General features: G+C 43.1%; 6 protein-coding genes and 3 pseudogenes across 22 annotated transcripts; 4 read left to right on the forward strand and 5 right to left on the reverse strand.

The window, feature by feature from the left end:
• Positions 1–3,222: 3,222 nt before the first annotated feature.
• Positions 3,223–4,241, forward strand: LOC135275413 (calponin-2-like; annotated as a pseudogene).
• CLEC4A (C-type lectin domain family 4 member A) lies at positions 3,632–31,989 on the reverse strand. 13 transcript variants are annotated; one of them, XM_064377466.1, is made up of 8 exons: positions 31,411–31,986; positions 29,714–29,830; positions 26,374–26,472; positions 21,604–21,755; positions 20,125–20,240; positions 18,549–18,662; positions 5,689–5,850; positions 3,632–4,601 (listed from the first exon to the last, which is right to left on the reverse strand). In XM_064377466.1, the coding sequence occupies exons 1-8, from the start codon at positions 31,484–31,486 to the stop codon at positions 4,295–4,297; spliced, it is 1,143 nt and encodes a 380-aa protein (XP_064233536.1). In that variant the 5' UTR covers positions 31,487–31,986; the 3' UTR covers positions 3,632–4,294. The 13 variants fall into 13 exon arrangements, with proteins under 13 accessions (XP_064233536.1, XP_064233537.1, XP_021522319.2 ...); XM_064377467.1 differs by lacking the exon at positions 29,714–29,830 and having other exon boundaries at positions 31,411–31,989; XM_021666644.2 differs by lacking the exon at positions 31,411–31,986 and having other exon boundaries at positions 29,714–31,398.
• A 14,212-nt stretch (positions 31,990–46,201) lies between these two features.
• On the forward strand, positions 46,202–47,080 carry LOC105734047 (chromatin target of PRMT1 protein-like; annotated as a pseudogene).
• An 869-nt stretch (positions 47,081–47,949) lies between these two features.
• On the reverse strand, positions 47,950–66,855 carry NECAP1 (NECAP endocytosis associated 1). 2 transcript variants are annotated; one of them, XM_021666640.2, is made up of 8 exons: positions 66,746–66,849; positions 59,887–59,987; positions 59,627–59,731; positions 58,733–58,814; positions 57,805–57,913; positions 57,534–57,717; positions 55,239–55,341; positions 47,950–48,099 (listed from the first exon to the last, which is right to left on the reverse strand). In XM_021666640.2, exons 1-8 carry the CDS (start codon positions 66,838–66,840, stop codon positions 48,093–48,095), a joined length of 786 nt encoding a protein of 261 aa, XP_021522315.1. In that variant the 5' UTR covers positions 66,841–66,849; the 3' UTR covers positions 47,950–48,092. The 2 variants fall into 2 exon arrangements, with proteins under 2 accessions (XP_021522315.1, XP_012332170.1); XM_012476747.2 differs by lacking the exon at positions 47,950–48,099 and adding an exon at positions 53,199–54,923 and having other exon boundaries at positions 66,746–66,855.
• Positions 66,856–87,228: 20,373 nt separating this feature from the next.
• LOC105734060 (rho-related GTP-binding protein RhoF-like) lies at positions 87,229–87,810 on the reverse strand. The gene has a single exon (XM_064376744.1). It carries the CDS (start codon positions 87,808–87,810, stop codon positions 87,229–87,231), a length of 582 nt encoding a protein of 193 aa, XP_064232814.1.
• Positions 87,811–88,674: 864 nt separating this feature from the next.
• C3AR1 (complement C3a receptor 1) lies at positions 88,675–96,040 on the forward strand. Of its 2 annotated transcripts, XM_064376745.1 has the most exons (3): positions 88,675–88,844; positions 89,474–89,591; positions 94,166–96,040. In XM_064376745.1, the coding sequence occupies exon 3, from the start codon at positions 94,176–94,178 to the stop codon at positions 95,628–95,630; it is 1,455 nt and encodes a 484-aa protein (XP_064232815.1). In that variant the 5' UTR covers positions 88,675–88,844; positions 89,474–89,591; positions 94,166–94,175; the 3' UTR covers positions 95,631–96,040. The 2 variants fall into 2 exon arrangements, with proteins under 2 accessions (XP_064232815.1, XP_012332184.2); XM_012476761.3 differs by lacking the exon at positions 89,474–89,591.
• Positions 96,041–99,704: 3,664 nt separating this feature from the next.
• FOXJ2 (forkhead box J2) lies at positions 99,705–122,096 on the reverse strand. Of its 3 annotated transcripts, none has more exons than XM_021666642.2 (11): positions 120,987–122,096; positions 114,429–114,775; positions 111,790–111,864; positions 110,466–110,534; positions 110,144–110,284; positions 109,363–109,561; positions 106,605–107,009; positions 106,099–106,200; positions 105,038–105,247; positions 103,987–104,085; positions 99,705–102,462 (listed from the first exon to the last, which is right to left on the reverse strand). In XM_021666642.2, exons 2-11 carry the CDS (start codon positions 114,759–114,761, stop codon positions 102,374–102,376), a joined length of 1,722 nt encoding a protein of 573 aa, XP_021522317.1. In that variant the 5' UTR covers positions 114,762–114,775; positions 120,987–122,096; the 3' UTR covers positions 99,705–102,373. The 3 variants fall into 3 exon arrangements, with proteins under 3 accessions (XP_021522317.1, XP_021522318.1, XP_021522316.1); XM_021666643.2 differs by lacking the exon at positions 120,987–122,096 and adding an exon at positions 120,647–120,959 and having other exon boundaries at positions 100,898–102,462; XM_021666641.2 differs by lacking the exon at positions 120,987–122,096 and having other exon boundaries at positions 100,898–102,462; positions 114,429–115,459.
• A 14,387-nt stretch (positions 122,097–136,483) lies between these two features.
• On the forward strand, positions 136,484–137,120 carry LOC105734053 (peptidyl-prolyl cis-trans isomerase FKBP1A-like). Its single transcript, XM_064376746.1, has one exon. The coding sequence runs from the start codon at positions 136,560–136,562 to the stop codon at positions 136,797–136,799; it is 240 nt and encodes a 79-aa protein (XP_064232816.1). The 5' UTR covers positions 136,484–136,559; the 3' UTR covers positions 136,800–137,120.
• A 1,753-nt stretch (positions 137,121–138,873) lies between these two features.
• LOC105734055 (myosin regulatory light polypeptide 9-like) lies at positions 138,874–139,391 on the reverse strand (annotated as a pseudogene).
• Positions 139,392–143,106: the final 3,715 nt, after the last annotated feature.

Consider the following 143,106-nt stretch of genomic DNA (forward strand, 5'->3'; position numbering starts at 1 on the left):
CCGTTTCTTTGGGGTTTTCCAGCAAGTCACATGGGCTGAAACAGGATGTCCACACATAAAAACGCATCTGAAATTCTTATAGCTACACTCAGGAGTCAGGAGTTTTTTCTTAGAAAAAGAGCCGAGGCCAGGCATGGTGGCTCACGCCTGTAATCCCAGGACTTTGGGAGGCTGATGCAGGTGGATCACGAGGTTAGGAGATGGAGAACATCTGGCTAACACAGTGAAACCCATCTCTAAAGTACAAAAAATCAGCCTGGCTTCATGGCATGTGCCTGTAGTCCCAGCTACTCAGAAGGCTGAGGCAGAAGAATCGCTTGAACCTGGGAGGCAGAGGTTGCAGCAAGCCGAAATCACACCACTGCACTCCAGCCTGTGTGACGGAGTGAGACTATGTCTCACAAAAAAAGAAAGTCAGAGCCTTCTGTCTAGGGGGTTGTAGGGAGAGGCATAGTTACTAGGATAAGCCCAGATTGTCAGTTTCCACCCACCTCCCTGTCTGTTGCCTTAGTGACTACAAATAGCACATTCCAATCCTTAGAAGACCTTCCAGAGTCTGGCATTATGGAGATTGACTGGGCAAAGGCTGGACTACAAACAGCTCACTATTTGTTACTGTTGCCTGAGTTACTACAAGCCATTGTGCCTTCTTCTAACCTCCAAATCTGTGTCCCACCGTGTGAACCAAAAAACACATTTGATTCAGTTCCATGGTGCCACAAAAAAAAAAAATCCCATTTCCTTCCTATGGCTGGTCCTATAAGTTTTGACAAAAAACATGAGACACAGGACAGAATACCCCAGTGGCTCCAAGCTTCAAGGTTCCAGACACATTTACAACTGAGTCAAGGAATGAAAAAACTTAGCATACGAAACTATACAAAATATTTACAAAAAATGTGCTACAAAGCAGAAATATGGAAAACTCACCATATGATCTAACACTAAAGCCTGTAAATGAAAAGAGCAAGAAGGCTGTGCCTCACTGTGAGTTGACATCTTGTGAGGACAGGCTAAAGACCCACACATTCCAGGAAAGCCTTCAGCCCTGAGTCAGGGTAGAAATAATACATAGCAGGCAAGCGTGTGACAAACTGACAGGTTCTTTCGGTTTGCTGTACAGACAAAACCAGTTCACTGAAACCATGGTATTGCAGGAAAGAGTTTAATTAACATGAGGCCAGGCATGTTTGAGATGGAGTTATTACTCAAATCAGTCTCCCAGAAGAATTAGACGTCAGAATTTTTCAAGGATCATTTGGTGGATGGGAGGCTAGGGAATGGGTACTGCTGATTGGTTGGGTATGCTCTCATAGCGATGTGAGGTAAAGTCCTCATGGGCTGAGTCTGCCTCGGGGTTGTGGGGGAGCCACAGGACCTGTTGAGTCATCAATCACAAGTCCAGGTGGGGTCAGCCTGAAAAACATCTCAAAAAAACAGTCTTAGGTTCTACGGTAGCGATGTTATCTACAGAGGTAACTGCAGTTGTTACAAATCTTGTGACTTCCAAAATAATGATTGGTTATTTTTTATGCCTGTATTTTAGCAGAATTTAGGTTCCTCTCATAATCCTAGCTTTGTGGCCTTTCATTAGCGTTAAGATGGTGGTTTAGTTCAGGGAAGAGCTATCATCGTCCTTGCTATAAGGTTAAACTATAAACTCAATTTCTTCCAAAGTTAGCTGGGCCTACACCCAGGAGTGACCAAGGACAGCTTGGAGGTTAGAAGCAAGTTGGAGTCAACTATGTCAGATTTCTCTTACTGTCATAATTTTGCAAAGGAAGTTTCAAGGGCATGGCCAGAATGGAAATTCCACTGCGCACCCAACAGGAGATGATATCCCTGCATCTAAGGTCAGGCTTCATGTATAATGGCCACCGTCTTATTCCTAGTAGCTGCAAGAAGGTTACCTCAGCTGAGGCTCTTGCTACCCATTGACAAAAACTTCAGTCCAAAACTCTGGGGTTGACAGAGCTCAGTTGGCCTCCAGTCTTGTGCCCCCAACTTGGAACAAGATTCTGTCCTCCTTAGTTAGATCTTGGAAGCTAGGATCATAAATGGAGGATTTTCAAGGAAACTTTTGTTCCACATGAATTGCCAAATTTTCAATCTCTGCTTCTGAAACTTTTTAGATAAAGACATACATTCATCCCACATTTCTTGACAACATGATTCATGAACCCACTTGCCATAAGAAATAAATCAGACCCTCTGGTGGGGGCCACAAACATTAAATGAGCTGAGCAGAACTTAGTTTTATGAAAGTTGTCAGTATCAACATGAAGTCACTTAAGTCAAACTTTAACAAAATAGAGCCAGGAGGCCTTGGAAAAGGGCCTCTCATGCACTGATGACTATGATAAGAATTGTTGCAATAGCTGTCTAAAAACCACAAAAATTCCAGACAAGATATTTCTGTGAAGACATCCCCCAGCAACAGCCAGTGTTCCAATGAATAACTGCCAACTCCTGCTATGAGCTTCAAAAACCAAGAAGTTTGTTTCAAAACAACTTATGCAATCTTCCCCCTTTAGCCTTTATAAGCTTACCTTTCCTCCAACCTTTTCAGATGTGCCTATGGCTCACCACCACATGCATACCCTGGATTGCAAGCCCTTGCTATTGTTGAAAAATCTGTTTTGGAGAGTCTCTCTCTGTCACTCATTTAGGTTGACAGTTCTAATCATCAAACTGAGCAATATTTTCAAGTTATTACATCTTCAAGCAGAAAGATTCACTTACTCGATTTGAAGTAATTATTGCCACAAAAAAGACAATAGCTGCATTGTTGGAATTTGGCTTTTGAAGTGTGTGTGTGGGGGGTGTGTGTGGGGGGTGTGTGTGTGTGTGTGTGTGTTAATTTCTCTCAGGAAATACACTGTTAAGTACTTCCTTATCTGGTCAGTGTTGCTCTTTCCTTTGAAACTAATTGTTTAAAAATAAATAAAAGCTATTTTAATTTCCTTACAAAATGTTTACTATTAGTTAACAATAAAAAGTTGTCACTTTATAAAATAAAATTGACATTTAAAAAATTGTCAGTTCTAATACTGTAAAAGTCTCTAGCCATTTTCAAAAAGACTGGTCTATTCAAAATATCTTTCAAAGTCCTGAATCTTTGAAAACTGTTCTGCAAGATTTGTGGAAAGCAAGGCTAGATTTTTCTTTCTAAATGGCCAGGTTTGCTGTTCACTATATTGTATAAAAGGACTTTTAAAATAGTTTAAATTTCAAAGTATATAATTAAAAATCAAAAATGGGCCCGGCCCATCCGGCCCCGGCCCGCCATCGCGCCCACCAGCCATGAGCTCCACGCAGTTCAACGATGGCTCCTCCTACGGGCTGTCGGCCGAGGTCAAGAACCGGCTCCTGTCCAAGTATGACCCTGAGAAGGAGGCAGAGCTCCGAAGCTGGATCGAGGGACTCACCTGTCTCTCCGTTGGCCCCGACTTCCAGAAGGGCCTGAAGGACGGAATTATCTTATGCACACTGATGGACAAGCTACAGCCAGGCTCCGTCCCCAAGATGAACCGCTCCATGAAGAACTGGCACCAGCTAGAAAACCTTTCCAACTTCATCGAGGCCATGGTCAGCTACGGCGTGAACCCCGTGGACGTGTTCGAGGCCAACGGCCTGTTTGAGAGCGGGAACACGACGCAGGTGCAGGTGTCTCTTCTCGCCCTGGCAGGGAAGGCCGAGACTAAGGGGCTGCAGGGCGGGGTGGACATCGGCCTCAAGTACCCGGAGAAGCAGGAGCGGAACTTCAACGACGCCACCATGAGGGCCGGCCAGTGCGTCATCGGGCTGCAGATGGGCACCAACCAATGCGCCAGTCAGTCGGGCATGACCGCGTACGGCATGAGGAGGCATCTCTACCACCCCAAGAACCACATCCTGCCCCCCATGGACCACTCGACCATCAGCCTCCAGATGGCACCACCAAGTGTGCCAGCCAGGTGGGCATGACAGCTCCCGGGACGCGGCGGCACGTCTGACACCAAACTGGGAACCGACAAGTGTGATAACTCCTCCATGTCCCTGCAGATGGGCTACACGCAGGGCACCAACCAGAGCAGCCAGGTCTTCGGCCTGGGCCAGCAGATATACGACCCCAAGTACTGCCCGCAAGGCACAGTGGCCGACGGGGCTCCCTCCGATGCTGGCGACTGCCCAGGCCCAGGGGAGGTCCCTGAATATCCTCCTTACTACCAGGAGGAGGCAGGCTACTGAGGCTCCCAGCGCGCTCTCTCCCCACTCCGTCTCCCCGTCTGGGTTTCTGGGTTTTTCTGTGTTTTCATCTTTTTTTATTAACCTGTTCAGTGCTGCCAATCAGCCGAGGGTCTGAGTGGTTCCTGGGATCAGGCAGCAGGGCTTTTTCCCCCTTGCCTTGGTCCTTCGCAGGACTGAGCCACCGGGCTGTCACGGGGAAGGGGACAAGGCCGTATCCTAATACCTGTGGGGTCAGGGTCCCTGCTGGCACGTCCAGGCTGTGGGCCGAGCTGTGCTGGGGAGAAGAGGCCTGGACTTGGAGGAAACGGGTCTCTGAAGATTTCCGGTTGCCTTGTCTCTTCTCACTTTTGCACCCGATCAGTTTGTGGTTTCTGTACCCGCAAAAGTTTCAGGAAGTGGTAACAAAAGAAAAATACTTTTTTTCCCCCTCGAGGACTGGGGCCAGGACAGTGGAGAGGGTGCTGGGCAATGAGTCCCCTGGAAAGGGGGCCTGGCCACGATGCTAAATGTCTCAGGCTCCCAAGTGGCTGGATTTCCCTAGGACCCTCAGACCTGCCCCCAGGCCTGGTGTGGAAAGTGAGGCCTGTACAATGAAGTGGAATTCTGAGTTGTTGGGGCTAAGCCTGACCCCGTCTCCATGCTACCTCGCCCTCCTCGTAGCCTCAGTGGTTTTTTTTTTTTAGTTGTTGCTGTTGAACAGGCTGGAGTGCCGTGGGGCAATCTTCGCTCACAGCACCTCCACCTCCTGAGCTCAAGGGATTCCCCTGCCTCAACCTCCCAAGTGCTGGGACTGCAGGTGCTCCACCATGCTGGCTCTTTAGTAGAGACAAGGTTTCACCATGGTGGCCTAGGCTGGTCTGGAACTCCTGGCCTCAGGTGATCTGCCTGACTTGGCCTCCCCAAGTGCTAGGATTACAGGCATGAGCCACTGTGCCTGGCCCCTCAGTAGGTTTTCAGGAGCCCCAGCCCTCCTCCTCCCCTTCTGGGCCTGACCAGCTATACTGCTCCATCTCCTCGGGCAACACATCCCGCCAAGTACTGCACAGGGACCCTCACCTAGGGGCCCTGCTGCATGAGATAATGTGAAACCCAGCTGTGGACCAAACTCAATAAAACCTCTGTTTGTAAGAAGAAAAAAAAAAATCAATAAAGGTTTTTATAAGAACAGAAAATCTACTGTACATGTATTTTTAAAAAGTCTATATCTTCTCACCTATTTTATTCTAATTTAATGGGTTACCATTTTAAAGGATTTCTATTTTGATCATTATATTGAGCTCCTAACTTCATTCTTATTTAATGTTAAGTAATCCAAAATAACACATTATTACCAAATAAACCAACATTTCCCAAACAGGTGTTATTGGCCATACTGGGGTTCAGAGAACATGATCCCAGTGGCTAACATTTTGGTGGGCTGAGTGCTTTAAACTAAAGGAAAGCCAAGGCCTCACTGACCTTCGGCTCTCCTGTCTCTCACTCCTCTTTCTTCCCTGAAGTGCAGGAAAGGGCTTTCTCTGAAGTCCCCTTACCTTTCTAAAAATAGATTTTCCAAAAGCAAGCTCAGTTGTCATGAGTCCACTGAACAGGAATCTCAACAGCCAGGGAAGGTTAGCTGTGCTGTAAGAGAAGAGATTGGAGGCAACTGAAGGACACCACATACCACATCCAGACAGACTTTGTCGCCAGCTGTCATCCATTCTTCTAAGGGGCTGCTCCAAGACAACTTTTATTAGCTGAGAGACTTTATCTGCATAACAAGGCAATCTTTATTCACTCATACACTGTTTTCTTCTCATCTTCCCACTACCCTCCAGAAGCCCCAGACCCCTATTTGTTTCTGTAGCTTGGGATGTTACAGAAGTTGCAATCATCTGATGCTTTTTTGAGTCTCACGTTTTGTGGGACTCCCTTGTATATGCACATAATTAAAATGGTTTTTCTCCTGTTAATTTGTCTACTATTAATTTATCTCACAGACTTGATGATCAAATCTTCAGAGGCTGAAGAGAGTTTCCCCTCCTGTACAATTTTGGAAAGCCAGCCAGGAGGCCAAATCACTCTGTTCACTCCAGAGGCTATGACTGAGAAACTACGGGACCTAACAAAGCCAGCAAAAGGTAAGATTTCTTACCATGTCAGTCTCCTGGAATTCTGCTTGTAGTGGTCAAACTGTCTCTGTTTGCAGATGACATGATCCTGTATCTAGAAAACCCCATTGTCTCAGCCCAAAAGCTTCTTAAGCCAATAAGCAACCTCAGCACAGTCTCAGGATACAAAATCAATGTGATAAAATCACAAGTGTTTCTATTAACCAACAACAGACAAGCAGAGCACCACATCATTAATAAACTCCCACTCAAAATTGCTACAATGAGAATAAAATACCTAGGAATATAGCTAACAAGGGAAGCAAAGGATCTCTTCAAGGAGACCCTCTGCTCAAGGAAGCTACTGCTATAAACCACTGCTCAGGGAAATCAGAGAGGATACAAACAAATGGAAAAATATTCCATGCTCATGGATAGGAAGAATCAATACTGTGAAAATGGCACACTGCCCAAAGTAGTTTATAGATTCAACGCTATTCTTATTAAACTATCATTGACATTCCTCATAGAATTAGAAAAAAACTATTTTAAAATTCATATGGAACCAAAAAAGAGCCCATATAGCCAAGACAATCCTAAGCAAAAAGAATGAAGCTGGAGGCATCACACTACCTAACTTCAAACTATACTACAAGGCTATAATAACCAAAATGGCATGCTACTGGTACAAAAACAGACGTATAGACCAATGGAACAGAATAAAGATCTCAGAAATAAGACTGCACATCTACAAACATCTGATCTTTGACAAACCTGACAGAAACAAGCAATGGGGAAAGGATTTTCTATTTAATAAATGGTACTGGGAAAATTGGTTAGCCATATGCAGAAAATTGAAACTAGACCCCTTCTTTACATCTTATACAAAAATTAACCCAAGATGGATTAAAGACTTAAATGTAAAACTCAAAACTATAAAAACCCTAGAAGAAAATCTAAGCAATACCATTCAGGACATAAGCATGAGCAAAGATTTTTATGACAAAAATATCAAAAGTAATTGCAACAAAAGCAAAAATTGACAAGTGGAATGTAATTAAACTAAAGAGCTTCTGCACAGCAAAAGAACCTATCATCAGAGTGAACAATCTACAGAATCGGAGAAAATGTTTGCAATCTATCCATCTGACAAAGGCCTAATATCCAGACTCTACAAGAAAATTAAACAAATTTAAAAAAAAAATTAAAAAGTGGGCAAAGAGCATGGACAAACACTTCTCAAAAGAAGACATTTGTGTGGCCAACAAACATATAAAAAAACTCAATATCACTGATCATTAGAGAAATGCAAATCAAAACCACAACGAGATACCATTTCACACCAGTCAGAATGGTGATCATTAAAATGTCAAGAAACCACACATGCCGGCAAGGCTGCAGAGAGATAGGAATGCTTTTACATTGTTGGTGGAAATGTAAATTAGTTCAATCATTGTGGAAGACAGTGTGGTGATTCCTCATCGACCTAGAAATAGAAATACCATTTGACCCAGGAAAATACCATTACTAAGTATATATCCAAGGAATATAAATCATTCTATTACAAAGATACATGCATGTGAATGTTTATTGCAGCACTATTCACAATAGCAAAGACGTAGAATCAACCAAAATGCTCATCAATGATAGACTGGATAAAGAAAATGTGGTACATATATATGACGGAATTTTATGCAGCCATAAAAAAGAATGATATCATGTCCTTTACAGGGACATGGATGGAGCTGGAAACCATTATCCTCAGCAAACTAACACAGGAACAGAAAACCAAACACTGCATGTTCTTACTTATGAGTGGAAGCTAAATAATGAGAACATATGTACACAGGGAGGGGAACATCACACAGTGGTGCCTGTTGGTGGGGTTGGGAGAGGGAGAGCATCAGGATAAACAGTTAATGCATGCTTGGCTTAATACCTAAGTAACGGGTTGATAGATGCAGCAAATCACCTCGGCACACGTTTTACCTGCGTAACAAAACTGCACATCCTCCACATGTATCTCAGAACTTAAAATAAAATAAAATTACATTTTTTAAAAAATGAGATTCTGTCATTTTCAACAACATGAATGGAACTAGAGGTCATTATGTTAACTAAAATAAGCCAGGTGCAGAAAGACAAGCTTTACATGTTCTCACTAATTTGTGGCTGCTCAAAATTAAAACAATTGAATTCATGAAGATAGAGGGTAGAAGGGTGGTTATTATAGGCTGGTTGGGATAGTTTGAGGGAAGATGGGAAAGAATTAGGGATGGTTAATGGGTGTATAAAAAATAGAATGAATAAGACTCAGTATTTGCTAGCACAGCAGGGTGACTATAGCCAAAAATCATTTAATTTTTTTTTTTTGAGACAGAGTTTCACTTTTGTTACCCAGGTTGGACTGCAATGGCGCGACCTCAGCTCACTGCAACCTCTGTCTCCCAGTTTCAAGCAATTCTCCTGCCTCAGCCTCCTGAGTAGCTAGGATTACAGGAACCCACCAACATGCCTGGCTAATTTTTGTATTTTTTTAGTAGAGACAGGCTTTCACCATGTTGGCCAGCCTGGTCTCGAACTCCTGACCTTAGGTGATCCACCCACATTGGCCTAATTGTACATTTTAAAATAACTAAAAAAGTATAACTGGATTATTGGTAACACAACAGATAAATACTTGAGGTGATAGATACCCCATTTATATCAATGTGATTATTACACATTGCATGCCTATACCAAAATATCCAATGTAAGCCACAATACATACACCTATGTACCCACAAAAATCAAAAATATGAAAAAGAGTAGATATCATAAAGCAGAGAGTAGAATAGTAGGCACCAGAGATTGGAGAGGGGAGAAGAAGGGACAGAAGGGACGAGGTTGGTAAATAAGAATAGTTACAACTAGATAGGAGAAATAATTTCTGCTGCTCTATTTCACAGTAACCTGATGATGGTTAACAGAAAGGTATTATATATTTTAAAATAACTAAATGAGAGGTTTAAAATGTTTTCACCACAAAAATGACAAATGCATGAGGTGATGGGTTTGCTAAATATCCTGATTTGATCATTATACCACATATATATGCATCAAAACATCAAATTTTACCCCATTAACATGTACAATTGCAACTAAATAAATAAATGTTTTTTAAAAGTGAAGAGTTTTTTTTGCCAGGTGTGGTGGCAGGTGCCTGTAATCCCAGCTGCTCTGGAAGCTGAGGCATGAGAATTGCTGGAACCCGGTAGGCGGAGGTTGCAGTGAATGGAGATTGTGCCACTGCACTCCAGCCTGGATGACAGAGCAAGACTCTGTCTCAAAGAAAAATCAAAAATAAAAGTGAAACGTTTCTCAGAAAAACAAAAATTGAAAGAAGTTGTTGCCAGTACACCTCCCTCGCAAGATATTTAATAGAAGTTCTTCAGAAACGAGGAAAATTATATAGGTTACTTACTCAGATTTACACAAGTTTACAAAGAGAAGGAGGGAAAGAAAGAAGTTAAAATAAAATCTTTTACTTTTGATTTTTAATTGACCTGACAGATAACAGTTGGTTCAAAATAACAGTAGCAACAATGTATTTGGTGATTATTGCATATGGAAAAATGAAATTATATGATGGCGATCATAGAATTGTAAGTGATGGAGGGAGGAATTGAGGATACTGTTATGAGTTATGTACACCACCTGTGAAGCAGTATAATGTTATTTTTAAGTGGACATGGATTAGCTATAAATATATATATCAAACTCAAAGACAAACACTAAAAAGTTTTTTAAAGTATAATTTGTATGCTAAGAGTGGAGATAAAATTGAATAAAATAAAATGTTCAGGTAAAACTGGAGAATGTAGAAAAGAGTGGAGGCCAAGGAGAAGAAACAGCAATAGCAATGAGTAGAAAACAGTAACAAATACAGTAGATATTAACCCAACAGTATCCATAATCACTTTCAATGTAAATAGTCTAAATATGCTGATCAAGTTACAAAGATTGTTAGAGTGGATTTAAAAAGAAAGACCCAACTATGTGTTTTTATAAGAAACCTACATAAAATATAAAGGCAGAGATAGATTAAAAGTAAAAGGATGGGTGGGGCACAGTGGCTCAAGCCTGTAATCCCAGCACTTTGGGAGGCCGAAGTGGGTGGATCATGAGGTCTGGAGTTCAAGACCAGCCTGGCCAACATGGTGAAACCCCATCTTTACTAAAAATACAAAAATTAGCTGGGCATGGTGGTACGTACCTGTAGTCCCAACTACTCAGGAGGAGGTGGAGGTTGCAGTGAGCCTAGATCGGGCCACTGTACTCCAGCCTGAGCGACAGAGCAAGACTCCATCTAAAAAATAAAGAAGAAGAATGAATAAAGGTAGATCATGTGTATTAGTCTGTTTCTGTTGCTATTTTAAAAATAATACCTGAGACAGGGTAGTTTATAAACAACAGAAATGTATTTCTCATAGTATGAGAGTCTGGGAAGTGCAAGATTAAGGTACAGACAGGTTCAGTGTCATATAAGGGTATGTGCCTTATGGCTGCCTTCTCACATGCTGGAAGGGCAAAAAGAAACAAGTGCTACAAATGCTGAGTCCTCACATGGCAGAAGGTTCTAAAGGGAAAAAAGAGACCTAGTTAGCTCCTTCCGGGTTTGTTCCTCTTTCTCAACAATACTGTGGCTACTCACGGTCTTTTGTGGTTCCATATAAAATTCAGGATTTTTTTGGTCGGGCGCCATGGCTCACGCCCGTAATCCCAATACTTTGGGAAGCCAAGGCGGGCAGATAATGAGGTCAGGAGTTCAAAACCAGCCTGGCCAATATGGTGAAACCCTGTCTCTACTAAAAATACAAAAATTAGCCGGGCATGGTGCCGAGTGCCTGTAGTCCCAGCTACTCAGGAGGCTGAGGCAGAAGAATCACTTGAACCTGGGAAGCGGAGGTTGCAGTGAGCCAAGATCATGCCACTGCACTCCAGCCCGGGTGACAGAGCGAAACTCCGTCTCAAAAATAAATAAATAAATAAAATTTGGGATTTTTTCTATTTTTGGGAAAATATTCAAATTTTAATAGAGGTTGCACTGAATCTGTAGATCATTTTGAGTAGCATGGACATTTTATTGTTTCAACAAATTTAATTGTGTATGTTTAAGATATACAACATGATATTATAAAATCTATATAGGTCGGGCAAAGTGACTCACGCCTGTAATCCCAGCACTTTGGGAAGCCAAGGTGGGTATATCATGTGAGACTGGGAGTTTGAGACCAGCCTGACCAACATGGAGAAACCCCATCTCTACTAAAAACACAAAATCAGCCAGGCATGGTGGCCTATGCCTGTAAGCCCAGCTACTCAGGAGGCTGAAGCAGAAGAATCACTTGAACCCAGGAGGCAGAAGTTGTGGTGAGTGGAGACAGGGCCACTGCACTCCAACCTGGACAAGAACAAAACTCTGTCTAAAAAAAAAAATATATATATATATATATACACACACATATAGTAAAATGGTTACTATAGTGGACCAAATTAACATATCCATCATCACATTAGTTACCCATCCCCTCTGCCTCTTGGCAAGAGCAGCTATAATTTACTCATTTAGCAAAAGTATTGAATATAATACACTATTATTAGCTATAGTCCTCATGTTGTACATCTTTCAACTTGTCCATCCTACAGATTACTACTTTGTACCCTTTAACCTACATCTCCACATCCCTTCCAACTCTGTTAACCGCTGTTTTATTATATCTGTCTATATATATATTTGATCCTTTTTTTAGATTCCACATATAAGTGAGATCATGCAATATTTGTCTTTCTATGTCTGGCTTATTTCACTTAGCATATCCTCCAGGTCCATCCATGTTACAACAAATGACAGAATCCCTCTTTTTTTAAGGCTGAAAATATTCCATTGTGTGTTTGCGTGCGTGTGTGTGTGTGTTTCTGAATCTTTCATCCTTTGTTAGACACCTAGGTTGTTTCCATATCTTGGTTATTGTGAATAATGCTGTAATGAATGTGAGAGTTCAGATGTCTTTACCAGGTGGTGATTCATTTCTGTTGGGTATATATCCTGAAGAGGAATTGCTGAGTCATATTTCTAACTTCTTTGGGAGTCTCCATACTGTTATCTGTAATGGATGCATCAATCTGCGTTCCCACCAACAGTGTACAAGGGTTCATTTTTCTCCACACTCTTACCGATACTTGTTATCTCTTGTATTTCTGATAATAGCTATCCTAACAGGTGTGAGGTGGCATCTCACAGGGATTTTGATTTGGATTTCCCTGATGATTTGTGATGTCGAGCCCCTTTTCATGTACCTGCTTACCCTTTCATATCCTCTTTAAAGAAATCCTGATATTCAAGTCCTTTGACTATTTTTAAATCTGGTTGCTGTGTATATGTTTTCTCACTATTGAGTTGTATGGGTTTTATACAAATCTTGGATATTAACCCCTTAGCTCATTTATTATTTCCAAATATTTTTCCCAATCTGTTGGTTATCTTTTCATTGTGTCAATTAATGTCTTTGCTACACAAAAGCTTTTTAGTATGATGTAGTTCTATCTCTGTATTTTTGCTTTTCTAGCCTGGCCTTTTGTTGTGATATCTAAGAAACCACTGTTAAAGTCAACATCAAGCAGCTTCTCCTGCTTGTTTTCTTTTAGGAGTTTTATAGTTTCGGTTTACATTTAAGTCTTCCATCTTTTTTTTAGCATAATATGGTTTATTCATTGACTTCCTGACATATCTTTGTAATACTTTTACCTACATTTTTAGCTATGTATTTTCTGATGGCTTCTTTATACGTCAGTATGACATTTTAAAGTACTTTCTTTTTTATATCATTTTAACTTTTATTTCAGATTCAGAGGGTACATGTACAGGTTTGTTACATTGGTCTATTGCTTGATGCTGAGGTTTGGGGTATGAAGCTCCCAGGTAGTGAGCACAGTTCCCCATAGGGAGCATTTCGACCCTTTCTCCCCTTTGTCCTCCCCTTCCTAGTAGTCCCCGGTGTTTATTGTTGCCTTCTTTATGTCCATGTGTACCCAATGTTTATCTCTTTCTTATATATAAGAACCTGAGGTATTTGGCTTTCTGCTTCTGAATTGATCACTAGGATAACGGCCTCCAGCTGCATCTATGTTGCTGCAAAGGCCATGATTCCATTCTCTTTCTTATTGTAATTTTTTTTTCTGTTTTCAACTTTTATTTTAGGTTCCAAAGTACATGTGCAGGTTTGTTACATGAGTGAATATTGTGTGTTGCTGAGGTTTTTGATGTATGAATGATCTCGTTACCCTACTAGTGAGTATAGTACCCAATAGGTATTTTTTCAATCCTGCTGCCCTCCCAATCTCCCCGCTCTAGTAGTCCCCAGTGTCTCTTGTTCTCATCTTTGTATCAGTGTGTACTCAGTGTTTCACTCCCACTTTTAAGTAAAAACCTGCAGAATTTAGAGTTTTGTTCGTGTGTTAATTCATTTAGGATAATGACCTCCAGCTGCATTGTTGTTGATGAAAAGGATGTGATTTCATGGTCTATATGTACCACATTTTTTAAAATTCAGTCCATGGTTGATGGGCATCTAGGTTGATTCCATGTCTATGCTATTGTGAATAGTGCTGCAATGAACATATGAGTGCATATGACTTTACGATAGAACGATTTATTTTCTCTTGGGTATATACCCAGTAATAGGCTTACTGAGTTGAATAGTAGTTTTAAGTTCTTTGAGAAATCTCCAAACTGCTTTCCACAGAGACTGAACTAATTTACATTTTCACCAGTAGAATGTGTCCTTTTCTCCACAGCCTCATCAGCATCGGTTATTTTTTGTCTTTTTAGTAATAGCCATTCTGATTGGTGTGAGATGACATCTCACTGTGGTTTTGATTTGTAATTTCTCTAATGATTAGTGATGATGTGCATTTTTTTCATACATTTGTTGGCCACACGCATGTCTTCTTTTGAGAAGTGTCTGTTCATGTTTTTTGCCCATTTTAATAGGATTAGTTTTATGCTTGCTGAAATTGTTTAAGTTCCTTATAGATTATGCATATTAGACCTTTGTCAGATGTATGGTTGGCAAATGTTTTCTCCCATTCTGTAGGTTGTCTGCTTCGTCTGTTCTTTGGTGTTAGTTACTTAAGAGTTACTGTGTTTCTTTGGCAGTGTCATGTTTTCTTGCTTTTTTTGTGTTTCTTGTGTCCCTACTTTGATGTCTGCATGTCTGGTGAATCATTCAGCACCTCTGAACGTTACAGAGTGGCTTTAATAGGAAAGGCTTTCACCTGCAGATGGGTCTTAGTGTACCCATTGGGACAGGTGTGGTGGCTCTACTTCCTAATAGATGCAGTGGTATATATGCAGTGATGGCTATGCATGCCTCAACCAAAATACCAATTCCCCAAGAGGCAATATATTGTTTCAGTACTGGCCCAGGGGCCATGACTGCTCTGGGCGACCAAGGCACTAATTCCCTAGGAAGCAGAGTGCCACTTCAGAGTAGACTCAGGAGCATGATTCCTCTGGGCAGCTAAGACAATGCCACTCTGCCACAGGGTAGTCCCACAGCAGCCCAGCTCAGGGATGGTATTCCACCAAACTGGAGTGTTTCAGTGGCAACAAAGTCTCAGAGATAGAAGTGTGCCATAGCTTCTCACATATAGAGCAGGACAGACTCCAGCAGTGGTTCCAGGTCCAAGATGCTGCAGTACAGTAGCCCCATCAGCCATGATGAATAGGGCACAGTGTCAACTCCTCTGGGAGGAGCATAGTCACATGGACCCCAAGAAGCTCCCTGGGGTAGGCTTTTCACCTATGACAAGTGCAGGAGTTTTCAGTGGTGAGAACTATAGGTGTCCAATGTGGTGACAGAGGCTGCAGAGGGCTTACTTAGCTTTTGTCTGCAGTGAGAAGTCTTTCCTGGTTCTGACTTGATTCCAGCTGGGGGAGGGGTGGCAGAGGCAAGATGTTTCCTTCCATTCTCTATAAGGCCATTCTGGGTTTCTGTGCTCTACAGAGTTTCTGCTTCTCCTTTGTTGTACTCTTGTGCCCTCCTTTAGTTATCCTCGTCAAGATGTAATTTTTCAGTCATACTTTTGGCTGGTCCTTGTGTGCGGATGAGCACTAAAGGCTTCTAGTGTAAATTAGCTTGCTAATATTACTCCAGTATGAACATTTTAACATTAATCCTTTCACTACATAAACACGGGACATCTTTTCATTGCTTTGTGTCTTAAATTCCCTTCATCAATGTTTTATAATTTTCAGCATACTGATTTTTTACTTCTTTGGTTACATTTTGTTTATTCTTTTTGAAAGTTTTGGAAATTTTTTAAATAATTAATAATTATTTGAAATAATTATTTAATAAAGTTTTTTTTGTTTTTTTTTTTGAGATGAAGTCTCACGCTGTCGTCCAGGCTGGAGTGCAATGGCGCGATCTCGGCTCACCGCAACCTCCACCTCCCAGGTTCACGCAATTCTTCTGTCTCAGCCTCCTGAGTAGCTGGGATTACAGGTGCACACCATCACACACAGCTAATTTTTTGTATTTTTAGTAGAGACAGGGTTTCACCATGTTGGCCAGGCTGGTCTCAAACTCCTGACCTCATGACCCACTTGCCTCAGCCCCCAAAGTGCTGGGATTACAGGCGTGAGTCACTGTGCCTGGCTAAACTCATTTCCTAATAATTAAAATGGTTAATTATTTTAACTATTTTCATTTTTATGGCTGTGTAGTATCCCATGGTGTATATGTACCACATTTTTTAAAATTCAGTCCACGGTTGATGGGCATCTAGGTTGATTCCATGTCTATGCTATTGTGAATAGTGCTGCAATAAACATACGAGTGTATGTGACTTTATGATTTTAAGTGATTATTTAGTAATAATTTTAAAATAAACTCCCAGGTATATGGCCCACTAATATTTGACAAGGGTGCCAAGAATGAATACAAAATAAAAAAGGGCAGTTTCCTCAATTAATAGTGTTAGAAAAACTGGATATCCACATGCAAAAGAATGAAACTGAAAGCTTATCTTACACCACTCATGAAAATTAAAATGTATTAAAGACTTAAATGTAAGGCCTAAAACCATAAAAGTCATAGAAAGAAAAATAGGAAAAAAGCCACTTGATATCTGCCTGGGCAATGATTTTTTTAATAGCTGTAAGAAGAAAAGCTGCTGTGAACATGGCACTGAGAGTGGCATGGAGTTTGCAGGCAGAGGTCTGCAGCCTGCATGCACCCTCGGTGCCTGCTGCACCCTGCCTGCAGAGGCTCTGGTGGCTGAGGGAGGGTGCCTTCCAAACACGTTCTGCTTTCAGTGCATAAATTCACAGAGAAATATGAATGCAATAATAACAGAAAATGGTATTGGAACAGTGGGAATCAGCAATTTTGCACAGGAATCTTTGGGAGCTGTTGTTTACTGCAGTCAGCCTGAAGTTGGGACAAAATTGAACAAACAAGATGAGTTTGGTGCTTTGGAAAGTATGAAAGCTACTAATGAACTCTTTACTCCTTAATCAAGAAAAGTAACAAATTAAAGAATCCCTTGAAGAAAATCCAGAGTTGTCAACAAATCTTGTTATGAAGATGATTGGCTGATCTTGTAACACTCAGTAACCCTTCAGAACTAGATGAACTACAGTTCATACCTGTAATCCCAGCACTTTGGGAGGCCAAGTGTTATAAAGATGATTGGCTGATCATGGGACAGAAACCCTTCAGAACTAGATGAAGTACAGCTCATGCCTGTAATCCCAGAACTTTAAAAGGCCAAGGCTGGCACATTACCTGAGGGCAGGAATTCGAGACCAGCCTGGCCAACATGGTGAAACCCCATCTCTATTAAAATATAAAAATTAGCCAGGCATGGTGGCACATGCCTGTAATCCCAGCTACTTGGGAGTCTGAGGCAGGAGAATCTCTTGAACCCGGGAGGCGGAGGTTGCAGTGAGCCGAGATCATGCTGCTGCACTCCAGCTGGGGCAACAGAGTAAGAGTCCATCTCAAAAAAACAAAAAAATACTTCTAATTATTGCAGATAAAATATGCTTCTTTTTCACAATACCCTATGATTTTTAGACTAGGCTCTAGTATTCAGAATTCATGAAATTAACTATGGTAAAACCTAGTTATTAATGTTATGTAATTCAAGGCTAATATTGTTGTCTTAAGCCTTATGTAATATTGTCACTTGCTTACATCTATATCTGGATTTGGTTCAAAATACTTAATCATCTTTCATTGGAAGTAATTGGGAGTGGAGAGCTTTTGTTGATGGATGTACAGTGCCAGATGAAGAACAACACCATCTTAATTTTGCAAGCTAGTACATTTGCTGGTGCTAGTTTTATACAGTGAAACAACAGCTTTGCAGCAAAATAAGAAGGAAAATATTCAACTTCATTTAAAAAAAAAGAAAACCGGAAACAAAAGCAGAAATAGACAAATGGGATTGCATCAAAATAAAAAGCTTCTGCACAGCAGTGGAAACAATCAATAAATGAAAGAGCAGCCTACAGAATGGGAGAAAATATTTGCAAACTATATATCTGACAAGGGGTTAATATCCAAAACATGTAAGATGGGGTGTCCAGTCTTTTGACTTCTCTAAACCACACTGGAAGAAGAATTGTCTTCAGCTACACATAAAGTACACTGACATGAACAACAGCTAATGAGCTAAAAAATCTCATAATGTTTTAAGAAAGTGGTGTGGGTTTACCAACTTGATTATGATAATCATTTCAGAACATATGTAAACCTAAAATATATACAATTTTATTTGTCAATTATACATCAACATAGCAGGGATGAAGAGAAAACCAGATAGGAGAAACCACATCATATAATTTTATTGGTAAATAATTCTTTAGCAACCAGACAAAAATTGAGAGAGACTCATGTTCTCTCCAAGTGTGCACAATAGGAGTCTCCAGTACAGTCTCTGGCACATGAAAAAATGCTCAAGAAATGCTCATTTTCTGAAAAAGTGAATCAATCAATGTACAGACCAATTCTCTGGTAAGTAGAACAGTTGACAGCCCACCTACATTCTATGGACCTCCCTTACACATAAATAAGAAGAGCTTATTATCTATCCCTATAATGACAGATGCCAATCCAACCACCTGTTCATGGAGAATGTTCAGTTCATAAATGGATCTTCATCATCTCACAAACTGACCTTTGAAGATCATCACAAGAAACGTCATTCCAGCCCCAGCTTCCGTGATAATAACGAAAATTTAGCATAACGCAGCGCTCATTCATATCACTGGGCTCATCTTGATGCCAGAATCTGAAAAGGACAAAAAGGATAAGGACATTTCTTCCAACAGAGCTTTGAAAAGGGTTAAAGACAGGGGTGAGGAGCTAGGGATGAACTTCATGGCGCTTAGGGTCAGATATGCCCAAATCCACCTTTCAGCCACTCATCATCCAGTTTCTCCTCTATCTGCATTTCTGGCATTTTCCCTGAAAACTGCCTACATCTCTCAATGTTCTCTATCTTACTGCTTTGAATATCCTCACAGCAGATTTTCTAGAGATTCTCTTCTATTTGTCCATCCTTATGTCCTTTTTCTATGGGTCTGTCAACCTATAGGGTGTTCTCATATGATGAAAAGATTTCACCCTGATCCCACTTGTCAATACAGTTTTTTCATTTTCCTTTTTTTTTTTGAGACAGAGTTTCGCTCTTGTTATCCAGGCTGGAGTGCAATGACGCAATCTCGGCTCACCGCAACCTCCGCCTCCTGGGTTTAGGCAATTCTCCTGCCTCAGCCTCCCGAGTAGCTGGGATTACAGGCACGAGCCACCATGCCCAGCTAATTTTTTGAATTTTTAGTAGAGACGGGGTTTCACCATGTTGACCAGCCTCGGCCTCCCAAAGTGCTGGGATTACAGGAGTGAGCCATCGCGCCCGGCCCCTTTTTCCTTTTTTTAATGCACTGTTTTTAAAGTCTCTCTAGACTAGAACTAGTAAAATCTTTTGGATCTTCTACTTATCCCTGTTACTGGATAAGTAATTTAATTTCCCTGATTCTCAATTTTTCTATCTAAAAACTGGAAACTAGAGTAATATCACTATATATTTCACACAGTGGATTTGGGATCAAAGGTGGTAATCCAGTAAAGTACTTGAGTTTTTAAAGAATTACATAAATATGAGATATAAGAGTATCATAATTTAGCATTTTTGCTTCATAAGAAATATGAAATATTTAACTTGATTGGGTGTGGTGGCACACACTTGTGATCCCAGCAACTGAAAAGGCTTAGGTGGGAGCATCACTTGAGCCCGGGAGTTCAAGGCTGCAGTGAGTTATGATTGCACCACTGCCCTCAGCCTGGATGACAGAGTAAGACTCTGTCCCAAAAAAAAAAAAAGAAAAGAAAAAGAAAAGAAATATTAAATCTTAATAATTGTTTATGGTCTTAATCAATATGGATTTTCACTATGTAGAGACAGGTATAAATATACTTGTTGGTTACAAACACAGTAAGATCCCCCTTGATTTGAGAACTATTTTTGACACCACTGGGTGACCCAAGATCAATTTCCTCATATCTACAGTGGGAAAAATATGTGCCTCATAGGGTTCTTGTACAAATTAAATGACATAATGAAATTATTTAACCTAGTGCCCAAGAGCTAAAAGAAGAGTGAGCTGTTCTAATTTTATAGCTGATAGCTAGAATACCCTAAGCTCTCTGCATGATCCAGGACAAAAGATTCTTTTATCTCATTCTATACTCACGTGGAACTTTCGTTGTATGGTGTCTGATCAACCCATTGCCAACGTCGCTGACCTTCTGGATCTGAGAGTCCCACAAAATAAGCATATTTTTTTTCCAGATTCTGGAAGATGAACTTCTGAGGGGTGGGGAAAAAATGAGTCACAGCCTTTAGAGTACTCAGCTTGAACTGAATTCTTAATACCTTAGGCCGGGCACAGTGGTTCACACCTGTAATCCCAGCACTTTGGGAGGCCGAGGCGAGCGGATCATGAGGTCAAGAGATCAAGACCATCCTGGCCAACGTGGTGAAATCCCCGTCTCTACTAAAAATACAAAAATTAGCTGGGCGTGCTGGCACGCCTGTAGTCCCAGCTACTCAGGAGGCTGAGGCAGGAGAATTGCTTGAACCTAGGGGACGGAGGTTGCAGTAACCAGATATCACACCACTGCACTCCAGCCTGGCACCTGGCGACAGAAAAAGACTGTCTCAAAAAAAAAAAAAAAAAAAAAAAAAAAAAAAAACTACCTTAGAGAAATGAGAAGAAAAGGAGAGGATCAAGCAACAGCCACATGGGAGCTCTACATAGGAATTCAGGTCTCTGGCTGAGCAGGGCAGAATCAAAGACATCACTTGTGAGCATGATGTTCAGTACATATGGAAGCAATGTCTTTTTTTTTTTTTTTTTTTGAGACAGAAGTCTCACACTCTCGCCCAAGCTGGAGTACAGTGGCATGATCTCGGCTCACCTCACCTGTGCCTCCCAGGCTCAAGCAATTCTCATGCCTCAGCCTCCCCAGGAGCTAGGACTACAGGTGTGTGCCACAATGCCTGGTTAATTTTTGTAGTTTTAGTAGAGCAGGGTTTCACCATGTTGGCCAAGCCGGTCTTGAACTCCCAGCCTCAAGTGATCTGCCAGCCTCGGCCTCCCAAAGTGCTGGGATTACAGGCATGAGCCATCATGCCCAACCAGTATGGAAGCAATTTCTATGATCAAAATGAATTCTCATCTCAGGTTTACTTCCCCTCTTTTCTTCACTAAGAGATTATATTATTCAAATTATACATGAGAAAATTTGGGCAGATTCAGTCATTTTCCTTTCATAACTTCAGAGATTCTTTAATTTCATTCCTGAATATTGTGATTCATTATTTAACTTTATTTTCTCTATTCAATTTAATACTTCTTCTCTGCTAAGTTGTTAATCATGTATAAAACATTCACATGTTGAAATAACAAATTGATATTTCAGACTGAAATATTTTCATCCTTCCATTCAACCCTCATATATCTTTAATGCCACAATTTCTTTTGGGGAGGTTAGTTTTACTGAAGCAGGAGGAAGGTATGGAATATAAAGGTGTAGGAGCCCTTTTTATTTTATTGAAAGCCTTCTGCCACAGCACAAATATCCCAAAATAACAAAAACCTCCTTCCTAGCCAAGAGAGATATACAAAGATCAGGCAGGGCTCACAGCCCCATTATCTATTAGAAAGTACCTGCTCTTCCTGAGTGTTTATCACCAGCAGGTGAGCCTCCATTCTAGCGCAGTTCTTCTCACTCTCTTGCCAAGATGCTGATTCAGTAGAAATAAAGTAGCAGTTGGAACTAAACGACTTCCAGTTCTTTGGGCAACAGTTCCAGGCTGTCTCTGTATTGGGAAGAGGGACACATACTCTTCCCTAAAGTGCAATATAAATAATGCTTTTTAAATTGTGTGGATTATTAAAATTAAGAGCCAAGGGAGACCACAAAGAAGCTGGAACTCCCATCTCCACTCCGATGTAACCAAGAGCTCCTGCCCCTCAGGTGTCAAGGAAGCCAAGTCTACCTCAATCAGGCAGTAATGAAGAGGCAGGGCCGCTTTTCTCCTGCTGACGTGGTATCTGAAAAGGCCAGCTATTAATAAAACATGTTTAAATAAGATCCAGACTCTGAGAATATAATGCAAAAATGCCCAGCGTTCAATAGAAAATAACTCATTATACTAAGAACCAGTGAGTTTTCTAATTTAATGAAAAATAATGATCAAGACAACAAAAATGTTAGAATTATCTGACAAAGATTTTAAAGCAGCCATTGATAAAAATGCTTCAACAAGGAGATACAAACAGGCTTGAAACAAATGAAAAACTAGAAAGCTTCAGCAAAGAAATAAAAGATATAAAGAAAAACCAAATGGGAATTTTATAATTGAAAAATATGATAATCAAAATAAAAAGCTCAGTGGATGGACTAAATAGCAGAATGAAGGAGACAGAGAGATTAGTGAATTGTAAGACAGAACAACAGAAACTATCAACTGAACAACAGAAACAAACTAAACAGAAAAGGCCGGGCGCTGTGGCTCACGCCTGTAATCCCAGGACTCTGGGAGGCTGAGGTGGGCAGATCACCTGAGATCAGGAGGTAGAGACCAACCTGGCCAACATGGTCAAACATCATCTCTACTAAAAATATAAAAATTAGGCCGGGCGCGGTGGCTCACGCCTGTAATCCCAGCACTTTGGGAGGCCAAGGCGGGTGGATCACAAGGTCAAGAGATCGAGACCATCCTGGTCAACATGGTGAAATCCCATCTCTACTAAAAATACAAAAAATTAGCTGAGCACGGTGGCACGTGCCTGTAATCCCAGCTACTCAGAAAGCTGAGGCAGGAGAATCACTTGAACCTGGGAGGCAGAGGTTGCAGTGAGCCAAGATGCCACCACTGCACGCCAGCCTGGGTGACTGAGCAAGACTCTGTCTGGAAAAAAAAAAAACAAACACACACACAAAACTACACAGAAAGAAAAATAAACAGACCCTTGTAAAGTGACCTCAAATGTGTATATGCCAAACAAAGCTGCAAAATTTATGAAGCAAAACTGATACAACTGAAAGGAGGAATTGACAAATATACAATTTTAGGTGGATACATCAACACATCCCTCTTAAAAATTGACAGAATTACACAGAAAATCAGCAAGAACACAGAAGAACTTAAAAGTATCATCAACTACCAGGATCTAATCCACATTTATAGAACATTCCACCCAACAACCAAATACCCATTCTTTGCCAGTGCCCCTGGAGCATATGCTAAAACAAACCACCATATCCTGGGACATTAAATAACCTCAACAAATTTTAAATTGCTGAAGTCATATCATCTTCTCCAACGACAGTGAAAACAAACCAGAAATTAATAAAAGAAAGAACACAGGAAAATCTCCATACACTTGAAACTAAACAACACACTTCTAAATAATCCATCAGTCAAAGGAGACGTCTAAGCGGAAATTTTTAAAAATCCATTGAACTGGATGAAAATGACAATACAAATTATCAAAATTCATAGAACACTGTTCTTCAATCAAAGGAATTAGGGTTCCTCAAAGAAATATCTGATTTTAGGATAGGGACATGAAATGTACAATGTGAGTCTCAGGCATTTTGCAGTCCCAGAAAGTGAGGAAGTGCTAACTCAAAACAAAAGAAAAAACACACTGTGGTGATATGTTAAAGGGTCACAGGAGTCAGATGAAAGAGTTTCCAATGTCCAAAGCTGGAACCACAAAATAAAGTAGGATTGGATTGTAATCCAAAATTTAAAATAAATATCCATGAGTTGGACATACGGTGGGGAACAACACACAATGGGGCCTGGGGTGGAGGGAGCAGGCATAGGGAGAGAGGGCATTAGGAATAATAGATAATGGATGCTGGGCTTAATACCAGGGTGATGGGTTGATCTGTGCAGCAACCACCATGGCACACATTTACCCATGAAACAAACCTGCACGTCCTGCACATGTACCCCAGAACTTTAAATAAAAGTTGAAGAAAAATATATATATATCCATGAGTACATGCAGATATATATAAATGATTGGATAAATAAATAAATGGAATAAAAGAGATAAATATCACTTGGACAAAATTTCAAATAAATTATATAGATACTTGTGATGGTTAATTTTATGTGTCAACTTATCTGGCACACAGTGCCCAGATACTTGGTCAAACATTCTGGATATTTCTGTGAGAATGTTTTTGGATGATATTTACATTTAAATTGCTGGACTCTGAGTAAAGCAGATTGCCCTCAATAATGTAAGTAGACTTCATTTAATCACTTGAAGAACTGAATGGAACAAAAAAAAGACCTCTGGGCAAAAAGAAATTCCGTGGACTGCCTTTGGACTTCATCTGCAGCATTGGCTCTTCAAAGTTCTGCAGCAGATGGTCTTTGGACTCAAACTGCAACTCTTACTCCTGAGTCCCCAGCCTGCTGACCATGACTGATACCATACTCCACCCTCATGAATGGAGAGCATAACTCCCCAATCCTTAATTGTGGGCTATACCTTCCAAAGAGTGTAGTATGGAAAGCAGGGCGTGGGGAGAGGGAAAGAGTAATTTTACAGTGGAGAAACTTGATAAACACTACCTTAGTCAAGTGATCAAGATCAACATCGATAGTCAATAATCATTTTTTTTTTTTGAGACGGAGTCTTGCTCTTGTTGCTCAGGCTGGAGTGCAATGGCGCACTCTCAGCCCACTGTAATCTCTGCCTCTTGAGTTCAAGCGAGTCTCCTGACTCAGCCTCTTGAATGGCTGGGATTACAGGCACCCACCACCACACCCAGCTAATTTTTTGTGTGTTAGTAGAGATGGGGTTTCACAATGTTGGCCAAGCTGGTCTTGAACTCCTGACCTCGGGTGATCCACCCTCCTCAGCCTCCCAAAGTGCTGGGATTACAGGTGTGAGCCACCGCACCTGGCCTAGAATCATTTTGATAATACATACCCTTGATATGATGTAATGAAAATAGCATTTTACATCTGCAACCTTCCTCCCAAAAACCAATAATCCCAGTCTAATTATTAGAAAAACATCAGACAAATTCTAATGGATGGACATTCTATAATATTCCTGACCAATACTGCTCAAAACTGTGAAGGTCATCAAATACTAGGAAAATCTGAGAAACTACCATAGTGAAGAGGAGCCTAAAGAGACATGAGAACTCAATGGAATGTGTTGTTCTGGATGGGGATTCTATTACAGAAAAGAATCATTAGGTGAACACTAAGGAAATCTGAAAATTGTGAATTTTAATTAATAATATACCAATATTGATTAATTAGTTGTAACAAATATATTATATTCATGTAAGATGTTAATAATGGGGACAGCATGTGTGCAGAGCAGGGGTAAAATGAGACCTCTTTGTATTATATGCTCAATTTTTCTGTAAATATAAAACTGTTCTTAAAAATAATCTATTGGCCAGGCACAGTAGCTCACTACAATAATCCCAGCACTGGGAGGCTGAGGTGAGAGGAATGCTTAAAGCCAGGAGTTCAAGACCAGCCTGGGCAACATGGCAAGACCCTCACTCTACAAAAATTCAAAAAGAAAAAAAAAATAGCCAAGTGTGGTGGTGCACACCTTTGATCCCAGCTACTGGGAGGCTGAGGTGGAGGATTACTTGGAGCCCAGGTGATCAAGGCTATTATGAGCTGTAGTCACACCACTGTATTCCAGCCTGGGCAACAGAGTGAGACCTCATCTCAAAAACAATAATAATAATATATTAATTTAAAAAATTTAAGTAATTCACATCCATAATAAAACCATCATCACATTTTCATCAAATGGTTTTAACTGATATATGAGAAAAAGATAAAATGTATATAGAAAATTCAGAAAGAAGCAAAGGCTGAAGAAGTCTAAAAGCGATATAACCTTTTTCACGATTAAGCTTCTATTTTTTTTTCCATAGACAAATTAGATATATGAGTATATATACAAATTTTAGGACCAGGCACAGTGGCGCACGGCTGTAATCCCAGCACTTCAGGAGGCTGAGACAGGCAGATCGCTTGAGCTTAGGAGTTCAAAACTAGGTTGGGCAACATGGCGAAACCCCTTCTCTACAAAAAATACAAAAATTAGCTGAGTGTAGTGGCATGTGCTTGTAGTCTCAGCTACTCAGGAGGCTGAAGTGGGAGGATCGCTTAAGCCCAGGAGGTCGAGGCTGCAGTGAGCCAGCCATGTTCGCACCACTGCACTCTAACCTGAGCAACAAAGTGAGACCCTGTCTCAAAAACACAGTAACAAAATAATTTTATGTCCTATATATTTGTATATTTGTAGCTTGAATTATTGTGAGACTCAATTTCTCAGTATGATCTACCTTGGAATCTTTATTGGAAATATTGATTTGGGATCCTTATATAGTATAGTCAGCAACTGAATTCTAGGCACATTAATTTTTACCTTCCGTGGTCATATTTTTTTTCACACACTCCAATGTTGTATGAACCACGTCCTTTGTAGTCTTCTTTTCAAGAAGCTGAGAATATTTTTGAAAGAAAACTGGAAAAGAGAATAAACCATTTTTTTTCCTGGTAGCATTATCACTTTGCTCCTTATCGTTACTTTCTTGCATTCTTTATTGAAACGAAACCTACAAATGCCCTATTACTTGAGTAGAGGGAAAAGATTTCCCATTTTGAAAGTATAGATATTTCTAGGAATAGCTAAAAGATCAGTAGTTGGAAGAGGACACAACAGTTCCATCATAATGGATCCAAAGAGATTCCACATTCTCCTTCAACACTTAATATAAGATGTATACAAAGGCTAACTCTTTGGAGGTAGGGGGATGGATGGCAATAAACACTTGTATTGAAGGATGTGCACACCCTGGGACTTTGGAGCAGAGGGGAGAGGGGCAAACTAATTCTGAGGAGTTCTGGGTTACCTTAGAGAATGGAGAATTTACAAGAGGACATTATTTTCTTCCTCGTCTTTCCATTACTCTCTCCATCCCAACTGGCTCATACTCCTCAGCACACCAACGCTCTCTTGTTTCTCTCAATTTAAAACGAACCCACCTCTCCCTCTAGAAACTGAACTTCTTCTCTTTCCTCCCTACCTTTCATTTGTTCCTTGACCAATCATATTCTGGGTTTTACTTCCACTGTTTCACTAAAACCATCCCTGAAATGGATATTCAGTAATATCCTAGGGTTATGTAGTTATCTTCCTGTTTGACTTCCTTAAATGCTTAACCCCAGTTGCCTCCCCGCTTAGCTCTTGGGACGCTGCTGTTTGCTGTTTTTGTCTTACCTTTCTTGCTGCTGCCTCTTACACTCTTTTATAAGCTCCTTTTCCTCCATCCACCTCCTTTAAAATGTAACATTTCCCAGACTTCCATCCTTATCCCTCTTTCTCATACTAAGCTCTATCCCTGAGTGATATCATATATTCCCATGGCATCACCTGCTACCTCTATGTGAAGGACTTCCAAAGCTCAGCCCTCTCTCCCTAAATCCAGACGAACGAGTCTCCCAGTGGACATGCCCATCTGAGGTTCTCACAGTCATATAAAACTCAACATGCCCAAAACTTAAATCACCATCTTCCAAACCCAAACCTGCTACTGATTATATCAATTCCCTGCTTAAAATTCTTCAATTTTCTCCATGACTGTGACATGGCAAAAATGGCCACAACTTTCAACATTCCCTGTATCCACACTGCTTTACAATGTGATTTTGCAGCTTCTTCAATCAAGAAATGACGTCTATTTCTCCACCACCTGGATCTGGGCTGCCTGTAAGGCTTCTTTTGGCCAATGGAATGTGCAGGAGCAACTCTGCGCTAGTTCCGAGGTGAGACTTCAAAAGGCTTTGCTTACTTTTGCTCTCAGTCTTAAAAGCCTGCCACTTGCCATGTGAACAAACCCAGGCTAGCCTGATGAATGATAAGAGAAATGTGGCCAAATCTCTCCTGCCATTCCAGCCAACATCCTCTTCCTCAGAAGCTAAGTTGCCTGTGACCAGTACCTGACCACATATACGTGAGTGAATTCAGCCAGGACTGGGGGAATCTCCCCACTGACACCAGACTAAATTGCTAAGCCACAGATTTACGAGCTAAATAAATAGTTGCTATTTTAATCTACTAAGTTTCAGATCGGCTTATTAGCCAGCAAAAGATAATTGATAAAATAACCTTTAGGAGGGAAAATAATCTCAAACTCTTTATCATGATATACAGGACTCTTCATGAGCTGAGTCCTGTTTATTTCTGTCGCCTACAACTTCATTTCTTAGTTCCTAACACCGTATGTTCCAACATACTTACGTTTCAGTCCAGTCATGCATCTGTATGTTTCCCCAAATTCCATGCTCTCTCATATCTCTAGGTCACTCTTGGTACGCACAGCTCTAGATGTCACCTCCTCCAGGAAGCCTACCTTAGCCTATTGCACTTATACTTCTTAGCTGTACAACACTTACCATACAATGTTATAACCACTGGTTCATTTGACCATTCTCTAAATTTCTTGAGACAAGGGACTGTGGCTTTCTTGACTCTCTATCTGGCACAGTGCCTGACATCCAGTAGACAGACAATGAAATGACCAAAGGAATGAATAGAGAATCTACCGACATGTATACTGGTTTTAATGCCTTTTAAAAATTCGGGGGCCAGGCGTGGTGGCTCACGCCTGTAATCCCAGCATTTTGGGAGGCCGAGGCGGGTGGATCACGAGGACAAGAGATCGAGACCATCCTGGTCAACATGGTGAAACCCCGTCTCTACTAAAAATACAAAAAATAAGCTGGGCATGGTGGTGCGTGCCTGTAATCCCAGCTACTCAGGAGGCTGAGGCAGGAGAATTGCCTGAACCCAGGAGGCGGAGGTTGCGGTGAGCCGAGATCGTGCCATTGCACTCCAGCCTGGGTAACAAGAGCAAAACTCCGTCTCAAAAAAAAAAAAAAATTCGGGGCCAGGCGTGGTGGCTCACACCTTGAATCCCAGCACTTTAGGAGGCTGAGGCAGGCAGATTGCTTGAACCTAGGAGTTCAGGACAAGCCCGGGAAACATGAGAAAATCCTGTCTCTACTAAAAATACAAAAAAAATTAGCTGGGCATGATGATGAACACCTGTAATCCCAGCTACTTGGGAGGCTGGGGTGGGAGAATCACTTGAACCCGGGAGGTGGAGATTTCAGTGAGTCAAGATTGCACCACTGCGCTCCAGCCTGGCTGACAGAGCAGGAGGAGAAAACATTGAACAAATGCTGAAAGCCAAAGATATGCAGCAATCCACCAATTTGCTAAATTGGCTTTTAGATCCCACACAGTATTGAGCAGAACAGAAATAATTAGAGTAAAAGTCAGTGGAGAACTCTTCCTGAAATATTTCTTCCCATCTCCTTCTTGTCTACCTGCTGATCCCAAAACATAAGCGTGCATTCAAATAAGAGTGGCCTGATAAATGCTACCAAGGAGATACAGATTTGTCCTCACTTACATAGTGTCTAGTATGGAGATGATGCCACATAGATTTCACTCTACAACACAAATACATACACCCACATTTATGCTTCAGTTTCTCTAATGATGATGGATTCCATTATTTTTACAGGACAGTAACTAAATCTAGAGCAAAATTCACAATGGACTTCCATGAATTATGTCTCCCCAGAGAAAATTTCATTTCAGATTTCTGAATAAACTCATTTTTAAATGTCAACTTTTAAAGGATACCCTCTCTTCATGTATAACAGATATTGCTTATCGGTTCAGTTGGCATACTTACTGACAAAAGCAATAAAGAATGAGATTGCCATTAGCAGTAAAAGCATCAGCAGTGAGGCACAGAGCAGCTTGGGAAACCCAGTATTACTTTTGTGAGGGGCAGTCCTTGCCTTGGAAGCTGAAGAAGAAGCCAAATTAGTTTTATCAGTAATAAATTCTGTCCTCACTTCCTCTTCTTCCTCCTCCTCTTTCTCTCCCTTCTCTTGGATGACACACAAGTTACTAATGGTATGACATGTGAAATCATATGAGGATAGGAATAGAAAGGATATAATCATATTCATTGTAGAAACTTTAGAAAATACATAAAAGTACAAATTCCTACAATTGAGGATAACTGTTACACCATATAAGTTATAATATATCATATTTTGGTATATTTCTAGTAATTTTTTGAGTGTATATATACGTATATGGAAATTTCCCCACATCACTGACATACCATAAATACTGATTTCTGACCTAGTATTTTCCTTTACTCTGTATCATGAACATTTTTCATATCATTATATTTTCTTCTTTAACACTCCTTATTATGGTTGCATAGTATTTCATCAGATATTTAAATAATAGATTGTTTCCAACTTTCAATAATGCTATAGCAAATCTTTATAATCATCCTTCATCACATCTTTAGAATAAGGTTAGTCTTTTTAGTTATCATCTCATAGTTAGGTATCACTTTCTTAAAGTTATGATATTTTGTCAAATGTAGGGGTGAAAAACCTCAGTATTATACAATATGATTATATTTTTAGTAAAATATATATGCACATTATATGTATTTGTATGTGGAAGGATATTCACTAAAATGCAAATTATGGTTTTCTCTAGATGATAAGAGTAATTATAATTCAAATATCTGTGTACCACTAGTTAATTTTTTCATAATGAACATTAATACTTATATAATAAAGAAATTATATAGAGTTTTTAAGGGGGGAAAAAATTCCCAAAGTGCTCTCCACACCTTCACAGAGGTATTTTAGAAAGCACAAATATAGTCCTGACCTTTTCCCCCATAGTTTCTTACTCTGTATACTTTCTTTTCTCTCTTTTGCTCTATACTTGAGATATTACACATGACACCCAAATTACCTTGCATCTACTCCCAAATGTAACAGAGTCTGTCTCAGAGATGCAACATGCAATAGATTTTCTGATTTCAGAAAAAGTTTCCTGGAGATTTAAGAGACTTGCTTTGTGTAGACTTTCTAGTCTTTCATTTGCAATGGCCTTTTGTTTCATTTCCATCCAATACTAACAAGTACACCCTCACCACTGTCCACCCAAACTCTTTCCCTCTAACTGATCAAAAAACAAATCTCACCAATTCATCAGGGTTGATGGTTTCGGAAGCTGTACTCAATCTCTTAACCCCAACCCCACTCAGCCTCAGAAAACACATGTGCATCAGAGTACTCCTTAGCTCAGAACTGGAGTTGATTTTTCTCACCTCTGTTTCTTATGGTAAGCAGAGTGGAAGCTAAAAAGAGTGGCACAAAAATCTTTTCTTCCCCACAATACAAATGTACACCCTATAATGTGTATCTGTAGGCTACTTGATCTTCTGGGACTCTTGTGTTTCACAGACATAATCAGAGAACCAGTAACTGACAACACCTATGCCTTATTCATAAACCCTCTCCTCATCCTTCATCTCATCATTCACTCTGACCCCCAGAAAATGATCTTTACCTGCAGAAGAGTTGAGGCCTGAGGACTTGGATTCATTGTTGAACCTCACTTCAGCATAAGTGATTTCCGAAGTCATATTGGGAAAAGGCCTTCTGCTTTCTTCAGAAAATGTATTTCAAATCTTTCTTAAAACATCTTATAAATGAGAACCAAACGTGGTAGTAAATTATCTACTTCTTTTTATTCAACCAGATGAGACCAGAGGCACCAGATAGGCACATATCCTCGAGAGGGCTCTCACGAGAACTAAAAATCACAATAAAAACTGAAAACCTCCGTCCACAGACAGCCTTTCCTCAGGACCAGTATAGTGAGAATCACAGCCTCTAAACAACTGCAGGCAAATGTAATTAAAGGGGGAACCCAAACGGTCGCGGAAAGAAATAGGAAGGAAAAAAAAAAGAGGAACCAAGCAATTAGAGAAGTCTTTCCTGAGAACCGTGTTCCTCACTGGTGAAAAATACAATTTGTGCGTTTCCACATACAAATGCAACTACTTTTGACGAAAAAACCTGAACAAAGACTTGTTTATGTTGCATTCATCTCATCGTTTTTGGCTGATCGGGCAGCTTTTCCTTGCAGTTGTTTAAAGGCTGTGATTCTCACTATACCGGTCCTGAGGAAAGGCTCTCTGTGGACGGAGGTTTTCAGTTTTTACTGTGCTTTTTAGTTCTCATGAGAGCCCTCTCGAGGATATGTGCCTATCTGGTGCCTCTGCTCTCACCTAGTTGAATAAAAGGAAGTAGATAACTTACTACCATGTTTGGTACCACATTCTAAGAGTATCATTGACACAAAACTCACAAGTCAACTTCCCCACCTTGAAGAGTCAGTTTCCTCTAGCATGGTGGGGAAGGCAAAGTTTAAACCCCATGCCTTCTGAAGCTACTCCTCCATACTCTCTGTGTTTCCTTATTGGTAACTAACTCTATCAAGGGTCTGCATTCATCTTGCTAGAACCTCCAGAACTCCAGAAAGCAGCTCCCTTTATTGGATGTTGGAAGAGACAGAAGGCCAGCCTTTATTCCCTGCTTCCCTAACCTTTTAACCCCCACACCACCTCCAATATATATGACTATTTTTCAACAGTTAGGATAAGTAACTAGAATTACATTATAGAAGGGGATAAACTTAAACAAAGTACTACATATGACTTTTTCCAAAGGCCTAGAGGAAAACACTCCAAATATTAAATCCTTCACGTGGAATCTCTCCATAGATATGCTCTCTGCTCACACCTGGATTCTCTGCCCTCAACTCTCCGCAAATGATCCTCCTTTTAATCTCTCCCAGCTAATTCCTTCTCCTGCATAACACATGAAACACCACAGGTTTCATTCTAATTTTCTCCCTTTTCACATTCCTAACTCCTTTCTGTGACAGTAAGAAACCTGCTTTCATTGCCTTTCACTTATTCCTTGTTAGATCAATCTCCTGGATGCTGTCAGTCTCCACCTGCTAACATGCCCCTCTCTTCCTAGTTGAGCTCTGAATCCCCATTCCAAGCCGCCATTCCCTGAGCTGATGCCCCACCTCCTCACTCTGAGGGTGCTGGCAAAGGGCTAGCCCGCTCCCCACCCCCATGAACATCCCCCCACAAGCATCCTTCTCAACCTGCCAAGGTTCTGACTCCCGGTGCTAGGCCACTCCTCTGCAGGAAAGCCCTCCTCACTCACTCCGCTTACACTCTGATTCCTGCTGCTGGTCCCCTAGTCACCACTTAGACCCCCTTAGGCTCTAACACTCCACACAAGGTCAGCCCCATGCGTGGAAGCCCCCCTCACCCTGGAGGGGTCTGACTTCCTCATTGGGCTATGCTACCACACGGACCACCTCCTTATCCTGCCAAGTTTCTGAAACCCACACCAAGTCTACCCTCTGCATAGATGCTTTCTTCATCCTGCTGAAGCTCTGACACTCCATGAAGGTCCTCCATCCCTCAGCAATAATTCCCATCTCACCCTACTTAGGATGTGAGTTCCCTCACTGGGCTACCCCACCACATTGACACCCTCCTTATCATGCTTGGTCTCTGAAACCCACCCCAGGTCTACCCTCTGCAAGGATGCACTCTCTCTTCATCCTGCTTAAGTGCTGAGTCCCAACCCCCACTGGGCCAACACTAAGTATGAGCGTCCTCCTCACCCCTCCCACATGCTGATGTCCATACCAGCCTCCCCCTAGAGTACTCTGCTCATCCATTTGCGACTCTGACTCCCTACAGAAAGTCGCCTCATGCATGGATGCCCTCCTCACCCTGCTTGTGCTCCAACTCACTGCACCTGACTATCGCACCACATAGATGCCGTCATTACCTCTCAGGCTCTGACATCTCATATCAGGCTTCCCCTACTGTAGATACCCTCCTCAATCTTCTCATCCTCTGATACCCTGCACCCGGCCATTGCCAGGAGTGGACATCTGCTTGTCCTGCACAGGCTCTGGTTCTCCATGCCAGAACACTTTCCCACCTCCGCAGGGATCTTCTTCTCACTCTGCTTGGGCTCCGGCACCACCATCAAGCCAACAGCCTGCATAGTCACCCTTCTCACCCTGCTAAAGCTCTCACCCTGTGCCAGACCACTGCTGTTCTCCCAGCCACCCCACCACAGATACCTACCTTGTTCTGCCTAAACTGCTACTGCTTTATTTAGAATCAAATTATTTAGTAAGAAAAGGGAAAGGGGAATCACAAAGCATAAGGGAAGGATGAGGGAATTTTAAGTTCTCCACAATTAATTATTGGACCTAACTAGCACTGGCACACAGGTATACATGCACACATAGTCCCTGAAATGATGATCATTGATTCTCAGAGGCTTTATAATCTAAGCTCATAATTAGAAAGCAAAACATATTCCTAAAATTATAGCTCTCTCCCCGGAATAAGTCACATTATAACTGGATTACACTGGATCACCAACAGCCCCAAAATCCAAGTGGCTTACAACAACAAACAGGCATTTCTCACTCACATTACACACGGACTTAGGGTCAGCTTGGAGTTGACTGCAACTCTGCTTGGCTCCTCTCCAAGTGTTTTCTCATTCTTGGAGCTGATATTACAGAATAGCTCCTCGTAAGCTGAACCATGTAGTAGCATCCTTTATTCAGATAACGTGTACATTGTATTCACTGTGATTCTGTTGGCCAGTGCAAGTTACCTGGACAAACCTGTAAGCGAGACAGGGAAATATACTTTGTCTACAGAAAGACTTGTCAAGGGTATCAAAGTTTAATTCTTTCACAAAGGAGAACATAAACACTTGGAAACAATAATAGAATCTACCCCCTTATCCCTTTAAATTATTTATCCAAGAGATCTCTTGGGCAGTGATCTCCAAAATGGGGCATGAGTACCTTAAGCAGTATAAAAGAAGATCTGCTAAGGCACAGAGATAAAACAGTAAAACATCTGTTTATATGTATTTAAAATTTCAAGGAAGATAAGCTTTACCATTATTGATTGCATGCTGTAATCCCAGCAATTTGGGAGGCCAAGGTGAGTGGATCACCTGAGGTCAGGAGTTCAAAACCAGCCTGGCCAACATGATGAAACCCTGTCTCTACTAAAAATAGAAAAATTAGCTAGGTGTGGTATAATCCCAGCTACCTGGGAGACTGAGGGAGGAAAATCTCTTGACCCTGGGAGACAGAGGTTGCAGTGAGCCAAGATCATGCCACTACACTCCAGCCTGGGCAACAGAGCGAGACTCCACACCCACCCCCCCAAAAAAGAAAAAAAAAGGCCAAGCAACCCCAAGGGAAAGAATTTAAGAACTGTAGAGTAGAATAGTTGCTTCTTATGGCACTGGATAATCCAAAGGAAGATAATAACAAAATCAAAGGATCCTAAAATTTTTTTTTTTTTGAGACGGAGTTTTGCTCTTATTACCCAGGCTGGAGTGTAATGGCGCAATCTTGGCTCACCGCAACCTCCGCCTCCTGGGTTCAAGCAATTCTCCTGCCTCAGCCTCCCGAGCAGCTGGGAATACAGGCTGTGCCACCATGCCCAGCAAATTTTTGTATTTTTAGTAGAGACGGGGTTTCACCATGTTGACCAGGATGATCTCGATCACTTGACCTCATGATCCACCCACCTCAGCCTCCCAAAGTGCTGGGATTACAGGCATGAGCCACCGCGTTCGGCCTCTAAATTCTTAACCCAAGGTAAAAACTGAAAACTAGAATTTCTATAACTATATTAAAAAGAATTCTTTATTGCTCGTAGCTACAGGCTGAAAAGGCCAAAAACCAAAGTTTTAGTTGGAATCTACAGTTAAAAATTGCAAATTCAGTTGAATTCAAGCTTTGCTATGTCTCTTAAGTGAAAACTAGAGGCTTGATTGTGATAAAACGTGATCTCAAGAACTGATAAAGAAATATATGGAGAATACCCATGTATTTCCCAAAGCATCACAAACACTCCAAGTCCGCGAAGTTTCCTATCCCCACAAAAGCAGCAGATATAATGAGAGCCTGAAGTCAGCCTCCAGTTATTTCCCAAATTGCTGTTGTCCAGAATCCCCACTGTCTCCCTGACCTGTGAAATAAGGTCCATTGGGATAAAAAGCCAAATTGAAGCTCCTGAACTTCCCCTTCCTAGCAAAATAAAATCAAAAGCAGTAAAGCATCTATAATGAAATCACAAAAATTAGTACCACTAGTAAAGGATTCAAAACTGAAGCATAAGCACTTCCTATTATAGTCTTGATTTAATTCACTCATCTTGCCAATACAGATGGGTCATAAAGAATGGGACTAGATGGTCACAAATTTAATCAGAGGGTGACTCCAATTTTAGCTGCTTTCCAAACTGACTTGCTCTTGTCAATACAGTACTTGGCCCTTAATATACACCTATTAATGGCCAGGTATGGTGGCCATTGCTCCTTGAGGACTTAAAAAAGGCAAATGCAAAACCACTCCAAAGAAATACTTCCACAACCCAGGTTAAAAAGATTGCCCATGAGGAAAACACACACTAAAGACAAACTCACAACTTAAACTTAAACACATGACAACACATGAGAAAAAAAGATAGTAAATAAATATATAAAAAGAGGGGCCAGGCACGGTGGCTCATGCCTATAATCCCAGCACTTTGGGAGGCTGAGGCAGGTGGATCACGAGGTCAAGAGATCGAGACCATCCTGGTCAACATGGTGAAACCCTGTCTCTACTGAAAAAAAAATACAAAAAATTAGCTGGGCATGGTGGCAAATGCCTGTAATCCCAGCTACTCAGGAGGCTGAGGCAGGAGAATTGCCTGAACCCAGGAGGCGGAGGTTGCGGTGAGCCAAGATCACGCCATTGCACTCCAGCCTGGGTAACAAGATCGAAACTCCGTCTCAAAAAAAAAAAAAAAAAAAAAAAAAAAAAATATATATATATATATATATATATATAAAGAGTGCAATCTCACTGTAGTAAGAAAAATGCATATGTTTTCACCCAATATATTAACTAAATATAAAAATATTTTCAAATAATATGTTGACAAAGTAAATAGAGAAGCAAACAGTCTCAGGATTTATATCAAGTATATATGTTAGGCAGAAGATAATATAGGCAAATTTATCAAAATTTTAAATGTTGGGAGAGGGAGGAAGGGAGACAAGGGTTGAAAAACTATTGGATACTATGCTCAATACCTGAGTGATGGGATCAGTCATATCCCAAACTTCAGCACCACACAACATACCCACATAACTAATCTGCACATTTACCCCCTGGGTCTAAAAAAAAAGTTGAAATTATTTTCTTTTATTTTAATTAATCATATTTCACCCACAAGTCCATTTCTGGGGAATCTATCCTTTAAATTTTTCATGTAAGTATATATTATATGTAAAAGATGTTCAGTATAAAATTTAGTGTGAAAATGTGGGAAATGTTACTATCAATGGGACAGAGGCTAAATACGTTATAGTACATCCATACATTAGAGAGCCTGAATAGTTCTAAGCACAAAATAAACATAAGTAAAGACAAATGCATGGGCAAAGAAAGAACTTCAAAACATTATTAATTTTTAAAATAATAATAGAAATAATTTACATGTAATTTTTATTTTATTAAAGGATCTTTGCATAGGCAGATAAATGCATAAAGAGAATGCTTTAAAAGATGTCTAGAAGGCCGGCGCAGTGGCTCACCCCTGTAATCCCAGCACTTTGGGAGGCCAAGGCAGGTGGATCACCTGAGGTCAGGAGTTCGAGACCAGCCCGGCCAACATGGTGAAACCCTGTCTCCACTAAAAATACAAAAATTAGCCGGGCATGGTGGCATGTACCTGTAGTCCCAGCTACTCGGGAGGCTGAGGCAGGAGAATTGCTTGAACCTGGGAGACAGAGGTTGCAGTGAGCCAAGATTGTGCCACTGCACTCCAGCTTGGGCAACAGAGCCAGACTCCATCTCAAAAAAAAAAAGATGTCTAGAAAAATGCATACAAAATCATTGACAATAGTTGACTTTGCAGAAGGGACTGAGGAGGAAAAGGGCAAGCAAGGGGGACACTCACACTGTTCTATATACTTTATCATGTGTCAAACATTGAATTCAAAGTCAGGGGATGGGGGAAGAAAGGGACATGATTCCTACTTTAAAAATACATAAATTTCAATACAGTGGGAGATGCATAAGACCCAGTTATACAATTGTCCAGCGGTAGCACACAGGAGAAAGAAGAGATAGTTTCTGCTTGAGTTTATGAGAAAAGGTTCTATAGTAGATGCATAGGAACTTAGAACAAAAGTATTTGAGGCAGAAAGACCAGAGCGCACAATGGCACTGTAGTATGAAATAGTGCAGCATACAATTTAGATCAGTCTTGCTGGAATATTAATATGAATATGGAGGTTTCCTTTTCATAAAATGAAGGTGCAGAGGTAGCTACAATCAATCCATTAACTATTATCTTTGACACTAGCATAGTGTCACTTTAGGTACAAATTAGTAAAGTCGTTTAACCTCTCTATGCTTGTTTTCTCATCTGTGAAATATGGATAACCACACTACCCATCCCAGAGGGTAAGAACTAAGAACTCTCAGAAGTGAAGGGGGAGGGGAAGCAAAAAAGACCTCTCAGAAGTAAGAATCCCGGGGGGTTGTGTGAATTGAATGAGACAATCCTTATAAAGCACTTAGCTCGTTCCTAGCAAATGATCAGTGCTCAGAAAATATAGGATAAGAAGGCAGCTGGTTTGGGTTTCTGGGAAAAGGCACATAGTATAAAAGCTATAAAAGGGGTTGAGCAGGATTACAAAGAGAGAATAAGGAGTTAAACCCTTACTATAGAATCAGTCTGAAACATGTCTCAGAAACATGTCTCCCTACCGTTCCTTACTCCCCATTTCTCCTCTATCAGATGACTCTTCTTACTTCCTGCCCCAATCTTGGGCATCTGCCTCACTTCTAAGACAATAAAAAAAGAACTGTCATTTTGCTTTTACACCACCGCATTACACACCTGGACAGCCAGAATTGGAAGCAGTATTAGTACCAGCAGCAAATATTTAAACGGAGCTGACCATATTCCAGACCCTGTTCTAGGCACTTTAATTACTTTATATATTGATTTTTCAGTGACCGTGTCTCATTGTCACCCAGGCTGGAGTGCAGTGGCACCATCGTAGTTCACTGTAACCTCAAAATCCTGGGCTCAAGCGATCCTCTCACCGTTAGGCTCCTGAAGCGCTGGGATTACAGGAGTGAGCCACCATGCCCAGCTAAGCAATTTAATTTTTAAATTTATTTTACGATCACAATATTCCATAGGTACTATTCTCATTTTGTATATGAGGAAACTGAAGCAAACAAAGTTTAATTAATTGTTCTGTTCCATGGTCAAAAAGCCAGTAAGTGACAGAGACAAATTTTGTATCAAGGTAGTCTGTCTTCTCCCAAATCCATGCTCCTGACCACTACTCCTTACTGCCCATTCATCCTCTATGATGGGTGGAGATGGGAGGAGGGGGGTGTCATTAAAATTAAGTATATTCCCCATTCAAATATTTACTGAAGTATTAAAGTATGAAGAAGGGATCATTCAGTACTTCATTTTCTGCCTGCCCAAAACAGCTATTTTTCTACATTCTCAACAAACGTTAGATCAGTTACAGGCTTAGACTCCATAGATTAAATGACCCAGCCAGTCTTCATCTCTTTCTTTTTAAATGCTTCCCCTGTTCTCCTCCCATCTTAGATTGTTGAAAAAATAATAAAAAATAAAAAACAAATGCTTCCCCTGCCACCAGGAGTCTGAGAAAATGCCTACAACTGTTTCAGTTGCCAGGAGGAGCATGCCCTCCAGCGGTCCCAAGCCAATATGCAGCCAGATGCAGCACCCACACAAAGTGCTTCAATGACATTTTTTCCCAATAATAGGTACGTTGGCAGAATACACATAATAGAAACAAAGAAAATGTTGAAAAACCAAAGAATCCATAGTGGGTCTTAAGGCATTATTTTAATTGAGGGGATGATGTTATCCTTTGATGGGGCAGAACATGAAGTTACAATGGGCAATCATTTTACTACTGGCTCAGATGCAGGCAATTTAAGTATATCAGTGCTTTTTTGAAAACATACCAGCCTGTATCGTATGTCTTTGAAAAGAAAACTAAATACAGCAGGCATGGTGGCTCAAGCCTGTAATCCCAGCACTTTGGGAGGCTGAGGTGGGTGGATCATGAGGTCAGGAGTTTGAGACCAGCCTGGCCAATAATGGTGAAACCTCGTCTCTACTAAAAATACACAAATTAGCCAGGTGTGGTGGCATGCACCTGTACTCCCAGCTACTCGGGAGGCTGAGGCAGAAGAATTACTTGAACTAGAGACGAAGTTTGCAGTGAGCTGAGATTGGACCACTGCACTCCAGTTTGGGTGACAGAGCAAGATTCCTAGCAAAATTTTGAAATAAATGTCAAACAATAAAAATGCTGTTAAAACATCACAAGCCTATACAAACCCAGGCTAAGGACCCACAAGTAAATAAAATTCTCCCTCTTTCCTTCCTTTGAATATGTGATTGATGGAGAACTCCTGAACGAGTCCTATAGTCACGTATATATTTTCTTCATGTACAATTGAGAGGCAATAAAAGAAACGGTTTTTGAAAAGGCTATAAAAAAACCAAAACATGGGCAAAGTGCAATGCAAGCTTAGACACTTGTAATTAAAATGAGACAGTAAGCTACCAAATGTATCATCAACTCTACTACATGGTATCTAGTGTTCCTTCCCCAGGCCAGAAAGTCTACGTGCCAAAGTATAATCTGTCTTCATTACTACTTACTTGGCTCTCTCATACTTACTGGCTCTGAAAAATGAGGTTTTTCTCCACTCAAAACCATACAATTACACAGAAATTAACCTGCTCCTGAGTGACTTTTGGGTAAACAATAAAATTAAGGTGGAAATCAAGAAATTCTTTGAAACTAATGAGAACAAATACACAATATACCAGAATCTCTGGGACACAGCTAAAGCAGTGGTTAACAGGGAAATTTATATTGCTAAATGCCCACATCAAAAAGTTAGAAATATCTCAAATTAACAACCTAACGCCACGCCTAGAGGAGCTAAAGACAAAAGAGCAAACCAACCCCAAAGCCAGCAGAAAGCAAGAAATAACCAAAACCAGAGCTGAACTGAAGAAACTGAGAAACAAAACCCGTATAAAAGATCGAGAAATCCCAGACTTTGTTTTTTAAAAGAACAAATAAGATTGATAGACCACTAGCTAGATGAATAAAGGAGGGAAAAAAACCCAGAAGATCCATATAAATACAATCAGAATGACAAAAGGGGCATAACCATTGGCCCCACAGAAATGCCAAAAACCCTCAGAGACTATTATGAACACCTCTATGCACACAAACTAGAAAACCTACAGGAAATGGATAAATTTTTGGAAACATGCAACCTCCCAAGATTGACCCAGGAAGAAATTGAATCTCTGAAGACACCAATAACAAGTTCTGAAACTGAATCAGTAATAAAAAGCCTACCAACCAGAAAAGGCTGAGGACCAGATGGATTCACAGCCAAATTCTACCAGATGTATAAAAAAGAAGTTCCTGCTGAACTATTCCTACTGTTCCAAAAAGTCTAGGAGGAAGGACCCACCACTAACTCATTCTATGAAGCCAGTATCATCCTGATTCCAAAACCTGGCAGAGACAGAAAAAAAAAAAAAAAAAAAAAAGGAGGCTGGGGGAAGCCAGGTCAATATCCTTGATGAACATAGATGCAGAAATCCTCAATAAAATACAAGCAAACCAAATCCAGTAGCACAACAAAAAAGTTATCCACCATTATCAAGTAGGTTTTATCTCTGAGATGCAAGGTTGCTCAACATACACCAATCCATAAATGTGATTCACCACATAGAGAGAACTAAAAACAAAAGCCACATGATCATCTAAATAGATGCAAAAAAAGGCTCTCGATAAAATTCAACATCCCTTCATGTTAAAAACCCTCAACACACTAGGCATTGAAGGAATATACCACAAGATAGTAAGAGCCATCTATGACAGACCCGCAGCCAACATCATACTGAATGGGCAAAAGCTGCAAGCATTCTCCTTAAGAACTGGAACAAGACATGGATGCCTACTCTCACCATTCCTATTCAACATAGTACTGGAAGTCCTAAGCAGGACCATCAGGCAAGAAAAAGAAATAAAAGTTATCCAAATAGTAAAAGAGGAAATCAAATCATCTGTTTCTTTATCTAGAAAACCCCATAGTCTGCCCAAAAGCTCCTAGATCTGATAAGCAACTTCAGTAAAGTTTCGGGATAGAAAGTCAATGTACAATAATCCAACATCCATCCAAGCTGAGAGTCAAATCAAGAACATAATTCCAGTCACAATAGCCACAAAAATAAAATAAAATAAAATAAAATACCTAAGAATACAGCTAACCAGGGAGGTGAAAGATCTCTACAACAAGAATTACAAAACACTGCTCAAAGAAATCAGAGATGACACAAACAAATGGAAAAAATATTCCATGCTCATGGATAGAAATAATCAATATTGTTAAAATGGCCATATTGCCCCAAGCAATTTACAGATTTGATGCTATTCCTATCAAACTACCAATGACATTCTTCACAGAATTTTTAAAAAACCATTCTAAAATTCATATAGAACCAAAAAAGAGCTCAAATAGCCAAGACAATCCTAAGCAAAAAGAACAAAGCTGGAAGCATCCTGTTATCTGACTTCAAACTATACTACAGGGCTACAATAAACAAAACAGAATGGTACTGGCACAAAAACAGACATATAGACCAATGGAACAGAATAGAGAGTCCAGAAATAAAGCTGCACACCTCCAACCATCTTATCTCTGACAATGTTGACAAGAACAAGCAATGGAGAAAGGACTCCCTATTCAATAAATGGTGCTAGAATAACTGGCTAGCCATATGGAGAAGATTGAAACTGGACTCCTTCCTTATACCGCATACAAAAATCAACTCAAGATGTATTAAAGACTTAAATGTAAAACATAAAACTATAAAAACCCTGAAAGATAACCTAGGAAATATCATTCTGGACATAGGAATGGGCAAAGATTTCATAAATAATATGCCAAAACTGCAACAAAAACAAAAATTGACAAATGAAACCTGATTAAACTAAAGAGCTTCTGCACAGCAAAATAAACTATTCACAGAGCAACCAACCAACAGAATGGGAGAATATATTTGTAAACTATGCATTTGACAAAGGTCTAATATCCAGGCTGTATAAGAACTTAAGCAAATTAACAAGCAAAAAACAAACAACCCCATTAAAAAGTGGGCAACCCCATTAAAAAGACACTTTTCAAAGAAGACATGTGGCCAAAAAGCATATAAAAAATTGCTTAACATGACTAATCATTAGAGAAACACAAATCAATTGGACTGATACAACTTGAAAAAAAAAAGAGAGAGAGAAACACAAATCAAAACCACAGTAAGATACCATCTCACAGCAGTCAGAATGGTTATTATGAAAAAGTCAAAATGACAGCTGTTGTTGAAGCTGCAGAAAAAAGGGAACACTTACACACTGCTGGTGGAAACATAAATTAGTTCGGCCATTGTAGAAAGTAGTATGGTGATTTCTCAAAGAACTTAGAACTACCATTCAACCCAGCAATCCCATTATTGGATATATACCCAAAGGAATATAAACCATTCTATCATAAAGACACATGCATGCCATGTACATATGTTCACTGAAGCACTATTCACAGTAGAAAAGTCATGGAATCAACCTAAATGCCCATCAATGGTAGACTAGATAAAGAAAATGTGGTGTATATATACACTATGGAATACTATACAGCCATAAAAAAGAACACGTCCTTGGCAGCAACAAAGATAGAGCTGCAGGAATAGAAAACCAAATACCACATGTTCTCACTTATGAATGAGATCTAAACCTTGAGTACATATGGACACAAAGAAGGGACCAACAGATACTGGGTCCCTGAGCAGGGAGGGTGGAGGAGGGAGAGGATTGAAAAACTACCCATCAAGTACTATGCTTATTACCTAAGTGACAAAATAATCTGTGCATCCAACCCCCATGACAAGCAATTTACCTATATAATAAACCTGCATATGTACCTCTGAACCTAAAATAGAATTATTTTAAAAAAGAAAGAAAAGGTTGGCCAGGCACAGTGGCTCATGCCTGTAATCCCAGCACTTTGGGAGGCCGAGGGAGGCGGGTCATGAGGTCAGGAGATTGAGACCATCCTGACTAACATGGTGAAACCCCATCTCTTCTAAACATACAAAAAATTAGCTGGGCCTGGTGGCACATGCCTGTAGTCCCAGCTACTCAGGAGGCTGAGACAGGAGAATCACATGAACCCAGGAGACGGAGGTTGCAGTGAGCCAAGATTGCACCACTGCACTCCATCCTGGGCAACAGGGAGAGACTCTATCTCAAAAAAAAAAAAAAAAAAAAAAAAAAAGGGTGCAGGGTGTAAGGCTTGTCCTTGGGTTGTTGCCGCGTTTAAAATGAAGAAACTGAGGCCAGCAGGAAAATAATCCAATGTAAGGGAATTTATTCAGGCTCCCAGGTGAGGTTCTGCGGTCCGGACAGGAGGGGCCGGAGAAGTCGCACGGACGCCTCTCAGGCACGGGGTTTTATAGGGAGTGGAGGTGTCCGATTGGCTGTGCCCAAGGTGAGTGGGACAAAATGGAGGGGAGTGGGACCCGGATGAAACAAAATGGAGGGGAGTGGGACCCGGATGGAAGGGAGTGGGACCCGGATGGAAGGGAGTGGGGCCCAGATAGGACAAAATAGTATCAGGTAGGTCCTGATGGGGCTTTTTTCCCGGGCTCCCGGGGGGAAGGAGGCGTGTCTGAGCTCCCGGCAAGGGAGGGGGGCGTTTCCGAGCTCCCGGCAAGGGAAGGGGGCGTGTCCGAACTCCCCGCGAGGGAGGGGGACGTTTCCGAGCTCCTGGCAAGGGAAGGGGGTGTGTCCGAACTCCCCGCGAGGGAGGGGGTGTGTCCGAGCCCTCGGCGAGGCAACCGGCCTTACACAGGGAAACACCAAAAATATGGTAGAGAAGGCAGGGATGGTTTGATTGTTTCTTGAAGAAAATCAATTGGCCTGTATTAGGATTCATGGAGAAGCCATAGGCTTTGATATGCACAGCAACACCCAATTGGCTTGATTTATAATTATGACCAGAGAAAGAGAAACCAATTTATTTGCAAGGCATAAAGTACCAGAGGAAAAATGGGGAAAATGCATTGGAGTGACAAAAGGAAAATGTAATTGAATTTAATCTGAGGTGACTTACAATTCAATGTAAGACCAAGCATTTGTCACAACTGGTGTATCTCATCTAGAAAACATTTAAGGTAATGGACTGGCCTTACTAAACTATACTGACCTAAAAAAAAAAAAAAAAAAAGAAATGAGATTTTCTGCAACTATGACAAAGCATATAAGGAATATTTAAGTCCTGTAACTAGGAGCAGCCCAAATGAAAATGAGTAAAAGACAGAAAACACTCAACTCACTGACTTCTAGAGGCTCCTCACCGAAATCACTGTTAATTCCACAGGTATTTAATGAGCATCTGCTCTCTAGAAAGGTGTATGGGCAGTACTGCGAGTACATAAAAATGAAGACATGGTGTTTCTATTCAAAGAGCTTAAAACAAGTGAGGAAAAGAATTTCAACAGCAACACTCCCCACCCGTTTGCCCCCCAGATAAACAGATCACCTTTCAGACTGGAAGGATAGGTACACATTTCATGAAGTAGTATTTGGGCTAGCATTACACAACGGGAAGGACCTCAACAGGCAGGTATAAAAGGGAAGGTATTCTAGGCAGAGGGAATTTTAATTTAGCAAGCATTCTATAGTTGTGGCATATGAAAAATGACTACTGGTGCTTAAGTTCATTAAAGCATACTGTTAGTCAATGGGAAAACTGAGTTGAAGATGAAATGATATTTTGGACTTTATTCTATAAGCAAAAGAAGGATCAATAGGGCGACCATTTTGTTTTGGCCACAGACGGAGCTGGCGGCCGCTGCAGACGAAAATCAGGAAAGGGCAGGCCAGGTGAGCAGACGGATTTGCCGACTAGACAGCCAACCAGCAACAGCAAACTAAGTTCGCATCCTACCACTTGCGCATCTAACAAACCACCCATCCAGCTACCCCGAGCCCCTCCACCGTCCGTTCAGGTTCGGCTGGTCCCCGGCCGCCTGCCGGAGCCGTGGTGGCAGCCCCAGGAGGAGCTCCTCCGATTCTCGGGATTTGAAGATGGCTGCACAGTCAGCGCCGAAAGTTGTGCTAAAAAGCACCACCAAGATGTCTCTAAATGAGCGCTTTACTAATATGCTGAAGAACAAACAGCCGACGCCAGTGAGTATTCGGGCTTTGATGCAGCAACAGCAGCAGCTAGCCAGTGCCAGAAACGGAAGACCGGCCCGGCAGACGGAGAACGGACCCTCTGTCCGGGCAGTGCCAGAAACGGAAGACCGGCCCGGCAGACGGAGAACGGACCCTCTGTCCGGGCAGTGCCAGAAACGGAAGACCGGCCCAGCAGACGGAGAACAGACCTTCTGTCCAGGCAGCATCAAAACTTAAGCAGAAGAGCTTAAAGCAGCGCCTGGGTAAGAGTAACATCCAGGCACGGTTAGGCCGACCCATAGGGGCCCTGGCTAGGGGAGCAGTCGGAGGACGAGGCCTACCCATAACCCAGAGAGGCTTCCCCAGAGGAGGACTACGTGGGGGACGAGCCCCCAGAACCCTGCTTAGGGGTGGGATGTCGCTCCGAGGTCAAAACCTGCTCCGAGGTAGACGAGCCGTAGCTCCCCGAATGGGCTTAAGAAGAGGTGGTGTTCGAGGTCCTTCCTAGAGGTCCTGGGAGAGGGGGCCTAGGGCGTGGAGCTATGGGTCGTGGCGGAATCAGTGGTAGAGGTCGGGGTATGATAGGTCGGGGAAGAAGGGGCTTTGGAGGCTGAGGCCAAGGCCGTGGACGCGGGAGAGGTGCCCTTGCTCGCTCTGTATTGACCAAGGAGCAGCTGGACAACCAACTGGATGCATACATGTCAAAAACAAAAGGACACCTGGATGCTGAGTTGGATGCCTACATGGCGCAAACAGATCCCAAAACCAATGATTGAAGCCTGCTCACCCTCCCGTGAGAGACTCTTGTTAGTCGACACGTCTGTAAATAACCTTGAGATAACAGATGAGAAGAAATCTCATTGATGCTGGATGGACCTGTCACAACAGGCTATGGACTTACGTGCCACCAGCTTGTGCATTTAGTGTGTTCCTTTTACTTTTTGATACTGTATTGTATGAAGCCCTTTTGTCCTTTGATTTGGTTTTTTGTTTTTGTTGTTTTTTTTCGGGGGTGCGGTATTTTCCCCTCCTTTACCCAGACTTCTCTTTGAACACAAATGCATTAGCCTTGTGGCTACAACACCCTCTTCCTACCTCTGCCTTCCCTCACTTGTCAAATGCTCTGACATGCTGACATTTCTTTTGTTGATCTCTGTTGTCCCCACAGAAAGGTCCCAGAAAAAAAAAACAGTGTTCCTCCCTGATGCTTAGATTTCTGAGGTAGGGTTCTGTTACATCCTCTTCGATAGCCTCTTTAAAATGTTAAGAAAGTCTGGAGCTCAAAAATGCATTCTTCCACATTGATAATTTAGTAAATTGAGAACACTGACATCACTACAGGGCAGCATAAGAGGTTGCTTACATGTGGTAGCAGCTCTGATTTGATCAAAGTTGCTACCATGTACATTGACACCACATATAACCAGCGTGCTGGGTTGAATCCTACTAGATTTCTACCCTTCTATGAGATTTACACACTTTCTCTTGGCTTTGTATCATGTCCAGAAGGGTACTATAGGGTCGGTTTATACCTACAATCTAGAGGAAGAAGCCATTTGATTTGGCAGGTGTGTCAGAATGGAGAATGATGGCGGATGAAGTGCTGGAAGAGGTCAGAAAATATCCATGCTAAAATGTAATTATCCTCATGTTTATCCCAAACCAATCTCGGACTTTTCCACTCATTAGCTTTATTTCACCCTTATTTCCCTTGAAAGTTTAAGTTCAAACAATTGTCAACTGTTCCAGTTTCAGTGAAATCTTGTATTTCTGGTTCATTATAACAAATTATTTGCTAAAAAAAAAAAAAAAAAAAGAAGGATTAATAAAGGCAATTAATAGGAGAGTAAAAAAAAAAACATGAGCAGAGCTTTGTTTCACAAAGATTATTCTGGGGGCAACATGTAAGCTGAATCAGAACTAAAAAAGCCATTGGCAAGCAGACTGCCTAGGAGGTTATCAGAATGGAGGAAGTGAGGAGTAATACAGGCTCACATTATAACAAGACCAGTAGTATCAAGTATAATTAAGGGGAGGTGAGCAAGAAAAGTGACAGTCCACATTTTTTTCCCCAACAAAAACCTAAGTTCTAAGATATACCTCTACCAATAGCAGTGCCTCGGAATCTCAGTAATGATAAGAAAGGACACAGTTCAGAAGTTACCTAAGCCCTACTATAAGAAGGCAAAAGCAGGAGGTAATCAGAATCTCTAAAGAAAGCGTTATGTGTTACTTTTTACATATACATATATATTTTTTTCCAGCTTTATTGAGGCATGATTGACAAATAAAAATTGTATACATTTAGAATATACAATGTAATATTTTAATATATGTATACATTGTGAAATGATTACCACAATTAGGCTAATAAATGTATCCATCACCTCACATAGTAACTTGTGTGGTGAGAACACTTGAGATCTACTCTTAGCAAATTTCAGGCATGTATTATTATTAACTACAGTTACCATGCTATACATTAGGTCTCAGTGCTTATTCATCTTACAGCTGAAGGTTTGTACCCTTTGACCACTATCTCCCTTCTTCCCCCACCTCCTGGTCCTGGGTAACCATGATTCTACTCTGTTTCTATGCATTTGACTTTTTTAGATTCCACTTGTGAGATCATGCATTATTTATCTATGTCTGGCTTATTTCATTTAGTGTCTTCTGCAAACAAAGACAATTTTATTTCTTCCTTTCTGATATGAATGCCTCTTATTTCTTTTTCTTGCCTAATTGTTCTGGCTAAGTCTTCCAGTACTATGTTGAAAAGAAGTAGTGAGTGGGCATCCTTCTCTTCTTCCTAAATTAGAGGAAAATCTTTCAGTTTTTCACCATGGAAGATAATGTTAGTTCTAGGCTTGTGATATATGGCCTTTACTGTGTTGAACTAAGTTCTTTCTATATCTAACTTTAGTGTATTTATCATAAAAGAATATTGAGTTTAGTTAAATGTTTTTTCTGCATATATTGAGATGAGATGGCTTTTGTCCTTCATTCTGTTAAGGCAGTTTATCATATTTATTGATTTGTGTATGTTGAACCATCCTTGCATCCAAGGGATAAGTCCCACTTGAACATGGTGTATACTCTTTTAATGGGCTGTCAAATTCAGTTGGCTCGCATCTTCTTGAGGATTTTGCATCTTTGTTTACAATCAGGGATAGCTGGATGTAATTTTCTTTTCTTGTAGTGTCCTTACCTGGTTTTGGTATCAGGGTAATGCTGATCCTGTAAAATGAGTTTGAAATTATTCCCTCCTCTTCAATTTTTTGGAAGAGTTTGAGAAAGATTGATATCGGTTATTTTATTTATGTAGAAGAAAAGGCATATAAATTGCATTTATTTCTGCTCTGGTCTTTGTTATTTCTTTCTACTAACTTTGGGTTTTTGCTAGTTCCTGCAGGTGTAACATTAGGTTGTTTCTTTAAGATGTTTCTTTTTTCTTAATGTAGGTATTTAGCACTATAAATGTCCCTTTAGAACTCCTTTTGCTGCATCCGATAAATTTTGATATGCTGTGTTTCCACTTTGTCTCAATCTTTTTTGATTCGTTGACCCATCAGTTGTTCAGGAAACTTTCTAATTTCCACATATTTGTGAATGTTCTGGTTTTCATCCTGTTATTGATTACTAATTCCATACTATTACAGTCAAAAGATACTCAGCATGATTTCAATCTTAAATTTGGCAAGACTTGTTTTGTGACCAAACACATTTATACTGGAGAACATTCGATATGCACTTGAGAAGCATGTGTATCCTGCTGCTGTTCAATAAATGTTATGTATATGTATGTCTCTTAGGCTTATTTTGTCTAAAGTGCAGTTCAAGTTCAATGTTTCCTCTTTGATTCTCTCTGACCTATCCATTGTTGAAAGTGGGGTATTCTATTGCTGTGTATTTCTCACTTCAAGTCTGTTAAGAGGGCTGTTCTGCCATTCTTTCGTTCCTTTACTTTCTTAATAAACTTGCTTTCACTTTTTAAAAAAATCCGTTATTTGCTTTATATATTTTGATGCATATATAATTGTTATACCATCTTGATGCATTTACCTCTTTGGGCCAGGCACAATGGCTCACGCTTGTAACCCCAGCACTTTGGGAGGCCAAGATGGGTGGATCACTTGAGGTCAGGAGTTCAAGCCCAGCCTGGCCAACATGGCAAAACCCCATCTCTACTAAAAGTACAGAAATTACCCAGGTGTGATGGCATGTGCCTGTAGTCCCAGCTTCAGGAGGCTGAAAGCAGGAGAATCACTTGAACCCAGGAGGCAGAGGTTGCAGTGAGCTAAAGTTGTACCACTGCACTCCAGCCTGGGCGACAGAGGGAGACTCCGTCTCAAAAAAAAAAAGAATTTACCTCTTTGACATTTATGTAACGATCTTGTGTCTTGCTCTTGTTACAGCTTTTCACTTAAAGTCTATTTTGTCTGAAATACATATAGTATTCCCCCTTTATCCTCAAGGAATACATTCCAAGATTCCCCATGGATGCCTGAAAACCCAGATGGTGCTGAAACCAATATACATTATGTATTTTCCTATATATACACACCTATGATAAAGTTCAATTTATAAATTAGGTGCAGGAAGAGATTAACAATAACTAATAATAAAATAAAATAATTATAACAATATGCCAGAGTCACTACTCTTGTGCTCTGGGGCTACTAAGTAAATAAAATAAGGGTTACTTGAACTTGCACAAGCTTTGCAATACCACAACAATCTGAGAGGACTGCTAAGTGACAAATAGGTAGGTAATGTATACAGCATAGACACACTGGACAAAGGGATGATTCACATCCAGGACAGGGCAGAGTGGGATGGTGTGAGACTTCACCACACCACTCAGAACGGTGTGCCACTTTTAAACTTACGAATAATTTTCAAAGCGTGGCTGACTGCAGGTAACTGAAAGCTACCCCTGCTCTCTTTTGGCTTCCATTTGCATGAAATATCTTTCTCCATGTCTCACTTTCAGTCTGTATGTGTCCTTAAAGGTGAAGTGAGGCTTCTGTAGGCAGAATACAGTTGAGTCTTGTTTTTTTGATCCACTTAGCCACTCTGTGATTTGATTGGAGAATGTAATCCATTTTGTATTCAAAATAATCATTAAAGGTAAAGGCTTACTACTGCCATTTTTAAAATTGTTTTCTGATTGTTTTGTGGCCCTTTGTTCCTTTCTTCCTCTCTTGCTCTCTTCGTTATTTGATTTTCTGTAGTCCTTTGATTATTTTCTTTATCTTTTGTGTACCTACTATAGGTTTTCGTTTTGTGGTTACCGTGAGGTTTATATAATACTTTTTAACAGTCTATTTTAAGCTGATCACTTAAATCACATACAAAAACTCTAACTTTCCCTCCCATATATATATATATATATTTTTTTTTTTTTTTTTCTTATATTAGAGACAGGGTCTCATTATGTCTGCCAAGTTGGTCTTGAATCTCTGGTCTCAAACAATCCTCCCACCTCAGCCTCCTAAAGTGCTAGGATTACAGGAGTGAGCCACCACATTTTGTTTTTGATATCACTTTTCATCTTTTTATACTCTATATCCATTAACAAATTATTGTAGCTATGGTTTTATAAGTTTTTTTTTTTTTTTTTTTGAGATGGAGCCTCACTGTCACCCAGGCTGGAGTGCAGTGGTGCAATGTCAGCTCACTACAACCGCTGCCTCCCAGGTTCAAATGATTCTCCTGCCTCAGCCTCCCAAGTTATCTAGGATTACAGGCACCCGCCACCATGCCCAGCTAATTTTTGTATCTGTAGTAGACAGGGTTTCACCATATTGGCCAGGCTGGTCTTGAACTCCTGACCTCCAGTGATCCACCCACCTCAGCCTCCCAAAGTACTGGGATTATAAAGTATGAGCCACTGTGCCCAGCCTTGATTCCTATTTTTTGTTTCGTTTTTCATTTTTTAGAGAGTTTTACTTTATCACCCAGGCTAGAGTGCAGTGGTACAATCACAGCTCACTGCAGCCTCGTCCTTCCAGGCTCGTGATCCTCCCACTTCAACCTCCCAAGTAGCTAGGACTACAGACACATGCTGCCATGCCCAGCTAATTTTTAAATTTTTTGTAAAGATGAGATCTCACTGTTGCCTAGGCTGGTCTTGAACTGGCTTCAATTAATCTTCCTGCTTTAGCTTCTCAAAGTGCTAGAATTACAGGAGCAAACCACCACATCTACTTAATTTATCTCCTGTGACAATCACTGAACAAGAGCTCTCAAGATCTTTTCTGGTTTCCAAAGTCTGTGACTCTGACTTCAGTTCTTTCTCTTATCCCTTTCATTTCTGCTGATTAGTTAAGATATGAGGTAGCCTAGATCATGAAGACAATTTATAGCGAATTAAATTAACTGTACCAGCAAATAATGAATATTAATTGCTTACACAAAGTACTCTGTTATTTTATAACCACACACAGAAATCTTGTCTCTACTTCTTAAAAGCTTTTTTTTTTTTTTTTTGAGACGGAGTCTCACTCTTGCCCAGGCTGGAGTGCAGTGGCTCCATCTTGGCTCACTGCAACCTCTGCCTCCCGGATTCAAGCAATTCTCCTGCTTCAGCCTCCCAAGTAGCTGGGATTACAGGTGCCCACCACCACACCAGGCTAATTTTTGTATTTTTAGTAGAGATGAAGTTTCATCATGTTGGCCAGGCTGGTCTCAAACTCCTGACCTCAGGTAACCTGCCCGCCTCGGCCTCCCAAAGTGCTGGGATTACAGGTGTGAGCCACCGCGCCCAGGCAACCTTTATTTCTTAATAAAAAGTGATATAAATATATTTTATTACCTACTAGTCCATTTATATTTGGTCAATTAAATGTAAAAGGTAATCAAATAAGCAAATTAAAAGATAAAAGAGGCACCACCTTTTTCATATTTTTAATTACCATTATTGCACCAATACAACATATGCTTTATATACATATATCTTAAACATTTTCCATTTTTCAGGAATTCAAATACATAATATATTATCATCTTGAGAATACAAAGAACACAACATGGAGGAAGATTGAGAAAATAGGTTCCCAGTATTTAGTCACTAGTGATTCAACAGACTTTCCTTTTAGTGTTTTCTATTGGAATTTTAATATGTCCTGCCATGGCTCTGCAAGAATAGAGCTGCCTAGAAAAGGAGGCAATGAAAAGAAAATGGACCCAAAGTCAGAAAAAGTTAAGAAGGAAATCCAGGAAAGTAATATATTTTGAAACATAAGGACTCCCTTCTGCCAGAGTGTACATATCCAGATAGGTACAAAAGGAAAGCAATTATATCTTCCCATTTCATCCTCAAAATTGCTCATTTAGAAACAAAATAGAAAGTACCCATTCATCTAAGAAGCAGAACTTTTTTCACAGCATTGTAAAAGGAATGGCAGGGCAGAGGGAAAGGAAAGTGATGGGAGAACAATTTGCTTTTAAGATACCCTGGGTGACAGGTATCAAAGCCTTGGACAAAACCTGTCACAGTAAAGCTGTGACTCTCCGACTTCCTTCACAAATGACAATATACATAATAGCAGCTTTTTATTAAAGAACTACATGAATTGAAAAGAAATGTTTATGAAAAGGGGCCAGATACCCAGGCAGCGAGGCAATGTGGGTACTAAACAAGAGTTAAGTGCTTTCAACCTCTCTGCTCTACAGATCAGGTTAAAAACTCTACACCCTTTAACTTTAGGTCAAATAACAGGGCAAACACAAATTAATGTCATGCTTCAAATGCAGCAACTAGATGAAGCTGCAAGAAATTAAACACTCCTATAGAATATCTCTTGGAAAGCACAGCCTCTTGAACCTCCTTCATCACAGAGACACCTACTGGTCAAATATGTTGCACAATTCAAATTCAACAAACAGAAAAGAATAGTGGAGGTGCCACCAACACAACCCTCTTATCATAGAAAGAGACATATAAACACACAAGAGGGTGATGGAGCTGCACCCAGCACTGGTTGTTCACTGAGTACAATAAGCCTGAAGGAGGCTACACAGCAGAGACCCAGGAAATAGGTCTTTCTCCATATCTACCCCTATCAAAATTCTGAATTTGTAAACACTGAGGTCGGCCTGTCTATTTTTAGTCCTGGGTTAGTGGAGAAGGAAGTTGCAAGGTTTTTGACTCCCCTGAAATTGCTAAATAGGGCTTCACAAAGAGGCACACAAGGGTCATGAGATGATTTTGAAATAAGTTAGAGAATTTAAAAGATGAGACAAATTTTACAGATGTTAGAGGTCACTCCCCCCTCAAACAGACACTGGTCTTTTGAGCCCTGCATAGTCAGCCAAAACTATGATAAGATCCACTGGTCCCCTACGTTGGTACTAAGCAGGAGATACCAGATACTCTCTTGGCTGTACAAGTAACAATATAGGGGAGTGGCATAAGCCAGCTTGAATGTAATGTTGAAGCTATGAAAAAGATTGTCCAATCATTTTGGTTCTGGGGAGGAAATGGGTTCCTAACTTCCCTCACAGATTGGTGCCCTCAAGGTCATTTTTATTCCTCAGGTCTGTCCTTAATGTCCTGCCAATGCCATTCAGAACTGGACCCAGTTGGATGGCTGTGGTGCCTGGTTTGGAACAGAGCTGCAAGACAGGAGAATAGAGAAAGCCAAAGACATAATATTAGGATAACAACTCCATTCTTTACTTAATAGTTTCTAAGAAACCACAGCCTAGAATTTCCAAAACCATACTTCATGGCAATTCTACTTACCAAGGCCTGAAATATCTCACTCAAACCTCATCCTACAGAACTACTGTATTTCCTTCGCTAGAACTCCTGCGAAAGACTCTAAGTGACCTGCAAATTCATTACTTTTCTAGATCAAAGATTTCAATTGACTGTACGTATCTTCTATACCCTGACTGAGAGTATGCTAGTTTCACTATGCCCATTACCTGGATGCAGTGCTGAAGTCTCCCCACAAGTCGTTGCTTGCAGAAACAGGAGTTGGTGCTGGCGTCGTGACCGGAGCAGGAGAATCCAAATCTAAAAGGATATCTAAACACAAGGTAAGAAAAGAAAAAAGAAAAACATAATCAAAATCTTGGAGATAAGAATTTATGTTCACACAAAAAAAAGTCTGTACACAAATGCCACAGCAGCTTTATTCATAATGGTCAAAAACTGTAAACAACGTAAATGCCATTCCATGGGCAATAGTTAGACACACTGGTATATCCATATCATGGAGTACTACTCAGCAATAAAAAGGAACATACTATTGACATACACAACTTGAATGAATCTCAAGGGAATTATGCTGGGTGGAACAAGCCTATCCCAAAGGTTACATGCTCTATGATTCCTTTTATAGAATATTCCTGAAAGTGACAAAATTATAAAGATGGAGAACAGACTGGTGATTGCCAAGGGTTGGGAACGGGGGAAGAAAGGATGAGAGGGAGATGTGTGTGGTTATATAAGGTTGACACAGGGGATCTTTGTAGTGATTAAAGTGATTAAACTGTTCTACAGCCTGAAATGATGGTGGATCCATGAACCCATACATGACAAAACTGCATAGAACTGGCCAGATACAGTGGCTCACACCTGTAATCCCAGCATTTTGGGGGGCCAAGGCAGGAGGATCACTGTAGCCCAGAAGTTCGAGGCCAGCCTGGGTAACATAGTGAGACTCTGTTGCTACAAAAAAATGTAAAAATTAGCTGGGTGTGGCAGTGTGTACCTGTAGTCCCAGATGTTTGGGAGGCTGAGGCAGGAGGATTTTTTGAGCCCAGGAGTTTGAGGCTGCAGAGAGCTATGATTGCACTACTGTACTCTAGCCTGGGCAATAGAGCAAGACTTTGATGCGAAAAATAAAAAACAAACAAAAAAACCTGCAGAGAATATACACATGCACATAAATATGCACAGATGAGAACATGTAAAATGGTGTAAGCTGAATAAGATGAGAAAGTAGTGTCAGTGTTAATTTTTCATTTGTGATACTTGACAATAGTTTTATAAAATATTACCAATTGAGAGAAACTGGGAAAAGAACAAACAGGATCTCTTCATATTATTTATTATACTGCATGTTAATCTACAATTATCTTAAAATAAAAATTTAATTAAAAAAAAAAAATCTTAGATACTATCCCCAGTGTCTCCTGGCAACACTTACTGAAAGAAACAAGCTGTGACATTTTCACCTCAAAAATCCCAGAAAGAGAAAGCTTACCCTTAGTAATCAATTCAACAAATTGTCTGCATTGTCCATCCAACACATTAAGTTAAAATTCACAGATTCTAAGATACAGTTCCTTAATCTTAGAAAAATTCTTTTCTCAGTTCCAATGCTCTCATTTTTCAAATGAGAAGCTATAACCATACTTATTCTTTCTCCCACCAGAAAGAATGAAAGTGTATGCACAAAACTAGCTATCTTCTCCTTTTCTCCCAAATGCTCTTGTGAAGAAATGGGAAGGTTTAAGAAATAACATTTACTAAATGGCTACTACATTCCAAGTGCTATGCTAGGTGCTATCAAATAATTTAACCCTCACTATCTTAAGATGGTATTCTTTATTTTATTTATTTATTTTTTAATGAGATAGGGTCTCCCTCTGTCACCCAGGCTGGAGTACAGTGGCACAAACATGGTTCACTGCAGCCTCAACCTCCCAGGCTCAAGCCATCCTCCCACCTCAGCCTCCCAAACAGCTGGGACTACAGGCGTGCACCACCATGTCCAACTAATTTTTGTATTTTTTTGTAGAGACGGGGTTTCGTCACATTGCCCAGGCTGATCTCAAACTCCTAAGCTCAAGCAATCCACCCACCTCGGTCTCCCAAAGCACTGAGATTACAGGGGTGAGCCAAGGTGATTTCACATCTCCAGTTTGTAGATAAGGAAATTGAGACTCAAAAAACTTAAGTGGTGTTTACCAAGTAGCAGAGCCATGACTAAAATCTTGGTCCATCTGACTTAAAAGCCTATAAGCATCTAACCAAGAAAAAAATGAAGGAAATAGTCTTTTTATAAGCATATATTTTCTGCCAAAGAACCTATGAGACACTATGACTCTTAGTTCCAGAAAAGCTTTGATTCCTTGGTAGAAGCTGCCAGAATCACCTTGTCAGTACCATGAGCTATTTCGTAGCAAAAATACCAAATCTCCTTGACAAACAGGTGTTTCCCAATTAAAACGTAAGATTGGATTTCTTAAAATCAGAAGTACTAGATTTACCTGCATCACTGCCTCCATGGTTAGATTTTGGAATGGGTGGTGGGGTGACATGATTGCTGATGGCAACTGAGGAGGATGGTGGGGGAATAGTGACTTTGCCTCCTGGCGGAGGTGGGAGTAAACTCAGGCCCCCACCCTTTGCAGTCCTGGGCTTAGAAGCACCTCCTTTCTTGGCTGTAATGTTCTACAAAAGAAAAAAGGGAGAACAAGAGAAAGATGTCACAGGCTTATAGAAGCACAGGAAAACAAAATTTTTAAAAACCATACTCACCCCGATACTCAACTTGATGGTTTGCCCTTCCTTGAAGCCCAGATCCAACTTAGGACGAGCATCCATTTCTTGAGATTCCTTGGAAATCTCAGATTCCTGCTTTACCCACCTTTGGGAACATAGCAAGTTATCTTAGTTTGAGATTTCCTGAAAGCAGAGTCTGACATACAAATTTGGGTTAATTTACCTTTATGAAATGGGATTCCAGAAAGCACAGTGAGAGATAAAAAAGAATAAGAAAAGAAAGGAAAAAAAGCCAAGGGAGAAAACAACTGGGGTTCAATCCCACTGGGGACTCTGAAAAATCTTAAGGAATACATATTAGACTTGCCCCTTCCAAAAGGATGGCATTTAGCCAATTCCCATTCCCCACAGTTGGGGGCTGCTCCTGAGAGGGTGTTAGTTGCTTAGTCTTTCCAAGTTAAACCTTGCGCTTAGCTTTCTACAACTTCAGAGAGCTCTGAGGCAGAAAAGAAAAGATATGCTTGCTTTTGAGGTAGGAAGCTGACAGTGTGCATAGCGCTGTCAACCCCAGCTGCACCAAAATCAAGCGGGCTAAAGAAATGTTGCAATAGTCACAAAACATGTCAGCTACATAAGGCAGTAAGAGTGGCACACAACTCCCCAGATAAAGCCCTGTTGTTACTGTCGGCCTCCCTCTACCACCTAAAAGATGGGGCAAATTCACCAGAGCATCACTTCAAACTACAGCACAAGGGATCTAAAACATATTGCAGGCTATAAGGAAAGGAAACACAGAATAGATACAAAGATGACCTAAGGAAACAAAAGTGAATGGGGAGATTTATATTCATAATGAAGTAGTTTAAGAAATAAAGAAACTAGGAGGTAAAAAAGATACTGCCCATTCATGTGAGAAGCAGCATTCCTATAACCAACCTGGTAACTAAGGACAAGCTTCACTCACTTGAAGTGATCCTGCAAGGAGACATTAAAGTCGAAGGCATCTCCCCGATCTGTGAAGCCAATGCCAATGAAAGCACTGCGCCCTGTGAAAGAGGTAGGAACACTCGACTAGAAGTATCCTCTACGGCAGGATGCCCCAACCCCCAGTACCCATCTGTGGCCTGTTAGAAACCAGGCCGTACAGCAAAACTGGGTAGTTGCAACAGAGGCCACTTGATCTGCAAAACTTAAAGAATTTATTATTTGTCTCTGTTTGCCAACCTCTGTTATAGACCATGGAGAAAAGACTGAAAGACTGAGAATGACTGCCCCACACATAGATGATTCAAGATAGTCTCACCACAAATAATAAATAAGCAAAATGTGTTAATTCTTTTTTTTTTTTGAGACAGAGTTTCGCTCTTGCTGCCCATGCTGGAGTGGAATGGCATGATCTTGGCTCACTGCAACCTCCACCTCCCCAGTTCAAGCAACTCTCCTGACTCAGCCTCCCAAGTAGCTGGGATTACAGGCACGCGCCACCATGCTCATCTGATTTTTCTATTTTTAATAGAGACGGGGTTTCATCATATTGGTCAGGCCGGTCTCAAACTCCTGACCTCAGGTGATCCATCCGTCTCGGCCTCCCAAAGTGTAAAATGTGTTAATTCTTTTGTTAGGTATACGTTTTAATTTATAAGTCTACATATGAATTACCACATCTTGAACTTTTGTTCATATCTAGCACAAATAACATGTTAATACTTTTCCTTTAGCAACTATAGTAACTTTAGATAAAGGGAAGAAAAAATGCAGCAAACCAAAGAAAGATAAATGCAATCAGACACACGTTCCATGGCTGTGCATGCACCTGTTTCCCTAACTTCATCCCATTCAAAAAGCCCATTTCTCTTACCAGTTCCATCCTGGATCCGGATTACAAAGTAGCGGCTGGAATCTGTCACTGTCTCCACGGCAATACCAGGATATTGTTCTACTGGTGCCTGGGCAAAGAGCTCCCCTGACAGATCAGAAAAAGACTTTTTTGAGCAAAGAAAGCCAAAACCCAGAACTCTAGTTAACAAGTATTTCCATTCCAGTCCCCAACTTGAAGGTACTCGCAAAAGCACACCAAACTAATATCCTTATTGTTAGAGAGTCACCTGCAAAGATTACCTGAAACTTTATCCTCGAGTTTGATATAGGCAATCTTCCCTTTTGAAGTGATTCGGAGGCGACCAGTCCAATCAGGCTGGTCTAATTTCCAGTCAGATGCCCTAGGACAGGAAAAGAGAAAGCCTCAGGCACATGTTTTTAATTTACTAAAGCCTACCCAGAATCTTTTACTGTATCTCTACTTCCCTGTCCTAGATTGCCTATTCTTTCTACCTATTAATCAACAAGAATAATTCATGATCTGTTTAGATGCCTCATGTTATATATAGTCCAAAGCAAGTAAAAGACAGTGCTGCTACTTGAGGACTTTGGAGTCTGATAAGCATCATTAAAAACATGTAAAAGCATGAATAAAAGCAATAAAAAATAGAATTTTGGCCGGGTGCGGTGGCTCAAGCCTATAATCCTGGCACTTTGGGAGGCCAAAGTGGGTGGATCACTTAAGGTCAGGAGTTTAAGACCAGCCTGGCCAACATGGTGAAACCCCATCTCTTCTAAAAATACAAAAATTAGCTGGGTGTGGTGGCGTGCGCCTGTAATCCCTTGGGAAGAAGAGACAGAGTAACTTGAACCTGGGAGATGGAAATTGCAGCGAGCCAAGATTGCGCCACTGCACTCCAGCCTGGGCGACAGAACAAGACTGGGTCTCAAAATAAATAAATAAATAAAATTTCTCATAATGATGCTATTTTCAAACTATAGATGGTATACTAGATAACAATTGCTTTACTGATCAGATAACAACAAAGTCTACTAAATTAAATATCCTAGGTAATGGCAGCGCTCCCAAATCACTAAATATATTATCTTTCACTGAACTCAACCAATATTTATATAACACTTATTAAGACAGAGGCACCACTGTTCTAGATGCTTAAGACACAACAGCAAGCAAAACAAAGATTTTTACCCTCATGAGGCTTACAGTCTAACAGAAGATAGGAGATAAAAAAGAAGCATAATAAATAGCATAATTAGTATCTTAGAAGGTGGTAAGTTCTAAGGTAAAGAGAATATATAGAGGCATATTAGGAAGATTGAGAAGACAGGGAGAGTGAACAGATTGTAACATTCAAGAGGGTGGTTAGAGTAGGTCTCGGTAAGGTGAAACGTGAGCTAAAATGTGAAGCAAGTGAGTTATCTACCCATACGGATATCTAGAGGGAAAGGACTCTAGGCATAGGCAACAGCTAGCACAAAGGTGCTGAGGTCAGGGCATGCCTGGCATGTTTGAGAGACAGCAAGAAAGCCACTGTGGTTAGAACAGAGTAAGACAAGGTGGCGGAGGTAACAGAGGGCCAGATCGTGCAGGCCATAGTAACAACTTCAGCTTTCACTCTGAGTGAAAAAAGAGCTATTACAGATTTTAAGCAGAGGTGTGACATGATCTCCCTTATACTCTAAAAAGATTACTACAGCTGCTGTCTGGAGAAAAGCTGTAGGGATAAGAGGACTGAAGCAGGGGGATTAGCTAAGAGACGACTGCAGTAATCTAGAAAAGTCACAATGGTGGCAGAAGTGGTTAGACTCTGGATATATTTAGGGTAAAGGCAGCAGGATTTCTAAGGGATTAGATGTGGGATAGAAGAGAAAAAGAGAAGCAAGGATGACTCCAAGGTGTTTAGCCTGAGCAAAGGAGTTCCAATAATTGAGATGAGGTGGAACGTGTCTAAGAAGAACGATCAGGGATTCAGCATTAAATATGCTGAGTTTGAGACGTCTAATAGATTTTCAAGAGGAGTAGAGTAGACAGTTAAATATATGAGACAAGTTCAGGAAAGATATCTGGGCTGGAAGTACAAACGTCCATGAAAACATTAGAAATATACAAAATGTAGTATAATCAACTTGAACAACATCTAAGATTGATTATGACACATTTTACAAAACATTGCATTTGTGATTTGTTTTGCAGGAGTATGGAAAAGGGATTAGCAAAGTAAAAGTTATTAATAATTCATCCTTGAGGAAACCAAAGACTAATACTTAAAGGCTAGAAAAGCAACAATAAGGTATATCTAAACAAGAATGAGTTTAACAAGATGAGAGGTAAAAAGCTGAAAGGAGGAAAATGAAAATGAGCAAAGAAAACCTTTGGTTTTACAGGATCTGTAAAATAAATCCTTCCCATTCTCTTTCCTCTTGATTCCCTGCCCTCAAAGACCCTCAAGTACCTAAATCTGATCCAGATTAGAGAGCTCTAAAGTTCCTCATCTATCATATTTTTTTAATGAGTCATTACTAATTCTAATCATGTAAGCCATTAGAGCTAATGTAAGCCACCAAGAGCTAATGTAAACAGGCTATTAAAAATATTAGGAAGAGCCAGGCACAGTGGAGCATGCCTATAATCCCAGCGCGTTGGGAGGCTAAGGCAGGAGGACTGCTTGAACCCAAAAGTTCAAGGTTGCAGTGAGCTATGACTGACCCACTGCACTCCAGCCTGAGCCACAGGGCAAGGCTCTGTCTCTTAAAAAAAAAAAAAAAAGTTAGGAACAAGCCTATTAGACTATTAAATGTGTTTTTCTTGGACAAGTTCCTTATCTTATATATCTTGCATATCTAGTGCCCAATATTTAACAAATTCTGTAAGTAAATGGACATTCATGACAACAGATTCACAGTAAAATTCCAAATGTACGTTTTATTAAATCCTTACATTAGTTATGTGAAATAGCCATGAAAAGCCTATCATATCTCTTTATCTCTAAATGACAGAAAGGGTAACACAGTAAAGTCTAACTTCAAAGTCCATTATTGTTTCATTACATTGAAACACACTATAGAGGTTAATATTGATTTAGCTAAGGGAAGAGGGTAGTGAATAATTTTTTAAAAAATAGTTTTATAGGTTGGAAAACTATTTATTTATTTATTTAAAAAATATTTTTTAAATAAATTTTTTAAAAATTTATTTTAAAAATTTATTTAAAAAATTAATTTTTAAAAAAATAGTTTTATAGGTTGGAAAACTGTTTTCTAACCGTGTGTGTGTGTGTGTGTGTGTGTGTGTGTGTGTGTGTATGAGAGAAAGAGAAAGAGAGAGAGAGAGAGAAAGAGAGAGAGAGAGAGAGAGACGTGCGATCTTGGCTCACTGCAACCTCCATCTCCCAGGTTCAAGCAATTCTCCTGCCTTAGCCTCCAGAGTAGCTGAGATTACAGGCACTGGCCACCATGCCCAGCTAATTTCTTTTGTATTTCTAGTAAAGATGGGTTCTACCATGTTGGCCAGGCAGGTTTCAAACTCATGACTTCAGGTAATCCATCCGCCTCAACCTCCCAAAGTGCTGGGATTACAGCCGTGAGCCACTGCGCCCAGCCTGCTTTCTAACCATTTAGGTTTCCTTTTTTTTTTTTTTTAAAGGAGTCTCGCTCTGTCATCCAGGCTGGAGTGCAGTGGCGTGATCTCAGCTCACTGCAACCTCCACCGCCTGGGTTCAAGCGATTCTCCTGCCTCAGCCTCCCAAGTAGCTGGAACTACAGGCACACACCACCATGTCTGGCTAATTTTTTTGTATTTTTGTAGAGACAGGGTTTCACCATGTTGACCAAGCTGGTCTGGAACTCCTGACCTCAAGTGATCTTCGCCCCTCAGCCTCCCAAAGTGCTGGAATTACAGGCATGAGCCACCGCACTCAGACTGTAAGTTTCTTCTCAACCCAAATTTTCTTTCTCAAAGTCTAGAAGTCTGGTAAGTGAAAGTCTGGGAAGGAACAGCTTACACTAGGTAAATTAAAGTCAATTATTCTCTTTAATCTTATCAATCAGTCAAGGAAGAATTCCTCTTGCTTGCTAAAAAGCCCTTTGTCCTTTAATATCAGCCTAGACAATGAATACTGCTCATAATATAAAGTGGGTTCTGGTAAACAAGAAAGATTATGCAGACAAAAAGAAAACTAACATTTACAAAATCAAGCATTTATTATGTGCCACGCATTAGGCCCATTCTTGTGTAAATTAAGTGAGAGGACCCTGCAAGGTAACTATTGTTATATTCATTTTTTACAAATAAAGAAACTAATATTCAAAAGTGTTAAGTGATTTGCCAAAGATAACCCAGCAAATAAGTATAGTGATTCAAACTTAATTCTGCTCTCTTCATGTACTGTACTAAAAAAGTGACTAATGACAACATGCCTCTTGGAGGATTAAAAAATGCCAATAGGCGTGGAAAACATAGAAAGAGTAAAATCAAGAAACGGTTTTAATGGCTCAGTTCAGTTAACTGATATAAGTATAAAGGTTGTGGAAAACTAGGAAGCGAAGATTGAGAATGCAGATGGGGGATAGAGGGGAGATGTTTTAAAAAGCATGAAGTAGAAGAAAAAGACTATAATCCCACTTCAATGTATATTATATCCTTTATGAGTCTTAACTCCTAAAGTTGGAAGTAATGAGCTATTTGACCTTATTTAACAGTTCCATCAATGCTAATTTATGTGATTAGGTTTCTCTGTGTAATCTACTGATTTCTTATTTCAGTTAACATTTACAGAGTACCCAAAGTGTACCAGATACTATGCTAGACCCCAGGAATAGAAAGTTAAAAAGATCTCAAGTTGTTCACTCTAGTCTGGAGAAAAAAGGAGACTAAACAATCCATTACAATACAAAATGAAGAGCCCTGGAATAGAGACAAGAATAAGGTGCTATGCAGGAACAGAAAACCAAACCCCACATGTTCTCACTCGTAAGTGGGAGTTGAACAATGAGAACACATGGACACAGGGTAGGGAACAACACACACTGGGGACTGTCAGAGGAGGAGCGAGGATGACAGGTTGATGGGTGCAGCAAACCACCATGGCACATGCATACCTATGTAACAAACCTGCACATTCTGCACATGTATCCCAGAACTTAAAGTAAAAAAAATAAAAAAAGAAAAGAAAAAACAATGAGGTGCTATGGAAGCACACAGGGTGCATATCTAAGCCAGAATGGAAGGGTCACATAGGGCTTCCCAAAGAAGGTGATGTCTAAGCGACTCATATAGTACCTGTAACTACCATTCAAAAGTATGTTGATTTCTACTCAAGGTCAGTTTGGGGTCCAATTAAAAGCTTATTGAAAACAGAACTGCTACCTTTTTGCCAAAGGTGCAACCCAAAGGGCCCAGTGTACAGGTCAGCAAGCATAAAAATATTGATTCACGATGAATAAAACTCTGTTAAGGGGCAAAATAATAGACATAAGGAGAGGGTAACTTTTCAGCCAAAATAATGATAAATGCCAGGAGGAAAATCACAATGGTGATGTGGGTCAGAGAGAGGAATAAGGACAGTATCTTGGCCGGGTACAGCGGCACCCACCTGTAATTCCAACATTTTGGGAGGCTGTGGCAGGAGGATCACTTGAGATCAGCTGGGGGAACATTATCAAGATCCTGTCTACACAAAAAAATTTAAAAATTAGCCAGGCATGTTGGTGCATGCCTGTAGCCCTAGCAACTTGGGAGGCTGAGGTAGGAGGATCCCTTATGCCCAGGAGTTCGCAGCTGCAGTGAGCTATGATTGCGCCACTGCACACCAGCCTGGAGGATAGAATGAGATCCTGCCTCTCTTAAAAAAAAAACAAACGATGGCTAGTGAGGTGGCTCATGCCTGTAATTCCAGCACTTTGGGAGGCCGAGGCGGGCGATCACAAGGTCAGGAGTTCACGACCAGCCTGGCCAACCTGGTGAAACCCCATCTCTACTAACAATTCAAAACTCAGCCGGGTCTGGTGGTGCGTGCCTGTAATGCCAGCTATTTGGGAGGCTGAGGCAGAAGAACCACTTGAACCCAGGAGGCAGAGGTTGCAGTGAGCTGAGATCACACTACTGCACTCCAGCCTGGGCAACAGAGCGAGACTCCGTCTCAAAAAACAAATAAACAAAAAACATAACAAACAAATAGTATTTATAACTGCTTTATTGTATTTCCAACATTCTTTCACATCCATTATATGATTTAATTTTATTCTTCCAAAAACCCTTGTTAAGTATATTATCAGAAGAGCAAAGGTACCATCACTAACAGGTTTTCTTTTTCTTCTGTTTTACAGATGAGAAAACTGAGCCTTGGAAAGGCTCGCACGCATCTTTTTTAACATGTAGCCCATGAACTTTCAACTACATAATGTCCTATAGCATCCTCAGAACCTCACAGCCATTGGATTACAAGGTGGTTAGTTAGGCCCTACAGAGAAAAATACTGCCTCAACTTTGGAGAGAAAAGGTGTAGGAGAGATTAAGAAGGGAGGTAGGGAAGGAAGACAGAACATACTATATAATCATCAAGAAAATACAAGGAGAAGAAACAGAATGAACAATCGTTGTAAAGCTTATGATCATAACCTTTGCTCACTGGTAAAATAGCTGAATGAAAAATCGAATGGTGGATGATGACAGTTGGTGACGAAATTGACAACAGTACAAAAAATAGATCAGATCATCCAGAGAATGGCAAGCAATACGATCACCCGTAATTGTGCATGAGGTACTGGAAAGGTGTGTGTGACAGAGAGGACGAGGATGATAAGCTGAAGGACGCAGGGAAGAGCGAACGAAAGGGGGCTGGCGATGGAGCAGGCACGACTGAAAGTGGATGATGGGGAGCAGATGGGTGTCCCGGGGGGTTACAGGGGAGGCGGAGTGAACTAATGCAGAGTGGTAATTAAAAAAAAAAAATGGCAGAAATATGGTGACAGTCCAGAGCGGAGATGGAGCAGGAGGTGAGGGAGATGACAACCCAAGTAGGGAGTTTAGCAAGGTGACAATACAGAGGTAGCAGTGGCAGGGACAGGCAGCGTGCTAGCTGAAAAGGAAGCTGTCATCTGCGACAGAGTACGCGTGTGCGGCAGCGCCTCGGGGTTGCACCTGTAACCGCGGTTGGAGGCCCGGGGCGGAATCCGGTAGACGCTGACGTCGGGCTTCACACACAGCACAGACTCGTACTCCAACTCGGCCGCCATCTTGGCTCCGCGGTCCGCGCTGCCGGGGACGAGACGTAAGACCGTGGGCGGAGCGCGGGAGGCGGAGACGCAAAGCGCGACAACTTCTGCTTGCGTCACTTCCGCGCGAGTTCAAGTTAGTTTCTGAGATTAACCTTTTCGGTGATGCGGGGAGCCATATTGAAACCTGGAAACGGTGAGGGTGCACGGCTCACCATCTTGGGTAATGGCAAAGATGCCTCTCAGTGCTTGACCCTCGTTATGGAAATCTCCCTCCCAGAGAGGTGCTTAAAAAAAGCGCCATCTTCACGCCTGTAATCCCAGCACTTTGGGAGGCCAAGGCGGGCGAATCACGAGGTCAAGAAATCGAGACCATCCTGGCCAACATGGTGAAACCCTGTCTCTACTAAAAATACAAAAAAATTAGCTGGGCATAGTGGCGCGTGCCTGTACTCCCAGCTACTCGGGAGGCTGAGGTAGGAGAATTGCTTGAACCCGGGAGGCGGAGGTTGCAGTGAGCCGAGGTAGCGCCACTGCACTCCAGCCTGGCACCTGGTGACGGAGTGAGACTCTGTCTCAAAAAAAAAGAAAAGAAAAAGAAAAGCACCATCTTACTCTAGGCAGGTGCCCCCAGTGCACTAGAAGGATGAGGACCATATTGAATCCTGACTTCCAGGAGTCACTTCCTAACTGTAGTTACCTGGCAGAAAAGAGGCATCTGCCAGCCGGTAATCCCAGACGAGGTGCCTACAGAGAAATCATGATCTGATCATAAATACGGTGGATTGCAACTCTCCAGAGTCTAAACGCTGAAAATACCCAGCGTGATTTAGTGCCTCACACTCTTTATCTCCAATTTTTCAAGACGACACCTGTTGAAATATTTTGCCTCATTTTCAGCGTATATTCCGATTATCTTTTTGGAAAATTTGATCCTGTTAAATAAACTCTAAATGGAATCAACCCAACTCCTGATAAAATCGGAAGCATAATGAAATATCTAATGGCTGATATTAGCTCCTAGTTCTGTTACAATGATAAATCCTACAGAATTCTTTCCATAAATACGATCTTTTTGCGCCCCAAATGTAGACCTACCACAACACCGTAATTTAGTTCAGTGGCAAAACTGAGATACGAACTCAAGTCTGCATCATTACAACAGCAGCAGTCTTAGTCATTTTGTTGACTGCTTGAAAGCCTGCCTCTAATTTTTCCACTCTAGCTTGGAAACTGGTATCTTAAATTTCAAAAAGAATTACAATATTTATCCCTGGCGAGGATGTGAGGAATACTGTAATCTCATACACTGTTGACAGGAATGTAAATTGGCACAGCATTTTTGAAGGGAAATTTAACAGTTATCAAAATATTAATTGTACATAATCTTCAATTTAGCAATTTCACTAATAAGTATTGTAGAGAAATCCTTACATGCACAAAAATGTAGGTACAATAATGCTTACTACAGCATTGTTTGAATAGTGAAAGAAGTGGAAACAACATGAAAATCTATCAATAGGAAACGGTTAATGGCGTATCTATTACTACAAGATGCTTTGAACTAAAGAGTTAGCCATTGAGGCCGGGTGCGGTGGCTCACGCCTATAATCCCAGCACTTTGGGAGGCCTAGGCGGGTGGATCATGAGGTCAAGAGATCGAGACCACACTGGTCAACATGGTGAAACCCCGTCTCTACTAAAAATACAAAAAAAATTAGCTGGGCGTGGTGGCGCACGCCTGTAATCCCAGCTGCTGGGGAGGCTGAGGGAGGAGAATTGCTTGAACCTAGGAGGCGGAGGTTGCGGTGAGCCGAGATCGCGCCATTGCACTCCAGCCTGGGTAACAAGAGCGAAACTCCGTCTCAAAAAAAAGAAAAAAAAAAAAAGTTAGCCATTGAAAGAAATTCAAGATTTTTTTAAAAGCCAACTGCAAAAAACACAGCATTATCAATTTTTGTCAAAACACCCAAAAATGATATATGTGTGCATGTAAATGCATTGAAAAGGCTGTCAAAGGATATAGGGCCAAGTGTAGAGAAAGAAACTTATTTTCTCCTCCATCTATTTCTCTGTTGTTTAAGATTCGTATGGCCATTATCTTCACTGACTACATGTTAAAAGAAAATTAAAGACAGAAAATTGATTTATTACTTGTTCCGTATTTCTGACCCTATGATCTCATCTGAAGCCTAGGTCTTATGACTACCCCACATGGTACCTCTTTTTTTCCTCTGTTCTGTGGTAACATCGCTGGCAATCATTTTTGGAGGATTCTGGCTTCTGGTTCACATTCTTACTGGTTTACACTCTTCCGCTCCTCCCAAATCCTTTAGAGATTTCAAAGTCCATATAGTTAACTCTTCCCAGCCATACAAATCTAACCATCGTTTCCTCTTTTCTACCTCACCTATTATTCTTCATGTTCTGCACACATTGTTAGCCTTCTTCTCTTTATTCCTCCCCTCTCTTGTTTCAGCAGTTCTCTTGCTAGCATCCCTAAGCTTTCTTTCCTCTTTGTCTTTCCATCACAGATAACCCAAAAGACTCCAATCATGTATATTCCAAACATTTCCCTCCATTATTCTCCAAAAGCAAATCATACAAGTATAAAGATTGTAGTCCCTAAAAGTTTAGGGGTTTGAGTCTCAGCTTTGCCCTTAACACCCAGATTTCCATTGCTGGTTTTTATTTTCATTCCCTTTCATGATTGTTTCAAATTTTGCTGCCCTTTAAGGTCTTCAACTCTAAGCCTTCTCCTTTCCTGATAGATAAAGCACCTTACTATTTCCCTAAGAAACTAAAGTTTGTGTGAACTCTCTCAACTTAATGACACCCTATTTCTAATGTATCTGCATCTTCACCTATTCTTTCTCCTATCCACTTGTGTGTGCCCTGGATTCTCTACTCCCCAATCTCCTCAGGGACCTGGTTTAATCAGTTATCTTCTTTCTTTCCTATATCTTAAAACTCATTTTCGGTCAGGCGCGGTGGCTCACACTTGTAATCCCAGCACTTTGGCAGGCCAAGGCAGGCGGGTCACGAGTTTGAGACCAGCCTGACCAACACAGTGAAACCCCATCCTTTAACAAAAAAAAAAAAAAAAAAAAAAAATCGACGAGTATGAGACAATCATTACCTTACTATCAAAACCAAAGATGTTATAAGAAAATTAAACTATATGCCAATATACCTCAAGAGCAAAAAATTTTAATTAAAAAACAGCAAATCAAACCGAACAATGTGTAAAAAGGATATAATACATCATGACCAAGAATTTAAGGTTAGTGCATTTATTTATATTTGAGGCAGAGTCTCACTATTTGCCCAGTCTGGGGTTGAACTGGGCTCAGGCATTCTCTCCCCTTGGCCTCCCAAAGTGCTGGTATTACAGGCATGAGCCACTGTGCCTAGCCAAGGTTAGTTTAATAAAATCAATAAGTCAATAAATGTAATACACCATATTAAGTGAGTAAAGAAAAAGCACAAAACATCTCAACAGAAATAGAAAAAAATTCAGTCTTCCTCACTCCCACCCACAACGTCCTTTCTAGCTTAATTAATCACATTGCCATAATTTTCCATACATACCATTTTTATTCCTGCTGAACATATTTGCATAGACCGAAATGCCCTTCCCATTCATTCCTTGGTAAAGATGTCTTTAGATCTAAATATCAATTTCTCTGAGAAGTTTTCCGCAACTTCTCTAAATAGAACTAGTTACTGCCTTCTCTATGCTCCCAAACATTTTTACATCTGTTTTAGTTCTTATCACATTGCATTCAGCTGCTTGTTGGCACATGTATTTTCCAAGGGAAAGAAACGGGTTTGTATTTTCCCAGCATTAGCACAGTTTTCAGACTATAGAAAGAACTCTGTATGTTTATTTGCTAAATGAATGATCATTTCAGCCTGCCTTAACAGGGATGATTTTTTTTTTCCCAATCAAAATAATTTAAAATGTCTTGGGACAGTGCGGTAGTTCATGCATGTAACACCAGCACCTTGGAGGCCGAGGTGGGCAGATCATTTGAAGTCAGGAGTTCAAGACCAGCCTGGCCAACATAGTGAAACCCTGTCTGTACTAAAAATACAAAAATTAGCTGGGCATGGTGGTGCGTGCCTGTAATCCAGCTACTCCAGTCTGGGCTACTGAATGAGACTCCATCTCAAAAAAAAAAAAAAAAAAAAAAAAAATTAAAATGTAAAATGTCCTGTCTGAAACTTATCTTTGCTCACCACTAGGGGGTAGTAGCTATACAACTCACAGGTTCTGGGCTGACAGTAGGTAGACTTTATTAAGTCAAGCTAGTGTTCTTGTATGTGACTTTGTAAGTGTATGTGATTTAACCAAGTTTAACAAAAGCACTTTTGTTGAAATTCATGGAGGCCTTCCCCATCTCAAATCTTGATTGCTTTTAGATGTAATTTAAACATGAAAGTAAGTTATGGTGTTCTTGACTTATCCCCACCGGTAACATATTTCCCAGCTCTTCTTTTTTTTGAGACGGAGTCTCACTCTGTCACCTAGGCAGGAGTGCAGTGGCGTGATCTTGGCTCACTGTAACCTCCGCCTCCCAGGTTCAAGTGATTCTCTTGCCTCAGCCTCTTGAGTAGCTGGGATTACAGGTACATGCCACCATACCCGGCTAATTTTTGTATTTTTAGTAGTTGGTCAGGCTGGTCTCGAACTCCTGACCTCGTGATCTGACCGCCTCGGCCTCCCAAAGTGCTGGGATTACCAGCGTAAGCCACAGCGCCTGGCTTCCCAGTTCTTCTTTACGCACACACATAAGAGTATTTAATCACAGATTAAATTCTGACTTATCTTCACTCAGGATACTGCAATTAATGGTATTTGTTAAAGTATTATTTTCCTAAATCCTGAAGTTGCTACACATGCAATGGTAATAAAAATTGTAATGAGATTTGAATCATAGTTTACGGAATTTTTTTTTAGCTAGAGTGGACCTTAGTAACCTTTTAGTTCAGATCTCATCCAAAGAGATGCAGTCTCTTTGGTGATGCAGTGAGGATTAGAACTTCATATCTCATGATTTACAAGCTAACACTCTTTCCACCGTGAGATGGGTAAGGCCTCCATCAATTTCAACAATTCAAAAAATGAACGTTTTTTTAAAATTGAAAACCCTATACTGGCCTTACCATGATTTCATTATTTTAATCAAATAGCAATTAAAGTCGGCCATCGACCTAAATCTGGGCATACCTACTCCCTGCTCTGCAGTGTTGTGCTGTAGCTGCTGTGTCAGGTTAAACCGGCTTTGCTTGTAAATGTGACAATCTTCAGATCTGAGGGGTAATGAATTATAACTTTGATTTATTTACTGCTATATCCCTGACACCTAGAACAGTGCCTGGCACATGGTAAGTGTTCAATCAGTATTTGTAGTTTAAATGACAATAACCTAGAAACCTAGAGAGAGAGAGAAATAAAAAGATTGAGAGTCCTATAACTATAGAACTTAGGATCAAAGCTAGTTTAGTATTAATACTATTCATGAAGAAAACACATCAGGTCCTGCAGACTGAAAAGCAAAGGATATGTCTCTCTCGGAAACATTTTCTTAAGTTAGGATTCTGTTTCCTGATGATTTAAGGAAAATATCCTTTCCTCCTACATATCCAAGCTATTTAATAGCTATAGAATATGGATAAAACTTGGCTTCAGGGAGAAGCCAAGTTTTGGCTTTACAGCAATGACTCACCTTTTGTGAATCTTCACTCCATAATGAGGATGTGAGGCCTGTGGCAGGTGCTGGGTGTAATTAGAAAGACCAGGCCCTAAAACTAAAGATATCTCCTTTCCCCCCCAACTCCATCATCCCCTACTACACCATCAAATAGAAATCCAGCAGAAAGAATTTCTATTACCTGCTATAGTTAGTAGAGTGCAGATGACTTACTAAGGAAATAGCTGATTTCTAGACTCATGAGCTTATTTACTGAAAAGTCTCAGAGGACATTTCTGCCACCCCAGATTGTCAAAAATTTAAATATCTGTCAATACCCAGTGCCAGTAAGGATGTGGGGTAACGGGAACTTTGGCAGTATCTGGTAAAATGGAATATGTTCATACCTTATTGCCCCTGAATTCTCTACTTAGGTAGAGCAACTCCTGCAAATATACAGTAGGAAAAATGTGCAAGAATTTCACTGCAGCGCTGCTTCCTATTTATACTAGCAAGACGTTGGAAATAACACAAATGTCCATCATTAGAACAAACAATGGGATAGTATAAATAGTGAACATAAATGAACTACTTGCTGTATGCATCGACATGGAGAGGTGACAAATGTATACTATTAAGCAGGGGAAAACAAGTTAAAAAATAAAATTGTCCCATTTATACAATCTGCCAAAAAAGAGGCAAATCTAAAATTGTGTGAACATTTTTTTAAATGTGAGAAAATGATAAATACAGCCCAAGCATGGTGGCAGCCTCCTATAATCCCAGCCACTCCGGAGGCTGAGGCAGGAGAATCGCTTGAACTCGGGAGGCAGTGGTTGCTATGAGCCAAGATCGTGCCATTACACTCTAGCCTGGGCAACAAGAGCGAAACTCTATCGAAAAGAAAAGAAAAGGATAAATACAAAATTTCCAGTTGTTATTACTTGGTAATGAGGTGCAGGAGGGAGATCAGGGTAGCTGCAAAGGGTGCTTTAGAGAAAATGGTAGCATTCTATTTCTGAAGCTGAATGGTAAGTTCATGGATGGTAATTATATTATTATTCAGAATGTATCTGTTAATTATATGCACTCTTCCAAATATATGACATAACACACAATAAAATAAGGTGAACAACTAAGTTCTCAGATACTGATTTTAACAATAGACATTCTGTATAATAATAATGACCATCATATAGTATCTTTAAGATTATGAAATGCTTTCACACATACTATCTCATGTATTTCTCACAACAATCTTGTATAATAGGTAATGTTATTCCCATTTTCATAAAAAGTATGCTGAGTTACAGAAAGGTCAGTGACTTGCTTATCTAAGTGTCAGAAACAGAACCCTAAATTCTGGTACCAAAGCAACAGCTGACTATAACTTATATTTAAATGTTTGTGTGTATTATCTGTATTGCTATGCCTATGGTTGAATTATAGTCATGACTAACATTTATCAAGCACTGAGTACTGTTCCACAAGCTTATGTGTATTATATCACTAATCCTCACATGGCATAGGTACTTTTATGATCACGTCCACTCTACAGGTGCGGAAACTGATACACTGTGATTAAATAATTTGTCCACAATCATAAGTGGCAGACATGTATCTAATTATCTGCAAACCCAGGTCGTTAACCAATATGCAACTCTGTGTCAATAATGTGTTCCTTCTCTCCTCAACCTCTTCATCTATAAAATGAACAGAATATACAAGCGTTATAGCAATTACGGTAGATACTTGTTATTCATGGATCCCATATTTGCAAAGCAGGTACTTATTAGAATTTATCCATAATCTGAAAACCGATATTTACAGGCACTTGCAGTCATTCTTAGACACACCAGGAGTAGTCCAAAAAGTGGGTCACTGGACATACAGGAGCCCAGCTGTCAAACCAGGTGACACTGCCTTCTTGTTTTAGCTTTCATACTACAAACAAGTCTCCTTTTCACAGTCCATTTAGTGCCATGTTTTTTGAATTTTTGGCTTTTTGTTGTTTTTAAATGATTTCATAATTTTAAATGGCCACCAAGCATAGTGCAGAAATACTGTCTAGTATTCCTGAACATAAGAAGGCTTTGATATGCCTTACAGAGGAAACATGCGTGTTAGATACACTTCATTCAGGGATGAGTTATAGAGCTATTGTTAGAAAGATCAATGCTCATAAATCAGCAACATATATTAAACAAGCCATCTTTGGCCAGGCGCGGTGGCTCACGCCTGTAATCCCAACACTTTAGGAGGCCAAGGGTGGATCACCTGAGGTCAGGAGTTCGAGACCTGCCTGACCAACATGGTGAAACCCCATCTCTACTAAAAATACAAAAATTAGCTGGGCATGGTGGTGGGTTCCTGTAATCCCAGCTACTTGTGAGGCTGAGGCAGGAGAATCGCTTGAACCCGGGAGGTGGAGGTTGCAGTGAGCCGAGATTGCACCACTGCACTCCAGCCTGGGAGACAGAGCAAGACTCTGTCTCAAAAAAAAAAAAAAAAAAATATGTGTTGGTCATTTGATGTGTTCCCCATGACTTTATAAAACATAACTACCTAGAATAATGAGAGTATTAGCATTTAGGGAAACATTCCAGCTAACAGCAGAAGCTCTGGAGGCCAACTCTTTGGTTCTAGTTCTGCCATTTACATAGTGGTGTGAACTTGGGTAAATAGCCACTTTGCATGTCAGCATCCTCTTTGACAATTAGGTACCTATCTCATCATTGAGTTGTTGTGTGAGTTAAATAGCATACGACCAATGAGGTGCTTAGCACAGAGCCTGGTACGTTATTACTATTATTAATACTAACTAGAATTTGAAATAAGTATTATCATGTTTGTTTAAGAAAATATAAACAATGATACAATTGTATTTTGATATTTCAGAAGATATACAACAGAGAACATAACAACTAAAATACAATTGCCATTTTAAAACCTTTTCTCCTACTGGCTACCAAATCTACCCAGTGTAGTATGATTTGAAGAGATTTAGAAGGAGCATTTTATCTGAAATGGAAATGTTTATGTATCATCACCTTCTTTTGCCTTCATTTTAGTGAAAACGAAATGGAGAAAAGGCTGGGCGTGGTGGCTCATGCCTGTAATCCAAGCACTTTGGAGGCCAAGGCGGGCGGATCGCCTGAGGTCAGGAGTTCAAGACCAGCCTGACCAACATGGTGAAACCCGGTCTTTAAAAAAAAAAAGGAAGAAAATGGAGAAGAAAGAGCAAATGTAGTTCCTCCCTAGTAGCTGGAACTACAGGCTTGCACCACCATGCCCAGCTAATTTTTGTATATTTAGTAAAGGCGGGGTTTCCCATGTTGCTCAGGCTTGTCTTGAACTCCTGACCTCAGGTTATCCACCAGACCCAACCTCCCAAAGTGCTGGTATTACAGGCATAAGCCATCGCACTCAGCCAGAAGACATTTTCTAAATAAGGCACAAATAGAATAGCCGACCTAAAAATCCGTCAAAATTTATTGAAAAATGTATCTTCTTTTTCTTTTGAGACAGGGTCTCGCTCTGTCACCCAGGCTGGAGTGCAGTGGCTCGATCTCAGCTCACTGCAACCTCTGCCTCCTGGGTTCAAACGATCATCCTGCCTCAGCCTCCCTATAGCTGTAACTACAGGCTTGTGCCACTATGCCCGGCTACTTTTTGTATCAAAAATATATCTTGACCTACATTTACGAGAGCCATCTATCTCTCAGTAGTCCTCTATTCTGTCTCCCCTCCAAAAAAAAAGTTTCCATTACTTCTCATTAGATTAGCCAGACACACGCCGGGCGCGGTGGCTCACGCCTGTAATCCCAGCACTTTAGGAGGCCGAGGCGGGCGGATCACCAGGTCAAGAAATCGAGACCATCCTGGCCAACGTGGTGAAACCCCGTCTCTACTAAAAATATTTTTAAAATTAGCCGGTCGTGGTGGCACGCCCCTGTGGTCCCAGCTACTCGGGAGGCTGAGGCAGAAGAATCGCTTGAACCCAAGAGGCGGAGGTTGCAGTGAGCCGAGATTGTGCCACTGCACTCCAGCCTGGTGACAGAGCAAGACTCCGTCTCAAAAAAAAAAAAAAAAAAAAAAAAGAGCAAACTAGGCCAGGTGTGATGGCTCATGCCTGTAACCCCAGCACTTTGGGAGGATTGATTGAGCCCAGGGGTTCAAAACCACCCTGGGCGACGTAGTAAAACCTCATCTCTACAAAAAATAAAATAAAAATAAAAAAATAAAAAATAAAAAGATTAGCCAGACACACATGAAAGACTTGTCTCCTTGTTCACTTTTGGCTTTATGGAACTAAAGTCAGAAAGTGTGTTAATGAAACATGCACCTACGTTCAGTTTCCTTCCCCTTCAGCCTCTCCTACCTGGTCGTTCTAGATACACTAGGACATCAAAAACCAATAAATCGATAGAATAAGCAAAGTTTGTCAGATTTTCATTACACTCAGATTCGTCAGATTTATCATGCCAAATCTGATTTATTTCAAGATGCAGCCATAGATATTTGTTATTACAAGAGGATTAACAGTTTTTTAGCCGGGCGCAGTGGCTCACGCCTGTAATCCCAGCACTTTGGGAGGCCGAGGCGGGTGGATCACGAGGTCAAGAGATGGAGACCATCCTGGTCAACATGGTGAAACCCCGTCTCTACTAAAAATACAAAAAATTAGCTGGGCACGGTGGTGCATGCCTGTAATCACAGCTACTCAGGAGGCTGAGGCGGGAGAATTGCCTGAATCCAGGAGGCGGAGGTTGCGGTGAGCCGAGATTGCCATTGCACTCCAGCCTGGGTAACAAGAGCGAAACTCCGTCTCAAAAAAAAAGAAAAGAAAAGAAAAGAAAAAACAACAACAAAAAATAACAGTTTTTTATTTTATTTCATTTACTTTTTAAAATTTTTTATATTTTACTGATAAAGCTTCTAATTCTCGGGTATTATTTACTTTTTAACTGAATTATTTTAATTTCTGGGCAACTTTGTTCTTCAGTTTGTGTTCCTACTTGGCTTTACTATAACTGTGTGAACAATTAGGCAGTTAGATGCTAGAGGGGAAAGAGAACATCCGACCTACATGTTTGAGGGCCATAGGTTAAGATTTGGCTTAACAGAAAGGATATGATTTAACGCTGGGAAGGGAACATTTTGTAAATTATTTGCCACTTGTCCAAGATGGAAAATAATTTTGATCTAATAGGGAACTGGAATTCACATTAGTTTTTTGACATAATAATGGGCAATATTTATTAAGTTCCTATATGTTTTAAGAGCATAGGCCGGGCGCTGTGGCTCACACCTATAATCCCAGCACTTTGGGAGGCCGAGGTGGGTGGATCACAAGGTCAGGAGATCGAGACCATCCTGGTCAACATGGTGAAACCCCGTCTCTACTAAAAATACAAAAATTGGCCGGGCGCGGTGGCTCAAGCCTGTAATCCCAGCACTTTGGGAGGCCGAGGCGGGTGGATCACGAGGTCAAGAGATCGAGACCATCCTGGTCAACATGGTGAAACCCCGTCTCTACTAATACAAAAAATTAGCTGGGCACGGTGGCGCGTGCCTGTAATCCCAGCTACTCAGGAGGCTGAGGCAGGAGAATTGCCTGAACCCAGGAGGCGGAGGTGGCGGTGAGCCGAGATCGCGCCATTGCACTCCAGCCTGGGTATCAAGAGCGAAACTCCGCCTCAAAAAAAAAAAAAAAAAAAAAAAAATACAAAAATTAGCTGGGCATGGTGGCACATGCCTGTAGTCCCAGCTACTTGGGAGGCTGAGGCAAGAGAATTGCTTGAACCCAGGAGGCGGAGGTTGCGGTGAGCCGAGATCGCACCATTGCACTCCAGCCTGGGTAATAAGAGCGAAACTCCGTCTCAAAAAAAAAAAAAAAAAAAAAAAAAAAAAAAGCTTTGTGTGTCTGTTAATCTACTCCTAACAATCCTATAGAGTAGGTAGAGAATATTCCCTGAATTAGTCATTGTCCAGCCAGGAAATCTAAAACCATTGTAGGTACTTCAAAAGGGATATTTGAGACAAGGCCTTGGGCCAAGCATGATGGTTCACACCTGTAATCATAGCATTTGGGGAATTGAGGCTAGGAGTTCAAGACCAGTCTAGGCAACATAGTAAGACCTCATCTCTGCAAAACAACTTTTAAAAATAGCTGGGTGGGGTGGTGCATGCCTATAGTTCCAGCTACTTGAGAGGCTGAGGCAGGCAGGAGGATCACTTGAGCCCAGCAGTTCAAGGCTGCAGTGAGCTACAATCAAGCCACTGCACTCCAGCCTGGGCAACAGAGCAAGACCCCGTCTCAAAAAAAAAAAAAAAAAAAAAGAGAGAAAGAAAGAGAGAAAAGCAAGAATTGACTACAGAAGTGTCAAAAGGAATAGAGGAATAAAAACTGAGAAGATGATATTAGCTGTATATCAATTACTGCAGGAGGCTGATTTCCTAGAATTGGAAGAGAAAAAATGGAAAAGGATCTTAGCTAGAATAAACAAGCATGCACTTGCTTTTAAGGATGGGAGTTCTTGCTGCCACTTAGCAAGAATCTAAACTCACAGGCCTGCTGCTGCTGCTGGAACCAGTAATCCTGCTGGAGCCTCCAGTTGCCAGCAGCAGCTGCTGCCACACCTACCCTCTCTATTGCAGAAACCAGGTGTTAGATGATATCCTTTTCTCTCCTATTGCTTTTGTTTTAACAATTTTAATGTTTATTCTATTTTATAGTGTTTGTTCTTTTATTTGTTTATTTATTTATATTATTTATTTTTTGAGGCAGGTTCTCTGCTGCTGGAGCTGGAGTGCAGTGGCACTATCATAGCTCACTGCAGCCTCGACCTCCCAGGCTCGAGTCATACTCCCGCTTCAGCCTCCCAAGTAGCTGGTACTACAGGTGAGCACCACCATGCCCAGCTGATTTTTGTATTTTTAGTAGAAAGGAGTTTTGCCAAAATACCCAGGCTGGTCTTGAACTCCTGCCTCGGCCTCCCAAAGTGCTGGGATTATAGGCACGAGCAGCCACCTTCTTTTACTTTTAAAATACATTTGCAATCTCTGTTCACAACCAAGTTATGAAATCAAAGGCAATGGTTTCCCTTTCTCCTTACTTTCTATTGGCACATGAACATGTCCTGCTGGAAGATCCTATTCAGAACTCAGCGGAGAAAAGGTCCAGGAGATATAGTCTATAGGTGTCTTTCTTTTTTTTTTTTTTTTTTTTGAGACAGAGTTTCGCTTTTGTTACCCAGGCTGGAGTGCAATGGCACAATCTTGGCTCACCGCAACCTCCGTCTCCTGGGTTCAGGCAATTCTCCTGCCTCAGCCTCCTGAGTAGCTGGGATTATAGGCATGCACCACCATGCCCAGCTAATTTTTTGTATTTTTAGTAGAGACGGGGTTTCACCATGTTGACCAGGATGGTCTCGATCTCTTGACCTCGTGATCCACCTGCCTCGGCCTCCCAAAGTGCTGGGATTACAGTCATGAGCCACCGCGCCCAGCCATCTATAGGTTTCTAATAGATAATAAGGAAGGGTGGGGACAGCTTGAGTATCAATAGATGATAGCTGACACAATCCCTGTTTTGCAGGTAAGAAAATGAGAACATAGGGTTTGAGAAACTTCTTTTCAGTGATACAACTAGTAAGTAGCAAAGTGGAGACTCAAACCCAGGCTTTCCACCTGCCCTCCCTTGGTCTTTACAGTACTCTTTTTACTTCCACCAAAGCCATTTGCCTGTGCTATTCATTTGTGTTGGGCTCAACTCTGCCCTAAAACGTGCTCATGCTTTTCCCTCGAAATGCCTTGGTACTGAACTTAGTGTGACAGTATGGAGTCTCCTTATTGGAAAATTCTGTATCTTTCAAAAATTTTAAATGTACATGCTCTTAGAGTTAGCAATTCCAATTCTAAAACTCTATTCTACAGAATACATGTAAATACAACACTGCTCATTCAGTTTTGTTTATAAGCATTTAAAATTGGATAAAAATAATATTCAACAGAAAAGTAATTGATTAAATGGAATAATATGGAGCCATTTAAAAAGCATAATTTGGGACAGAGCACGGTGGCTCATGCCTGTAATCCCAGCACTTTGGGAGACCGAGTCAGGTAGATCATCTGAGGTCAGGAGTTCAAGACCAGCCTGGCCAGCTACTTGGGAGGCTGAGGCAAGAGAATCAATTGAACCCAGGAGGTGGAGGTTGCAGTGAACCGAGATCACACCATTGCACTCCAGCCAGATCAACAAGAGCAAAACTCCATCTCAAAAAAAAAAAACAAAAACAAGTATGATTGGGGCCAAGATGTCCTGACATAAAAAGGTCAGTGGAAAAAGCAGAACAAAGCAATACCCATAGTGGAATATGCAAACTTATGGGAGAGATTACACCTGGAAAGCAGAAAAAGGATAGCTAGGTGTTTAGGAAATTTTAGTTTTTACTTTAATCTTCTCATCTTTTTTACCATGGGGAATTAATTGCTTTTATAAAATATATTTTAATTAGCTATATATGTACATATATGATAATCCTATCCCTTATATACTTTCTTTTTTTTTTTTTTTGAGACAGAATCTTGCTCTGTCACCAGGCTGGAGTGCAGTGGCACGATCTTGGCTCACTGTAGCTGTGACTACAGGCACGTGCCACCATGCCCAGCTAATTTTTTGTATTTTCATTAGAGACAGGGATTTCACCATGTTGGCCAGGATGGTCTCGATCTCTTGACCTCGTGATCTGCCCACCACAGCCTCCAAAAGTGCTGGGTTTACAGGTGTGGGCCACCATGCCCGGTCTTTTATATGCTTTCTGAATATCTATATTTTTTCAATATTTCCAAATATTGGAGGAAAGAAAACCCAAAATAATCAATAGAATTATATGCACTAACATGGAAATATGTTTTGATATATTGTTAAGTAAAAAGGCAAGTCATAAAATCACACATAAATTACAATCTCATTTTTGTTCAAAACTACCTTTAAAAAAAAAATGTGTGTTAGGCTGGGTGCAGTGGCTCACACCTACAATTCCAGCCCTTTGGAAGGCAAAAGCAGAGGACGACTTGAGGTCAGGAGTTCAAGACCAGCCTGCCCAACATGGCAAAACCCTGTCTCTATCAAAAAATACAAAATTTAGCCAGGTGTGGTGGCACATGCTCATAGCCCCAGCTACTAAGGAGCTAAGGTGGGAGAATTGCTTGAACCTAGGAGGCAAAGGTTGCAGTGAGCCAAGATCATGCCACTGCACTCCAGCCTGGGTGACAGAGTGAGGCCCTGTCTCAAACAAACAAACAAATAAAATGTCTGCTATATTCATAAAATAATTCAGAAAGAATGAACACTAACCTATTAAAAATAGTTACTTCTGGCAATGGAATTGAAAAGAAAAACTTGCATTTTTTTACCCATTGTACTTCTGTATCATTTCAATTTATCTTTTCTAGAGCAAAGTATGTTCTATTTTTATAATTAGATGGTGACAATGAAAATAAACTAATAGGGCCGGGCGCAGTGGCTCACACCTGTAATCCCAGCACTTTGGGAGGCTGAGGTGGGTGGATCACGAGGTCAAGAGATCGAGACCATCCTGGTCAACATGGCGAAACCCCATCTCTACTAAAAATACAAAAAATTAGCTGGGCACGGTGGCACGTGCCTGTAATCCCAGCTACTCAGGAGGCTGAGGCAGGAGAATTGCCTGAACCCAGGAGGCAGAGGTTGTGGTGAGCTTAGATCGCGCCATTGCACTCCAGCCAATAAATACTACTTAACTCTTGGCATTTTTCTTTTGGCCTTTCTGCCTCAAAAATATTCCGTGGTGACCTGACTGCAAACAAGACGAGGAGGAGATGTTACAGTTTGGACAAGCTGATTAATATGGACTGAAGCCTTTATCACAGACAACAGTGTTCAAATACATTTGACCCAAATAAACTTTATTTTATATGCATATATATTAAAGAATAATATAAGAATTATTGAGCCTCCACCGCCTGTGTTAGGTCTGGACCCCAATGTTTTGTGTGCCCAATGTGGGGCGATCGAGGCGAAGAAACGCTCCAGTGTGTGAAAACTGAGGACGCACTGACGAAGGACACCCGAGTACTAAACAAAGAAGCTCTGCGGGTAAACTGAGCGCTTCGGAAGAGCAAGGTAACTATAGGTCAAGGTGAACGTAAGCATAAGGCTTATTTGAGTTTGTTAAGACAACTGTTTAAAAAGTGCGGAGTGGAGGTAAGAACTCAAAATTTGCTGTTGCTGTTTAATACAGTTGAGCAGTTTTGCCCGCGGTGTCCAGAACAAGGAACTATGAAGAATGCGAAAGAATTGGCAGGGATCTTAAAAAAAGGCTTTCAAAGAGGGAGGTAAGATCCCAATATCGGTTTGGTCTATTTGGGCACCTCTTAAAACTGCTTTTGAGCCATTTCGAACTGACAATGAAGCTGAGTTGGAGGAGGATGAGAAACCTAAAAGTTTATTCTTAGAATCAGAGCCAGAGGACTTTGAGAAAGAGGAAGTAAGAGAGGAGACAGAAAAACAGAAACAAGTATCTTTTACTCATCCTTCTGCTCTGCCTGCTGAGGTTAGCAAATGGCCACCTCCTCCTGCACATTTAATAGACAGGAAAAAAGAAACTGTTGCTACTATGCCTCCGGGTGCTACTAAGAGTCCTCTAGAAGCCGCTATTCAGAAGGCGAGGGCTGAAGGACATATTGAGGCGTGGCAGATTCCAGTAACCATAACTCAACAACAGGGTCAAAACATAACTTCTTCATTTAAGTTGTTAAAAGAGTTTAAACAAGCCATCAGTCAATATGGCCCAAATTCACCATTCGTACAAAAGATACTAAAAATGTGGCTTTTGATTATAGGTTAGTTCCATATGATTGGAACATGCTAGCAAAATCTGTGCTTACTCCTGCTCAGTTCGTACAATTTAAGGCTAGGACCCAAGCAAGGTGGAATGCACAGGTGCAGCCACCCATCCCTCTATCACTGTTGATCAATTGATGGGAACCGGCCTGGCTGGGGCAGACTCGATAATCAAATTGCCATGGGAGATGAGGCTGTTAATCAACTGTGCCTAGTCTGTTTACAGGCTTGGGATAGCCTAAACGTTACGGGAGGAAAATATACTTTTTTCACTTCTGTCTGCCAAGGACCAAAAGAGCCTTATCCTGATTTTATCGCCTGACTTCAGGAGGCAATAAAGAAGGCTGTCTCAGACAGGTACGCCCAAGACCTGCTCACGCAACTTCTTGCATGTGATAATGCAAATGCTGACTGTAGTGTGGCTCTTAGGCCCCTTAGAGGAAAGGCAAATCTTGCAGAGTACATAAAGGCTTGTCATGGTATTGGAGGATACCTGTACAAGGCCACCCTTTTGGCCCAGGCCATCAAAGGACTAAAAGTGGGAAAAAATATGTCTCCTTTTTCAGGATGTTATTTTAATTGTGGGCAATTTGGACATTCAAAAAAGGAATGCAGAGCCAGGCGCTGTAGCTAACACCCATAACACCACCACTTTGGGAGGTGGAGACCAGCAGATCACAAGGTCAGGGGTTTAAGACCAGCCCGACCAACATGGTGAAACCCCGTCGCTACTTAAAAATATAAAAATTAGCTGGGAGTGGTGGTGCACACCTGTAATCCCAGCTACTTGGGAGGCTGAGGCAGGAGAATCGCTTGAACCCGGGAGGCAGAGATTGCAGTGAGCCAAGAGCACACCATTGCACTCCGGCCTGGGTGACAGAGCAAGACTTCATCTCAAAAAAAAAAAAAAAAAGGAATAAAATCTTAAAACGTGGACTGCAAATATATGGAAGCATAAGGATCCTGGTGTATGTCCTTGATGTAAAAAAGGAAAACACTGGGCAAATCAATGTCATTCTAAGAATAGCGAAGTCCTGGAACCAACCCAAATGCCCATCAATGACAGACTGGACAAAGAAAATGTGGTACATATACACCATGGAATACTATGCAGCCATAAAAAATGACGAGTTCATGTCCTTTGTAGAGACGTGGATGAATCTAGAAACCATCATTCTCAGCAAACTGACACAAGAACAGAAAACCAAACACCATGTTTTCACTCATAGGTGACGAACAGTGAGAATGCTTGGTCACGGGGAAGGGAACAACACTCACTGGAGTAGGTGGGGAGGTGAAGGGGAGGGGAGGGACAGCGGGGGGAGAGTAGGGAGAATGAGGAGGGAGAACACTGGGAGGAATGCCTGATGTAGATGACGGGATGGGGGATGGAGACAGCAAACCACCATGGCATGTATGTACCTATGTGACAATCCTGCAGGATGCAGGACGTGCACGTGTACCCCGGAGCCCAAAGTACAATTTTAAAAAAATGATTTACAGCATATTCATTGAGCAAGAATCATCTTCAGTCCTCTGTACTCCTTTCTGATGAAACACCACCTAGACTCCAGCCTGTTCGTCAGTGCCCACTAAGAACACCCACAGGCCCTCTCCCATCTACCTGCCTTTGAGTAGGCTCCTCTTATAGGCTAAGCAGCTTTTCACCTTTTTCTTTTTTATCCTTTTTTCTTTTTTTCTGAGATGGAGTCTCACTCGGCCACCCAGGCTGGAGTGCAGTGGTGCCATCTCAGCTCACTACAACACTGTCTCCTGGGTGGAAGTGATTCTCCCATCTCAGCCTCCTGAGTAGCTGGGACTACAAGCACTCACCATCATGCCCAGCAAATTTTTGGTATTTTTAGTAGAGACAGGCCTTCACCAGGTTGGCCAGGCTGGTCTTGAACTCCCGGCCTCAAGTGATCCACCTCAGCCTCCCAAAGTGCTAGGATTACAGGCGTGAACCACCACGCTCAGCCACCTTTTTCTGTCTCTAGAAGCCTTACGGGTACTTAAGGACTTGCCCACATCTTTTTTGTTTTTTTAGGTGTGGTTGTGTTCCAATAAAACTTTATTTACAAATCAGGCTGTGGCCAGATGTGGCCCATAGGCTGTAGTTTGCAGACTTCTACCTTAGACTATTGTTTGTCCACAAGGCCTTGGGTTCTTTGAGAACAAGAGCTCCTTGGTTGATTCCCCAGGGGATGGCAGGGCCTTGGGAACCTGGGTAAGGTGGGTCTCAGAAGGTTTCTTCCCTTGGTGACCTGACTTCTTGGAAGCTCAGGCTTAGCTGATGCCTCAGCACTGGGCCAGGGGGCTGAGGCAGGAGATACCAGGAAGAACAGGAGCCGCATCCCTTCTTAGATGACACAAATTCCTAGGTGCACTCCAGAACCGAGCAGCTTGCGACCCCTGTTGGGCACCAGAATCCCCTGGGATGCTTGTTTAAAAAGTCCTGCGCGGTGGCTCACGCCTGTAATCCCAGTACTTTGGGAGCCTGAGGTGGGTGGATCATGTCAGGAGTTCAAGACCAGCCTGACCAACATGGTGAAACCCCGTCTGTAATAAAAATACAAAAATTAGCCAGGCATGGTGGCATGTGCCTGTAATCCCAGCTACTCAGGAGGCTGAGGCAGGAGAATTGCTTAAACCCTGGGAAGTGGAGGTTTCAGTGAGCCAAGATGACACCACTGCACTCCAGCCTGGGTAACAGTGAGACTCCATTCCCTGCCCCCCAAAAAAACTCCTGGACCCTCGACCCCAGACCTTCCCAAAGGAGGTTTAGGGATTAGGTATCTGGCTGTTGGTGACACAGGCAGTCTGTGAACCAGTTCTGAAACTGTCCCACGTGGGCTGGGAGTTGATTCTGTTAGTTCTCAAAGGAGGCTGGAATGTCTTGCCTCCTGGACTCCACAGGCTGGTAGAAGTAAGGCTTGAGGAACAGCAGGTTGGGAGCTTGAGGACAGTTAAATGGGCCAGTCCTGTCCTGCCAGTGGGGGGAAACAGTCCACAAAAAACTAGCTCACGACGTGGGGAGCCAATGGCTCTTCCCATCCTGAGTCCCTGACAGGGGGAGCTTTGGATGAGACTTCGAGGGGGTGGTCAGATGCGGGGCCCAGGGTATACTTTTAACATCTGAGAGGCCATTTCGTCTGCCCCCTGGGCACATGCTCCCAGCTCTCCAAAGACACATGCCAAGCTGAAGGTTGAAGTCTTCCATGTGGAATAGAGATGGGAGGGGTTGGTGCCAGCCCCGCCACCGGGCTGCAGCCGGTGTTCTCCTGATAGGCCTGGCCCCCGCGGTGGCCCCCGAGTTCCTGGGGGAGGAAGGAAGGAGCTGGAGGATACAGTGGTGCCTGTCTCCAGAGCTCAGGGAGGCAGGGACATAGGAGTGGTGGGCTTGGGCGCCCGTGTGGAATAGTGCCAGGTCCACATTTACCCACCTCCAGATGGACTGTTCATTCCAAGCATAACTTGGGTCTGCACTGGGGAGACCCTCGTGGTGGGGGCAGCTGTGATGAGGGCACTTTGAGTCCTGAGGATAGACACTGGCTCCTGTACCCACATCACCACTGCACCCCAGGGGGAGCCTGGAGGGGAGTTTGTGGTCAGAGCCCCAGCCAGGAAAGGAGAGAGTTCCTGAATATTCCAAGAGTCTAGCCACAGGCCCCAGACACCAGGACCTGGAGGGTGAGGATGGGGCAGCCTCCCAGTGTGGTTGGCCCCTGGGGTCCCGGGCCCGTCAGCGCTGTCTGTCTCGAGGGCCGTCTGCCCTGGGTCACAGCAGCAGGCAGAACCGGCGCTTCTTCTGCCGCTGTGTCTTCTTTAGAGCACTGAGAGCCACCTGGCGGCCTCCGGGAAGACGTCCTCCACAGTCTCCCGAAACTTGGCGGAACATTCCAGATAGAGAGCAGCTCGGATCTGTTCGCAGGCGCTCAGGCCCTGCATGTAGGTGATGGGCTCCAGCTGGGCGGTCCGGAGATCCCGCAGCTGCTCCTTGTCCTTCCTCAGGTCGGTCTTGCAGCCGATGCGCACCATGGGGGTCCCACGGCAGAAATGCGTGACCTCAGGGAACCACTTGATGAGAACGTTGTCACAGCTGGTGGGGTTCCTGACGTCACAGCAGATGAGCACGAGGTGGGTGTTCTGGTAGCACAGGGGCCGCAGCCGGTCATAGTCTTCTTGCCCGGCCGTGTCGTAGAGGTTCAGGGTCACCTCCTTGCTGCCAACCGTCACGCTGGCCGTGTACTTACTGAACACCGACGCGGCGTAGTGCTGGGGGAAGGAGCCCTGGCTGTGCACCATGAGCAACGAGGTCTGTCGCCCACGATCACGATCTTCGTTCAGTTCCTTCCTGCCCGGGCTGGGGGCGGCGGTCGGGGCCGGGGAGGCCCCCGGGGCATCCATAGCCCGGAGCCCGCAGCACTGGCGGCGGGCGGGGCACTCGCCCACATCTTATTTCTATCTTAAGACTTTCCTAGATTGCCCTGGGTTATAAATACCCCTGCCTAGAGTGTTCTACTATTTTACTTCTATTGTTACTTCTATTATTATAGTCTGGGTTGTATTACATTTTTGTGTGTATGTATTTGGGTGCATATTCCCACTCGACTGTGAATCCTTGGAGATTAGAATACAGCTTAGTTCATCCTGATTTTGGCATGGCACCGTTTTTCACATATATCAAGCATTTAGGAGATGTTACTTGTGATTAATTAAATGAGTTTTATTCGGGTCATTTCTCCCCACCCACTCCCCACCCCAACCCTCACATCTCATAGAGTCTTTTTCTTTCTTTTTTTTTTTTTTGCATTTCTAAACAAAACCTACAAAGTTAGAAGCCTATGTATAGAAGTATCCTCTCTCTAACCATTCTCTGTGTGCTGCAAAAAATGTCCCAGAATTACTTTGGGAGGCCGAGGCGGGTGGATCACGAGGTCAAAAGATCGAGACCATCCCGGTCAACAAGGTGAAACCCCGTCTCTACTAAAAATACAAAAATTAGCTGGGCATGGTGGCGCGTGCCTGTAGTCCCAGCTACTCGGGGGGCTGAGGCAGGAGAATTGCCTGAACCCAGGAGGCAGAGGTTGCAGTGAGCCGAGATCGCGCCATTGCACTCCAGCCTGGGCAACAAGAGCGAAACTCCGACTCAAAAAAAAAAAAATGTCCCAGAATTATAACCTCCTACTTCTGTTTTTCTGCTTTTCCTTTCTAAGTCATTTAGAAATGACTCACTTTGAAACTCTTCCTGTGAAGTCAGATAGTCATCCAGAGCATAAGGCTTCATTTGTTGCCACAAATAGAGAAGGAAAGAAGGAGAGAAAGCTCAGCAAATTTTCTTGTCACACTTCATGACTTCATTGTGGCGAAGTTTGGGGACCAGACAGGACTCGTGGGAACATCCAGGTGCTGAAGCCTTCAGCTACTGTCTCAGCTTTTTGGTAAGAAAATCTAGATCCACCTGATGACTTGCACTTAACCTGTTTTGCTCTTTATAAGTAATGAGTTTAAGGGTCATTATCTTCTATTTCCCCTATTCCTTCTCCGATTTTCAGTTCTTTTGTCTTATCTCTATGTCTGCCTTTCTTTTTCTAAATATTCCACATTTCATTTGTCTTTGCTTTTAATATTTCATAGTGCAATTAATAGTGAATTTTATGTCATTTCTTTCCTGTCTTTGAATTGGCTGTGTATTTCCCCTGAATTTTGATTCTAGCTGTCCCTGTTAGTTTGTTTTTCAAATCATTGGTTTGCCCTTTTTTTCCCTTTCTCTTTTCCTCTTTCTTTCTTTCTTTTTTTATTCTTTTGCCCATTCCTTACTGCTACAGACTCTGTTATCCTATTATTACAATTTGATTCTGGGGTCCACTTTTCTTTCCCTATCATAGTGGAATTTTAGTTTCAGGATATTAATTATCATTAAATTACTGCTGGTCAATTTGGTAATAATTTTTTTAATCCTCTACTAATCTTAAACATAAAGGTATGGTACTTTTTAGCCAAATTAACTTAAAGAAATGTAAAAAGGAATCTTGTTCTGAAAGAGTTTTTTTTCCCTTTTTTGTGACAGAGTCTCACTCTGTTGCCCAGGCTGGAGTACAGTGGCACAATCTTGGCTCACTGCAACCTCTGACTCCCAGTTTGAAGTGATTCTCCTGCCTCAGCCTCCTGAGTAGCTGTGATTACAGGTATGTGCTACCACACCCAGTTAAATTTTTTTTGTGTATGTTTAGTAGAAACGGCATTCTACCATGTTGGCCAGGCTGGTCTTGAACTCCTGACCTCAGGTGATCCACCCACCTTGGCCTCCCAAAGTGCTGGGATTACAGGCATGAGCCACCGCACCCAGCCTTGTTCTGAAGAACTTTTAATCCCTGACTCATAACATACTTTCATTTCAAAACAAATAATATGCGATATTTAATATATAGCTCATGCCAAATAACTCCATTTATTTTTATTGAAATTTGACTGTTTGTAGTCCCTGCTACTTCAATTCGTGCAGTTCTTGGCAGCTTCCCCTTTATTAGCAATATATAAATCTTCTTTTTTTTGTTTGTTTTTTTTTTGAGATGGAGCCTCACTCTATAGCCCAGGCTGGAGTGCAGCGGTGCAATCTCGGTTCACTACAACCTCTGCCTCCCAGGTTCAAGTGATTCTCCTGCCTCAGCCTCCCAGGTAGCTGGGACTACAGGCATGAGCCAAGCCCCGCTAATTTTTTGTATTTTTAGTAGAGACAGGGTATCACCGTGTTAGCCAGCATGGTCTTGATCTCCTGACCTCGTGATCCGCCGGCCTTGGCCTCCCAAAGTGCTAGTACAACAGGTGTGAGCCACTGCACCCAGCCTACCATATATCTTTTTTTTTAATGTGATTTTTTAAATTTGGTAGTAAAAAGAGCATTGGCCTAACAGGCATTGGACCTGAAATCCAAGATCCTCCCTAATAATGATTATATGAAAGGAATCTAATTTGCCAAGTTTCACTGTCAAACTTGAGAAATAAAAGCTGATAGGATGTAGATTGGGTGCAGTGGCTCACATCGGTAATCCCAGCACACTCTGAGGCCAAGGAGGGAGGATTGCTTGAGTCCAGGAGTTTAAGAGCAGCTTGGACAATATAGCAAGACTCTGTCTCTACAAACGAACGAACAATGACAAGAAAAAAAAATGTAGAGAGGAGAGATGATTTCAAAGTTTTCTTTCAGTCCCAGCGTTCTAGGACTCTATCCTTCTCTCAATATTTTAGGAAGTTACCTTGATAGGATTTAAATATCTGAGTAGACAAGGCTATAAAAAGGGGATAGGAATCATTTCTTCTTTTTTATTTTGTTGACTTATTATTTTAACTTCTGCTAATCATATAAGGCCCTATGACAATATTTGGTTGATTCAGCAGAACTACTTTCAAGTCACAAAAATATTTTGAGCCTCTGTAAAAATAAATGTAAAGTGTTATTATATCCAGTAAAAATTAGGAATTTAACAAAAAGAAAGTAAAAAGGGACAGCATGGGGGTTACAGAAGAGGCCCAAGTAAAGATTAAATGCATATAAATTAGAATTTTAGATTTAATTGCAAAAGAAAAAAAGTCAACCCCTAAAATGGACATCCATCTACTCAAGTAATTTTTTTTTTTTTGAGATAGAGTCTTACTCTGTCATGCAGGCTGGAGTGCAATGGTGCAATCTCAGCTCACTGCAAACACTGCCTCTCCAGTTCAAGCACTCTTGTGCCTCTGTCTCCCAAATAGCTGGGATTACAAGTGTGCGCCACCACACCCAGCTAATTTTTGTATTTTTGGTAGAGACAGAATTTTGCCATGTTGACTAGGCTGGTCTCAAACTCCTGGCCCCAAGCGATCTGCTCCTCTTGGCCCCCCAGAGGGGGGATTACAGGCATAAGCCACTGCACCCCACCTGTCCACGTAATCTTTAACCTCGATGTCTCATAAGGCATTGTGTTAAACTATGTGAAACAATCATTTATAAATAAGACTCTTTTTTACCATCATGAAGTTTAAATCTAGAATAATAGGTTAGACAGCCATTATAATTATTATATAAGATAAAATGCATCATTGCATACAGAATATGAAAAAAGGCTGAAACACACAGATGCACACACAAGTTAAGAAGCTGAAGACTTGTGAAGGGCAGAATTCCAGATAGAAGTAAACAGCATTAGCCATGGAATAGAAGATGGCATTAAGCTGGAATGGTGAATTGTTCAGGAAAGTTATCAAGTAGGGTACATTTATGAGTGTGTTCAGAATTAGGTGAAGGTGATGTCACAGAGACCACGAGAAGAAAGTGTTAAGAAGTCAGTGGATCTAATGACACGTTATATTATGGAAGGTGGCAGAGAAACAAATGCCTGGATTTGGTTTTTAGAAGTAATTTTAGCAGAATAATGGGGGCAGAATATACATTAAAAGGGTTAAGAAGTTAGTGGTCAGAACAGTAGGCCCCAAAACAAACCAGTACCCTTGAAAAAGAAGCTAAATTAAGAGACTAAAGAAGAAAGTGCCATCTGAGGGCCGGGCGCGGTGGCTCACACCTGTAATCCCAGCACTTTGGGAGGCCGAGGTGAGTGGATCACGAGGTCAAGAGATCGAGACCATCCTGGTCAACATGGTGAAACTCTGTCTCTACTAAAAATACAAAAAATTAGCTGGGCACGGTGGCGCGTGCCTGTAATCCCAGCTACTCAGGAGGCTGAGGCAGGAGAATTGCCTGAACCCAGGAGGCAGAGGTTGCAGTGAGCCGAGATCGCGCCATTGCACTCCAGCCTGGGTAACAAGAGCGAAACTCCGTCTCAAAAAAAAAAAAAAAAAAAAAAAAAATTCTTAGAAACTGAAAGTAGAATGGTGGTTGCCAGGGGCTGAGGAAAGGAGAAAATGGGGAATTCTTTCATGAGTACAATTTCGGTTTTGTAAGATGAAAAAGTTCTGAAAATTGGTTGTACGACAATGTGAATATGGTAAACACTACTGAACTGTGTACTTAGAAATAGTTAAGATGGTAAATATTATGATACATGTATTTGTCAATTAAAATTTTTTTGTTAGGGCCAGGCACAGTGGTTCGCACCTATAATCCTAGCACTTTGGGAAGCAGAGGTGGGAGGATCACTTGAGCCTAGCAGTTTGAGACCAGCCTGGCCAACACGGCGAAACTCCGTCTCTACTAAATATACAAAAATTAGCTGGTGTGTTGCCCTGCGCCTGCAGTCCCAGCTACTCGGGAGGCTGAGGCACAATAATTGCTTGAACCTGGGAGGCAGAGGCTACAGTGAGCCGCGATTGTACCACTGCACTTCAGCCTAAATGACAGAGAGAGTCTGTCTCAAAAATAATAATCATAGGCTGGGGCAGTGGCTCATTCCTGTAATCCCAGCACTTTAGGAAGCCGAGGCGGGTGGATTACCTGAAGTCAGGAGTTCGAGACCAGCCTGGCCAACTTGGTGAAACCTCGTCTTTACTGAAAATACAAAACTTAGCTGGGCATGGTGGCAGGTGCCTGTAATCCCAGCTACTGGGAGGCTTGAACCCAGGAGGCGGAGGTTGCAGTGAGCCGAGATGGTGCCATTGCACTCCAGCCTTGGCGACAAGAGCGACACTCCATCTCAAAAATTATAATTATAGTAAATAAATAAAGCGCTGTCCCACATATTACAAGGCTTCTAGCCATCATAGTCCCCTCTGACTAAAGATACATGTACATAAATACACACACATACACACACAAACACACAAACACACAGACGTAAAAAAAAAGGTCCAGATAATATAAATTCAGGTGCTAAAATAATAATCACTGACTAGCGAGTATATTTTTATTTTCCTTTTTGTTTGTATATATTTTCCAATTTTCTTCATGTGTATTTTCTCCTTTTGTAATAATAAAACTCTTTTTTCCAAGTTATAGTCATAAAACACAAATAAGAAAGAAATGATGGGTGGTGTGGAAGTCAATGCAGAAGGCCAACAACTCTTGGAAAATTTGATAACAAAATGAGATGGAGTAGTATCTAATGGACATCACTGAGTCTAGAGTACCTCTTTCTGTGGCAGTGAGTCCTCTGAAAATCTGGTGGGGGGAGTGGATGAAGCTTCTGGCCTCAGAGAATGAGAATATGTAAAGTTGAAGTTTTGCATATCATTTTAGGTGGTGATGGAGCTTCCTAAAACCCTTTCATGACCTCAGGTTGGATACTTCCAATCCAGAAGTTTTTGTTTACTTATTTAGCTTATTTGTTTATTTTCAAACACACTAAGTGAGGAAAGGAGCCAGTGGAAAAACCAAGATTGAAAGTTCAAGGAAGTGGAGAAATTTACACTGATACGGACTTCCAGATGAGACTGATTTTAGTACACACATAAATCAATATGGTAGATTTTAAATTGTCTATCATAGGACTGGTGTGGTGGTGACTCATGCCTATAATCCCAGCACTTTGGGAGGCAGAGGTGGGCAGATCACTCGAGGGCAAGGGTTCAAGACCAGCCTGGCCAACATGGCAAAACTCTATCTCTATCTGAAAAATAATAAATAATAAATAAATAAATAAAATGGTCTATCAGAGGATGCTTTTGTGTGGTCCAGTGTGAGGTAAAGGAAGGCAAACTAAGAAAGCGTGAGGGCCTTCATGGTTTTTCATGGTTCCACATCTTTATGTGGGAAGGTTAGAATCCTAAGAATATGTATGCATTTTCAAAAAAGATACCATTCATTTTAACATTTTTTTTCATCTGTTTGCAGAAGTTTACCAATGGAGTCTTTCTCTGCTGAGATCAATTCAACTGACCTACTCTTACAGCCATGGAATAAACCCCAAGAAATTCTCTCTATGGTCATTCTCAGCCTCACTTTTTTATTGGGATTGCCAGGCAATGGGCTGGTGCTGTGGGTGGCTGGCCTGAAGATGAAACGGACAGTCAACACAGTTTGGTTCCTCCACCTCACCCTGGCAGACCTTCTCTGCTGCCTCTCCTTGCCCTTCTCGCTGGCTCACTTGGCTCTCCAGGGAAAGTGGCCATACGGCAGCTTCCTATGCAAGCTCATCCCCTCCGTCATTGTCCTCAACATGTTTGCCAGTGTCTTCCTGCTTACTGCCATTAGCCTGGACCGCTGTCTTGTAGTATTCAAGCCAATCTGGTGTCAGAATCATCGCAGTGTAGGGACAGCCTTCACTGTCTGTGGATGTATCTGGATGGTGGCTTTTGTGATGTGCATACCCATGTTCATGTACCGGGAAATATTCACTATAGACAACCACAATATATGTGGCTACAAATTTGATCCCTTTAACTCATTCGATTATTCAGACTTTTATGGAGATCTACTAAAAAACAGGTCTTTTGAAAACATGATTCAGCTGCCTGAAGAAATGGATGATAGGTTAGATCCTTCCTCTTTCCAAACAAATGATCATCCCTGGACAGTCACCACTCTCCTCCAACCTCAAACATTTCAAAGACCTTCTGCAGATTCACTCCCTAGGGATTCTGCTAGATTAACTAGTCAAAATCCATATTCTAATGTGTTTAAACCTGCTGATGTGGTCTCACCTAAAACCCACAGTGGGTTTCCCATTGAAGATCACAAAACTAGCCCACCAGATAACTCTGATGGTTTTCTCTCTACTCATTTAGAGCTGTTCCCTAGGGCTTCTAGCAATTCCTTATATGAGTCTGAGCTACCACAAGATTTCCAGGATTATTACTATTTAGGCCAATTCACATATGACAATCAAGTGCCAACACCCATGGTGGCAATAGTCATCACGAGGCTAGTGGTGGGTTTCCTGCTGCCTTCTGTTATCATGATAACCTGTTACAGCTTAATTGTCTTCCGAATGCAAAGGGGCCGCTTCGCCAAGTCTCAGGGCAAAACCTTTCGAGTGGCTGTGGTGGTGGTCACTGTCTTTCTTGTCTGCTGGGCTCCATACCACATTATGGGAGTCCTGTTATTGTTTATTCAACCAGAAACTCCCTTGGGGGGAGCTCTGATGTCTTGGGACCATGTGTCCATTGCTCTAGCATCTGCCAATAGTTGCTTTAATCCCTTCCTTTATGCCCTCCTGGGGAAAGATTTTAGGAAGAAAGCAAGACAGTCCATTCAGGGCATTCTGGAGGCAGCCTTCAGTGAGGAGCTCACACATTCTACCCACTGTTCCTCAAACAATGTTGTTTCAGAAAGAAATAGTATTAGCACGACCGTGTGAAAATATGGAGCAGCCAGCAAGCAGGGGCTCTTAGGAATGAATATGTCTAAAAGGATGAAGTGATAGGATGAGCAGGGGACTTCAAAAACTGTCAAAGGATCAATCCAGTGGTCCTTAAAGGGTGGCCACAGACTATTAGCATCAGCATCCCCTAGAAACTTGTTAGTAATGCAAATTCCCAAGCCCCACCCCAGACTTGCTGAATTGGAATCTCTGGGGGTTGGGGCCCAGCAAGTGCATTTAACAAGCCCTCTTGTTTCTCATTAATGTTAAATGTAAGAATCATTGTAAAAATGAGTTCTATTTCTATCCCAAACTAAGCTATGTAAAATGAGAGAATTTACTGTTTTTAAATGTTTGATGTTAACTGTTTATTGATGTTTCCATCATTAAATTTTTCCTAAGCATTGTCTAAGTCTTCCAGATTCCATTTAAAACCATTTCGTATTCTCTTACCTGAGTGAAAGATGATCATTTATTCTTCAGCTTTGTTGTCATGTGGTGTTGATGGTTTTAAATGAAAAGAAGGTGCAAAAAAGAAAAAATGCCTGTGAAGGCAAGAAGCCATGAGTCTGAGTCTGGAGCACAGAATTATACAATGCCTAATGCCTGTCCTGGGAACACCCCTGGGTACAGGACATAGGAATTCTGAGTTTCCAGGCTGGGCACTGTGGCTCATGCCTGTAATCCCACCACATTGGGAGGCCAAGGTGGGCAGATCACGAGGTCAGGAGTTCAAGGCCAGCCTGGCCAACATGGTAAAACCCCATTTGTACTAAAAATACAAAACTAAAAAAAAAAAAACGAATTCTGAGTTTCCACTATTACAACTAAATAACCTTCCATTGCATGAAAATGAACTACTAATCCACCTAAAAACTGACTCATGAAATGTTTCGAAAGCTGTGGTTTGGGGAATTCTGTTTACTCTATCTGCCTACTGGTTGACCACCTATCTTCCATTCCTCTTGTTAAGCTACTTAATTTCCTTATTACCCCTCTGCCTGCAAATCTTCCGCATCAGACTTTGTGCCTTAAACAACCTCTAATTTCATAAGATTCTAGTTACTCCTTTCCTCTTGCTCCATATTAATACTTCGTTAGAAACCCATTTCAAGCAGAAGGAGAAAGAGGGTGCAGGATGAAGCAGCAATTCTTCTACTCACTGCAACTGAGTACCCTACCAAGCTTGCCGTTACATTTTAAAACATGACTACAGGCAAAGTTCATGCCAAAATTACCAAAAATATCTTCTGGGTTTTTTTAATTAATCTTTGTCTTTGCCAAAGTAATATATGCACATAGTTTTAAAAGAAATTAGTAAGGTATATAACGAAGTATGAGGTCTGCTACTTCACTGTGCCCAAAAGTTCCCTCCTCCCTCTCTCATTTCCCAGAGATAACCCTTGCACAGTTTGAGATGTTTTGCTTGATAATTACCATGATGTTTCTAAATCATGTGCTTATGCTGCTCTTTTCTGGAGACATGATAAAATGACTTCTTCTTTTGAAAGGCGAAGACGTTTATCCAAGCACTCCGTCTTTTTGTTTATCCAGCAACCCAACATTCATTAATAACCATTATATTTTAATTCATTCATGACCACACATTTTTCTTTTACTTTGTCTATACACCCCAACCATTTATATAGCTTCCCATCTGTCCCTCTTTCATTTAAAACAAAATTACCTAATTTCCTACCACCTTCTCATTTTTCTGTGTATATAAACGTTTATGTGTCAAGCGTCTGAAATTTCAGGCTTATTTGTATCACAACATGGCCTCATCTAAACGGAATACAATGATGTAGTCTAAAAACAGAAAATGATGTGTTTTAGACTCACTCATTATTTGTTCAATGGTTGAGGTGAGGGTCTGGACTAAAAATCTTTATTATAAAGTACTATGCAGAAAAATTTCAAATCACTAGGAATTCTTTCAGTTGTGAAGAATGTCTGACATAAGATTTGCAATGCTACCTTTTCAGCTTATATATTAATTTACTTATATATTTGATATGAATAAATGCTTTTTTTTTTTTTTTTTTGAGTCAGAGTTTCGCTCTTGTTACCCAGGCTGGAGTGCAATGGTGCGATCTTGGCTCACCGCAACCTCTGCCTCAGCCTCCTGAGTAGTTGGCATTACAGGCATGCGCCACCATGCCCAGCTAATTTTTGCATTTTTAGTAGAGACGGGGTTTCACCACGTTGACCAGGATGGTCTCGATCTCTTGACCTCGTCCACCTGCCTCAGCCTCCCAAAGTGCTGGGATTATAGGCATGAGCCACCGCATCCGGCCAATAAATGCTTTTTTCTCATGGTTCTTTGCAAGACTCAGAGATTCATAAATCCTTTTGTTTCACATTCAGAATATATAATAATCCCTAAATATGCAGCAAATAAATCTCCTAGTGAGTGCCTATAGACTTGCTATAATAGCAATTAGCCAGGCTTCTGGAAACCCCAACACATCACATAAGACCCTGGGAATAAGACCTAAACTCCCGGGGTTGGTATATAGGATATCGAGGTGAATAATCTTGACAGTTATAAAGATTTAATGTGCAATGAGTAATCAGTGATTTGTCTTTGCCAATATAGTAATAAAGTATGTGCATGTATTACTTTGGCAAAGACAATTGATGCACACAGCATTTCTGGACTCCTTTTCCTTTCCATTTACTTTGGAAATATATCCTGAAGAAATTCCTACAATTAGAATTCCCTCATTTCTGATGAAAACCTGGTGAGTACCTGTAACTATTTTGTACTATATTTTCTCCAGAAAGTCCCAGGTGGGAACACAACTACTGTCCAAAATATAATATCTTTTCTTTTTGAGATGGAGTCTCACTCTGTCGCCCAGGGTGGAGTGCAGTGGCATGATCTTGGCTTACAGCAACCTCCACCTCCCGCGTTCAAGTGATTCCCCTGCCTCAGCCTCCCAAGTAGCTGGGATTACAGGCACCTGCCACCACACCCAGCCAATTTTTGCATTTTTAGTAGTGACAAACTTTCATCATGTTGCCCAGGCTGGTCTGGAACTCCTGACCTCAGATGATCCACCCACCTTGGCCTCCCAAAGTACTGGGATTACAGGCGTCAGCCACCATGCCTAGCCAATATCTTCCTTTTTTTTTTTTTTTGAGAGAGAGTTTCATTCTTGTCACTCAGGCTGGAGTGCAATGACACAGTCTTGGCTCACTGCAACCTCCACCTTCTGGGTTCGAGCGATTCTCCTGCCTCAGCCTCCCAAGTAGCCGGGAATACAGGCATGCGCCACCATGACTGGCTAATTTTGTGTTTCTGGTAGAAATGGAGTGTTTTTAGTAGAGTTGATCAGCCTGACCAACCTTTTACCATGTTGGTCAGGCTGATCTCGAACTCCTGACCTCAGGTGATCCACCCACCTTGGCGTCCCAAAGTGCTGGGATTACAGGCATCAGCCACCACGCCTAGCCAATATCTTTTTTTTTTTTTTTGAGAGAGAGAATTTCATTCTTGTCACCCAGACTGGAGTGCAATGGCACAGTCTTGGCTCACTGCAACCTCCACCTTCTGGGTTCTTGCGATTCTCCTGCCTTAGCCTCCCAAGTAGCTGGGATTACAGGCATGCGCCACCATGACCGGCTAATTTTGTGTTTTTGGTAGAAACAGGGTGTTTTTAGCAGAGTTGGTCAGGCTGATCTCGAACTCCTGACCTCAGGTGATCCACCCACCTTGGCGTCCCAAAGTGCTGGGATTACAGGTGTGAGCCACCATGCTGGCCCCAAAGTATAATATCTTAAATCTTTATCCTAAAATGCAAGCAAGGTGGGCCTACTCCATACACCAACCTATAAGGGGTGACTGACTCTCCTGCAATATTCCATCATACTTGATATCATTTGAAAAGAAGAATGTTAAAGACATGCCTTTGATTCTTCTTTCCCATCAATATCACAAAAAAAGTCAGGGTCAACTAATTCAACCAGTGGTGGAAGATGGAAGAGGAATAAAGAGCAACTGAAACCAAATTCCTTCGCATTTCTATTTTCTTTCTCTGGCCAAAAGACATTTGAGACCACTACCAGTGAGATAAAACTGTAAACATTCTTTTTTTTTTTATTAAGAAAGCATGCAAAAAAACAATGACAACAACTTGTGAGACCAGACACCCCCTTCCCAGGATGCAGCAATGCAAAGCATTATGGGTGGTGGCACGAAGGACTCACCAAACCAGAAACATGAGGAGCAGGGACTGAGGAGAGAAAGGCTGGGATGGGTGGATCTATACCAAATAATTACTCCTTGTGTCCCTCTCCACCACTTTCTCTCATATTTCCTTTTATAGGCAGTGAGCTCCTGCAGTTTTGCATACATCACCCGATTCAACAATAATGACTACACTTTGGGTCCGGCAATGCTAGACCAACAAGAAAAGTAGTATTCTTTTCACTTCATGGGGGATGGGGGAAACTGAGGCCCAAAGGGAGTCAGGTGTGCCCTGTGCCATGAAACAAGACTGAGTTTGGTGGAAGGGAGCTGGGATCTCAGGAGGCCTGACAGCCAATCTCCCGTCCCAGACCCAAACTTCAGCTACTCTGGCTCCACACCAGAATTCTTCATGAGACTAGTTTGCAGAAGACACAGATGAACGAGGGGCATTTGTATGTATGATTCAGTTTACCCTGGCAAATCCTGTATGGGTCTGAACAGGAAAAGGGTTTAGAAAAGAGGAGTGATCATTTGCAAAGGGGAGAGCTGATGGGAAGTTGTGTGTAGGATGCACCTTAACTGGAAGGAATAAGGAAGGAAAATATGCCTAAAATAGGGACACTGGGCAAAGGCATTTTGCCACCCGCTAAGAGAAATTCTCCTTTCCCCAAAGGGAAATATTATATCATACTTCAACCCCACTAAGTGCCCTCCAGCATCATGGGAGATTCAAGCCACTCGCACCCCCATTTCTTTTTTACAAAGGCTTTAAAGAAATAAAGTGCTCTTTAGTTAACTGCCCTATCTTGCCCCTTTACTTCAGCCTCACTGGACTTCTTCAATAAACTCTCATATATAACCCCCTTCCAAAAAAAGGAAAGGGGTGGATGAAAGAAAAAAGCAGGAGAGCAGAAAGCCAAATCTCTCGGAAATCATGGGTAAATAAAATAATATGAATGAAAAGCAGAAATCACAAAGAAAGTGGCCTTGTCTATTCCATACATTTTGTCCCACAGCTTTTCAGCAAGTGAAATAAGGACAGAAGTAAAATTGTTTTTCCCTCTCATAACTGAAATTCAGCAATGAACATTAAATACACACTGAGTACTTTGCAACAGTAAATCATGGCCACCCCTTGTAAAAGTAGACGAGTTAGCTCTATACCTTTTTCTGGGGGTCCCCCTTGGCCCTCACTGAACTCTTGCCTCTAGATTATTTACTCTCCTCCACCAATCTCCTTTACCCCTCAAAAGCCTACTTGCAAAAGCTTCAGCCAGATGATCTGGATGCCAAGAGAAGCATCTGCCTATATATTTAAAGAACTAAAATATTCCCTTTCCATTTCTTTGCCAGCTCCCTTTTTTTCTCCTCATCCTCCTACCACCAACACTAAAGGTTTGGTTCTGCTATGAGAGGTGGGAAAGAGATTCTCATCATGTTTTAGGACACAACAGAACTCAGAGTGATACCGGGTTACTTTTTCTTTCTTGAGAATCCCAGAAAAATGAGGAAAGAAAAAAGATGGGTAGAAGATTTGAGCAAACAATCAAAGGACAAACTGATATTTGCTGAATGGGAAAAAGGGATGGGAAGATAATTCGTAAATACAAATAAGAGCCACAATTAATTTTCAAAGAAAAATACTTTTAAAAAGCCAAAATAGTTAAGTTGGAATCATCTCCAAGAAGCTAAAACGATGCTGAATAGTTGTCCTCATGCCCTACCATAGAAGCAGAGTCTGGGCTAAAACCAATCCTATCTTCTTAAAGAATGGGCTCAAAATCAGCCAATGGACACTGATGCCCCATGGCAGAGCACACCCAGTTTCACACTGACTTATATTCCATCTCTTCTAACCCAGGTCCCCAATTCCACTAGGATTTTATTGTCACCCTCCTGCACCACCGTCATCATTTTTACCCTTGATAGGAAATGCAGGCTGGCAGAAGTAAGGATTGACAGTATAAAGGGACAAGGAAGACCCCAGAGGACAGAATTAGCACCATTTTAAAATCTCCAAATTCTTGGCTGCCAAGTAATGTTTCAGACCCTTTCTACCTGATCATGTGGCCTCTCCAGTCCTGGCCTGAAACTGACGGGAGCAAACAATAATTTAGGGCCAAAAGGTGGGATTAGCATTGAGTTTCTCCAAGAGAAAGGTAAACTAGAGTTTGAAACCTTTCTCTGTAGCTATCGTGGCTTCATCTTCCAGCCTGATGATTTTACATTAGCAAGAGGTGAACAGGATCCATGATGTAGGGACAGGAGACAGCGGACAGTATATAACCAATAATAATAATAATAATAATATAAGAATAATAATAAAAGAACTGGGGAAAAAACAGGAAGGAAAAGAGAAGAACGAGGCAGGAAAGGGGGGTTATCTTCGGCAGCATCTTGCGGTGGCTTCTCTGACAGAGAAAGAACAAAAAGAGGATATATGTCTATATACAGACGGGGGGGAAGGGAAGGGCTGGGGTTGCTCTTTCCCCACTGCCAGACTTCACCACTCGGCCCTGGGCTGATGTCCACACTCTGTGATGCACTAAGTGATCAAGTCCCAGTCGAAGTCATCAGGGATCTCCTCATTGGCACCAGGAGGTGGCACTGGGGGCCGAGGGACCATATGATGTGCTGTTAGAAAGAAAGAAAGAGAGTGAAAGGAGAGTAGATGGGAAGCGGTTCCCTCAACCTAGAAGGACTGTGCTCAGCCCCAGATACTACCACGAAGAAGGGCTTGTGAAGCTATCACCCTTATCAGCTGGAGTTATTTTTGGTTGCAGGTCACGACTTCAGTGAAGTCTCAGGAAATAAACTAAACTACATTCCACAGCAATTAAATGTTATGCTGCCATTAAAAATTATGCTTCTGAAAACATATGATAATGATAAAATAACATACAGAAGATAACATCATATGGCTGGGAGCAGTGGCTCACACCTGTAATCCCAGCACTTTGAGAGGTCAAGATGGGTGGATCACTTGAGGTCAGGAGCTCTAGACCAGACTGACCAACATGGAGAAACCCAACCTCTACAAAAAAACAAAAATTAGCCAGACATGGTGGTGGGCGCCTGTAATCCCAGCCGCTCAGGAGGCTGAGGCTCAAGAATCACTTGAACCCGGGAGGCGGAGGTTGCAGAGAACCAGGATCACGCCACTGACCACTGTATTCCAGCCTGGGCAACAGAACAAGACTCTGACTCAAACAAACAAATAAACAAACAGAAGATAATATCATATGAACTAGCAGTATAGAAATTTGTATTTATATTAAATGGACAAAGAATACAGAGTCAGATGTCGCCCCCGAAAATTGAAAACACTTGTGGTTTCAGGCAGAATAACAGTGATTTTTCTACATGTGTCTAAATGTGAAGGATCTGTTCACTTTGTTCTATCTATGGCAATTCAGTGTCTCCCTGCCCCACCCCCACTATCAGAGCTAGTTCAATCCCAGACCCCTGATTCTGGAGATCAGGTGACAGAAAAGCAGACGTGGACATAAAGCAAGTATGTGTAGATTGCAAATTCATTTTATTTGCCTGAGCACATCTTCCATCTAGATTCCAAAGCCACACGTAAATGTTGCACGTAGCTATTTTTTGTTTATATGTATGCTTTCACTTCCTTTTACTTATGCAGTCACTAGCTAATTTTAAAGTACATCTAGCTGGGCGCAGTGGCTCATGCCTGTAATCCCAACACTTTGGGAGGCAGAGGCGGGCGGATCACTTGCAGTCAGGACTTCAGGACCAGCCTACCCAACATGGCAAAACCCCATCTCTACTAAAATTTCAAAAATTAGCCAGGCATGGTGGTGCGTGCCTATAATCCCAGCTACTTGGGAGGCTGAGGCAGGAGAATCACTTGAACTCAGGAGGTGGAGGTTGCAGTGAGCCAAGATCACACCACTATACGCCAGCCTGGGCAACAGAGTGAGACTCTGTCTAAAATAAATAAATAAATAAGGTAAATCTGTCTTCTTTAGTCTCCCCTGATATATACCTCCAGAGCAGGTAGCCTTGGGAGTTATATAGGCTCATTCCCTCCTGTCAGATGCAGGCAAAAATACAGAGAATCCCAGCTCAGAGTCAAAGAAGAGCAAAAGAGCTCATCAGATTACCACAGTTTTGAACAAGCTTCCTGGCTCTTACCTGGGCGATTGTAGCCTGCTGAGTCTTGGGTGGGGATTGGGTACATTGGTGATGGGCCAGGGTAGAGGTGGGGAGCTTGTGGGTGCCCATAAGAGTTCACTGCCAAAGAAGAGAAGAGTTACTTGAGTTGAGGGGGCTGGTGGGTCACTATACTCAACAAAGCAGGGAGGAAAAGAATATATCCTTGCTCCCATCTTCTTTTTCTCTGCCCTGCCCTGTTCTATAGCTCCTGCAGGCTTGAAGGATTTCTGCAGAAGCTACCAGTCCTCACCACTGAGGATAGTAGTATCCACAAATGGATACTACAATTGTGAAATCGCTAAGATATAAGGATGAAAAATATAGAAATGTAGGGCCGGGTATGGTGGCTCATGCCTGTAATCCCAATGCTTTGGGAAGCCGAGGTGGGCAGATCCCTTGAGCTCAAGAGTTTAAAGATAGCCTGGGCAACATGGTGAAACCCCAGCTCTACACAAAATACAAAAAAATTAGCCAGGCATGGTAGCACAAACCTGTGGTCCCAGCTACTCGGGAGGCTAAAGTGGGAGGATCACCAGAGCCCAGGAGGTCAAGGTCGCAGTGAGGCGTAATCGCACCACTGGACTCCAGAGCCTAGGTGACAAAACGAGACCTCATCTCAAAAAAAAAAAAAAGCAAGAAACAGGAACATTAATCACAATATGTCTTTCATTTCACTAGTTTGAAGATCATATACATATAGAACCACCATTTCAACTGGTATCATCCAGTTAGGGATTACTGAGCCACAGATTTAAAATAGGGCCTTTCTCTAACAAATCTCCTCCCTTTTCTTAAGTAATTCTAATCTCCCAAACCGAGGTCTAAAAAGAAATCATATAGTATTTCTTTTGCATTTTTCAGTTTAGGACTTCACTGACTCAACAGATGTTCAGTCAACTGATAAACTAGTTCCACTGCTCAATTTGGATCACTGCCCGATAAAACGCTTTCTCTCTGTTCTTTTATCTTTCTCCTATCCTTCCTTTTCATCATAGTCTCTACCTCCATGGCAACTGTCTTTGTGCAGTACCTTGGCTCATGGCTGACTCCTGTTTGCCACTGGTGAGGGCACAAGAGTCAGCAATACGGGCAGGGGCTGGTGGCCGGTGGGTACCCCCTTGGGGGGGCACATGACCAGTCTGAGTAAGGAAGTGGTTGAGGGAGTCACACAGATTGGCAATGTGATGCTGGTCGAGGGTCCAGTTCTTCTGCTCTGCCTGTCGTAGACTCTCCATCAGTTCTACAAAGAGGAAAGCAAGCAATGCAAACCTTGTAGAGGCAAAAAGCCCCATAGGACCCAGCCCTATTGCACCATTCCAAACACACCATAAATCATTACCACTGATAACAGGCACTAATAATAACAATTTACATCTTCCAGAGCTCTGCATTTTCAAACTCTTTCTATTTGATCCCTTACCAAATTCTTTTTTTTTTTTTTTTTGAAGTATGATTCTGTCACCCAGGCTAGAGTGCAATGGCACAATCTCAGCTCACTGCAACCTCTGCCTCCTAGATTCAAGTGATTCTCCTGTTTCAGCCTCCCGAGTAGCTGGGATTACAGGCATGCACCACCACACCTGGCTAATTTTTCTGTATTTTTGTAGAGATGGGGTTTCAGCATGTTGGCCAGGCTGGTCTCGAAATCTTGACCTCAAGCGATCCACCTGCCTCGGCCTCCCAAAGTGCTGGGATTACAGGCGTGAGCCACCATGCCCGGCCTCCGAATTCTAATTATAATTCCCATCTTACTGAAGAATACGATGAACTTTCAACATGACCGAGTGACCCAGCCAAGATCACACTGTCAGTATCAGTAAGTGGTGACAAAACCACAAAAGAGTGGTCCAGGGCTTCCAAATTCCTGACAGCCTTCTCTCTCCCAAAGACAGAATAGACTAGGATAATTCACTGCCATATTTTGAGTTAAGACAAAATTAATTTGAGTTAATTTGAAAATAATGTAAATATTATCCATCTTGTGTAATATGAAAGAAAAACAATGAAATCCTGAATTCCTGAACTTCATTTAACTACCCCCTTCCAGTTCTAGTTTCTACTGGGTTTTCCCTTCATCCTTTGATCACTAACCTGAGAACTGTGACTGCTCAATGCTGGACCAATTGAGCCGATTCACCATCTTGAAGCTTTCCTTTAAAGAGTCAATATTAGAGCACCAGTCAGAAGGAAAGGCTGTAAAGAAGAGGGGAAAGAGGATAATAAGACAGAGTGAGGCGTAAGACAGCATCAACTGACCCCAGACTGACTACATGCAAGATTTTCGCATCTATACAGATTATCAGTTGCATTTCCAAGTTTTGGACTCTCCCTCCCTGGGGGTTTAGGACTAGAAAAGCTATCTATGCTTTGGGTACAGCCAACCTCATAGTCAGGAGAATATGTAAAACAATCTCAATTGATCCAAGAATTCTGTAAGACAGAGCCCTAAATAGTAACTTTGTTCAGATGAGCTCACATGAAGGAGCGAGCTTAAAAGACCCACCATTAACTTGCTAACTAACTGCACCTCCATGCCAGAGTTAGGACAAGGGCATCACCCAACCCTCCTCTACATCACTCTGCACCTCCTTACTCACCAAAGCCAGTGCTATTGATGGGAGCCTGGCCTTGTGCCTGTGGCTGTGGAGGTGGTGGCTGCTGGGCAGGGTGGGAGTGGGGATGGTGCTGATGAGGGTGGTAGCCTCCATGCTGCAGCGGGGGTGGATGCATGGCCATCACAGGGGGAGGCCCATAGCCTTCCGCCCCAGCTTGCTTTCCACCCGGCGGGTTACAACCATCTGCGCTTGGGGTGTGCAGTGGAGGAGCACCCCCTACAGCTGAGGGGCCCTGGGCAGGTGCCTGCTGCTGCTGTGGCTGGGATTGCTGGGGCGGTGGCTGTGGCGGCTGCTGCTGCTGCTGCTGTTGAGGTGGCGGTGGCTGCTGCTGCTGATACATGTAGTAGTTGTTCGAGGGTGGGATGTCCCCCAGGAGAGACGAAAAGCCTGCGAGTGGGGAGGAAGCAGGCAAGTGACTTACGCAATGCATTTTTCACAAAATGGGATTTTCCCTGGGTTGAGATGGGAAGTTTCAGATTGAAACTGTGGAGTTAAAAGGATAAGAATGTTCTAGGCAGCAAGGATCCCTGTGGTCCTCCCGGCAGGTACAAGAGATAAGAAGGCACTTAGATTAGAGGAGGGCCCTGACAGTGTGGAAACCACTGAAATCTTACTAAAAAGGTCAGTGTGCAGCTTTTAATGCTACTTCTCAGAGATTTGGGTGTAGGCCTGAAATCAGTTTCCCAGCAGGTGAACTTTAAAAAGGAAACCATCCCTGGTCATCTGTGTTTAGGGGGAAAGAAAAAGAAATCAGAAACAAAACAAAGCCATTGGTCAGATACTGTCTCCTCTTCCGTATTTTCTCTACACTCTGCTATTGCCAACTCCTTCCTGTATTCTCTACAAACAAATGCAGCTTGAGTGAGGAGCACAGATGGGATGGAGTTACTTCTCAAGTAGACAGGCCGGGAAGAACAAAAGTCTGAGCCTAGGGTCTTTCAGTCACAATAAAACTTGAGTGAACACTAGGCTGTCCTCACTCGATCTAATTTTTTACTTTATTTCTGACAGTTTCTCGAGTTCCCACCTCCAATCAGCCAACCACCTGGGTTGGATTTATTTCTCAAGTAAATGCTACAGTCTTGGAACACAACTCTAGAAATTGATCCCCTGGGATATACAAGAAGAAATTCATGAAAATTAATATGTTTTCCAAAAAGTGACTCCTAACCAGCTTTTATCATTCCATTCAGCCCCTGCTGCCAATAAAGAGCCACTGCACAGAACGAGAAGGCCCAATTCCTCACCTGAAGTCAACCTCACAACCTTAGAAGTCTCTATGTTATTTAAAAAATGCACACACAGGAATTGCAGAAGGATGAACCAGATGTTCTCTCAAGAGGCTTCCCAATAAAAACTTTAATTCATTCTCACATGATAATTAGGGAAATGTGCATGGACAAGATACTAGCTGATAGTAAGAATGTATAGTCAATTATGTTAGGAGTGATAATGTCATAGTACACAACCAGAAGAAAAGTCATCATTTAGGGATATATATCAAAATTATATTTATGGGTGGAATGACATGGTATATGTGAATTCCATTAAATTACTCCAATTTTTAGAAGGCTCAGTGGTAAACAAAACAAGCCTAGTAAAATACTAATAACTTTAAAGTTGGGTGATGGAATACAGGGGTTTATTATATTTTTCTCCACACTTTTGCATCTGTTTGCAATTTTTCACAATAAAAGTAACATAAATATAAATACACTAAAAAGTCAAAAGAAACTTCACAATGAAACGCAGGGATTCCTGGGGAGAGAGTACTGGTACTGCTACTGCCCCCTAGTGGTCATCCTCCAAATGACTCGCTTGCAGCCATAAAATCACTGCCATTAGTTCTGGAAGGGGCAATCCTCCAACTGACTTTCTGAAGCAAATAACCTAGCTTGCCTCCTGAAACAGCTGTATTTGCACAAGGACAGGTGAGCTCGCTCGGCTCCAAACAGTTTTAGTTCATGAAATATTTCCTCTGAGTAGTGATACCTCTCTTTGTGTTAAAAATAAGAAATATGGGCCAGGCACAGTGGCTCACACCTGTAATCCCAGCATTTTGGGAGGCCGAGGAGGGCTGATCATCTGAGGTCAGGAATTCGAGACCAGCCTGGCCAACATGGTGAAACCCCATCTGTACTAAAAAAAATGCAAAAATTAGCTGGGCATGGTGGCGGGCACCTGTAATCCCAACTACTCAGGAGGCTGAGATGGCAGAATCACTTGAACCCAGGAGGTGGAGGTTGCAGTGAACCAAGATTTCGACACTGCTCTCCAGCCTGGGCAAAATACAGCAAAACTCTGCCAAAAAGAAATGAACTGAAAAGAAAAGAAGAAAGAGAAATATGGCCAGGCACGATGGCTCACACCTATAATCCCAGCACCTTGGGAGGCCAAGGAAGGTGAATGCCTTGAGGTCAGGAGTTCAAGACCAGCCCGGCCAACATGGTGAAACCCTGTCTCTACTAAAATTACAAAAATCAGCCAGGCGTAGTGGCACGTGCCTGTACTCCCAGCTACTCGGGAGGTTGAGGTGAAAGAATCACTTGAACCCAGGAGCCAGAGGTTGCAGTGAGCCATGATCGCGCCACTGCACTCCAGTCTGGTCAACAGAGTGAGACCCTGTCACACACACACAAGAAAAATTAAAATTAAAAAATAAGAGGAAAAAAAAAAAGTATCACCACTTGTTCAGCATGATAAAAAAGTCTCCACGCACCCATCCCAACTCCAGACTCACCGTGCTGCGAGGAGGAAGAGGACTTCTCCAGCATGGATTTATAGAGGTTGCGGAAGGACCAGCTTAGATCCTGAAAGTTGATCTCTGAGTAGGAGAATTTAAAGTCATGGTTGGTGTTATAGAGGGGAGGAGGACCCTCAGCACTTTCTCGGCCTGAAGCCCCTGCTGCCACTGCTCCGTCATCCACAGATCCTGTGCCCTGCAAAAACAGGTAAGGAATTCCCGATCAGTGTCCCAGCTAAGGGACCAATACAACCCTTCAGTGGTCACCAGGCTCTCCTGCCTGTCCTCTTATCCTCTCCTAGCTCTTCACTAACCCAGCATCATTCTCTCCTTCTTTTCTCATTGATTCTTATCTTGAATCTACCCTCTTTCTCTCCTCAGTCTCCATTTATTCTTTTTGTTTGTTTGTTTCTGAGGCAGGGTGTCACTCTGTCACCCAGGCTGGAGTGTGATGGCATGATTTCAGCTCACGGCAACCTCCACCTCCCTCCTGAGGCAGTGATTCTCCTGCCTCAGCCTCCCAAGTAGCAGGGACTACAGGTGCAAGCCACCATGCCCAGCTAATTTTTGTATTTTTAGTAGAGACAGGGTTTCACCATGTTGACCAGGATGGTCTTGATCTCTTGACCTCATGATCCACCCGTCTCAGCCTCCCAAAGTGCTGGGATTACAGGTGTGAGCCACCGTGCCTGGCTCAATACATAATTCTGAATGAACAGGGAGATATATGAATCTATTCACTACCCATCCCATGACCCCTGCCATATCTGCTTCCTACCTGGCTGTAGCTAGCAATAGATGCGGGACTCTGAAGTGACATCTGCGGATTCCCCTCGGGAGGCAGTGAGGCTTCTCCACTCCCTGGAATGCCTCCCCGTGGGCTCTTGCTTGCCTCCTGTTCTGGTGAGTCTTGGGACAGCTGAAGGTTGTGAAGAAAAAGAAATCTATAAGCAGAGCCACAACATCCTCCCAAGACCCATGGTTTCCCCTCTGCTGATATTCCTTCCACCTTTGCCTCTGAAAGGACTGAACATTCACAGGAGAAGGTGGAAGGAGCAGCTGGCTCAGATGTGGCATCTCCCCATGAACTGGGAACTTACGTCATCATCTGGAGGGTGTCTTCTCTTTCGGGAAATGTCAGGGCAGGTGTCAATTGTCCAGTAGGAACCCTGGAAGGAGATCCCATCCCCACAGAGAACAAAATCGTTACATTCAGAACCTCCCAGGGTTCTGGGTATTAATGAAGAGCAAATGTGTCCTAGAAACTCACTGAGTATGCCAGAGGTACTCCTGTGGCCCAAACACAGGCCTCGACTGTTTTGGAGGGGCAGAACAATGGCATCTAGCTCAAAGAGCTGAAAATGTCCAGACATAGCCTCTCCCTTCCCTTCTGACCTGAGGCAAAACTTGCTTGGACTTTAGCATCCACATCTGTCAAATGGAGAGAATGATCCATCCCTTCTCTTTTATGGGGGAAACACCAGGGACTTTTGTTTAGAGACATTTCTACAAAGGTTATTAAGTCTACCTTTTACATCTAGGAAAAAAGAGTGCCACACAAAAAAGAGGGAGCAGGAAAGTCAACTTTATCCTAAGTATTTCTTTTTTTTTTTTTGAGATGGAGTTTCGCTCTTGTTACCCAGGCTGGAGTGCAATGGCACGATCTCAGCTCACCGCAACCTCTGCCTCCTGGGTTCAGGCAATTCTCCTGCCTCAGCCTCCTGAGTAGCTGGGACTACAGGCATGCGCCACCGTGCCCAGCTAATTTTTTGTATTTTTAGTAGAGACGGGGTTTCACCATGTCAACCAGGATGGTCTCGATCTCTTGACCTCGTGATCCACCGGCCTCGGCCTCTCAAAGTGCTGGGATTATAGGCGTGAGCCACTGGGCCCAGTCTCTATTTTTTTAAGAAAAGATTTCAGAGTCTTTTTTCTTTTTGAGATGGAGTTTCACTCTTGTTGTCCAGGCTGGAGTGCAATGGAGCAATCTCATCTCACTGCAACCTCCACCTCCCAGGTTCAAGCAATTCTCCTGCCTCAGCCTCCCAAGTAGCTGGGATAACAGGCATACGCCATCACACCCGGCTAATTTTTTGTATTTTTAGTGGAGACAAGGTTTCACCATGTTGGCCAGGCTAGTTTCGAACTCCTGACCTCAGATGATCCACCTACCTCAGCCTCCCAAACTGCTGGGATTACAGGCGTGAGCCACCACGCCCGGCCTCACAGTCTTTCTTAGTCACCCATTCTACTGGGGGCCCACAAGCTTGACAACCAAGCTCTTCCTCTGAGAAAAAATAAAGATGCTTCTCTAATTAGCATGATTCCTCTTCTGGGTAATTAAAACAGCCACAGGACTCTGGACTATCAACTGCTTCACTCTCCTTCCTGCTCCTCCCCTCAATGCTTACAGTAGTATCTCACCTTCCCAGGGTCATCCCGAGGTCTGGGCACCTTCCGGAAGCACTTGTTGAGAGAAAGGTTGTGCCGTATTGAATTCTGGGGATGCAGAGAAGCAAGTTAGACCTGAGCATTGTGCAGAGCAGAAAATTTTCCAACAGAACACAGAGGGACACACAAAAGACATAATACACCATGGAGTTCAAGTATCAGGGTAAACTTAGTACCTCTTAACTACACTGATGGAGGGAATTATGCATCAAATGGCAAAAAGCAATGAGATAAGAAAAATGCAGGCCTGGCGCAGTGGCTCACATCTGTAATCCTAGCACTCTGGGAGGCTGAGATGGGCAGATCACCTGAGGTTGGGAGTTCGAGACCACCCTGACCACCATGGTAATACTCTGTCTCTACTAAAAATATAAAATTAGCCGGGCGTGGTAGCACAAACCTGTGATCCCAGTTACTCAGGAGGCTGAGGTAGGAGAATAGCTTGAACCCAGGAGGCAGAGGCTGTGGTAAGCTGAGAGATCGCACCATTGCACTCCAGCCTGGGCAACAAGAGCGAAACTCCAAAAAAGAGAGAAAGAGAGACAAGACAGAAACAGAGAGAGAGAGGGAGGGAGGGAGGGAGGGAGGGAGGGAAGGAAGGAAGGAAGGAAGGGAGCTAGCAGAGATTAAATTGATGGGAGGGAATGGCTATAAATTTGATTACTACCACTTCTGAAAAACTGATTATATAGTTTTTCAAACTTCCTAGCCAACTGACAAGTATACAAATGCCTCACAATCACATCTGCCCAGTTCTTCAGTCTACCCTGATACCAAAAGAACAATGCTTTACAACTATTTATATAAATTATGAATGAAAGAAAAACATAGATCACTTTCATTTTCTCAACAGCTCATAGAATGTTCACATTTGAAGGAAAGAAATATGGTATAAGTGTGCTGGGGCCAGGCATGGTGGCTCACACCTGTAATCCCAGCACTTTGGGAGGCCGAGGCAGACGGATCACCTGAGGTCACGAGTTCGAGACCAGCCCTTCCAACATGGAGAAACCCCGTCTCTAGTAAAAATATAAAATTAGTTGGGCATGGTGGCGCATGCCTGTAATTCCAGCTACTTGGGACGCTGAGGTAAGAGAATCACTTGAACCTGGGAGGCAGAGGTTGCAATAAGCCGAGATCGCGCCACTGCACTCCAGCCTGGGCAACAAGAGCAAAACTCTGTCTCAAAAAAAAAAAAAACAACAACAGTGTGTTGGGTGAGGTTGAGGTTTATAGTAGCTAGCAGGGACATATTTACAAAGAGAAAGCTCAATGGGCCAGGCGCAATGACTCATGCCTGTAATTCCAGCATCTTGGGAGGTCAAGATGGAAGAATCACTTGAGTTTAGGAGCTTGAGGCCAGCCTGGGCAACATAGTGAGAACCATTTCTACAAAAATAAAAAAATTTCCTGTGCATGGTCATGCATGCCTGTAGTCCCAGCTATTCAGGAGGCTGAAGTAGCAGGATTGCTTGAGCCCAGGTTCAAGCTGTAGTGAGCCATGATTGCACCACTACAATCCAGCCTGGGTGACAGAGCAAGACCTTGTTGAAAGAAAGAAGGACAGAAGGAAAGAAAGAAGGAAGGAAAGAGAGAAAGAAAGAATAGCTGAGGCTGGGCGCGGTGGCTCACGCCTGTAATCCCAGCACTTTGGGAGGCTGAGGCGGGTGGATCACGAGGTCAAGAGATCGAGACCATCCTGGTCAACACGGTGAAACCCCATCTCTACTAAAAATACAAAAAATTAGCTGGGCATGGTGGCATGTGCCTGTAATCCCAGCTACTCAGGAGGCTGAGGCAGGAGAATTGCCTGAACCCAGGAGGTGGAGGTTGCGGTGAGCCAAGATCACGCCATTGCAATCCAGCCTGGGTAACAAGAGCGAAACTCTGTCTCAAAAAAAAAATAATAGCTGAATGCTTTCAATAGTCTCCAACTCACTAAATGGTTTGTATGTCAACTGGTGATTTACAGAGTGAGAGAATTACATATTAAGTTCCCATTCCCACTCAACAATTGACAAATGAGCTGCTGCTCCAAAAAATTGAGCATATCGGCCTTCCTTCTTTGCTTCAGAGAGGAGCCCCTTCTTTTTTTCATCTCCAGCCAAACAACTTAACTTCTCCTTACTTGCTTGGTAGCCAGCTGTCAGTAAAGAACCTAATTGTATTATTTTTCTTGGAATGCTGCTTTTCAAAAGATGACGACTGTGCAATGGAGCTATGGAAATCTGATGATCTAGATTAGATTCCTACCTCTAGGTAGGAAGGGCTGATGCCGTGCCTTGTACAGTGACTTGAACATCGCAGAATGGCAATAAACATTTGTGAAATTAATGAATATCCTCTTTGAGGGATCGGAAGATAAGAGGGTGTGATGAGCGACAGCATCCTGCCATCCCCATCACTATACTTAATGGTTTGGAGTTTCCCTAGTATACCTTATAAAAGTTGTTCAACTCTGAAAAAAAGTAGGGGGCAGAACATATGAGATTTTAAATTTTCCCATCTCTGAGACAAGCCAGAGTAAACTGAACAGGTTACAGGAAGAAACAAAAGTAAAGAAAAAGGCTGTTGAAAGTTAACTTAAGCCAAGATTATGGAAGCATTCCCACCTTCCAACCAATGCCAGCATTCTTGTAATAGGGGAAGTTATCACAGATCCAGCGGTAAATCTCGCTGAGGGTCATCTTCTTGGCTGGAGAGGAGTTGATGGCATAGGTGATGAGGGTGGCATAGCTGTATCGTGGCTTGCCGTCCTGGTGAACTGCTGCCTCGTCTTTGCTAAGGGTGGCATTAGGATCTGTGGGTGAGCCTGGTGAACACTTGCGGCTGCTCCCGGGAGGCCCAGCCTGAGAAGCACTTCCCAGCTTCTCAATGGTAGCTCGGAGGGTCAGCTGGGGGAGCCAGTCTATGGAGGTGAGGCTACTCTCTAGGTCAGAAGCCATGGTACTTCTGGGTTCTGCAGAGAAGACAAAGAGGCGACGAAAATACTGGAGGCAAGTAATACTCAAATCCTTTTGTTTGAGGGAAGTAAGTTTCTTCCTACCCTCATTCCCATGAGAGATCCATGGCATGGTCTTCCACTCGGTGTTCCCAGAACCCCCAAGCAGGTCTATCTACCAGATGATGAGTGCTAGTTACCCCACATCTTAATGGGGAGCACGGCCAAGAAGCCTCTCCACGTAGGACTAAAGAGATCAACCTTCACACCAGATTGAGCCATTTCCTCAATTCCCCTTACTTATAGCCCTACAACATAGTATTTTTAAACTATGTAGGAATTAGGGGTTTTCTTAATCCATGTAGATAGCAGGTAAAATTAGTTAAAGCCCATTCACCAATCAATGTGACACCTGTTATATTTTCATACAACTTCCGTAGATAGATGGCATGAATGTACAAATAAAGAAAAGTCTACCAAAATACAAACATACACAGACGAAGCACACACCAACACTTGCAAAGATGTTTCATGGCCGAATGCAGTGGCTCGCGCCTATAATCCCAGCACTTTGGGAGGCCGAGGCGGGTAGATCAGGAGGTCAAGAGATCGAGACCATCCTGGTCAACATGGTGAAACCCCGTCTCTACTAAAAATGCAAAAAAAATTAGCTGGGCACGGTGGCGCACGCCTGTAGTCCCAGCTACTCGGGAGGCTGAGGCAGGAGAATTGCCTGAACCCAGGAGGCGGAGGTTGCGGTGAGCCGAGATCGTGCCATTGCACTCCAGCCTGGGTAACAAGAGAGAAACTCCGACTCAAAAAAAAAGATGTTTCATATTAGATATGAGCCCTTGCCCTTTTTATCCCACACACAGGTGCACCTGAGGCATATTAGATCTATCCCAGGCATAAATTATATATGAAAACCAGCAGACAGACACATAAACAGTGAAGCACATACACAGAGATCACGACTACGTATGCAGCATACATCACCACCAGAGCACAAAGTCACACACAGAAGCAACACATCCTGAGTTCACAGCTGCCCTCACACTTTTAAAGCTACCCCTTGCATGCTCCCGCCCACGGACACCAACACCAGGAAGAAATCATCCGCAAGCACCTCCCACCTCGCAGCCTGCTGGGCTTCACCGAGCCAGGGAGACACCCAGCTGTGTGCCTACCGGTTACAATCAGATAGCCTGGCTAAAAATAGCCACTCTGGGGCTCGGGCCGGCTCCCCTTCTCCGCCCTCCTCCTCCCTCCTTCCTTCCCAGCCAGGCAGGCACGCTCGCTGCACCTCCATGCAAACTCCTGGAGCTGCCAGACCGCCTACGTCTGATGTTTGCACACCCTGCTGCCACCCACACTGCCTGGCGACAGCGACGTCTTGGTGGGGGAAGGTGAAGAATGATGGGTGATATCTGAATTGCAGGGTCTAGAGAGGCTGGCAGGAACCACTAGGTTGCCATTTGGCACTCCCATAGCGCTGATGCCAGCAACCCCCTAAGCACTTGCTGCCTAACAGGTTTGTGCCTGCACAGCCGCCAGGTTCCAGCTAACATTGTCTTCCTCGGTCCCACCAGGGCATTTCTCCTGAGGAGCCAGGACTAGATTGCTTCAAAGTTCAGAATCCTGAACAGAAACATAGGATGCAAGTGATCGCTAAATCCACAGCCAGATATATGCACAAGCATATACATACAGATACAACAGATCCGACATTTTGCAGTCCAAAGCTCAACAGCAGATAGAACCATGTCCCCCACCCCTCTCCTGACCCCAACACATCCTTCAGGGTCTCAGCTCCCTCTTCTATCCTAGGTAGTGATTCTTCTGCCCTTAACCCTTAACCCTTTCCCCTAGGGGTCAGCATTCTCACTTACTCCCCTCTCCCTACGATCCCACCCACGCAGATGGCAATCTAAATGTGTGCACACGTACCCAGCCCTGTGCTCCTAACCAGCAACACACACACTCCACAAGGCTGAAGGAAACACCTTAGTGCCTCAGGGGCCGGGGCAGCAAGAGACCCAACTGTGACCCAAGAATTGTTTGACAGAAGAAAAGGGGCGGGGAAGGGGGATGGCCTGTTTATAAATAGCATCATGAAGGGTTTCCTCTTCATCCTTACCTTCTCTCCCACCATCCTCCTCTTCATCCCACTACCACCTTGCCCTAAACCATAGAAACTTGGAAACTAATAGGAACACTTAATCATTCCAGGAACCTCCCACCTTCCAACAGTACTAAGTCAAAACACCCCAGTCCCTGGGCTATAGCAGGGTGCCTGTAGCAGGATCACAGTCCTGCAGCTGGGTCATCTGAGCTGAAGAGTGGCACACCGGTGAGCAGGTTTCCAATGACCAGGGTCCTCCTGGGTCCTCCCCGGATGGGAGGTCCCTAAATTAGTTCTGCCCTATTCCCTATTATCTCCTACTAAAGATCCCTAGGAAATCTCATCTTAAGAACACAGAGGTCTTCAGTTGATATTTCATTTGAAACAACTTTTCCAACATTGGGCAGGGGCATGAGAGTGGATTTAAAGTGTTTAGAGGGCTTACAGAACCCATTTGGCACATGCCAATCACAGTGAGTTCCTGAAAGGGAAGCACTCTCAGCCCTTTGCAAGTTGTTCTATGCCCTTCCCTACCCTTACCCTAGCACCAGGTTAGGACCCTGAGGTTAAATTTAACCCGTCTCCAACCCCCTTCCAGTCTCCCTGTATCTCCAGATACAGCCTCAGCACTCAAAATACATTCAAATCTCACCAGTTACAAGCCGCTTGTAGCATCTGATCCTTCTGATCTTTCAGCACCATTCTCCTTTAACCCATCCCACTTCCTCACCCTCTTCACTTCCCCATTTGTGAAGGGCAGCCCAGCATGTAGAGTCACAGAGACTGAGATTCCTTGGTTCTATTCCAAACCAAATCCTCCTGGACTGTCCCCAACCATCCCTTGCCTCCCCAATGAAGTCTTTCTTTTTTTTTTTTTTTTTTTTGGAGACGAAGCCTTGCTCTGTAGCCCAGGCTGGAATGCAGTGGCATGATCTTGGCTCACTGCAACCTCCACCTCCCAGGTTCAAGCAATTGTCCTGCCTCAGCCTCCTGAGTAGCTGGGATTAAAAGCAGGTATCACCATACCCGGCTAATTTTTATATTTTTAGTAGAGATGGGGTTTCACCATGTTGACCAGGCCAGTCTTGAACTCCTGACCTCAGGTGATCCACCTGTCTTGGCCTCCCAAAGTGCTTGGATTACAGGCATAAGCCACCATGCCCGGCCCCCAATGAAGTCTTGATGCCTCAATTTTCCCCTTCAATAAAAGAGATGAACTAATAAACCCTGCCAAAGCATCGTCCCTGCAGGGAAGTGAATGAAGCTTAATAAGCTTGTGGCTGCCACACATTCCACGCTCCCCAAAATAATGGCAGGAGGCTAATGTTCAGGGCTATTATTAGAAAGGCAAACAAGAGGTACTTCCATTTCTCAGTCCAACCAACCTAGTTACCCAGACCTCTCTCTCCAGGTGGGCCTCGTGCCACGGGGCTTGGGCAGAACCTGAGTCAGGCCACATTCTTCTGTGTGTGCTGGAAGACTAAAAGGAAATACCCATAGAAGCAGGGAAAGGCAGCCAAAGGGCAGGCTCCATCACATCCGCAGGACATCTAATGAAGACTACAGAACTGGGAGAAAGGCAGAGAAAAACAGACAGAAAGACATCCTGGGAATGAAAGACTGCTCCTGGATGAAACATGTAAGATCCACAGTAACAGGCTCAGTTTTCTTCCCATTTTATCTGAAAGGCCACTAACTGTTCTAATGCCAATGTCAGGTATTAAGGTATGATAACTTCCTGCCCTGTACACAAAATGTCAGAACCAAGAGGGCAGTGGCTAGGTGTAGCACATGAGGAGTTAGGCTGCCCAGGTTTCAATCCCAGCTCCACTATTTTGATTGTTGTAAGGATTATCTTCAGTTAATATTTGTAGAGCACTTACTAAGTGCTATTTAAGTGTAGTTATAGTTTTTGATTGGGGGAAAAAAGAAAACACTAGAAATTAAAAATTAGCAAACTGACAGACTATAGATACAGGAGTGGAAGCTGCAAGCCTGCAGTGGTTTGCATTACAAAGCCTGCTCTGAGTCTACAGTGGTTTTCAGGATGTCAGACTCTCAAACGTTTCCTTTGGAGATAATATCATCCAGTATTGGCTAATGCTAGGATCAGGAAGACTCCAAGAATGAAGGAATGACGGACCATCATCTCTTATCTTCCAGAACTAGGTTTAAGGCATGGTTTGGGAAAGCACACTCTCTAAACCACAGTTAATCCCACCCAGTAGCCACCTGCTTCTAGCTGATTCGAGAGGCAAGGAGGGTTAGGGAACTCAGTGCAGGCAAGGCCAGTTAAATTGCATGGTCGTGGTGTACTTGGAGGTGTGATCCAGTTCACCCTGAGCCATTCAGGCAGGTGCACACCAGCATCTGGTGAAGTACTTTGAAAGAAACAGGCTGCTGTTAACTAGAGTGGCCTCTTTTGTAAAAGGTCAGGGAGGGAGTTCTGGAGTTAGGATTCAAGGATCCTCATCCTTTTGAGATTAGAGGTATCAGCAGTGAAACTCTCTTATAGGTCCTAGAAGAAATGATCCCAACCTGAGACTGGGCTTCCCTGCTGCTTAAAGGACTGTCCTGTAGACAGTCATGAGGGCTCCCACTGGCCAGGGCAGGCTGAGCCTTTCTCTTCAGGTGGGCATCCTTACCACCACCTCTCCATGTCCTTGCACAGGGGCACCTGCTTCTAAAGGCTCACCAGAAACATACAATTCTAGGTAACTGAAGTATAGTCTGAAAAGCACATAAGTACCTGTCTCCACACACATACCCACTCGAAACAGAGAAAGCCACACTCACCTGAATTAAGAAGTATGTGCATGTTGTCCTACAGCACAGCCACGCAAACCTGTGCCCTATCTCATAAACCACATGAACAGGTAACTTCCAGGACAAGTGAATGTACTCAGGAACTTAGGCAGACCTCACCCATGCCCCAGAGAGAGGAGAAAATATGAAAACCCAAGTCAGTTGAAGCCTCCTTCACAACTTGGCCTTGCTGTGAGAAAGAAGATAGGGTATCTGCTAATGGCGAGGCAGGAAAGCAGACACCCAGCTAGTGACCTCTCCTAAAAACAGCCCAGGCTTCACAGGGAGGATTCCCTGGTACCCTTTTCCTGCCTTTTCTGGATTCTGGACTTTGATAATTCCCTAGCTTATGAAAGAAAACTTTAACACAAGGTTCCGGAGACTCAGAACTGAACAAGAAACAGGAAGGGAGAGAACGAGACTCTTAGGTACTTTTCTGGAAGGAAATTTTATATACTCGTCAAAAGTCAAATCTTCCCAGTGGTCAACTTATTTAGATGGAAGGGGACAGAAGCGGAGCAGCAGCCCTCTTCCCTTCGTATCCAGGATCTAATTTTCCCTGAAGAATTCTGAGCAAAAAACAGGAGTGGAGAAGGAGACTGGGGCAGCACCAAGGAAGCATTTCAACCCAGGAGTTGGCATCCCCTGCACACTTTCTTCTCGCCTCAGAACATGTGGGATTCCCATTTTCCCTTTGGATTTTACGGGCAGAGGCACACATCCATCTAGGAATGGAAATGTCAGGAGAGGAGGCCTCTTGGTGTCGGAGATAGGATGAGTAGGAACAGATTGCTTTTCTTGTCAAGGGAGTAAGCTGGAGGGAACAAACACCTCTGGCCAATGCAAAGCTGACCTCAGCATGCCCTGGGCAAGGCCAGGACACCAGATGCCACCGTGACTTTGATGAGAGCCCACTCTCCAGGTGAAAAGGCCCAAGGTGAAGGGTGCTATGGGAGTCTTACCATTGGTTGGGTTGTGCAAATCACTGCTACACAGTATGCATGTTCTCAAAATGCAGCCGTTTTCTGATATCCCTTTTCCTCAGCATGAAAACATCCAGTTCCCTAGGGACCTAAAATCAGTCCCATCCCTTTAGTCCCCAAACACTAAGAAACCCATTTCTCAGAGCCTCTGCAGCAAGATGTGGGTTCAAATCCAGAAGCTCCCTTGGAACACATTTCCCAGTGGATTTTCTGAGTCATCACTCTATCATCCCCACTAGTGAAACCCACGATCCATCTCAGCCCCCTACACCCACTAGTGCCAGACGATGACAGACAGAAGATGAAAGAAAGCACTAACCTGTCTCCAAGGTTCCCCCGGCAAAGGGAGGGAACCACCTGGTACTGGAGTTTGGGGGTGGAGGGATTCCCCTCTTCAGAGGCAGATGACGGCTCTCATCCTCAGTGGCTCTTCCTGTACTTGGCTGAGCCTCCCAAGTTGGTGAGGGGAACTGGGTCCCCTGAGGATGAGGAGTCAGGGGAGGAGGAGGGGGAGGGGGAGGAGAAGGAGGTCCTACTTGGGGAAGGTGGCACACCCCCCACACCCTGCTTGTTACCCTGGGGAGGAGGGGAGGAGCCTCTCCCAACCAGGAGTTGTCTCCTCCCCCTTGGGGGAGTTCCCCTCCCCCCCAAACTGGATCTTTCTGGGGTGGAGGGCTCTTTCTGTCTGCTGGAGATCTGAGCGGAGGGGCTCTACCCCGTTCCACTGTCTAGGTACGAGGAAGTTGAGGGGGAGGTCTTCCCCTCTCCAGCTGAAAGCCGATTCCTCTTCTTTCCCTGGAGTGGCTTCTGAACGTAAGGACTCCCGTCCCCTGTGACTACCGGTGGGCCGAGGGTGCCTAATCCATAGGCACAGCCCCCTCTCTCTTTGCCTCGAAAGTCCTGAACTGTTGAGAGTGTGTGTTTGGAGGGGCGGAGGCGCGCTAGGGTGGTCTCACTCTGCTTCCCTAGGAAAGCTCCCCTCTTTGCACTTCTGGGGTCTCCTCCCCGGCCAGTACAGGGGTCTTCCTCGCCTCCAGGCAGGAGAGACGCGTCCCCTCCAGGGGTCTCTTCTTTCCGTCACCCGAGTGGTAAGGGTCTTCTCTCCAACAGGGGGAGAGGTTGCTCGCGTCCCCGCTCCCGCCTCCGCTCCCGGGGTGCCTCAGAGGGTGGGGTTTTCGTACTCCCGGCTCTCCCTGAGCTGGCCTGGGCAGCACCGTCCGGGAGGCCGCGGCTGGAGACTCCGGTCCCTGCTACTGCGGCGGCAGCGCCTCCTCTAGGGCCGTCCTGTCCGGTCCGCTCCCTTCGGCGCGTGGGGCTCCCCGCGCTGCCACCGCTCGGGCTCCGGCCAGTCCGGGCTCCCGGGGCACCAGAAGGCGGACGGACAGTGTCAGGGCTCGGCGCGGGCTCGGGCTCGGCTCGGCTCCGCTGCAGGCCCCGGCTCCTCCCCGGCCTCCGCGCCGCGCTCCCGCCCCTCCTCCTCCCCCGCCCGCCGGCCGCCGCCGCCGCCGCCGCCTCCCCGCGCGGGTTAAGGAGGAGCCGGGCGGCGCCGAGCCGCGAGCCGCGCCGCCCGGGTGTGCGCTCCGCCTGGAGAGCCACGGCCGTGCTCACGACGGCGCGGGGTCTCGCCGCCCTTTGCCCACCTGCGGCCGCGTCGCTCCGGGAACCCGCCGTCTACCGGGGATAACAACTCACTGCTCCCCATCGGGAGATTCCTCGTGCACACCGTACACCCTCAATTCCAGCTGACACTCCAACTCCGGCGTTTCATTCTGTTGAACTCCATAAACAGATAAACAGCCCCAGCTTTCTCAGGACTATCTCTGATGGACTTCTCTTTCCCTCCAGATAGTTTATAAAGGATCATGAGCCTTGAGGTGAAGATTGGGGTGAGGTTTTTATGTTTCCCTGATATCATCCTGGAATTTAGTAAATGCTCCTTCAATGAGTGGATACTTGAAAAATGAGCGTGTAACGGTGAGGTAAACATCAGAAGATCTGGGTCCTGTTCCTTGTTCCAGCTTCGTGAACTTGTGCATGGCCCTTATTTTCTGCAATCTTGTTCAGCGAAGAAGGGACCTTGATACTCTGCCTGCTTACCCTTTACAGCTGTCATATCCTGAAATCATATTATTCTGCTCCAAATTCTTATATATTTCATACTCTGGCTTTCCCGTCCCCCCACCCTGAGGGAGTTTCGCTCTGTCGCCCAGGCTGGAGGACAGTGGCGCGATCTTAACTCAGTGCAACCTTTGCCTCCGGGATTCAATTGACTCTCCTGCCTCAGCCTCCGGAGTAGCTGAGATTACAGGCGAGCACCACCACGCTCAGCTAATTTTTGTATTTTTAGTAGAGACAGGGTTTCACCATGTTGGCCAGGCTGGTCTCGGACTCCTGACCTCGCGATCCACCTGCCTGGGCCTCCCAAAGTGCTGGGATTACAGGCGTGAGCCACCACGCCCAGACCATACTCTGGCTTTTTAAACTTTTCTCAAACTACCCTACTTTCCTTCCCTCCCTCCTTCCTTCCCTCCTTCCTTCCTTCCTTGCTTCCCTCCTTCCTTCTTTTCTTTCTTCCTTTCTTCTTTCTTTCTTTTAATAGAGACTGGGTCTTACTATGGCTGCCCAGGTTGGTCTTGAATTCCTGGGGTTAAACTATCCTCCTGCCTTAGGCCTCCAAAGTTCTGGGATTACAGGCATGAGCCACGGCCTCGGCGTACTCCCTACTTTATATAACATAATATGAGGCCAGGCGCGGTGGCTCACGCCTGTAATTCCAACACCTTGAGAAGCCCGGGCAGGCTAATCACTTGAGGTCAGGAATTCGAAACCAGCCTGGCCAACATGGTGAAACCCCTGTCTCTACTAAAAATATAAAAATTAGCCGAAGGTCGAGGAGCTGGCCCACGCCTGTAATCCCAGCATTTTGGGAGGCCGAAGCAGACGGATCACAAGGTCAGGAGTTGGAGACCAGCCTGGCCAATATGGCGAAACCCTGTCTCTACTGAAATACAAAAATTAGCCGGCATGGTGGCGGGTGCCTGTAATCCCAGCTACTCGGGAAGCTGAGGCAGGAGAATCGCTTGAACCGAGGAGGCGGAGTTTGTGGTGAGCTGAGATCACGCCACTGCACTCCAGCCTGGGCAACAGAGCCAGACTTGGTCTCAAAAGAAATAAAAGTAGGGGAGGTAGAGTTTGCAGTGAGCCGAGATCATGCCACTGCACTTCAGCTTGGGAGACAGAGTGAGACACCGTCTCAAAAAAAACAAAAGGCAGGGCGCGGTGGCTCATGCCCGTAATCCCAGCACTTTGAGAGGCCAAGGCGGGCAGATCACGAGGTCAGGAAATCGAGACCATCCTGGCCAACATGGTGAAACCCCGTCTCTACTACAAATACAAAAAATTAGCAGGGTGTGGTGGCGCATGCCTGTAATCCCAGTTACTCGGGAAGCTGAGGCAGGAGAATCGCTTGAACCCAGGAGGCGGAGGTTGCAGACAGCCGAGATCGATCGCGCCACTGCACTCCAGCCTGGGAGACAGAGCAAGACTCTTCTCAAAAAAAAAAGATAATAGGAATACAAAAATATTGCTCGCAAAATATTCGAATTGCCCCCCAAAAGACTGCATCCTTAAGTTATATGTATATATTAATAATTATATTTATAATATGCCAGGCATTGCACTGAGCATTTTGAGTGTGTTATCACGTTGATTATTCTAGCAATTCCCGAAGACTCTAAGACACTATTATTATACTTATTTTACAGATGAGAAAATTGTGACTTACAGATACTATGTGTGAGTTCACTTAATTAGTAAGTAGCAAAGTCAGGACTTAAATCCAAATGACTCTAATGTCCAGCTTTTACTATATATACCATTGTCTGGAGCGATCAGAATTTACAGTCATCCTCAAATTTAAAGGCAGTAAACCAGACCAAGCCTTTTCTTCCTCCTCACACTTCCTATATTCAGGTTTAAAGATGTATTTTCCCCCTTTTTGAGGAATTAAATAATTCTCCCACACTCAGATAATGTGGCAGTAAATCTTTCTTGATATGTGTTGGATGTTTTGTTATGTTTCAACCATTTTCGACATGTCCTGTGTATGGAGGGCACGAGTGACACGCAGAAGTACTAAAAATGAAAACATAAGAGAAGGATTAGAATTTTCTTTCTTTTTTTTTTTTTTTTTTTTTTGATACGGAGTGTCGCTCTTGTTACCCAGGCTGGAGTGCAATGGCGCGATCTCGGCTCACCGCAACCTCCGCCTCCTGGGTTCAGGCAATTCTCCTGCCTCAGCCTCCTGAGTAGCTGGAATTACAGGCACTCGCCACCATACCCAGCTAATTTTTTGTATTTTTAGTAGAGACAGGGTTTCACCATGTTGACCAGGATGGTCTCGATCTCTTGACCTCGTGATCCACCCGCCTCGGCCTCCCAAAGTGCTGGGATTAAAGGCGTCAGCCACCGTGCCCGGCCCTAGAATCTTCTTTCCTGACAATTTGGAAAAATAAAAAGCTCAAGAAATTATTTAATTTTTACAAGATAATTGCTGCAGTATATTTGTAACTGGAAAATTAGTAAAGACCTAAATATCCAAAATAAAGGAATTTTAAATATATTATGGCATGTCTGTACAATAGAGTACTACTTAGCATTTAAAAGAATAATTGTATTTATCTCTGAAATGTAGAAGTAGTGAAGTTGTTTTACTTTTATATCTTCTTTATCATTCAGATATTTTACAGTAGGCATATAATATTTTAAAGAACCATTGTTTCATATCTGACTTATTTGAGTAAGAAAATATTTTAAAATTTGTATAATGCAATCATATAGTTGCTTTTTAAAATATACATGTTTGCCGGGCGCGGTGGCTCATGCCTGTAATCCTAGCACTTTGGGAGGCCGAGGTGGGTGGATCACCTGAGGTCAGGAGTTCAAGACCAGCCTGGCCATCTGGTGAAACCCCATCTTAGAAAAAAATAAAATAAAACAATTAAAAATAAAATAAATAAAATATACATGTTCATGTATATATTTGTGTGTATAACATATACACATAGAAGATGGAAACACACCAAAGTTGTGAGTTTATGGATTATTTTAATTTACTTCATTTTTTACTGTATCTATAATTAGTGTTTGTATAGATTTGCTCATGTAATTTTTAGAATCAAAAGAAACTGACAAGCCTAGTTTGGTGTGGTTTTGCCCTAAGATTGTGGGGAAGCACTTACATTCATTCTCACTTTACTTTCTATTAAGGAGGGTAATATGGAGAAGGATTTTTTAAGTCATTGAAACATTCAAGATATTAAAATATAAGCATCCACTCTTCTTTGTAATAAAACATGTTATAGTCCGGGTGCGGTGGCTCACACCTGTAATCCTAGCAATTTGAGAGGCCAAGGCAAGCGGATGACAAGATCAGGAATTCAAGACCAGCCTGGCTAACATGAGGAAACCTTGTCTCTACTAAAAATACAAAACAATTAGCTTGGCGTGGTGGCAGGTGCTTGTAATCCCAGCTACTTGGGAGGCTGAGGCAGAAGAATTCCTTTAACCCAGGAGGCAGAGGTTGCAGTGAGCAGAGATCACACCTCTGCACTCCAGCCTAGGCAACAAGAGCAAGACTCCGTCTTGAAAAAAAAAAAAAAAAGGAAAGAAAACATGTTATATAATTCTTCATGAGTGTTAGTTTACCTTGAACAAAACTCTTCTTTATAAAATTGGTGACAATTTTATATGTCACCATACATAGAAATATGCTACAACGTACATTTTGGAAGCATTTTTTAGAGACCATAGTCTCTAAAGACATAAAGATATGTCTCTAAAAGGGCATATCTTACGTGAAACATATATTGTGGTTAAGATTCATGTACAGTATTCAAATCTCAACTTTGAGTCCTAATAATTGTGAGAATTTAGGTAAGTCATTCAACTGCTTTGTGACTCAGTTTCCTCATCAGTAAAATGGGAGTAATAGTACCTATTTCATAATGTTCTGGAGGGATTATGTGACTTCATACATGTAACATATTTAGATAAATGCCTGAGGGAGTGGGGACCTAGAAACTGAGAGGCTTATCAACCAAATGCAATATATATGGACCAAGAGACATGCCCATTAAATACAATATGTAGACCTTTTGGGGGATCCCGATTAGAAAAAAGCAACTGGAAAAAATATTCTGAGACAATTGGTAAAATTCTAGTACTAAGGATGATATCAAACAATTATTGTATATTTTAGGTGCTAATGGAATTAACATTTTTTATGAATCTTTATGAATACTAAAGTATTTAGACATGAAATGTTGGAAATTTGCTTCAAAATAAGTAATGGGGAAGAGGGGTACAGATAATAGATAAAAGATTGACCAAAAGTTGCTTTTTACAACAGTTTTGTTTTTTTTTTAATGCTATTCTCTGGGCCTGGCACGGTGGCTCATGCCTGTAATCGCAGCACTTGGGGAGGCTGAGACCGGCGGATCACCTGAGGTCAGGGTTCAAGACCAGCCTGGGCAACATGGTGAAACCCCGTCTCTACAAAAATATAAAAATTAGCCGGGCATGATGGCAGGTGCCTGTAATCCCAGCTACTAGGAAGACTGAGGTGGGAGAATTGCTTGAATGGGGAGGTGGAGGTTGCAGTGAGCCGAGATCGTGCCACTGCACTCCAGCCTGGGCAAGAGACTCCATCTCAAAAAAAAGGGTATTCTCTCTATTTATATATGTTTGAAGTCTTACAAGATAAACATTTTTTTTTTTGTAAAGATGGGGTTTCACCATGATGGCCAGGCTGGTCTTGAACTCCTGACCTCAGGCGATCCACCCACTTCAGCCTCCCAAAGTGCTCGGATTACAGGCGTGAGCCACCACGTCCAGCCCGATAAACAATTTTTTTTTTTTTTTTTTTTGAGACGGAGTTTCGCTCGTTACCCAGGCTGGAGTGCAATGGCGCGATCTCGGCTCACCGCAACCTCCGCCTCCTAGGTTGAGGCAATTCTCCTGCCTCAGCCTCCTGAGTAGCTGGGATTACAGGCACACGCCACCATGCCCAGCTAATTTTTTGTATTTTTAGTAGAGACAGGGTTTCACCATGTTGACCAGGATGGTCTCGATCTCTTGACCTCGTGATCCACCCGCCTCGGCCTCCCAAAGTGCTGGGATTACAGGCTTAACAATATTTTTAAAAAGTACTGTTTAGCGGCCGGGCGCGGTGGCTCACGCCTGTAATCCCAGCACTTTGGGAGGCCGAGGCGGGTGGATCACGAGGTCAAGAGATCGAGACCATCCTGGTCAACAAGGTGAAACCCCGTCTCTACTAAAAATACAAAAAAAAATTAGCTGGGCATGGTGGCACGTGCCTGTAATCCCAGCTACTCAGGAGGCTGAGGCAGGAGAATTGCCTGAACCCAGGAGGCGGAGGTTGCGGTGAGCCGAGATCGCGCCATTGCACTCCAGCCTGGGTAACAAGAGCGAAACTCCGTCTCAAAAAAAAAAAAAAAAAAAAAAAAAAAAGTACTGTTTAGCCAGGCGCGATGGCTCACACCTGTAATCCGAGCACTTTGGGAGGCCGAGGCAGGCGGATCACGAGGTCAGGAGTTCGAGACCAGCCTGGCCAATATGGTGAAACCCCATCTCTCCTAAAAATACAAAAATTAGCCGGGCGTGATGCGCACGCCTGTAGCTCCAGCTACTTGGAAGACTGAGACAGAAGAATCGCTTGAACCCAGGACGCAGAGGTTGCAGTGAGACGAGATCCCGCCACTGAACTCCAGCCTGAGCGACAGAGCGAGACTCCGTCTCAAAAATGAAATAAAAGTACTGTTTAAAAATGCTGGAACAACCGGGCGCAGTGGCTCACGCCTATAATCCCAGCACTTTGGGAGGCCGAGGCGGGTGAATCACGAGGTCAAGAGTTCGAGACCATCCTGGTCAACATGGTGAAACCCCGTCTCTACTAAAAATACAAAAAATTAGCTGGGCATGGTGGCGTGTGCCTGTAATTCCAGCTACTCAGGAGGCTGAGGCAGGAGAATTGCCTGAACCCAGGAGGCGGAGGTTGCGGTGAGCCGAGATCGCGCCATTGCACTCCAGCCTGGGTAACAAGAGTGAAACTCCGTCTCAAATAAATAAATAAATAAATAAAGCATTTTTATATAAATTAAAAAAAAGCATTTTTAGCTGGAACATAGCTAGGACTATGTGTTTGCTATTATTACATGCTTCGTATGTATAATATTACCTAATGTTTGTTTACACCTTTCAGATTATAATGTTTTCGTTTACTGACACTAAACCTAGGAGGTGGGGAAATGTTATTCCCATTTACAAATGAGACAACTAAACCACAGCCAAGACCCTGCATTACACCATCTCCACTCTTCAGATTCCTGGGACCTGTGATCAACAGAGTAGGGGTAGACTGTAGCCACTAGACACAGAGTTCTCACCTCTTTTAATGGTTGTAGTCAGGTCTATTAGAAACTAAACCAACATACAAATGATTCATTTAGGAATATCAGACAAAATATGAGCTTACATTTGCACATCAGAAAAATTCTAACTGCTACTTTAAAAGATAATAGGGTCACCATTGACTCCATGGGAATTGGAAAAAAAAAAACAAATAAATAAAAGGTAATGGGGGAACAGAACCTAAGATATTAAATAATAAAGGTAAAGTTATCTCTATAGTTTTTATTTCCTTTACATAGCTGTTTATTATTTAGGGTTTTCTACGTTAATTTTCTATCCTCTACCCAACCTGTTTGATTCCCCCAAGCCCTAAAAATTAGACTGGAGCCAGGGAACCAGAGATGAAAAACTGCGAGGCGAGGTTGGGAGGCAGAGGCCGGCACATCCCAGCGGTATAGGCCCAGCCGTCCAACACTCCTGTTCCACCTTAAGAAGCTTTCGCCTCTGCCCCAGCCGAGCAAGCACTCGGCTCCTCCCACCCCCGTGTCAGCTCCTGCCCGGGAACGTGGGCTTGGGAGGAAAGACGCACTGAATGGAAAGATTGGCGCCAGAGGCAGCAGGTCCCTCCGGCCCCCTACTCTACTGGCGCGGGGAGGAGCGTGTGAAGCACGGGCCATCAGGGTTCGGTTCCTTTCTGGAGGACCTCAGGGATGAGGGCACGCCATACTGAAACTGGGGGGCGGGTAGGTGGGCCATGGGGCCCATCTTGGGGTGGGGCCTTAGGGAGACAGAACTGGCACAGGAGATGCACATACGCCGGGATCGTTAGTACAAAGTCGTTAGGTTCCCTCGTCCAGGACGCACCTCTTCAAATCATTTCCAAAAGAGGTGGCAAGTTTTCCATCCTCCGCCCCAATTCCTCGTCTTCCTCTTAATTGGCTGGGGTCAGGGTAGGCCCGGCCCAAGGTCGCTTGTTGGCTGGCTGCGTCAGTAATCTATCACAGGATGACGCGCACGAGGGGTGGTATTTGGGGAGGAAGTGAGGATTATTTTGGTACCTCCTACTCCAACTACTGATTGGTTGAGATTTACAGTGATGTAAAACGCGGCATAAAAATGTAAACTAAAGGGAAGTGTCTGTTGGCGATTCTCTCGGGGCGGTGGGGACTCTGTTAATGTAGAGAAGGACCAAATTGATTAAAACACAGAAATGAGTTTAGACAGGAACTGAAGGAAAACGAGGGAATTCCGCGGGACCTTCGTTGCCTTCAAACAAGGTCATTTCCTGCATGGGATCGATGGTTTCCTGTTTACTGCCTCCGAAGAGCACGCTGGCTTTCTGGAATATGCATGATAATTAAATTCCTACTAGACTTTGGTCCCAGACTTCCCATTTGTTTACCTTACCTAAGATAATGAATGACGCAGAGGAAAAGGAAAAGGGTTTAACCCTGCCTTTAGAGAAGGATAGGGAAACTGAGGTTCTCTAATATTAGAAAGCTAAAGACTGACCCTGGGTCATGGTATCCAAGTAGTTGGGTTACTAAAGAAACCGTTCGCATAGTAGTTGGAGAGAGTGGATGAAGGTAGAGAACTGTAAAGATTTATCTGAAGGAAAGAGATTAATCACATACAGAAGCCTTCCTTGGTAGAAAACTACATCTTTCTTTGGGAGGCCGAGGCGGGCGGACCACGAGGTCAAGAGATCGAGACCATCCTGGAACATGGTGAAACCCCGTCTCTACTAAAAATACAAAAACTAGCTGGGCGTGGTGGCGCGCGCCTGTAGTCCCAGCTACTCGGGAGGCTAAGGCAGGAGACTTGCTTCAACCTGGGAGGCGGAGGCTGCAGTGAGTCGAGGTTGCGCCACTGCACTCCAGCCTGGCGCCTGGTGACGGAGTGAGACTCTGTCTCAAAAAAGAAAAAAGAAAACTACATCTTTTTTTTTTTTTTTTTTTTCTTTAGACAGGGTCTCTCTCCGTTGCCCAGGCTGAAGCACGATCTCGGCTTACTGCAACCTTCACCTCTGGGGTTCAAGCGATTCTCCTGCCTCAGCCTCCGGAGTAGCTGGGGCCACAGGCACGTGCCACAACGCCCGGCTGTGTTTTGTGTTTTTAGTAGAGACAGGGTTTCACCATGTTGGCCAGGCTGGTCTCGAACTCCTGACCTCAGGTGATCCGCCCACTTCGGCCTTCCAAAGTGCTGGGATTACAGGAGTGAGCCACAGCACCCTGCCAAGAACTACATCTTACCCCCGGTGCTTGGCAGTGTCGGATACATAGTAGGTAGTCAACTGCTGATGTGAACTTTGTATATATATATGTATGTGTGTTGCTGCTGGGTACCGTGGCTCACGCCTGTAATCCTAGCACATTGGAAGGCCTAGGCAGGCGGATCACCTGAGGTCAGGAGTTCAAGACCAGCCTGGCCAACATGGTGAAACCCCATCTCTGCTAAAGATGCAACATTTAGCCGGGCGCGGTGGCTCATGTCTGTAATCCCAGCACTTTGGGAGGCTGAGGTGGGCAGATCACCTGAGGTCAGGAGTTCGAGACCAGCCTGACCAATATGGTGAAACCCCATCTTTAAAAAAAAAAAAAAGATGCAACATTTAGCTGGAAATCACTTGAACTCGGGAGGCGAGGTTGTAGTGAGCCAAGATCGTGCCACTGCATTCCAGCCTGGGCAACAGCAAAATTCTGTCTCAAAAATAAATAAAAAAAGTACGCTGGAAAAATCCTAAAGATGCCAGACTTGAAGTAGGTCTGCTTCACACCTACCTGAGATGCTACCTCCCTGGGAAAATGCTATTTTCCTCCTAACGCCTTGAGGCCTTTAAAATTTGAAAGCAGATTTCTTCTCAACCTACCTACCTTCCTAGAAAAATTGAAAAGCTAGGTGTGATTAGTGAAAAGATATCCTCTACATTCAGTGAATGGAACATAAGAAAGTGTTTGACCTACAATCAGAGGCAAGAGACTAGAAAGAAATTATTTGAGAGCTTGAGAAATATCATCTATACTATGTTAGTTGTGGAATCATTTGCTTCCTAGCATGATATACACCTTTTTTCTAGTCCAGAGTTTTTCTTATAGTTAGCGTTCAGCAATGCTTTAACATTGTCTAGCCGGGTGCGGTGGTGCGTGCCTGTAGTCCCAGCTACTTGGGAGGCTGAGGTGGGAGGATCGCTTGAGCCCAGGAGTTCTGGGCTGTAGTGCGCTATGCTGCTCGGTTGTCCACACTAAGTTCAGCATCAATATGGTGACCTCCCGGGAGCGGGGGACCACCAGGTTGCCTAAGGAGGGGTGAACCAGCCCAGGTCGGAAACGGACTGATCAGTAGTGGGATTGTGCCTGTGAATAGCCACTGCACTCCAGCCTGGGCAACATAGCGAGACCCCGTCTCTTAAAAATAAATAAATAAATAACATTGTCTAAAAACTGTGCTCTAAACTTGAGGGCAAGAATCTCCCTTTCATATTATAACTCTCCCCACCACAAGACCCTGTAGGGGCTATTGGTCAAGATTCTGCAAGTTATTTTCTGCTTATCCAAACAGATCCTATCTTATGATTTTCTAGGGTCTTCTAGGTCAGGTGGTTTACAAAAGAGTATACCATGCCGGCTCTTTAGTATCATGTGGCAACAAGGAAAAGAACAGGAGGCAGTTATATTTGCAATAACAAAAATGCCATGGGAAAATTATTACTGGGCTGTAAATAATTCCGGCGTAATGAAGTGTGTATTGCCTATGCCAAAAGAGAGGGGAGATGTTAAAATTTCCAAGAATTGTGTTTGAGGGAAAAGTGCACTTTGTTCCTAATAATATTAAATAAATCATGTGAAAACATACAAAAAATTATTTTTAGGCTAATAATTCATACACTTATAGCACTGGCACTTTCCACCTGATGATGGGCAATAAGCAAAAGCAGAAATTTTTCTTTAGGTGAAAGGGACCTAGAGTCCAGCACCAAGCCTAAAGAAGGAAAAACCTGGTATTATTCCTAACCATAGATCTCAGCCCTCCAATTTCTAAAGGAAGTGATACTTTGATTGGTAAGAACATTACATACTGAGTCACATAGAGCCTGAGGTCTTAGAAAAATCCTCAATTCGGTCAGGCACAGTGGCTCACACCTGTAATCCGAGCACTTTGGGAGGCCTAGGCGAATCACAAGTTCAGGAGTTCGAGACCAGCCTGGCCAACATGTGAAACCCTGTCTCTACTAAAGATGCAAAATTAGCCAGGCGTGGTGTCACATGCCTATAATCCCAGCTACTCGGGAGGCTGAGGCAGGAGAATCACTTGAACCTCGGAGGCAGAGGTTGCAGCAAGCTGAGATTGTGCCACTGCACTCCAGCCTGGGCAACAGAGTAAGACTCCATTCCCCTCCCCCAAAAAAAGAAAAATTTTCAACTCATGATTCCTCCTGAGCCTGGCTGCGTGCCCTTAAACAATAGTAATCATGAGTTTCTTTCATCCCTGGAAGCCCAAGAAACAATTACAAGGCCTCAGAAGACCAGTGATGAAAGCACCAAGTTGCATTGCCTTTGGGATTTATGGAAAGAAGAAAAGGGCAGTGGGCTACTTCTCAGTCAGGTATTACATCTGTCAGGGCTGGCTGCAGTAAATGGAAAACACTTAAGTAGGAAAGGCTTTAATACTGGGGCTTAATGTGCTTACAAAATTATTGGAAGTACTGGAGAAAGGGGGTCTCTGTTGTATATCAGAAATGGCTCCGGCCGGGCGCAGTGGCTCAAGCCTATAATCCCAGCACTTTCGGAGGCCGAGGCGGGTGGATCACGAGGTCAAGAGATCGAGACCATCCTGGTCAACAAGGTGAAATCCCGTCTCTACTAAAAATACAAAAATTAGCTGGGCATGGTGGCGTGCGCCTGTAATCCCAGCTACTCGGGAGGGTGAGGCAGGAGAATTGCTTGAACCCAGGAGGCGGAGGTTGCGGTGAGCCGAGATCGCGCCATTGCACTCCAGCCTGGGTAACAAGAGCGAAACTCCGTCTCAAAAAAAAAAAAGAAAAAGAAAAAAGAAAAAAGAAATGGCTCCAAGAATGAGGCTACTAAACTTACCCACCAGGAAAGCTTCAGAAAGGTGAGAAATCAAGACTATATTGCTGAAACTGTTGAGTCCAGGAACACATGCCCCTGCACTGACACGGGTATGGAAAGAAAAAAAAAAAAATTAAAAATAAAGAAAAAATGGAGAACTTACTGCCCTGGTTGTGATCAAGGAATTGTGCAGCTACTGTTGTTAACACAGTCTCAGCAGCTTTCAACAGCCATGAAACTAGTGCATAGACATTGGAACGCTGCTGCAGAAAAACCCAACCTCTCATGACTCTGCTGACCCGCAGCAACAGCCAAAGCGGCCAGCAGATGGCCCCAACCCGGCTTCCACTTTTCAAGTTTCTCATGTGTGCAAATATTGATAGATCCACAATTTACAACTAGAACCCTAGCTGCAATAAAATCTAGAAAATACAGTTTTTGGTTTTCCAGTCTCTGCAGAGGAAGGTATATAAAAGAAAATAGAACGTCCATCACCCATATCCACTACGAGAATATATGGATCTACATTTAAAAGACTTCCCTCCAGGGTGTGGTGGCTCATGCCTGTAGTCCTAGCTACTCAGGAGACTGAAGTGAGAGGCTTCCTTGAGCCTGGAAGGTCGAGGCTCCAGCGGACCTGTGTTTGTGCCACTGCACTCTGACCTGGATGTCAAAGTGGACCCTGTCTCAATAAATAAATAAATAAGCTGGTGTGGTCCCAGCTACACCAGCTACACAGGAGGCGGAGGTGAAACATTCACTCCTGCACTCCAACCTGGGTGACAGAGCAAGGCCTTATCTAAAAAAAACAAAAAACAAAACAAAACAAAATTCCTTAGTAACAAATAGAATGTAGAACGAAGCTAGAAAACAAGTTTTCAAAGAAAAAAAATAAAAAAATAAAAAATAAATTTTTTAAATAAAAAGAATGTAGAATAAAACAAAGAATCCTGAGCCAGAAGCAGCATAAGAACGAAGCAAAAGTCTGTTCTAAACTTTTTCATTTTATTATTTTATTTTATTTTATTTTATTTCGAGACGGAGTTTCTCTCTCGTTACCCAGGCTGGAGTGCAATGGCGCGATCTCGGCTCACCGCAACCTCCGCCTCCTGGGTTCAGGCAATTCTCCTGCCTCAGCCTCCTGAGTAGCTGAGATTACAGGCACGCGCCACCATGCCCAGCTAATTTTTGTATTTTTAGTAGAGACGGGATTTCACCATGTTGACCAGGATGGTCTCGATCTCTTGACCTCGTGATCCACTCGCCTCAGCCTCCCAAAGTGCTGGGATTACAGGCGTGAGCCACCGCGCCCGGGTAAACTTTTTCATTTTATAAACCAGTGGGGAAATATGAGGGAGCACAGAACTTTTCATATTGTCAGGTAAAAACATTAATTACTAACTACAGTCTATTATGCCCATCATGTTATAAAACAATCAACATCATTTTAATATTAATTAATGCCTTCCACCAGAAAGACAGAAAGGTTATATAGTCTCAGGGCTGGGTGCAGTGGCTCATGCCCATAATCCCAGCACTTTGGGAGGCTGAGGATTGCTTGAGCGCAGGAATTCAAGACCACCCTAAGAAACGTGGTGAGACTTGTCTTTACAAAAAAATACTAAAAAGAAAAAAATTAGCTAGGTGTGGTGGTGATGCCTATAGTTCCGCTACTTGGCCAACTGGGGTAGGAGGATCGATTCAGTCCAGAAGTTCGCACCACTGTGGATCATTCATTTATTCAGTGCTGGATTCATTCAGTGATTTATATCTGATGTGTGAGAGAATGGGAGTAAGGCTAAGTGCCTTTGGCAAAATACTGTTATTAGTTTTGTCCCAGTTTAATACACAGACTAAATTTAGAATTTCCACTGATTTTTTTTAAGAAGAGTTAATCCAGGCCAGGCGCGGTGGCTCACGCCTATAATCCCAGCACTTTGGGAGGCAGAGGCGGGTGGATCACGAGATCAAGAGATCAAGACCATCCTGGTCAATAAGGTGAAACCCCGTCTCTACTAAAAATACAAAAATTAGCTGGGCCTGGTGGTGCGTGCCTGTAATCCCAGCTACTCAGGAGGCTGAGGCAGGAGAATTGCCTGAACCCAGGAGGCGGAGGTTGCGGTGAGCCGAGATTGTGCCATTGCACTCCAGCCTGGGTAACAAGAGCGAAACTCCGTCTCAAAAAAAAAAAAAAAAAAAGAGTTAATCGAGGCCAAGGGACTAGGCAGAGCCATGGAACCGCCGCCAGTTCGCTGTCGGTCCACGCCGCCCATCGCGCTGCCCGCCCGTCTAGCGTCCGCCGCCGCCGTGGGAGTGCAGGTGGAAACCATCTCCCCAGGAGACGGCGCACCTTCCCGAAGCGCGGCCAGACCTGCGTGGTGCACTACACCGGGATGCTTGAAGATGGAAAGAAATTTGATTCCTCCCGGGACAGAAACAAGCCCTTTAAGTTTATGCTAGGCAAGCAGGAGGTGATCCGAGGCTGGGAAGAAGGGGTTGCCCAGATAAGTGTGGGTCAGAGAGCCAAACGGACTGTATCTCCAGATTATGCCTACGGTGCCACTGGGCACCCAGGCATCATCCCACCACATGCCACTCTTGTCTTCGATGTGGAGCTTCTAAAACTGGAATGACAGGAATGGCCTCCTCCCTTAGCTCCCTGTTCTTGGGTCTGCCATGGAGGGATCTGGTGCCTCCAGATGCGTGCACATGAATCCATATGGAGCTTTTCCTGATGTTCCACTACACTCTGTATAGACATCTGCCCTGACTGAATGTGTTCTGTCACTCGGCTTTGCTTCCGACACCTCCATTTCCTCTTCCCCTTTATCCTCATATGTGTGTTTACCTAAACTATATGCCATAAACCTCAAGTTATTCATTTTATTTTGTTTTCATTTTGGGGTGAAGATTCAGTTTCAGTCTTTTGGATCTAGGTTTCCAATTAAGTACATGATCAAGGCCGGGCGTGGTGGCTCACACCTGTAATCCAAGCACTTTGGAGGCTAAGGCGGGTGGATCACCTGAGGTCGGGAGTTCAAGACCAGCCTGACCAACATGGTGAAACCTCGTCTTAAGAAAAAAAAAAAAAGTACATGATCAAGTATTAACAGCACAAGTGATAGGTTAACTTTAGAATAGGAATTGGTGTTTGAGGGGGTTGCAAGAATATTTTATTTTAATTTTTTGGATGAAATTTTTATCTATTATATATTAAACATTCTTGCTGCTGTGCTGCAAAGCTATAGCAGATTTGAGGCGCTGTTGAGGGCTGAATTATTCTCCAAGTTGAGAGATGTCCTTGGGTTAAAATAAAAGCCCTACCTAAAACCGAGGTGGGGATGGGGAGAGCCTTTGCCTCCACCAGTCCCACTCCACCCTCTCCTTAAACCCTCTGCCTTTGAAAGCAGGTCATTTTCACTGCGATGTTGGACACTACGGTATCTATCTGTCCCTGAGCCAGCAGGGACCTCTGAAGCCTTCTTTGTGGCCTGGCTTATTATTATTATTTTTTCCCATCCTGTGGTTTTTCTAATGGACCTTCAGGAATTTTGTAATCTCATAACTTTCCAAGCTCCACCACTTGCTAAATCTTGAGAACTTTGACAGTTTAAATTGAAGGTGCTCTTTGTAGACTTAACACCCAATGAAAGCCCAGCCATCATGACAAATCCTTGAATGTTCTCTTAAGAAAATGATGCTGGTCATCGTAGCTTCAGCATCTCCTTTTTTTTGATGCTTGGCTCCCTCTGCTGATCTCAAAGTTTCCTGGCTTTTCCTCCCTCAGCCCCTTCTCACCCCTTTGCTGTCCTGTGTAGTGATTTGGTGAGAGAAATCATTGCTGTCCCCTCCCCCCAGCACCATATATGAGTTTCAAGTTTTATTATTGCAATAAAAGTGCTTTATGCCAGCTTTTCTCAAAAAAATAAAGAGTTAATCGAGCCAGGCGTGGTGGCTCATGCCTGTAATCCCAGCACTTTGGGAGGCTGAGGCAGGCGGATCATGAGGTCACAAGTTCAAGACCAGCCTGACCAACATGATGAAACCCGTCTCTACTAAAAATACGAAAAAAAAAAAAAAAAGAAGTGTTAATTTGAGTTAATTTTACAGATTAGTAAACACTACACCTCACTTTTTTTTTTTTTCAGTGCTCAGCCCTCTGTTGGAGATTCTGCCTCCCCTGGAACAGATGTCTTCTTGAGCACAATCCCAAGGTGGGTGGCCGCTCTGGGTGGGTGTGCACTGGTGGCCTGACAGGGTGTAGGGGAGGGGTCTGGCATCCTGTCCTCTGAGAGGGGACTTGGGTGAACTTGGGTTTTGGTGGGGATGCATGTGAAGTGGTATTGGATCCCATGACTAAGGACCCCTTCCTCCTTGGGGAGGAGCCTAGGAATGGACTCTCTTGGGGGCCTTCCCTCAGTGCCACCAGGTCCTGCCCTCCGGCCCATCTCTTCAGAAGGCGGTCTTTCCTTGGAGGAGTCAGAGACTCCAGCCCAGGGCTCTAGGGTCATGGTGTGAACATCTACCTCAGTCCTGCACTTCGCTTCTCTTGGCCCGATTTCTCCACTGGGAGCTGGGACTCTAAGCCCTCAAAGGGAGGATCCTCTGAGAGAGGCCCATGGGCAGGGAGCTGGTACAGAGGAGTGTGCGATGGGAGGGATAACCGGCGGGAGTAGGGGGCCGGGGCGTTGGGAGGGCTGGGGTGTCCTAGTCATCTTTGTCCTTGGAGCCATGTTTGAGGATGCGGATGAACGCCACCTAGTTGAACTTGCCTTTCTTATCATTGGGCGCCTCCCGGTATATCTCATCCACTTCCTCATCTGTGAAGCTGTCACCCATGGTGGTGAGCAGTTCCCAGAGGTGGTCCTCATGGATTAAATCTGAGGCTTCCTCATTGAAGCAGGCAAAGGCATTTTGGATCACATCCTGGGGGTCCCTGCCGTTCAGCTTCTCCCCAAACATGGTGAGGAAAGTGGTGAAGTTGATGGGCCTCAGGGCCTTGCTTATTATGCTCTCCAGGTATTCATTCTTGGGGTTCTTCCCCAGCCAGGCTGCTTGTCCTTCAGGTGCCCCTTGTGAACGAAGCCTTCACAGTTCTGGTCAATCATGTTGAAAGCCGCCTTAAACTCCTGGATGTGGAGGTGGTCAAACATCGCGAAGACGTTGGATGCGGCCTGCTGTGCCCGCTTCGTGGTGGTCTTGGCTTTGGCCCACTTGCTGGACATTTTGGCTTCAGGTGGGTGGGGGGCTTCACTGGGTGCTTGGAGCTGGGCTGGTCATAGTACCTTACTTTTTTTGAAAAGTGTAAGTATTTGAGTTAAAAGAGTTGAGGTTTTTTGGTTTGACTTTATTTGTTTTTCCCAAGTGAGAATGACCTAGAAGATAAGAACTAGCTGACAGAGGAACAAAAAGAGTGAGGCTGGGAGTGGGGAGGTAGCAGAGAGAAAAGAAAATGGCCGGGCGCGGTGGCTCAAGCCTGTAATCCCAGCACTTTGGGAGGCCGAGGCGGGTGGATCACGAGGTCGAGAGATCGAGACCATCCTGGTCAACATGGTGAAACCCCGTCTCTATTAATACAAAAAAAATTAGCTGGGCACGGTGGCGCGTGCCTGTAATCCCAGCTACTCAGGAGGCTGAGGCAGGAGAATTGCCTGAACCCAGGAGGCGGAGGTTGCGGTGAGCCGAGATCGCGCCATTGCACTCCCACCTGGGTAACAAGAGCGAGACTCCGTCTCAAAAAAAATAAATAAATAAATAAATAAATAAAAAAGAAAATGAAGTAAGGAGGATGTGGAACAGTGAAAGGGACAGTCTGTCCTAATTCTCCTCCTCCTCCTGATAGACTCAGGAAATAATACAGGTGTTCAACAGAACGTATCTCAGCAGACCCTCAGAAGTGTCAGTCCAAGTCAAGAGAGCTGGTAGAGGAGGAAACAGACTCAGATTTGATAACTGGTTAAGCAGAATCGTGATTTCCAACTTCACTGCGGCTCACTGAAGCAGTTTAGGCTAAGGTGATGTTGTGAGGAGAGGTGGCTTGTTCTAAGTGTTTAAATTTTTTTTTTTTTTAGACAGAGTTTCGCTCTTGTTACCCAGGCTGGAGTGCAATGGCACGATCTCGGCTCACCGCAACCTCCGCCTCCTGGGTTCAAGCAATTCTCCTGCCTCAGCCTCCTAAATAGCTGGGATTACAGGCACGAGCCAACATGCCCAGCTAATTTTTTGTATTTTTAGTAGAGAGGGGGTTTCACCATGTTGACCGGGATGGTCTCGATCTCTTGACCTCATGATCCACCCATCTCGGCCTCCCAAAGTGCTGGGATTACAGGCGTGAGCCACCGCACCCGGCCCCTAAAATTTTCTTTTTTTTTTTTTTTTGTCGCCAGGTGCCAGGCTGGAGTGGAGTGGAACTATCTCGGCTCACTGCAACCTCCACTTCCTGGGTTCAAGCAATTCTCCTTCTTCAGCTTCCCAAGTAGATGGGACTACAGGTGCGTGCCACCACCCCCAGCTAATTTTTTGTATTTTTAGTAGAGATGGGGTTTCAACATGTTGGCCAGGATGGTCTCAATCTCTTGACCTCATGATCCGCCCGCCTCGGTCTCCCAAAGTGCTAGAATTACAGGCTTGAGCCACCGCACCCGGCCAGTGTTTTAAATTTTATATGGCAAGGTAAACCACATTAAATCACAGAATTTTTTTTTCTTTTTTTTTTAAAAAAGACGAGGTTTCATCATGTTGGTCAGGCTGGTCTTGAACTCCCGACCTCAGGTGATCCGCCCGCCTTGACCTCCAAAGTGCTTGGATTACAGGCGTGAGCCACCAAGCCCGGCCAATTTTTTTTTTCTTAGTAGAGGTGAGATTTTACAATGTTGACCAGGATGATCTCAATCTCCTGGCCTCAAGCAATCTGCCTGCCTCGGCCTCCCAAAGTCCTGGGATTGCATGCGTGAGCCACCACACCAAGCCAAGAGTTTATTTATTTTTTATTTTATTTTATTTATTTATTTATTTTGAGACAGAGTCTCGCTCTATGGCCTAGGCTGGAGTGCAGTGATGCAGTCTCGGCTCACTGCCACCTCTGCCTCTCAGATTCAATCGATTCTCCTTCCTCAGCCTCCTGAGTAGCTTGGATTACAGGTACATGGCACCACGCCAAGCTAGTTTTTGTAATTTTAGTAGAAACTTGGTTTCACCATGTTGATCGGGCTGGTCTCAAACTCCTAACCTTGTGATCTGCCTGCCTTGGCCTCCTAAAGTATTGGGATTACAGGTGTGAGCTACGGCACCTGGCAAAGAGTTTAGTTCTTACCAAAGAATGTGATGAGGGAAAGAAGTGCCCAGGAGTTGCTCATTTATGCAAGGAAGTGTTTAGGGTGATGAATCAAAGAATTTAAGTTGGGTGATGTAGAAAGTGAAAACAGAAGAGTTATGGGCAGTGAAAAATTGAAAGGATTAATAGTTTAGAGATTCTGCTTCTGTCAAGAAATGTTATCACCAGGCACGGTGGCTCACACCTGTAATCCCAGCACTTTGGGACACTGAGGCTGGAGGACCACCTGAGGTCGGGAGTTCAAGACTAGCCTGACCAACGTGGAGAAAACCTCTTCTTGACTAAAAATACAAAATTACCCAGGCGTGTTGGTGCATGCCTGTAATCCCAGCTACTCAGGAGGCTGAGGCAGGAGAATCGCTTGAACATGGTAGACGGAGGTTGCGGTAAGCCAAGATCACGCCATTGCACTCCAGCCTGAGCAACGAAAGCGAAATTCCGTCTTATTAAAAAAAAAAGAAAAAGAAAAGAAATGTTGGCTGGGTGTGGTGGCTAATGCCTGTAATCCCAGCACTTTGAGAGGCTGAGGCTGGCAGATCTCTTGAAGTCAGGAGTTCGAGACCAGCCTGGCCAACATGGTGAAACCCTGTTTCTACTAAAACACACAAAAAAATTAGCTGGGTGTAGTGGCAGGCACCTGTAGTCCTAGCTACTCAGGAGGCTGAGGCAGGAAGATCACTTGAACCCAGGAGGCGGAGGTTGCGGTGAGCTGAGATCGCGCCATTGCACTCCAGCCTGGGTAACAAGAGCGAAACTCTGTCTCAAAAAAAAAAAAAAATTAGCTGGGTGTGGTGGCAGGAACCTGTAGTCCTAGCTACTCAGGAGGCTGAGGCAGGAAGATCTCTTGAACCTGGGAGGCAGAGGTTGCAGTGAACCAAGATCACACCACTGCACTCCAGCCTGGGTGACAGAGCAAGACTCCCTCTCAAAAGAAAAAAAAAAGAAATGTTTAATTATAAATGACAGGGCTAGGGTATTAACCATGGGAATAAATGACTGAGGCGGACTGGAAAACAAGATGATTGGAAATGAGTGGACAAGAAACTGAGAGGCCAGCTTGTTGGGTGAATTGTCTCCATGCATCATGGAATAGCCAAGACTGATGACAGTAGGAATGGCGCAAACCAAAAGAATGAATCAGGCTTCTCAATTTTCAGGGAATGTGGGGGAAGCGACCCAGGAGATCAGCAGGTTATTACAATCTCCTGATGGCATGCACTTAAAAGGAGCTGAGTTTTTAGGTGATGAGCAACAGTTTGAAGTAGGCAGCGAGTAGGATTGTAAGAGTTACAAATGAAATGCTGAACCTACTCTATAGTACTTTCAGAGAAGTAAGATCTGGTAACTTGAAAGATCAGGAAGGAGATCGTGGGGAAAGTGGCATTTATAGTGCCGGGCGCGGTGGCTCATGCCTGTAATCCCAGCACTTTGGGAGGCCGAGGCGGGTGGTTCACGAGGTCAAGAGATCAAGACCATCCTGGTCAACATGGTGAAACCCCGTCTCTACTAAAAATACAAAAAATTAGCTGGGCATGGTGGCGTGTGCCTGTAATTCCAGCTACTCAGGAGGCTGAGGCAGGAGAATTGCCTGAACCCAGGAGGCGGAG

This window comes from Aotus nancymaae, unplaced genomic scaffold (assembly GCF_030222135.1).
Source record: "Aotus nancymaae isolate 86718 unplaced genomic scaffold, 86718_ANA_hifiasm-v0.15.2.pri h1tg000016l, whole genome shotgun sequence".
NCBI lineage: Eukaryota > Metazoa > Chordata > Mammalia > Primates > Aotidae > Aotus > Aotus nancymaae.

What these genes read in the sequence shown, in the direction of transcription:
- LOC105734060 (XM_064376744.1), bottom strand. Translation starts at nt 87,810, where the DNA reads ATGGATGCCCCGGGGGCCTCCCCGGCCCCGACCGCCGCCCCCAGCCCG.
- NECAP1 (XM_012476747.2), bottom strand. Translation starts at nt 66,840, where the DNA reads ATGGCGGCCGAGTTGGAGTACGAGTCTGTGCTGTGTGTGAAGCCCGAC. An exon ending in GCCTCCAACCGCGGTTACAG is followed by an intron (nt 59,988 to 66,745) that starts GTGCAACCCCGA and finishes TTCCTGTCCTAG; the next exon opens with GGCATCTGACTGGAAATTAG. An exon ending in CCGGATCCAGGATGGAACTG is followed by an intron (nt 58,815 to 59,626) that starts GTAAGAGAAATG and finishes CCTCTTTCACAG; the next exon opens with GGCGCAGTGCTTTCATTGGC.
- C3AR1 (XM_064376745.1), top strand. Translation starts at nt 94,176, where the DNA reads ATGGAGTCTTTCTCTGCTGAGATCAATTCAACTGACCTACTCTTACAG.
- FOXJ2 (XM_021666641.2), bottom strand. Translation starts at nt 114,890, where the DNA reads ATGCCATGGATCTCTCATGGGAATGAGGGTAGGAAGAAACTTACTTCC. An exon ending in CTCGGGATGACCCTGGGAAG is followed by an intron (nt 110,535 to 111,789) that starts GTGAGATACTAC and finishes ATCTCCTTCCAG; the next exon opens with GGTTCCTACTGGACAATTGA. An exon ending in CATCAATAGCACTGGCTTTG is followed by an intron (nt 106,201 to 106,604) that starts GTGAGTAAGGAG and finishes TCTTCTTTACAG; the next exon opens with CCTTTCCTTCTGACTGGTGC.
- CLEC4A (XM_021666644.2), bottom strand. Translation starts at nt 30,152, where the DNA reads ATGTCAGTGATGTGGGGAAATTTCCATATACGTATATATACACTCAAA. An exon ending in CCATACAACGAAAGTTCCAC is followed by an intron (nt 18,663 to 20,124) that starts GTGAGTATAGAA and finishes TGTCCTTTTCAG; the next exon opens with ATTCTGGCATCAAGATGAGC. An exon ending in TCTTGTGATGATCTTCAAAG is followed by an intron (nt 5,851 to 18,548) that starts GTCAGTTTGTGA and finishes CTTCTCTTACAG; the next exon opens with CACAGCTAACCTTCCCTGGC.
- LOC105734053 (XM_064376746.1), top strand. Translation starts at nt 136,560, where the DNA reads ATGCTTGAAGATGGAAAGAAATTTGATTCCTCCCGGGACAGAAACAAG.